This window comes from Lynx canadensis, chromosome B2 (assembly GCF_007474595.2).
Source record: "Lynx canadensis isolate LIC74 chromosome B2, mLynCan4.pri.v2, whole genome shotgun sequence".
Classification (NCBI taxonomy): Eukaryota; Metazoa; Chordata; class Mammalia; order Carnivora; family Felidae; genus Lynx; species Lynx canadensis.
In genome coordinates this window covers 1,537,509-1,642,556 of record NC_044307.1, presented here as the reverse complement: position 1 = coordinate 1,642,556, position 105,048 = coordinate 1,537,509, and the positions used below count along the sequence as shown (strand labels likewise).

The following is a 105,048-nucleotide window of genomic DNA, read 5'->3' as shown; positions in this document are numbered from 1 at the left end:
TTAAACAGACCTGGCTTTGAGTTCTTTCTAGCTATGCAATTTTGAGCAATTTTAATTTGTATGTGTATTAGTTTCTTCTTTGTAAAAGAACATAATAATGATGACTTTTAAAGTAAACATTAGTGAGAATTTATACCTAGAAATGCCTGGCACAGAGTAAGGACTTAGTGACTACTCACAAAAATCCCACTATTTGTCTGTCTTCTTTCTTCCTTCCCCTTCCCTCTCCATTAATCTCTTTTATTTACCCTCTAACTGTGTTATTCCTTTTCTATCCATTAGTTTTAAGAAGCCCCCTTCCCAGCTTGTTACCTTTGATTAAATATTTTCTATGGAAACTCTCAAACACACGCAGGCAGCAGGGCGAAGAGTATCATTGACCTCATGTACCTCCTACTTGCTTCAGCCGTGATCAGCACATTTCCCGGCCAATTTCATCGACATCCACATGTGCCCCCAGCCCTCCCCCCTTGCACAGACACACGGAATGATTTTGATGCAAACTCCAAACATCATATCACTGCATCTGTAAATACGTCCTGCCTCTCTTGATCTTAGGCAGAAAGAGAGCCAACCTTGTCCCTGGGTGTCCCTGGGGTGACCGCAGGGGTTTTCTAGGTCAAGTCCTGGTGTTATCCTGGTGCCCTCAGACCCTTCATAGGGTGCCAGAGGCAAAGGGGTGATAGAGAAGCCAAGTGGTCTCAACCGCGAATCTGTTCTGCATCTGATCTGATTGCAACGTGGATAGACAGTTGTGGGGGTACGGTTGTAGCTGTGTCTGGCCCTGGCCTGGTGGCTTGGACCGGCCAGTCTTTCCACTTTACTGAGCATCTGGCTCTCCCATATACAGCTGTGGCCTGGAAAACCTATATGCCACAGGAGAACTCAAAATCCACAGAATTTCTTGATTCTTACTTTTGTTTCCCAATCGCCTCGGGGTAACAACTGATCAACTCAGCTTCGGAGGAGCTCGGAATCTCTCTCAAAAGCTGAGACAAAAAAACCTGAGAATGTCGGCCTTAGAAAGGACTTTGGTGATTTTCTGATTTATAAATGGGTAAACTGAGGTCTAGGGAGGTATTTTCTCAAAGCCTCACAGATCTGGGACGTCATTGGCGATGGCCACAGGGCATGTTTGTTGACAAAAGACATCTTTTATTTAGCATATTTATTCTTTCCCTGGGAGCAAGGGCCTGAGGCACAGACTGCAGAATCTGCAGGTGGGAGGGCTCTGGTTTCCAATCGTGTGGGTTCCTCAGGTTCCGGTAGTTGTGCCAGGACACGGAGCTCTCTCCCACGCCCTCCCCCAGCCCATTAGAGCTGGAGTAAGAGACAAGAACACCGCCTTGGGGAGCACACACCCTTCCTCTCGCTGCCTCCCACCCTCACCTCCAAGCAGCAGAGCTCTCCCTGGCAGAAAGCTGGGGTCAGTGACCCGGCCGCGTGCCAGGCCGCCTGGCTCTGGGGAAGTCTCGGGGCCACAGTCAGCCCAGACCGGGGGAGAGTCCCAGACCTCAGCAAGTCTGGGAAAGGAAGTCAGCAGGTTAAGAACACGTGTGGATGAAAATTAAATGCAAAAGGACTCTGGTCTCTCTGGGACTTTCCTCCATTCCCAAACATGTTTTATGGGGAATTGAGCTAAGAGTGGAGAGACAAATGGATTTGAAATAAAAACTCAAACTTTTGGTCTAGGTCTACACTATTCTGACACTGCCCAAGTCATGTCCCCTGTCTGAACCTCACTTTTCCATTGCAAATTCGAGCAAGGAATGCGTGTCCTATCTGCCTAACCGGCTTACTGGAGGGCTAAATGGAATTAACGATGTGAAGGACATTGGTGAACTACAAATATTACATAAACATATGCAATATTATTTTAAAGTTGCAGATTTAGGGATAAGTCGTATGCCTCACACTTAACACCCAGAGTAAAGAAAATCCTGGAGGTCTGAACGGGGATCCCAGATGCCAACAGAGATGATCTAATTCAGGGAAAATATTCAAGTAAAACTAAACGGGGACCAAAATCTCTATGTCAGGTCTGGGTTGCAGAGGCTGGGTTTGAATCTGGGATGAAGAGGTGGACAGCATCTGAGCAAAAGTTGAACCTGTTTCCTTTATAACCAAAGGAACCAAACTCCTGTTACTTTTAATTAAAACACAAGAAACTTGCTGTCAATTTTCAGGCAGGATCAAGTCAGTAACAGAAGTGAGGAGGGGGAGTCTGGAGGTTTTATTTAACTGCCACTCATTAGCTGTGTCACCTTGGGCAACAAAGTTCTCCTCCAAGGAGTCCTAGCTCAAGGAAAAGTTGGAGTCTGAATGGGAAAAGTAGGCAGTGGTTGAGACATAGTGATTTCTGCCACCCTGTGTGGGGTGAGCTGAGGGCAAAGTACAGGTTATAGCCTCCTCCCGCCCCCCCCCCCCAGGTGGGACATGTGTTTCCTTGAACACTCCTGGCTGTCCAAGAACAAAAGAAAGGGGAGTAAGTGCTTGCCATGGTGATGTGGGAAACTAAGGCAAATGAAAAATTAAATTCCCTTACTGCCTACAGCCCATCGACAAGTTCTTAAAACTGATAGAATGACCTCCCTCTACGGGGTCAGCTGCCTCAATGATGACACTTCGCTGGGGCAAAGGGAACCTTGGCTTAACATCACCCTGACCCCCCCAGGATCCTGCAAGTCTACTTCCTTTGTCTTAACCGCCCTGAGATACATGCTGGCAAACATACTCCAAGCATATGCAACCCCACCCTACATCTGAAGGGTCTCATGACTGAGGTTTTACTAAACGGTGATAAGTGGCATTTCCCTAGCAACACCAGCCCCTCAAGGTCCTGGAAACCCTGCTTCCAAAATTCCTTACAGACTTACTCTACCCCTGACCCCCTCCCAACCTGAGGGTACAGAATCAGTTATCTGTCAGGACAGCTCTTCCTGCCCACGGGTCCTGTCCCTGTGCTTTAATAAAATCACCTTTTGCACCAAAGATGTCTTCAAGAATTCTTTCTTGGCCGTTGGCTCTGGACCACCCCACCATCACCTTAAAACTTCATCACTGTGTATTAAATATCATGGATTACGGGCAAGTGTAGGATTTTTAAAGTCAGAAAGTGAGAAGAGTTTATGGTTCAGTTTAGGTCTGGACAGGTTTCCAGCCTTGACTCTATGGCTCAGGTTACAAACGTTTCCACCTAAAATCTTGTTTGGTAAAATCTGATAAAATTGCATCCTTGTCTTCTAGGTGGGAAGAAACATAGAGATAATTTGGGGGGGGGGTGGAATCCCAAAGTACTCAGAATAATTGACCTCCAAGTTCAAGAATATAAGTGCAAAGAGGTGTGTTTTAGAGACTGGATGGATTCGGCTGGTGTGAAGTCAGGGAATCGCAGGAGGGGGTGCTGGGAAGGAGGCTGGGAGCCTGTCCAGATAGGCTGGGTTTGATGCTGTGCTCAACTGGTTGACCCTACTGTCTCTTTATCGGTGGAGGGGGGTCGACAGCCGGGGGTCCACAGGAAGTGAAGAACCTGGAAGAGAGAAGACAAGAGGGGGGTTATCTGCACCTTCCGGAAAGGCAACAACAGGGACTGGATGAGCGGCTCCAGTGGATGGAAGAGGAGGAGGCAGGGGTGCTGGAACGGGCAGGTGGACCAGGACGCCATGGTGACAGGAAGTGCCCTCCCACCGTGGAGCCCAAGCCCTGGAAATTTCTCTTCTCCCGGACAGAATTCTCGAACAGTGGAGATTTTAGGCCACTTAGTCCCACCACAGAGTCAGAGTTTATGATGAAATCTCTTCTGCTCTCGAGTCATTGAGCAAGGAGAAAATAGTGAAGAGAGCAAGGAATTGGTAACAGCAATGGAGGAGCAGTTAGCAATTTCCCACGACTTTGGGTAAACTGGGTTTTCTACTTGTGCATCAGTTTCTTAGTTGAGTCAACACTGGATGTTTACCTTGGCCAGGTCATGTTTAGACTTTGAATGAATCATCTCCTCTTTTTTTTTTTTTTTTAAATTAGCCCTGTAAACTTTGTATTATTCTCCCAACTTCATAAACAAAGACCAGAGGCACACAGGGTAACTTGCCCAAAGTCACACAGCTTGGGAAGGATAAAGGAATGGAAAACATTGGTAAGTAACAAAAACATTATTTTTGAGGCTGTATATTTTAATGTCCATCGTTCTTGAGCTGAGACAGAGGCTGCGGGTGGGGGGGGGGGCAGGTGTCAGGTCTGCTGTCCGGAGGTTCACACGGCAGGAAACCGGGCTGTGGGAGCTTTGGGGCTGGGTCAGAGGTCATTGTTTTGGGCTCCCCCCCCCATCCCCCAACAGATTAGAGGCCTCGGAGGAGAGAGGAGGAATCTGGGATAACAAAAGCGTCTGTTTTCCAAGAGAGCTCAGGAATGCCCAGACTCAAAGAACTGAGCCCCATCAGACTTGGAGGCGGAGGCTGCCCTTTGTGTGGACCTGGAGGGGGGGTGGCGACAGGCTGGCTGAGAGGGACTTCCCCCTGGGGGTGGGGAGGGGTGGGTAGAAGAGAGAGCTGCCCACAGACCCTCTGTGGGGAAGGCTGTGGGAAGAGAGGTGTGGGGGGAATCCGGAGGGCCCGACGTCTCCCTGTTAGTCCTCGGGGGCCAGCCCAGACACTCGCCCTCGACTTGGGATCAAAGCCAACCTGCATGAACCTTCACCTTGTCTCAGTCATTTGGCTTCCTGTCGTCTGGGGCCCCGACCTGCCACTCTGCACGATCGATCGATTGTTTCCTTGCCCATCCTCCCGAAAGCCGGAAAATAGGGGTGGATTGGAGACAAGAAAAAAACATTTTAAATTAATATAATAAGACAATCAGTGCACAGCCTGATGATAAAGTGCCATGAACGTAAGAGTTTGATGAACTCAACCACTTGATTCTGATGTCCAAAGGCGGGGGTTAGGGTTAGGGTTAGTGAGTGGTTTTTTTTAAGCTTTAAGGGGCTAGTAATCTGATAAGGAATGTGCAAGTTTTTCCAGGATTACAAACCACAGGAATAGGAAACATATTTTGGCCATGCGGACGGTGGGGGGCTGGGGAGAATGTGGTTTGGAAATCAAGGCTGTAAGTAATCTACAGAGCAAAGGGGGCTTTGCAAGGACAAGCGGTTGTGAATTGAGGAGTGTGACTCACTCGGGCCTCAGCACCTGGGACCCAGAAGTGCACGGCATTGTACACGGGAGGGAAAGGAGGCTGGGAGGCCTCTGGGGAGGTGGGGTGGGGTTAAATATGTCACTGAAGCGGGGTATCTGGCAATATCCAGGCCTGTATCCCTCACCAGTCCCAATTTTAGCAGACGATTGAGCAGTTGGGAACTCGATAAACCAAGAGCTGCTGGCTGAGAGGCAAAGCGTTTTTATTCGTGCCTCATTACCATTTTCCTTCTCAGGCCCTGGGGCTTCCAGGAGATTAAGAGCACTTTTATTTTTTTTTTCTTTTTTTTTTCAACGTGTTTTTTTTTTTATTTATTTTTGGGACAGAGAGAGACAGAGCATGAACGGGGGAGGGGCAGAGAGAGAGGGAGGCACAGAATCGGAAGCAGGCTCCAGGCTCCGAGCCGTCAGCCCAGAGCCCGACGCGGGGCTCGAACTCCCGGACCGCGAGATCGTGACCCGGCTGAAGTCGGGCGCTTCACCGACTGCGCCACCCAGGCGCCCCTTAAGAGCACTTTTAAAAGGAGCACATTCAGAGGGGCCCCTTAAGAGCACTTTTAAAAGGAGCACATTCAGAGGGGCGCCTGGGTGGCGCAGTCGGTTAAGCGTCCGACTTCAGCCAGGTCACGATCTCGCGGTCCGTGAGTTCGAGCCCCGCGTCGGGCTCTGGGCTGACGGCTCGGAGCCTGGAACCTGTTTCCGATTCTGTGTCTCCCTCTCTCTCTCTGACCCTCCCCCGTTCATGCTCTGTCTCTCTCTGTCCCAAAAATAAATAAACGTTGGAAAAAAAAAAAAAAAAAGCACATTCAGAATGGTAGATTCTCCTCCAGAAAACTGGCAGCCGCTGGCGGCTCCCTCCCCCGTCTGGTGTGCAACCCCCCCCCCCCCATACCAGACCGACGACAGCCAGGCGGGTGCCTCCGCGCCTTTTAACTGTGGCCAATCTGATAAACACAGAATGCATCTTTTCTTATTTATACGTCTTTGATTATTGGTGAAGGAGAACGTCGTATCCCAGCACAGATGCCGTTTGGTTTCCTGCCTGGCGCCCCTGTGTCTGTTGGGCTGCTTGTTTTTTCTTACTGATTTGGGAGCGCTTGCAGGCCGGTGTATCACGAGATATTAATGGGCTTCCTTCACATTTATTGCAAATATTTTTCCTCCCTCAGGGCCAGTTTCCTTCCACCTCTCCTAGAGAGGCCCTCGGTGGCCCACAAATCACGACACCCCGAATGGTATCTGGGGTCTGTGTGGTCCTGTTTCCAGTGGCTTTGCTGCAAGGCTGGGGAGGCTCTCTCTGCATCTGGACACTACCCTCCACCCAGCTAAAGCAGACAGTGATCTTCAAGGACCATGGGCCCTTGCCCTCACCTTTTCATAATTCTGCCAGAATTTATATGAGTCCCAGGCCCTCATCGCACTGGTGAGCACTGAGTGCACGTGGGGGCGTGTGTGGGTGAGGACGTGGTTTAAATTCTGCGTCCCCGCTTAATGCCCCAGAAACCCTTGCCGGCTGGCGACTGGCCTGCACGGGCTTGGCTAGCGTGTCAGAAGGCTGCCAGAGTGCGGGAGGTCGCGGCCTCCAAGACCAGAACCTCACACACTAGGATGACGGCACAGTTACCGGCCTCCTCCCTCTTCCCTCTTCTGCTAGTCGGCGTCACGTGCACGAATCCCGAGCCCCCAGAGAAGGTGAAGGTGAGTGAACCCCAGAGGGGGCGGGGCGGGGCTCCAAGGTAGAGTCACCTTCTGTCCTTCTGTCCTGCGTCAGTCATTCTGGCAAGACTCCCGCCTCCGCTTGCTTTCTTCCTGTGCTTCCCATTAACCTTCCTTTTCTTCTTGCCTCTTCTTCAGTCCTATAAACGGTGTTCCTTGAGCCGAATCTAGGGAAGAGGCTCCTTACTGTGGTCCTTGCTCCTCTCCATCTCCATTTAGGGTCGCCTGGATACCCTTCCAGCCACGTCAGTATCGGCCTCAGCTGGGCCCCAGGCAAGGCTGGCGCGGGCATCACAGTGGGCGGCAGGGTTTGGGGGAGACCGTGGGCTAAGTCGTCTCAGTGGGATGCCCACGAAGAGGAGGAAAGAATCAGTGTGGAAGTTTTACAGATGGATAAAGTCACAGAGCTACCAGAGAAGCATAAATCACGTGCAGAAATAACTGGAGGACTGAAGCAACTGAATTTGGAATCAAGTCTTGGATTCTGGCCTCAGTCTAGTCCCATTTCATGGCTCCGTTGCCTTATTGAGGCAACGTGTGTGTGTGTGTGTGTGTGTGTGTGTGTGTGTGTGTGTGTGGCGGTGGGAGGACAGCTCAGGGATGGATAGCTGGGATCTAGGTGACTTGGAGGCAGAATGGGATCATGAAGTGAGAGGCGAGCAAACTCTCGTCCGTCGCGGGGGGATCACTTTTGGTCACCCTTCACCTCTGTCAGCCTCTGCCATCTCATTGTGAAGTCGTGGGTGACAGCGTCTACCTTGTGGGTGACTGAACAGTAATTATGACGCGTGCGATGTGCTCAGTAAAAGGCAGCTCTGGGAAGATCTTCCTACTGCTCTGAAATCGACCAGAGAACGCTCTACTTTTGAGACTTGATGTGCTTTTCTGTCACTGCGTGCTGCCTGGTTGGGTATGAAGGCCCCGGACCCTGGGCTGCAGAATTTGCTTAATGAAAAGCTGAGTCTGGAGGTATAGGAGACCTGTCATGTGGACTTAGATACGTTGGAAGCGGCACTGAGTGTCAGCAGTAAGTACCGCAAAGGGCTCTCCAGGTCCAGAGTCTCTAAATCCCCACACCCTGGTACCCAACATGATTGTCATTAATCTTCACTGCGGTCGCAAAGGGGGAAGAAGACAAATCATGAAAAATGTTCAGCTTGGCACCGGCACCATGGACATGGAGGTCGATGCTTTCACACAACATTCTCAGTTTTGCTGGCGTGTGTGTCTCTGTGCACTTAGGGGAAAGCGCAGAGGCCTGCTTAGAGGAGGCAGCCTTCTGACCAGGGGCAGGGACTGAGGCCCGCAGCCCGGTGTGCTAGCGAGAGCAGCAGCTGGCCAAGAAGGTTGGAGAAAGTCCGGTTTTGTTTGTGTGGCATCAGGACCGGTGCTGGCTGGCTGGCTGGCTAAAATCCTCTCTAGTCCCTTGGATTTCCAGGGAGTCTGGGTTAATCCTACTTTAAATCTGGACCTTCCTTATCGCATTTCGTCCTTCTCCCCTTTCTCTGACCAGTTCCTCTCTGCCTTTGTCTCGCCATGAGGCTTGGTAGCTTCCTTTTCACACTCCCTGGATTCTGTGAGGCTGTGCTGATGAGCACTGTGGAGTCCAGACCCTTTGGGTCCCTCGTGGACTCCACAAGAATCGAGTGGGGGAAGAACGAGGCGAGATCTGCCTTGTAGAGGAATCTAACCTAAAATCAGGCAGCGAGAATGTCATGTACAAAGTATTTCTGTTATATGGGACTTATTTGTGTCACATAGAATCCTGCTCAAGTATGCTCAGAAGATCCGGGGAGGAACAGGACAGACGGAGCCAGTGATGAAGGCGAGAATTCGATTCCTGGAGCACGATGTGGTGGGGGGCTGGTTATGTGAGAGCAGGTGCTGCTGGACGGATGTTCGCGGCACCAGCAGATGGTCTTGGGCTCTCGCTGTCCTCTGCTGGGAGCTACAGAAGGAGCGTCACGGTGGTGGCTTGCAAAACCATCACACGAGCAAGCGAGACGCGAGGGACAGAAGTATCCCAAGCAGGGCTGACGTTAGCTTCTAGAAGGTAAAACCTGGAAGGCCGCTTGAAGAGCTGATGGGACTCTAGATGAATGTCTTCGTCTTACCCGCGGGGGAACTGAGGGTCAAGGATGAGAACGGCCCAGGTTCACAGGGAACTGGGGAGCAGAGCTGGCTTTGGATCCCCAGGCCGGAGTTCCTTCCACACCACGCTGATGCGTGGAGCAAGCAGTCGGGAGGCCTCGGGAAAGTTACAGAAGTGACCAGGCCGTCCTCAGATACATAAGCCATCCCACACCTGCCCTTTGTGGGAGAGTCTAGGCGGGACACCTTCAGTCCAGAACGAGCAAGAAGCCTCATTTCCACAGAAGCACACAGGGCAGCGAGCTTTTCTCTTTGGCCTCCCTTACTTCGTGAATCTCTGCTCTTTTCATCTCATCCTGGCACGTTTCCCGGCGCCCTACCTCTGCCAGGATAACGGGAGGGGACATGACTGCCTGCCGCTCAAACACCATTGGCTGTCCAGTCACAAGACATAAGTTTCCATCGTGTCGTGGACGCCTCAGAAAAGCCCTGTTTGCTGGTTCGTTTTCGGTTAATGCAGCCGTTACCCTTTGGGTGCGCTGACAGATTTCACAGGTGTTAGGAACCGTTACTAATATTATCCTTTTAAAAATCTTCCAGATGGATTGCTACAAAGATGTGAAAGGCACCATCTACGAATATGACGCCCTCACTCTTCATGGAAAGGAACGCATTCAGTTCAAGCAGTACGCGGGCAAGCACGTCCTTTTCGTCAACGTGGCCACCTACTGCGGTCTGACAGCTCAGTATCCTGGTAAGAATTCAGAGCCACTGTCCTTGGGATTACAGTTTCCTGCTCAGCATGTTGTAAATCATAAGTAGAATTACATTCTAATTACGCCTTGAAGTAGATCCTCACGACCCAGTGACTTCATTCCCTCATGTCAGGAGCCAGCAAGCAATGGCCCACGGGTCAAATCTGGTCAGCCTGCTTCTGTGAACAAAGTTTTATTGGGACACAGCCATGCCCATGTGCTTCCGTACTGCCCGTGGCTGATTTACGCCTCAAGGCCGGGTTGAGTAGTTGACGATTGTAGGGATGGAGACCATCCGGCTGGCAGAGTCTAAGGTGTCCACTGTCTTCATACAAAGTTTGCCGAGCCCTTCCCTACATCCTGCCTCTGCTTTGCTCCTGAGATTTCCGGGAGAATAACATATAGCTGAGGACTCGGGGCCTCGGCGCAGATTCCAGAAGTCTTGGTAAATACGAGACAGCATTGATGTTTTTGAGACTTTTCCAGGGTAACTTGCTAAGGCAGAGGCGGCGGGGATGGGCTGCAGCTGTGTCCGTCCGGAGAGCTGGCCCAGCAGGTGGGGGTAGAGGCGAGTCGTCCGGCTGCACCTCAGGGTCTCCTGGACGTGGTTTCCCCGTCTCTGTACGTTACTCAGGGAGCGATTTCATCTTTCTCGTATCTTCGGCCGTGTGGTTTCGAAGCCGGTGAATAACGAACAGGATGGATTTTAACCAGAAATAGAGACACTCCTTATGTTTGAAGTAATAAGAGTTTCATTTTTTTGTTGTTTCTGATTATGTTGTGTTTTGAATAGGTAACATATTCACAAGGCTCACAAATTATACGAATCAAGTCTAGAGTGAGAAGAAGTCTTTCCAGCTCCTTGTCCCCCTCTCTCTAGATGACCGGTATTATGTTTACAGAATCCGCAAATTCTTTTTTCTGCCCCCCCCCATTGTAACATAATGTAAATACTGCTTGTCACTTTGCTTTTTGTTTTAATAAAGTACTTTATTTATTTATTTATTTATTTTAAGTAGGCCCCATGTCCAATGTGGGGCTTGAACTCACAAGCCTGAGATTGAGAGTCACCCACTCTACTGACTGAGCCAACCAGGCATCCCACTAAAGTACTTTAGAGTTCAGACCACCTCCTCATTCTTTTTAAAGACTGAATTACACTCTATTGGACCATAATTCATTTTACCAGTTTACGGTGACTTTAAAAATTCATGTATTCAGTTCCCACTCTGTACAGAACAGACAAGGAAACTAAGGAATAGTTTCTCAAGGACTGGAAGATGGGATTCCTAATTTATTGTCTCTTTCCCAGAGCAAGTGATCACATACGATGACTGAAGACAGGTAAGAAGGATGTGGGGAGAGGTACTGGGGAACCGTATGGAATCAGGAAGCCAATGTCTAGTTCGTAAAGAAAAAGGAAAGAAGAAAGAAAAGAAAAGGGAAGGAAAGAAGAAAGGAAGGAAAGAAGAAAGGAAGGAAGGAGGGAGGGAGGAAAGAAAAGGACTAAGAGGAGGCTCCCGTTGACCAGTTGGTTGTGGAGAATCTTCGTGGGACCGGCTAGTGTCTGTCAGGGCACTGAAGCCACCTAGCCCAGAAAGGGTTAACAAAGAAGCTGATGACAAAAATCTGAGCAAAGGATGGGAAGACAGTGGAAGGAGGCAGGTGCAGGCTCGTGTGTCCCGGCATGTCGGTGAGGACTGACGTAGAACATCCTGAGGATGTTGAGGAACACCGGGAAGCTGGGCTTGGAGTTCCTCTGGCTCTCTCTGCCCATCAGGTCTATTTCCTGCTCCACCCAGGGGACCCAGTCTGTACAGAGGAGAGAAGCCCATTATCGTCGTCTGTGTCTTTTTCTTAAAAAAAGAAAGAAGAAAGAAAGAAAGAAAGAAAGAAAGAAAGAAAGAAAGAAAGAAAGAAGGAAAGATTGGGGCAGCTGGGTGGCTCAGTCGGTTGAGCCTCTTGACTTTGGCTCAGGTCATGATCTCGCGGTCTGTGGGTTCAAGCCCTGCATCGGGCTCTGTGCTGACAGCTCAGAGCCTGGAGCCTGCTTCGGACTCTGTGTCTCCCTCTCTCTCTGCCCCTCCCCTGCTCACACTCTATGTCTCTCTGTCTCTCAAAAATAAACATCAAAATTAAGAAAGAAAGAAAGAAAGAAAGAAAGAAAGAAAGAAAGAAAGATTCAGTCCTGCAATGAACCAACCAGGGAAGGCAAACACCTTTTTTTTAGTTGTGGTTAACAAAAGATATACCATAAAATTTACACTTGTAACCATTTCCAAGTTGTACTGACCAGTAGTGTTAAGTGTGTTCACACTCACAGATCTGGAGACAAACCTCCAGAACTTTTTCATCCTGCCAGACTGAAACAGAACCCATTAAGTAACCCCTGCATGCACTGTCCATAAGCAGTCACACCTGTCACAATCCATAGTAACCTGGTGAGGTTTTGAAGAGTAACGATGACTGGGGGCCAACTCAGAAGAAGGGCCAGAGAATTCTCTGGGATGGGACCTGGGCATCCCTGCTTTTCAGGAAGGGCCCTCCACTGATCCTGATGTGCCACAGATTGGGGAAATATTACCCTATAATAAAGGGCTTTTGAATGCGTGTCTGGAGCTCCAGCACGTAACTCCAGCCCTGTCACTAAAGGTCTTTCCAGCTAGAGACTTTTCCTTCCCTGAGCCTCTGTCCCCTTCTCTGTAAAATGGGTGGCCCCATAGATCTCTCTCTACACAAGGCAGAGTCTCCGGCCAGGCCACCAGACGGTCTCTCCTCTTCCCACAGAACTGAACGCACTTCAGGACGAGCTGAAGCCCTGGGGCCTGGTTGTGCTGGGCTTTCCCTGCAACCAGTTTGGGAACCAGGAACCAGGAGAGAACTCGGAGATCCTTCCGGGGCTGAAGTGAGTGCCTGCTTGGGCCCACAGGAGGCCTCTGCCCACCTTTCTTCAGTCTGCGGGGCATGCTCACACGAGGCTTCCTGGGTGGGGGGTGGGTGACACCGACGTCAACTTTGTCCTCCCCTGACGTGGACACTCTCCTTCTCCCTGGGAGTGAGGTCTGGACGGACCGCAGAGGAGCAGGACCATAGAAGGAGCCGGAACAGAAGCAGTGCAGGGGCACAGGCTCAGGTTGTGGAACAGAGACAAGTTACGTGAATCAGGGAGTCTGACGTGAAGAATGGCCTTATTAAAAAAAAAAAAAAGAGGTTAGAGTGGGAGAGAGCCAAAGCATAAGAGACTCTTAGAAACTGAGAACAAACTGAGGGCTGATGGGGGGTGGGCGGGAGGGGAGGGTGGGTGATGGGCATTGAGGAGGGCACCTGTTGGGAGGAGCACTGGGTATTGTATGGAAACCAATTTGACAATAAATTTCATATATTGAAAAATAATAATAATAATAAAAAAGAACGGCCTTATTTCCCTGGGCCCTGTTTTCTGTATCTGCCCTTCTTCCTGCCCTTCCCATGACCCCCAGCCCCGGGGCCCCTCACAGCCTTCTCTCCTACACTCTGGAGCTCTCTGGCAACTGTGAGTCATTGCAGGTATGTGCGTCCAGGGAGAGGATACGTACCGAATTTCCAGCTTTTTGAGAAAGGGGATGTGAATGGCAAAACAGAACAGAAAGTCTTCAGCTTCTTGAAGGTGAGTGAGTCACTGACCCAAACCTCTTCTTCCCTCTTCCCTTCCTTACAACCGATGTGGTGGAAAAGGGTCTCATGCCCGCAAACGGGATGAGATCTTTGCAAGAGATCTCCGGCTCAGCAGAGGGATCGGGGTTTCATTTGTCCATTTATGAGGCTCTGGCTTTGGTGACGGAGAGCGCTGTGTAGAATGACAGTGTTTCCGAGGACCAGCCTGCGTGGTGAATTCATTCATTCAAGTACATTTGCGGAGCCTCAGGCAGTTTCCTAAACAATACGGATAAAAAGAAGACACAGTCCCTACTCCTTGATGGGTTAGCATTGGAGAGGGAGACGTAGAAATCAACAGGTTAATAAATGCCTTTGATAAAACGCTGACTTTTAGGTACCGAGAACTGGAGGCCACTTTTAGGCAGCGCCGGCTCACATCGCGATTTTTGTACACTCTCAGCAAATGGGAGAAAACAAGACAGTGTAAGGAGGGTTTCGGAAACTCAACTGACTTATAGGGTTTCCCGTTAGTCTCAGGTTAGGACGTATATAGAATTTATTCTTACAGTAACCTTTTTTAAATTAAATAGGGGCGCCTGGGTGGCGCAGTCGGTTAAGCGTCCGACTTCAGCCAGGTCACGATCTCGCGGTCCGGGAGTTCGAGCCCCGCGTCAGGCTCTGGGCTGATGGCTCGGAGCCTGGAGCCTGTTTCCGATTCTGTGTCTCCCTCTCTCTCTGCCCCTCCCCCGTTCATGCTCTGTCTCTCTCTGTCCCAAAAATAAATAAACGTTGAAAAAAAAATTTAAATTAAATGATGAAGTGATGATGTTTCTGAAAGGTTTTGTTATTTGATGAAACAAAATGTTGGAACTCCATGTTGGTCCCAAAGATATTTGTGAGATGCTTCTGGCCCAGGAACCCTGAGACCTGGAGAAGCACATTCTAATCTAAGCCATTCACTTTGCAGAACAGGAAACCGACAGCCACAGAGGTGACGTGTCTTACCCACAGCAGCGTGGCTGTGTGATCACAGGGTCACCGGGGAGCAGGAGGGGGGAACAGACTCTTCCTGTAATACTGACAGCCATCTTAAAAAAAATTTTTTTTTAAACGTTTATTTATTTTTGAGACAGAGAGAGAGAGAGAGCATGAGCAGGGGAGGGGCAGAGAGAGAGGGAGACACAGAATCCGAAACGGGCTCCAGGCTCTGAGCCGTCAGCCCAGAGCCCGATGCGGGGCTCGAACCCACAGACCGCGAGATCGTGACCTGAGCCGAAGTCGGCCGCCCCACCGACTGCGCCACCCAGGCGCCCCCGGACAGCTGTCTTGATGGTTGGCATGGTGGCAATCAGAGTTGTTGAGAATCACAGGAAATCAGAGTATCTAGGCATGGGGGGGGCGGATTCCCCGCGGGCGAAAGTAGCAGGAATGATGTTGTTTCTCTGTTCCTTCTCTGCTCCAGCTCTCCTGCCCTCACCCCTCTGAGGTGCTGGGCTCTTTCAGACACATATCCTGGGAGCCGGTAAAGGTCCACGACGTCCGCTGGAACTTTGAGAAGTTCCTGGTGGGGCCCAACGGGGTCCCTGTCACGCGCTGGTTCCACCAGGCTCCCATCAGCACCGTCAGCTCGGACATCCTGGGGTACCTGAAGCAGCTAAAAACGAAATAGGAACCCCGCGTGTGGGGCGGGAGCCATCCTGCCTCTTACCTGAAGGCCTGTTTTTACAAAATTCCGTATTTCCCTACGCTGTCTCCCTAAATGGCCTCCACTCGACCCAATCACTCTACCCTGCCGAAGTTCCCCCTCCCTACCAAGTAGATCGATGCTCAGAAGGCTGCTGCTATTTCTCCTTGTAAGAGTACGGACGTGGGAGAAGCACAAAACACCGGAAACCCTACATCCTCAGACGCCCGTTACAGATGGCATCACTCCTATCCGTCAAGGGAACGTCAGCCTTCCGTGAGGATGGGTCAGTCTGCCACAGTCTCCTGGAGAAGTGCGTTCCTCGACAGCACGCTGCCCCTGCTCTCTCCACCCGACAGGTGTAGAAAGAACAGTGGGGTGGTGCCACACAGTCTGGGTTCCACCTCATAACATTTTCCCCCCCCTAAGGACAAACACGCATTGTCAGTTCCCAAGTCTTTTCAGATCATCGTTCACCCGTGACACCCACCGTGCCACATGCACACCGACCTGTCATTCTGGTTTAGGAGCCCTGGGGTGGAGTGGGAGCAGGGGACTGCCTCGCATGAAGGGAGGGGCATCTCCAGAGCCTCCCTCTCACTTAGATCCTACAGAAACTTTCCTAGGGTCTGACCTCTAGTGCACTCAGGCTACGACACCCGGGCCAGGCGCCCTTGGAAGGATGGGCTTTCCTCTCTCCACCCTACGTTCCTCAGCATCACAGCCAGCCCTGTCCTGTCCCAATAAAATGTTTTCTGCAGCACCTGGCATCACTGGGGTGGTTTTTATACCTTGTCCTGTGCTCAAACTTGTCTCATCTCTCTGTTCTTTCTCACCGTAACTACCAGAGATGGTGTGTTTCCCAAATTACCTTAACCCCTTGCCTAGAAGGAACTGTCCTCCCAGATCCTTGGAAGGTTGTCACCTGGTGGCTCTGAACTGTCACCCCTGATTAGGAGTTGTCTCAGGTCAAAGCCATGTCCCCTCTCCAGGGGCAGCTTGTATCCAATTACAGTCAGCGGAGGGTATAAAAGGCAAGACCTGACTTCCCAACTTGGGACATCTCCGAAGGGCCCGTCCTAGCTGCGGACACCCCCGAGGGTCTGATGCCTTCGTGTTGACCCTGAAGTAGTGTTCCAGGAAACTCTGAATGCAGATCTCCATCTTTGAGTCCCTACAGGTAACCAAAGGGGATCTGAGAAATAAGATGCTAAAATGAGAGTTAATGAAATTTTTTTCTAGTCTTTACTTGCTTTTGAGACAGAGCAAGACAGAGTGGGAGCAGCGGAGGTGCAGAGAGAGGGAGACACAGAATCCGAAGCAGGCTCCAGGCTCTGAGCCCGATGCAGGGCTCAGACTCACAAACCATGAGATCATGACCTGAGCCCAAGTTGGGTGCTGAACAGACTGAGTCACCTAGGTGCCCCATATATATACATATATAGGTGTATATATGTATAGATAGATAGATAGATGATAGTTGAGAGTTTTGAAGCTGAACTGTCTGCTCTCTGGCTGGCAGTGTGGGGGGTGGGGGGAGCACAAACAGCCAGGATACAGACCAGCAGGTGCAGTTTTTACAACTCTCACCAAACACGCACAAGGCGGTCACGCTGGTAGCTCCACGTGCTGGGGAACGTGACGGATCAGGCACTTGAGAAATGTGAGAGTGGTACTTTTGAGGTGATATAATTTTAAGGCAATTTTAAGGTTGTTCTGAGAAGAAATTGATGCTTTGGAGGGAGATGCTTAAAGGCTGAGGGTGACCTCTCACCAGATAAAGGCTAACTGTGAAAACCAGAGTGCCTCCCCAAGAGGAGATAAAGAACTTCTCATATCCTGCAACTCGAGAGCACAAAAGGCAAGGGTTCAGGTTCAAGACTTAATCGTAGGAATAGTAGGACTCCAAAGAAGGTTAAACCCTCAAACCAGATTATCTCCTATGCTCAAGTCACATGGCCTGGATTGGAAAAGAATAGAACCTTGAGGCATCGGATGGATACATCTGGTTGGATGCATTAGAACATCTAAATCCCCAGACTTTCCAAGACCCCCAGCCCTCCTTATTAAGGGTAAGCACGTCCTTCTTGCTTGGTGATAATGCAGAGGCTGGTGCTCTGCCAAACACCCATTCAATATCCGCCCAAAAAGAATTAGATTCCAAGGGTTCCTGATCAAGGGGCATGAAACACAAAGTTAGCTGAAAGAGAGTTCATGGATATTGGAGCATTTTCACCAAGTGCAGAGGTTTTACACATTGGCAAGGACCAACACACCGTTAGGATTCTCCTGTTTGGACAAAGAAATGGCCCTCACCAAATGTGGTAGAAATGCCAGGACTATTGGGTCTAATGACACAAAGGAGGGATCAAAAGCTCCGAAAAGTGATGCTGGAAAGTCACTGAAGACAAAGTATTGCAGGAGTTTGAAAACATAAAAAAGAATGTGCAGGATCACGGAGAAGTGTGTGGTGAGTGTGGTTGATGAGAGATTCTGCTACAGAAGTGGCCTCGCTGTTAACGATGCGGATTATAGGATCCTGAAATGATTCGGGCCAGAGATGGCGGCACTCATACATCAGAATCTGTGTGGGGGGTGGTGGGGGTGGGGGCAGGCAACTCTGTAGAGTGTCGGAGATGATTAATAGAACACGGCATCCCTAGAAGCAAGGGAGATGAACAGCCAACAAGGTATCATTGTCTGCATCATCAGAAGAACCTAGAATACATAACCAGTAGACTGAGGGCAGCAGCCCCAATTATTATTATTATTATTTTTTATATATATATGAAATTTATTGACAAATTGGTTTCCATACAACACCCAGTGCTCATCCCAAAAGGTGCCCTCCTCAATACCCATCACCCACCCTCCCCTCCCTCCCACCCCCCGTCAACCCTCAGTTTGTTCTCAGTTTTTAACAGTCTCTTATGCTTTGGCTCTCTCCCACTCTAACCTCTTTTTTTTTTTTTTTCCTTCCCCTCCCACATGGGTTCCTGTTAAGTTTCTCAGGATCCACATAAGAGTGAAACCATATGGTATCTGTCTTTCTCTGTATGGCTTATTTCACTTAGCATTACACTCTCCAGTTCCATCCATGTTGCTACAAAAGGCCATATTTCATTTTTTCTCATTGCCACGTAGTATTCCATTGTGTATATATACCACAATTTCTTTATCCATTCATCAGTTGATGGACATTTAGGCTCTTTCCATAATTTGGCTATTGTTGAGAGTGCTGCTATGAACATTGGGGTACAAGTGCCCCTATGCATCAGTACTCCTGTATCCCTTGGGTAAATTCCTAGCAGTGCTATTGCTGGGTCATAGGGTAGGTCTATTTTTAATTTTCTGAGGAACCTCCACACTGCTTTCCAGAGCGGCAGCAGCCCCAATTAAAAACAAAATCAGCATACCTTGCTCAGCTCTGATCTTGAACCAGAGGAAAAGCCAAGTCCTGAGGAACTGGGACCCTGCAACAGCACCACAAATATAGAGAATATAATTTCCCCATTCCTTCCCTAAAGGGACTTGTGACCATTCACTCAGCAGCCATGAACTCAAGAAAGAGAAACACTCTTACATTTCAAGGACTGTTTTAAATAAGGTCCAACTTGACATTGATACTAGAAGGCCCACTGTGTCATCATGGCCCCTGGTTAGAATGGAGGCTACAGGGTCCAGGCAGCAAATGGAGTCCTGGCCCAGGGCTGGTTCATCCACTAAGGCCATGGATCCATGGGGCGGAAATTTCTCCTGTCCCCAAATGTACAATTAGAATGGTATTTGTGGGAGTTGGCGTAACCACTACATTGACTTCTTGGCATGTGGTCTAAGGAACTATCACAGTAGGAGAAGCCGAGAGGAAGGCCTGAGGCTGACTCCCCAGTTCCCAGCTGGGCCAGTAAATGAAGCCATTCAGGTGAATGGAAACCATCCTCCCAGGGACCGTGACAGATGGACCAAAATGGATGCACAATTGGGATCCCTATAGTGTCTCCACTTAATGCACCAGTTTCTTCCCTACAAAGAGTAAAAGAAAGAGTCTGGAAAATGACAGTGGACTACCTACCACGATCTACACCGAGGAATAGCCCTAATTGAAACCATTGCACCTGATGTGGTATCTTTGTTAGAAAACATTAATTTACACCCTGTGATTCTTTAAAGAAATATGTGGAAAATGAGATTTAGTATGACCTTTTTTGGAATCAGTAGTTTAAAAAAATCATCTGAACACCATAATAAAATCTTACCCTTGACTCATTACACTTTCTGTACATCCCAACACTATCATCTTATCCCCAAACCTGGCTCAGGGAACATCTACATTTGTTTAGAGTTAAGGACATCGATCCTTTGGGAAGGGTCAGAGACTGACTTTTCGGCTAGGAAGGCCACATTCCTACTCAGAAGACACTGTTTATGGTCTTGGGGTCAGAGACAAGAGGGGGACAATGGGTTGGTCAGACGTTTGGCCCTTCCCCAGGACCAAGTCCTGAGCTACCTCTTTAGCTCAGGCTGGGCTATTCCCAGGGAGAGAAGACAAGGGATCAGAAGGAAAGACAGTCTCTGTTCTGGAGCGCTGGTCCTTACACTGTAAAATGTACCTCAGCACCAAATATTCTCTTCATCAGAAAACAGGGAAAGACATCCGGCAGCATTGATTAAACTGTGGTATATCAGTGGATGGACTGAACATTGTGCAAATGTGTAATAACGTGGAGTAACAGGTCCAACCCAATAGCAAGGACTATATAAGTGCTTCCTTCAGCTTGCCCATCACGGGAAATAGTTCATGTTATAGTGCTAAATAAAAACAAAATAATACAGCAGGTCAGGAGCCGCTCCTGCCACCACCAACATGGAGACTTTGTGCTGAGTCCTGTTCTCAGAGCTCAAGTCTGCACTCCCCCCCCCACCCCCACCGCTGCACCGCTGAAGCTGAAGACGCCACCCTGGGTGCACATGCTGTTGGCCATGACTGTGTACGCCCTGGTGGTTCTTACTTCCTCATCACCGGAAGAATAATTTACGGTGTTATTGCTGAACCTCCAAGTGTTGGCTGTATGACAGATGAACATGGGTGTCACAGAAGCTTTCCTGGCCTACGGGGTTAATGGACAACATGTTGTGGAAGGATTCGCATCCAGATTCCTGTTTACAATGACGGACTCAGGTTTCACAATCCTGGACGGATCAAATGCACCAAACATTCCCACGCTCAGTAGATGTCTTCTTCTAACTCATTGGATTCGTCTGTGTCCTGTTGAGTTTTGTCATGGCTAGAGTGTTCATGAGAAAGAAACTGCTGGGCTATCTGATGAGTTAAAATGCCTTTTGAGAAGAAATCAGTGGACATTGGATTGGCTCCTGTTAACAAAGTTTTAAAGGCTGTTCCGACCTTCTGGTGTGAAATGTGGAAAAGAGTGGAAAGCAGCAGTGAAGTGGACCCTTCGTCCACTGAGAATACAGGAGCATGTTCGAGCCTGAGCTGGGATGTCCTCTTGGTGTCAGAGAGACCAAACTCATCACAGTACTTCTTCCTGATGTCCCAACCGGGTTAAGTGGCATCCCCTTTTTAGTTTTTCACTTCTAATTTTTTTTTACCATTTATTTATTTTTGAGAGAGAGACAGAGTGGGAGCAGGGGAGGAGCAGAGAGAGGGAGACACAGAATCTGAAGCAGGCTCCAGGCTCTGAGCTGTCAGCACAGAGCTGATGTTGGGGCTCGAACTTACAAACCCTGAGATCGTGACCTGAGCCAGCCAGGTTCTCCTGTTTTTCATTTCTTAAAGAAAACACACTCATTTCTACAACTGTAATATTGAATAAAGTGATTACTTTTTTACAGTTCTTTTCACGTTTTTTGGAGATAACACTTCTGACTTTCAAAAATTAATGTAAAATTGGAAAGCGAGATCCCATAAGTAGAGAGCTCTGGACCGATGGTCAGCTTTACCCATGGTGCTTTGCCTCTAAACAGAGTATGTGACAGTTACTGCAGATATGTATGCAAGACTGTTTCCTGCACAATGCTATGTATTAGAAGTGCAGAAATAATTTTTCCAATTAAAAAATACATAAATGCATATATTATATAGTATGTATGTGGGTACGTATGAGTGTGTGTGTGTGTGTGTGTGTGTAGTTACAGCCTTGCCCACTGCAAAAATACTCCAAGGAAAACCTTCAGAGAACAGTCTGAAATGAGCTACAACACATGGAAACAATGGGTTTGCATGTGAGACCTTAGAAAAATTCTCGCGGAATTATCACATTGGTTCCTGCATCTCCTTAGCCCGATTTGCAAAACAGTGTTTTTCCTGAAGGAAATATTAGCTCTCCGAAGGTTTCGGGGTAGGAAAGTGTCTTAACCTCGTGGGGTTAGAGCCCAGGGGCGAGGGGTCGGGAGGGCAGGTGTCCGGGCGCGGGAGGAAGGCCCGCGGGAACCCCCAGCTGGAAACGCAGCTCCTGGAATTCGCTCCTGGGGGCGGAGCGGGGGGGGGGGGGGGGCTCCTCCGAGGGTACGGAGTCTGCGTCGCACGTGGCCGTTTGGACCGATGTGACCTGTCGTTCAAGTGCTTTCCAATCCCAGCTTGGGTGTAGGGAAGCCGTGGGGACGAGAGCGGGGAACCGCGACCCTCAGCCTCCAGCTTCCGCGGCGACGGCGGCCCCGGGGATCCGCGACCCGGCTTCCGCCCGCGGCTGGAGGCCTCGCTCGCACGACCCGCTTCCGCAGCCGGCGCCGCCTTCGGCCGGAAGCATATATTAACACCACCTCCGCAGCCTCACTCCCGCACGGCTCCAGTGGCGCAATCGGTTAGCGCGCGGTACTTATAAGACAGTGGCCGGTGGGCGATGCCGAGGTTGTGAGTTCGAGCCTCACCTGGAGCACTTTTACCGCGCCCGCTGCGGCCGCCTCTGCGAATTCAGGGGAGCGGTGGGGAGACCCTTGGGTGGGGGGTGGGGGTGCTGTCGAGCCGCTGTGACCTCATCCCCCGGGAGCCTCCTGCAGGGCCAGCCCCCGCGTTTTTGCAGCCACCTCCTCCCGGCTGTCGCCGGGACACCTGCTCACAGTCGCCAGAGACTCAGGCCCAGGCTCCACGTGCGCACAGAAATTATAAAACCACTGAAAAGTACTATGTCTGATTTGTTTGTTAACTGCAGGAAATCAGGTTGTTTTTTTTTTAATAAGTATTTCCGTGGAAAATCTGTCTTTGCACCCGTTCCCTTACCTTAGTTTCTCCGCGGCTCTGGGCTTGGATGGGACGCTCGCCACGCGGGCCCGCGGGGCCTGAGGCTGGCGCCGACGACGCAGGTGCTCAGCCCCAGAAAACCAACGGACCCATCACCGCCTCCGAGCTGCGCGGGAAACCCGCGTGCGGCCCCACCTCACCGTCTGGGTCTGAAACGTTACCGGAGGCATCCTGGACACAGAGTCCCCAGCTTCCCGGGGTGTGTGTGACGGTCCCCGCGCACATGCGTCAGTTCTCGGGGCGCCGCGGCGGTTTGGAGCGTCCACAGCGGCGGCCCACACTGAGCGGCCCGCCCTGCACGTGTAGGTTCACAACCAGGCTCACAGCAGCTTAGACGGACGCTGGGCAACGAAGGGATAGCAGAGAGTTCACTTACCAACACGGACAACGGACGTAGCATAGAGGTTGTTCACAGAGTTGTTTTCAGTGTTTAAAGGACATAATAAATTATCCATTAAAAACGGCCACAAATTCCTCCCATCTCCAGGCATGTCCCTTCGCAATGTGATTTTGCAGCTACTTCCGTCAAGAGTTGGGGTCTGTTTCCCTCCCTCCTGCTGGTGAGCTGATCTTGTGATTGACACTGACCAGTACAATGCTGTGGAAATGATCTTGCAGGGGCCCCAAGACGAGGCCTCAACAGGTTTTGCCACTCTTGGGACCCTGAGGCCCACCTTGTGAAGAAATTCCAGCTCACCTCCTAGAGGGTGCACGGTCACATGGAGAGAGGGGCGCTGGATCCCAGCCAGTCCAGTGGACTCCCCAGACACGTGGGTGGGGACATTTTGGACCATCTGGTCCTAGTCACGCTGTCCGATGACTGCAGGCACGGCAACGGCCACAAGCGAAGTCCAGACTGCGGGCCTGCAGAGTTGCGAAAAAACAAGAACAAAAACAATTATTGTTTTAAGCCAATAAATTTGGGCGAGGTTTGTTACAAAGATGTAGGTGACTGATAAGAGCACTTAACACAGGGGCGCCTGGGTGGCGCAGCCGGTTGGGCGTCCGACTTCAGCCAGGTCACGATCTCGCGGTCCGTGAGTTCGAGCCCCGCGTCGGGCTCTGGGCTGATGGCTCGGAGCCTGGAGCCTGTTTCCGATTCTGTGTCTCCCTCTCTCTCTGCCCCTCCCCCGTTCATGCTCTGTCTCTCTCTGTCCCAAAAAAATAAATAAAAATAAAATAAAAAAAAAAAAAGTACCCAAGTCTCGGGGCGCCTGGGTGGCTCAGTGAAGTGGGCATCGGACTTCAGCTCGGGTCAGGATCTCACGACTCGTGGGTTCAAGCCCCGCGTCAGGCTCTGGGCTGATGGCTCGGAGCCTGGAGCCTGTTTCCGATTCTGTGTCTCTCTCTCTGCCCCTCCCCCCTTCATGCTCTGTCTCTCTCTGTCCCAAAATAAATAAACGTTGAAAAAAAAAAATTAAAAAAAAAGCATTTAACACAGAATAAGAACCTAAGATAAATTAGATTATTACTTTGGGGGAGTAGGCATTGTCCTAGGCATCGGGTCCTCTCTGCTCTTGCCGCATGTGAGAGACCCCAAAATCGTTGGGGACCCCGGGCTATTTACGTTTATTCCACGAGTAAGCTGTCTCCTTGGGTCCTTGCACCGAACTCAGAGTTGAAAGTCAGAATTTCTGAACCTCAAGAGTGAGGAGACGCATGAATGAGTAGGCAATGTCCACATTCCTTGCCTGCTTTTGCAAACAGACTAGCCGTATTCTTGCCAGTGTTGCCTGTCCGTCTCATAAGTGTACTGGTTTGCTTTATCAGCCATGATAAGGAGACAAGGGGCTGATGTCCACACTGAGACATATTTGCATATTGAAGTAGTTCAGAGATACCAAGAACTCATATATATATATTGGACCTCTATAACATAGAGAAATGTAATGTATTTGCCAAGAACAACACAGAGAAAACAAAAGTAAAAGGGCAGATATAAATACCACCATATCAAAAATAACACTAATTGTGAATGGATTAAACAACCCAATCAGATGGCAGAGATTGTCATACTGGATTAAAAACAAAGATCTGGGGCACCAGGGTGGCTCAGTCGGTTAAGCACCTGACTCTTGATATCAGCTCAGGTCATAATCTCATGGTTCAGTTCGTGGGATGGAGCCCCGCATCCGGCTCTGAGCTGACAGCGCGGAGCCTGCCTGGGATTCTCTCTTGTCTCTCTGCCCCTCCCCCCTTTCTTCACACTCTTTCTTTCTTTCTTTTTTTTTAAATAATTATTGTAGTTTAAAAATTTTTTTTTACTACTTGTGTCTTTTAACCTTCATGCTAGCTTTTTAAAAATGTTTATTTTATCTTTGAGAGAGAGGGAAAGCGAGAATGAGTGGGAGAGGGATGGAGGGAGAGAATTCCAAGCAGGCTCTGCACTGTCAGCACAGAGCCCAATGCAGGGCTCGAACTCACAAACCTCGAGATCATGACCCGAGCCGAAGTCGGACACCCAACTGACTGAGCCACCCAGACGCCCCTCACTCTTTTTTAAATGTTTATTTATTTTTTGAGAGAAGGAGAGAGACAGAGTGTGAATGAGGGGCAGAGAGAGAGGGAGACGGAATCCAAAGCAGGCTCCAGGCTCTGAGCTGTCAGCACAGAGCCTGATGCGGGGCTCGGAACCCACAGACCATGAGATCATGACCTTAGCTGAAGTGGGACGCTTAACTAACTGAGCCACCCAGGCGCCCCAACTCTCTCTCTCTTTAAAAATAAATAAATAAACTTGAAAAGATTAATGTTGACAAATTTGCCAATCTTTTTCCTCATTGTTGTCATGTTGTGCATGTTTATGAAATTCTTCCCTACCCCAAGTTTACAAATATATTCTTTTTTATAATTTTATAAAATCTGTATATATTTGTTTTTTTACGTGTAAGTCTTAAACAGGTTTTTTTTTTCTATATGATGAAGTACAGGTCAATCCATGTGTGTTCATTTTTTCCAGAATTATTTATCTAAAATTCATTCCACCCCCCCATCTGTAGAGTATCCACTTTTCTCTATCCGGTGTCCACATGAGCACAAGTTGTTATCTTTGATTTCTCTATTTACTGATCCTGGCCAATGCCATGCTTCTTTTAATTACTGTTGAAACTTTGAATGAGTCTTAATATCAGGTGGAATAAATCCTCTCATTTTGTTCCTTATCTCACTCGTATCTTAGTTAATTGCCCATTTACACTTCTACATACATTTTAGAACTGAGTTCATCAATTTCTAAATATAAATTAGTTAGGATTTTGGAATTGCTTTGAATCTATGGATCAATTTGGGAGATGTGACATCTCTATAGTACTGGCTATTTCATTCCATAGACTTGGTATGTATCTCTATTTATTTGGGTCTTAAACTCTCTCACTAAATTTTCATAGCTTTTTCCATAGAGGTCTAATGGACCTCATAGACATCATTTCCCTTAGGTTCATTAGATTAAATACTATTTATTTTGTTGGATTTATTATTAAATATGACACATTTTATGCAATTTGTCCTATGACAATCAATGCATCTTATTTCTTTTTACAATTGCCTATTACTTGTGTATACGGATACAATTGATTTTCGTACATTTATTTGCCTCCAGTACCTTAGAACACTCTGATTTTAATTATAACATTTTAGGAAGAACAGTGCAAGAGAAAGAATTCTAGCACCAGCCCTCTGATTATAGGACTATGCCTCTGTTACGTGTGTTAACATACCCTAACAAGGTAGGTGTCTTAATCAACTTGACTAAGATGTTTATTCCTCACAGTTCTGGAGGCTGGGATGTCCATGATCAGGATGTCAGCGTGGGCAGGGCTGTCTTCTTAGCTGGCAGGTGTCTGTCTTCTTGGTACGTCCCCACACGGCGGCGAGGGAACTCTGGTGTTTCTTCCTCTGTTCATAAAGGCTCCCATCCCATCATGGGACAGCTCCGCCTTCATGCTATAATCTCAACAACATCCCAAGGGCACCACCTTCTAATACCATCATATTGGGGGTTAGGGCTTCAGCATAAGAATTTGGGGGGACACAGTCCACGATTATAGGAGAGTCACAGGTGTTCTGTATACTTGCAAACACTTAATATTTTCACTCTTTTTAAATGTCTTCCATTCAGTAGTATCTTATTGAAGTTTTAATTTCCACTTTTCTGCTGACTTGAAGTCTGTCACCTTTTCATATGTTTCCTGATCTTTCAGACATCTTTCTTTGCGGGGAAGTGACTACTCAATAGTTTTCCCCATTTTTTTCCTGGGTTTTTCTGGTTTGTTTATTATTTGTAGGAATTCCTTAAGTACTCTGGAAATGCATTATTTGTCAAAGTTGCTTTTATTTTTGGCATTACTTAAAAAATAAGTGTAGCTTAGGGGCGCCTGGGTGGCGCAGTCGGTTAAGCGTCCGACTTCAGCCAGGTCACGATCTCGCGGTCCGTGAGTTCGAGCCCCGCGTCGGGCTCTGGGCTGATGGCTCAGAGCCTGGAGCCTGTTTCCGATTCTGTGCCTCCCTCTCTCTCTGCCCCTCCCCTGTTCATGCTCTGTCTCTCTCTGTCCCAAAAATAAATAAACGTAGAAAAAAAAAATTAAAAAAAAAATAAGTGTAGCTTAAAAAAAGTGTAGCTTATGGTCAACTAAAACGCATGAACCTTGTTTTTATGAGGTGCTGTTAATCTCCAATATTGTGCTGGGCAATTGATTTCTCCCAAGTTTAATGCACCCTCTGGTCAATAGCAATTGGGGATGTCAAGTTGATCTGTGATCATAACTGATCAACTGATAGTTAGAAATCACATGCAAATGTAACCAGGACACTTATTATATGTTCCACCAAATCAGTTCAAATGTAGCAAGAAACGTCCACAGAGAGCCTAGACCCCAGAGCTAGGATTCTACTTGGGCTTGACTTACGTTGTCTTATGGGTCGTCCTTTGTAAACCTAAGCCCTTCCTCAGTGATTACCACACTCCACAGGCCTTCACAGTGTGTCCTGCTAAAAAAAAAAATAAGTGTACAAAGCCACGGAATCTCTACATTAAGGTTGCCTTTTAGACTTCAAAGTTTCATTTAGCCTCTTTATAAATTCAGGATATTTTAATACCTCTAGGACTTCTTGTAGATAATACTTACAGAATTACAGCGGATTAATGGTGTTTTTAATATCCTGAGATACTATTTCAGTGGGTGTATAGCCTTAAAAACTACAAGTAGGTAAAAAAAGGTTCCCTAGCATTCGTTCACAATTTAGCCTCATATTCCTCTTGAATCCTTTTCTTTTCCCACTTTAAATATAATTTTTCTGGGGCTCCCAGCCGGCTCACTTTGTACAACATGTGACTCCGGATCTGGGGGTTGTTTGAACCCCACATTGGGCATAAAGATTACTAAAGAAATTAAAAAAAAAAGATTGTGTGATGATAAAATGAGTTAATATTTTAAAAAATAATACGATTTTTCCTTGTTGGAGAAGACCGAAGCCAATGGGTGTTAAATGGCATTGTTTTCTTCAGTCCAAGGTAATAATGTACCACTTTCCTGCTACGGTGGGTTTCTCTCTCCCCGGTTCCTTTCTGCTGGAAGCTTTTTACCAAGCATGTCCACACACACACCACAGCCAGTCTGTGGGGCCATCACGGCAGGATCAGAGCTTCAAAGGCAGGACTTCTGCTTGTTGACATCCTTGACATCAAGCTTCTCACGGCAGAGACTACTGAATTGTTCATTTTTATCCCGAATAACAGGAGGGGTGTGTGGAATTTAAAATACACCAATCTTGGTTTAGTTAATAAATGGTTTCTTCCTCGAAGAGGCTGAGGTCTACATGAGATCACCCCTACCTCAGGGGCATTAAAAATTTTATCTTAGAGAGAGAGTGCGCACATGCGAGTCGGGGAGGGGCAGAGAGGGAGAGGGAGACAGAATCTTAAGCAGGCTCCACACTCAGTGCAGAGCCTGACTTGGGGGCTCAATCCCATGACTGTGGGATCATGACCTGAGCTGAAATCAAAAGTTAGATACTTAACAGACAGAGCCACCCAGAAGCCCCACTCAGGGAAATTATGTGACGCTGGCTTCGGAACGCCTCGTGATCCCAGAGGTCTGTGCTCCTGAATTCCCCGCATCGCCTTTCTTCCCTCCCTTTCTCTTGGACTCCAGCTCTGTGTTCTGCCTTCATGCATTACTCTCTTCCCGCCTTCCAAAAGTCTTTATCATTAGATATCATTATTATTATTAGTGGTTTTGGAACACTTGGGATTTTTAGGAAAACCAACTGACACATATTGTTTATTTTCTCTCTGTGTTGACTCCCATATTGATCTAATGGGCACACTAGTAGCCCCCTGATGATTAGTGAGGATTAAATGTGATGTATTTGAAGATGGCTGGCACGTGGAAGGCAGCTTGTGAATGTCGATGTTCTTCTCTTCCTGCATGCTTCTTTCTCTCATCTTCTTACCCCCCTTCTTCTTCCATCTTTCCTTATTTCCCCCTTCTCTGCCTTCTCCCCTTCCTATCTTCCAAGCCTAGACTCCCACAACACCTTCTGGCCCCATGGACTCTGTCTTCACCAGGATGTGAGCCAGAATGGACACCTGGGTCAAGAGAGGCTGAGAACTCTAGGATCTGAGTGTTCCAGTGGTGGTCTACTGGCCCAGGGCAGCTAAGGCCCTGTGAGTAGGCAAAGCTCTTTCAGCCTCAATTTTTTTTACTCTTAACCTGGTTGCAATAGGGATAGGTCATACTTTCAGCTGGGAGTTCTGAAGTAAGCCTACCATGTTTTCTGTAGGATCTGGACTATTTGCTCTTCTCATGCAGGAGGCATGCTCTGAAGGTACTCACAAGCTTACCAGAGCTTCAGAGATCTGGGAAAGCAGAGTCTACTTCATCTGAACAGTGAAATCGGGCCCATAAAGAGTTTCCTTACCACTCAAGAGATAATTTCTACAAGGGGAGCAAAGGTTAATGTCATAGATGGTTAGGAACTTGTAATAACAGGTGAGGGGCCGGATGACATAGTTAGAGCCCTAAAGCAGGAATACAGAAATTGGGTTCCTTCCATTGCTATTAACCACATGATGTGGCATCCACATCACTTTATCCCCTCTGAGCTTAAAATACATAATGTAAATGATAAATATAAGTTATTGTGGACAGGCCAAATGTCATGCCTCATGCTCAGTGCTTTATATATGTGTGTTAATCGTATTTTTAATTCTCTGTATTTCCTGATGCTTTGACATCTTGGGACCTCGGCAACCCTAGAGAAAGACTGTCCTTGTCCCTGCGGGCTAATCAATTCCCAGAGGTAGGAAACAACCCCATGCCTTTTCTGTGCAAACCAACCAGTCCAGAATCCAGGCTCCAAACGTTTGCCTTAATCGAGCCCTTATGCTCTGGCCCACTATCCTGCCCTCATCACCCCAGGGCCAGACACCAGATAGCCAGGGACAGCCCCCAAACTTATCCAAACTGCCCAGTGCTTAAGCCTGTCTCCCTGTCTCACACACTCCTTCCCACAGAGACCACAGTAAAGTCTCTAGCCCACATCCCCCTCCCCCTTCTCTGCCTCTTGACTGACCTGTGCTTCCCCTCTCCCCTTTGTGACAGGCCACGGCTTCTGTTTCCGGGGATCTGTGAGTATATAAACTTCCTCTTTCCTGACAGTCAAGTCCCCTTCTGTGTGTTCCCAGACTGGTCTAAAACAACCCAGGGCGTACTTTGGAACAACATATTAATGTTTCATCTCATGAGGCAGGAATTATCATCATGCAGTGGTGTGGGACTGAAGGCCGGAGCGTCTGTGGGCAATGGCAGAGGGAGATCTCTGCATGACTGTTCTGAGGGGCTCTGGGGTTTTTGAGGCCCAATTTGGTGTCCTTGCCTGATTATTCTCAGATTAGAAGCCCCAAGAAGAGCTCAGAATTCTAGGGAGAGAAATGGTTTCTGTCTTCAAAAAAAGCCTTCAAAGCCTCCCTACCCACCAGCCCCAGCTGGGCCCAGAATCAGCTGTACCTGGACTTCAGCTCCAGAAAGCGCCCAGAGGAGACAGGGGGACAGAAGGGACTGGGTCCAGCAGGCACACAGAGCAGGAGGGTTTCAGCCACGTCAGCTGCTCCCGGTTTGCCTTGTATCACTCTCTCAGAGCCCCTAAATGCAGCCTTCACCAACTGGTAAAAAATAAACAATGAAAACTGTAATCAATAAAAGTTGTCTATTGGATTCGTAGGCTGCTGTGGAGTAAAAAGGAAAGGGCTTATTGTAAGTGAGGGGAGCAAGGTTGTATTCTCCAACCCCCTGTTTTATCATCGTGTGTAACATACGCTTACAGTCAATCTCTTTGTGTATTCAGGCCCGGTACATTAACATCGATTAGATCTTACGAGCCTTTATATTGTGATAGATCTATATAATCTAACAACTTACCTTCATATACCATCACATCATCTGAGAATAATGACACTTTTCTTTCTTCCTTTCCAGTCATTTAACCTTTTATTCCTTGTGTGGGCATGACTGCCCAAGGCGATGAATGAGGCACACAGAAATCCATAATCTTCAATAGAAATGATTATAGCTGGTATCCTTGATTAGTTACCAAGCTCAAACAGAATGTTCTCATTATTCTACATACATTCGATATTTCACATTTAAGGTGATGTTGACTATAGTTTCTCAAAGATGCTAGGTTAGAGAAGTTACCTTCTATTGCTAGGCTGCTTGGAGTTTTGATCATGACTGAATGCTGAATTTTATCAAGTACTTTTTTTGTCTCTATTGAGGTGATCTCAGGGTTTATTTCATTCTTTTTTGGGGGGAGGGGGGTTATTTCATTCTTAATGTGCAAATTGGAATGATTGATTGACTGGTTTTTTTTTTTTCTTTTTCAACGTTTATTTATTTTTGGGACAGAGAGAGACAGAGCATGAACGGGGGAGGGGCAGAGAGAGAGGGAGACACAGAATCGGAAACAGGCTCCAGACTCCGAGCCATCAGCCCAGAGCCCGACGCGGGGCTCGAACTCACGGACCGCGAGATCGTGACCTGGCTGAAGTCGGACGCTTAACCGACTGCGCCACCCAGGCGCCCCGATTGACTGATTTTTAAAATTTACATCCAAATTAGTTAGCATATAGTGAAACAATGATTTCAAGAGTAGATTCCTTAGTGCTCCTTACGCATTTAGCCCATCCCCCCTCCCACAACCCCTCCAGCAACCCTCAGTTTGTTCTCCATATTTATGAGTCTCTTCTGTGTTGTCCCCCTCCCTGTTTTTATATTATTTTTGTTTCCCTTCCCTTATGTTCATCTGTTTTGTCTCTTGAAGTCCTCAAATGAGTGAAGTCATATGATATTTGTCTTTCTCTGACTGACAAATTTCGCTTAGCATAATACCCTCCAGTTCCATCCACCTAGTTGCAAATGGCAAGGTTTCATTCTTTTATTGCCGAGTAATACTGCATTGTATATATATACCACATCTTCTTTACCCATTTATCCATCGATGGACACTTGGGCTCTTTCCATACTTTGGCTATTGTTGATAGAGCTGCTGTAAACATGGGGGTTCATGTGTCCCTTTGAAACAGCACACCTGTATCCCTTGGATAAATCCCTAGTAGTGCAATTGCTGGGTCATAGGGTAGTTCTATTTTTAGTTTTTTGAGGAACCTCCATACTGTTTTCCAGAGTGGCTGTACCAGTTTGCATTCCCAGGAATGATTTAATTTTTTTTTTTTTTTAACGTTTATTTATTTTTGGGACAGAGAGAGACAGAGCATGAACGGGGGAGGGGCAGAGAGAGAGGGAGACACAGAATCGGAAACAGGCTTCAGGCTCTGAGACATCAGCCCAGAGCCCGACGCGGGGCTCGAACTCACGGACCGGGAGATCGTGACCTGGCTGAAGTCGGACGCTTAACCGACTGCGCCACCCAGGCGCCCCTGATTTTTAATGATAAACTAACCTTGTAATCTTGGTATAAACTTAAGACCAAAATCACTTACAATTTTAAATATGACTGTGTTCAGTTCCTTAACTTTCATTATAATTTGTATCTATGTTCAAGAGGGAGACTGACTGATGGTCTTCCTTTCTCATAATGTCCCCATCAGGTTAGGTATGAAGGTAATACCAGCCTTGGTCGGGCAGTTTCCTTTTAAAACGTTAAATATGGACCTACCGTATGGCCCAGCCACTCGACTGCTAGGTATTTATTCAGGAAAACTGAAAGACTATATCCACACAAAGGCTTACATACAACTGTTCATAGCAGCTTTGTTCGTAGCTGGAGATATTCACCAACAGGCAGATGTGGTATGTCCATAGAACAGAATACTATCCAGCAATAAAAAGAAGTGAATTATTGATACAAGCATCATGGATGAGTCTCAAAATAATGATGTGAGTGAAAGAGTAAAGACAGCCCATATTGTAGGATTTCATTTACATAAATTCCGGATAACTACAAGTTATAATGTATAACTTGTATAAACTACAAGTTATAATGTTTCATAAAACTACAAACATACTGACAGGAAGCAGTGGGTGTGGGAGGGGACAGTACAAAAGGGCACTGATGGACACTTGGGGGTGTGGCCTGTGTTCATTACCTTTATTGTAGTGATGGCTTCTTGAGCTATACCTATGTCAAACTCATACATATGTTTAAATATATGCAGTTGATTCTAAGCAAACTATACCTTATAAAGCCATTTAAGATGTACATTAACTAAATAAAATAAAATGTACGTTACCTGGAAGACAATCTCATTATGGCTTTCTGCAAACGTAATCGTGGGTCTCCTTCCCTACACTGTGGAAGTGTCCCCTCCCCGGGCCCTGGGCTCGCCCCGCAGCAGGAGCTGACCCGCGCGGCCCACCAGGAGCGTCGGGCTCGGCTGAGTTGGGGCTGCTGCCCCCCATCCCGGAGGCGGCGGGACGGACGGTGGGCTCACCCCAGGACAGGTGGGCGGGAGAGGGGTGAAGAGCGAGCGCGCGCGCGGAGGCGGGGGCCCTGGCTGTGATCTCCACCCCGGGTGTGACATTTACTGTTACAATGAGGGGAGAGGGGGGAGGTCGGCACTGGCCCCTCCGGGTGCAGACGGCTTTGGTCCGGGGTCGGCCAGCCTGTGGCCACACCCGCGTCCGCGTTCCTGCAGGGTGTGCTGGAGGCGGGCAGTTCTCTTCCCCGACGGGGACCGTGTGGGGAGGGTCGAGGCGACCGGGGCCCAGGCCCTGCTGTGCCTCAGAAGGGCTATGTCCGGTCAGATTGATTTCTTCTTTGAACAGTTTAAAGCAGTCCTCGGTAAGCCTCGGGACACGGGATTTGCTAGGTAGGACTTTTGACAACTAATTCAAAATATTTCATCGTTTCAGAATACTCACCTTTGATATTCCTTCTCGAACCTCCCTTGACACGTCATGCGGTTCTAACATTTCGTCCGCTTCGTCTAAATACTCAGGTGTATTTGCCCAGACTCTTTTCACTTCCGCGGTAGCTGCTCCCTGTTGGTCCCGGTTCGCTGGGCTCCCCTCCCCTGCAGGTCGGGGGTCTCCGCGCTGGGTCCAGGGCACGGGGACAGGTGCACCTGCCGAGCCCAGGTGCGCAGATCTGCAGGTGGTCCGGCGGCCATGGGGGGAGGGGGGCGTCAGTCCGACTCAGCGGGAGTCACCACCTCGGATCTAAGGTGTGAGGGGTCCTCCTTTCGGAAGAGGCAACATTTAAACTGACTTAAGAGACAAGTCGCGCAAGATAACGGGTTTTCTGTGCGTCTGCTCTTAAGTCACTGAGCGCGGCCGCCCGCCACCGGGAAGGGAAGGGGGAGGACGGTCGTCACGGACCTAAGTGACCTACAGGGACCCGTGCTACAGGGTCGGGAGAGCAGAGCTCCTCAGCCTCCGAGCCCCGCTGCGCTTCCCCGCCCCCGTGCACCTGCCCGGCACGGTGGGGGAGGGGGGGGGCCGCTCGCGCGCTTCCCCGCCCAACTGTGCACCTGAGACGCACTGTCGCATGTCCTTCCAGCGACTGGAGGGTCGGACAGAGATGCGAGAGTGAAAAAGGGAACAGCAACCACGAAGGGATTCGAACCCTCAATCTTCTGATCCGAAGTCAGACGCCTTATCCATTAGGCCACGTGGTCCCACGGCCCCTTTGCCGCAAAAGCTGCAACAAGTGTTGCGAACCTAGACTCTGGCTTGTCCGTGCGTTGCTCTCTAAAGTGATGGCGCCCTCTCGGTTAACCCCGGTTCGGAGGCAGCGCGGTTGACATTCACGAACGCTGCATAATCCACCTGCTGACAAGCTGTGACTCCCTCCTCGCCTCTGCCTTCACCCGGACCCCGCACCTCCCTCGTGCAGCTCAGCCAGCTGCTTCCAACTGTAAAGACGGGAGAAAAGGACTGAAAGTCCCTCTGTGACCAGGGCCACAGGCTGCCAGGTCACCTTGAGAGGTCAGAAGGGAGACGCCCTGGGAGTAAAGCAAAATCACCAGGCGTGGGACAGAGAGCCCCTCCTGCGACGGCTCAGCTCAGCCCCAACCCCGCTGGGACAGCCTCAGGTAGGGCGGGATCCAGGGCCTCCTCGGCCCGCTCTCCTGGAAGCCGTGCAGGATGGAGACGCCAGAGCCTCCCCGACCTTTGTACGAGGCCCCAGAAGGTCCCAGACACCGTGCACGACCGAGAAACGTCCGTCCTGTGTGGAGCCACACAGCGGAATAGCCCCACATCATTCAACAAACTGAATAAATAGTCCATTTTTCCCCACAGAGAAAACCCCAAACCCAGATATTTTCATCTGGAGGTTCTACAAAATATTCCAAGGAGAGTAATTTCAACTGGACACAAACACTTACATAGTCACAGAGGGAAGCTTTCCATCTCATTTTATACGACCGACTTCATCCTGATGTCAAAGCCAGGCCGAGACAGGTGAGAAAGGAAAATCATCGGCGAATCTCATTCATGGATGTAAAGGCAAATATCCCTTAAAGAAAAAAAAAAAAAAAAAGCAAACTAGATCCAACAGTGCTTAAAAATTGTGACAAGCGTGGGCTTATACCAAAAATTGAAAGTCAATCTAGCATTAAAAAAAGTTTTTATGATTCAGCACATCCACAAATTAAAAGAAAAAAGTTATGTGCACCTTAGTACAAACAGAAAAAGCATGTAAATTAAAAAGGTGTGATGACTAGAAAGGAAGAAACAAAGTCTCTCCCCTCCCCTTTTTTTTAACAGATTGTGTGCTTGTGTAAAAGATCAACTAAACAAACAAAAATAAACTATTATAACTAGCAAAAGAATTTTAACACATTTTCCGGATAGCTATAAAAATTTACAAAAGCAATTGCATGCAACAAAGAAAAATCTAGATACCACACAAAACAAGATAGTCACATGATAATATTTCAGTAATAAGGAAATACCCAAAAACAAATATAGCATGGTTTCATGTATAGAAACTACAAACTAAACATACTAAATAATCTATTTTTTTATGGATACATGTGTAGTAGTATATAAAAGCAAGAGAATGATTATCACAAGTATTATTATACTGGTTATTTCAGAGTGAGAGAGAGAGATAAAATGGAAATATTCTTTCTTAATTAGTGGCTTTTCTTTTTTTTTTAATTTTTTTCAACGTTTTTATTTATTTTTGGGACAGAGAGAGACAGAGCATGAACGGGGGAGGGGCAGAGAGAGAGGGAGACACAGAATCGGAAACAGGCTCCAGGCTCCAAGCCATCAGCCCAGAGCCTGACGCGGGGCTCAAACTCAGGACCGTGATATCGTGACCTGGCTGAAGTCGGACGCTTAACCGACTGCGCCACCCAGGCGCCCCATCTTTTTTAATTGAAGTATAAAAAGCATGTGGGAAAGTGCTCAAACATACATGTAAAAACCTCTTTGATCCTGGCTGCAGCCACTTCTTACTCAACATGTCTCCAGAGGCAAGGGAAACAAAAGCAAAAATGAACTATTGGGACCTCATCAAAATAAAAAGCGTCTGCACAGCGAAGGAAACAACCAGCAAAACTAAAAGGCAACCGACAGAATGGGAGGAGATATTTGCAAATGACATATCAGAGAAAGGGTTAGTATCCAAAATCTATAAAGAACCTATCAAACTCAACACCCAAAAAACAAATAATCCAGTGAAGAAATGGGCAAAAGACATGAATAGACACTTCTCCAAAGAAGACATCCAGATGGCCAACCGACACATGAAAAAATGCTCAACATCATACATCATCAGGGAAATACAAATCAAAACCACAATGAGATAGCACCTCACACCTGTCAGACTGGCTAACATTAACAACTCAGGCAACGACAGATGTTGGCGAGGATGCGGAGAGAGAGGATCTTTTTTGCACTGCTGGTGAGAATGCAAACTGGTGCAGCCACTCTGGAAAACAGTATGGAGGTTCCTCAAAAAACTAAAAATAGAACTACCCTATGACCCAGCAATTGCACTACTAGGGATTTATCCAAGGGATACAGGTGTGCTGTTTCGAAGGGACACATGAACCCCCATGTTTATAGCAGCACTATCAACATAGCCAAAGTATGGAAAGAGTCCAAAGGTCCATCGATGGATGAATGGATAAACTAGATGTGGTATATATATATATACAATGGAGTATTACTCGGCAATAGAAAAGAATAAAATCTTGCCATTTGCAACTAGGTGGATGGAACTGGAGGGTATTATGCTAAGCGAAATTAGTCAGCCAGAGAAAGACAAAAATCATATGACCTCACTCATATGAGGACTTTAAGAGACAAAACAGATGAACATAAGGGAAAGGAAACAAAAATAATATAAAACAGGGAGGGGGACAAAACAGAAGAGACTCCTAAATATGGAGAACAAACTGAGGGTTCCGGGAGGGGTTGTGGGAGGGGGGAGGGGCTAAATGGGGAAGGGGCACTAAGGAATCTACTCCTGCAATCATTGTTGCACTATATGTTAACAAACTTGGATGTAAATTTAAAAAATTGATAAGTAATTTTAAAAAGTGGTAAATTACATGTAATATGTTTTTTATATTCATGTTATCAGAGTAGTGTACCAATTAAGAGCATAGACACTGAAGTCGGATTATCTGATTCTTAATATTATTGTGAGCTAAATAAATTGCTTAATCCAAAAAAATCACAACATACATGTATACAGATCACTGAATGTTTACAAAGAGAACATATCTCTGAATCTTCACCCAGATCTTTTGTTCCAATTTATTGCCACTATTTCCATCAATTGAAACCCAGAACTCAATTTTGTCCCTTGGGCTATGTCAAGAAATAGAACCTCACCAGAAGCTCTCCTCATGCACCTCGTAACCACTCTCTTCATAAGGGTCACCACTCTCTTAACTTCTGACATCACTTTTCAGTATTGCACATTTTAATCACTTATATAAGTAGAATTATACAGGATGTGCTCTTTTATGCCTGGCTTCTCCTGTTGTTGCAGTTAACAATGTTCTTTTTTGTTGAATTGCATGAATATGTCACAATTTATTGGTCCGTTCTGTTCATGATGGACGTTTGGGTTGTTTCCAGTTTGGGGATATCATGAACAGGGCTATTAAGGACACTCTTGTAAAGGTGTTTTGTGGGTGGACCTGTGCACAAATTCCTCTTGGGTATTGTAGCTAGGAGTTTGACTGTTGCTGAAGTTTGCTGATCGCTTTCAAGACCCACCACTCCCTCACATCTAAACCAGCTCATAAGAAAGTGCAGAAGCTCCCTCTCTTGGCTCCAGTGGGAAGGTCAAGCCACACTAGCCCTGGCTCCCACTCGGGAACCTTTGCCCAGCTCCACCCCTCCTGCTCTCTCAAGCCATTTTTGGACCTGCCTGGGAGCCTTGTCTGCTCTCCCCAGAAAGCCTCATAATGTGAGTAAACATTTTCATAGCTTCCTGGTGCACGTATAGCATTATCAGTCTTGTGATTTAAACCAAATGCAGGGGGTGGGGGAGACCACTTGCTTTCAGCTGAATGACGGCAGGACAGGTATGTACTTGGGAGTGGGCTTGCTGGGTCACTCCAGGAATGTTGAGCTTCACTACAAATACTGCTGCAAGCAGCACGTGTGATTTGCATCCTTCTGTAATTACATAAAGGAGCAATGGACAAGTTGAAAAGGGACAAGGATGAAACAGGACAAACTAGACAAAAAGGTAGACGAGCGACAACCTTCCACAGCCCCGCAAAGCAACTGTTAAACCCGGGACTTGATTTCCACACCGTGGGAATGCCAGTGTCGCTGAGGGCACTGGAATTTCTACTCACTCCCTCGAGGATGGATCCTCTCACTACAGTGATTGTTCCTCTGAGGGCCCAGTCCCTGCCGTGCTGGTGTCTCAGAGCACACAGCACAGGTAACGGAGCTCACAGTAGCAGTCTGACCTGGAAGCTGGCCCATAGTAAGAGCTGAGAAGGCTGCTTAGGCGGCGGTTGATTTGGAAGGATGGGGAAGTGACCTTGCATGGGTAGGAATTGAGTGGACAATCCAAATGCGTATTTCAATTAATTGCCCCAGTTTGAAAGAATTGAAGCCCCCGACCAGTATTTATAGTGGGGGATGTGAGGATTAGGTTGTCAACTCTGCGTTCTTACAAAATACATTCTTGCATCTTTTAGAAGTAAAACTACTTCTTGCGTGCACGTCTCCGACACGGTAGAGGGCGAAAGGACCCCACGTTCCGGGTTACGCTCCAGTCTCTTTGAGGACATCGGTTTCAATCTACCGCTGCCAATATTCTTGTGCACTTTGTGTAATTAAAGCAATTACTTTCTCAGATAAAAATTGGTCGTTCAGAAAGACCGAAGGGAATTCAGTTTGAGGTAATTGGCTTGGTGGCACAGAATTCTTAGCACAAGTAACATAGTTAAGTAGATGAGCATTTTAGTGAAATTGCTAAAAGTCTTTCAGAAAGAACTTGTGGCAATTGTGGTCAAGGTTGAGGAGAGAGAAATGTTAACGTCTTTTTCTCCTTCATACCAAAGAGCAAACAGAACAATGACTAAACAAACAAAAACCAGACCAGAACCTCCAAGCACCGAGGCACGACTACAAATGGTGTAACATATGCATGATGGAAATACAGGAAAGGAGAAAGAGAGAAAGTAATGGGAGACATTTTTGATATAACAATGACTGAGAATTCCTCCCAAATTAATTTCAGACACCAAATCACAGATCCAGAAAGCACCAAGCATAAAAAATGCCCTCCCCCAAAACAAACCAAAAAAACCAAACCCCCAAACCCACAAAAAACAAGGAAACACCAAAAAACCCCAAACAAGCAGACAAAAACCCCACCACCTAAAATCAAACCAAAAAAAACAACAACAGCAGAAAAAAAACACTATACCTACACATCTTATCTTTTTTAAACAAAATTGTAATGTTTATTTTTGAGAGAGAGAGAGAGACAGCATAAGAGAAAGAGGGGACAAAGAATCCGAAGCAGGCTCCAGGTTCTGAGGTGTTAGCACAGAGCCTCACACTGGGCTCAAACTCACGGACCATAAAATCATGGCCTGAGCTGAAGTCAAGGCTCAACTGACTGAGCCACCTAGGCATCCCTCTACACATATCATCTTAAAACTACAGAAGGAAGGAAGGAAGGAAGGAAGGAAGGAAGGAAGGAAGGAAGGGAAAATAAGAAAAAATTCTGAAAGAAGTCAGAGGAAAATGCATCTTATCGACAGAGGAACAAAGATAAGAATTATATCCGATTTCTCCTCAGAAACTATACAAACAAGAAATACTTAACATGCTGAGAGAAAAAAACCTCACCAAACTAGAATTCTGTAATCTACAAACTTATTCTTCAAAAGTGAAGGGGAAATGAAGACATTCTCAGATAAACAAAAATTAAACAAATTTGTGGCCAGTAGACCTGTTTTGCAAGAATTGTTAAAGGAGTTTTTTTTAAAGAGAAGAAGAATAACAATATAGGTCAGAAACTCAGATCTACACTAGAAAAGGGAGCGCATTCAAGAAGGAACACATCGGGGCGCCTGGGTGGTGCAGTCGGTTAAGCGTCCGACTTCAGCCAGGTCACGATCTCGCGGTCCGTGAGTTCGAGCCCCGCATGGGGCTCTGGGCTGATGGTTCAGAGCCTGGAGCCTGTTTCCGATTCTGTGTCTCCCTCTCTCTCTGCCCCTCCCCCGTTCATGCTCTGTCTCTCTCTGTCCCAAAAATAAATAAACATTGAAAAAAAAAATTAAAAAAAAAAAAAAAGGAACACATCAGGGTAAAATAAAAACTTTTGTTTTTCTTATTCTTTTTTTTTTTTTTTTTTAAATTTTTTTTTTTTTCAACATTTATTTGTTTTTTGGGACAGAGAGAGACAGAGCATGAACGGGGGAGGGGCAGAGAGAGAGGGAGACACAGAATTGGAAACAGGCTCCAGGCTCTGAGCCATCAGCCCAGAGCCCGACACGGGGCTCGAACTCACGGACCGCGAGATCGTGACCTGGCTGAAGTCGGACGCTTAACCGACTGCGCCACCCAGGCGCCCCTGTTTTTCTTATTCTTAATCTAACAAACAACTGTTTGGTTCAAAATAACAATAGCAACAATGTATTCAGTTATGTATGCTCCTTTATATATCTCATGTATATATATATGCTTATGTTTGCTTATTGATAAGTGAATGGCAGGAATGATACAAGGGACATGAGGAGGGTACCAGGAATATTTTGTTATTATAAGGTACTCACGTTACCCATGACAGGTATTGCATCATTTGAAAATGGACATAGCTGTAAATATATATTGCAAACTCTGGGGCAACCACTAAAAACAAGTTTGTAAACAAAAAGAAGCATAGTCAATACGCTAAGAAAGGAGAGAAAGTGGAATCATATAAAATGCTCAATTAAAACCACAAAGGGCAGAAAAAGAGGGAAGCCTTTGACAAAATACAACACCCATTCTCAGTAGACTATGAATAGAGGGGAACTTTCTCACCCTTATAAGGAATATATCCAAGAAACCTACAGATAACATCACACTTGTGGTAAGAAAGAGGAAGCTTCGCCATGAAGATCAGGTACAAGGCAGGGATGTCCTCACTACTCCTTCTCAACATTGTATTAGAAGTCCTTGCTAATGCAATAAGACAAGTAAAGCAAATAAAAGGTATACAGATTGGGAAGGAGAAATAAAGCTGTCTTTGTTCTCAGATGACATGGTCATCTGTGTAGAAAATCCAGAAGAATTCACAAACCAAAAAAAAAGAGGAAAACCCTCTGGAATGAATAAGTGATGCTACTAAGGTCAAAGATACAAGATTAATTTACGGAAGTAATTCGCTCTCCTATATGCCAGCAATGAAAGTGGAAACTGAAACTAAAAACACAACATTTTTAGCACCCAAAAAAAGAAATATCAATATGTAAAGACCTATACAAGGATAATTGCAACACTCTAATGAATGAAACCAAAGGCAAGTTGGTTAAATGGGGAAATAGTTCATGTTCACGGACAGGAACAGTCAATATTGTCAAGATGCCAGATCTTCCCAACTTCATCTATAGATTCAGTGCAACCTCAGTCAAAATCCCAGCAAGTTATTCTGTGGATGTTGATAAAACGATTCTAAAGTTTATATGCAGAGGCAAAAGACCCAGAATAGCCAACACAGTGTTGGAGAAGAGGAAAGAGAGGGCTGACGCTGCTGACCTCAAACTTTCTGCAAAGCCACAGTCATCCAGATGGCGTGCTGCCGGCATCAGGATAGACAGACAGACCAATGGAACAGAACGGAGTCTAGAAATAGACACGCACAAATAAAGTCAACTGATTTGTGGCAGAGGAGGGAATGCAATTCAATGGAGCAAAGACAGATGCTGTTAGAGCAACTGGACATCCACATGAAATGTGATCTAGACACAGACTTCACACCCTTAACAAAAATGACCCCAAATGGATCACAGACCCAAATGTAAAATGCAAAACTACAACCCCCCTAGAAGATAACGGATGACCTTAGGTCTGGCAGTAACTTTTTAGATATGACACCAAATGCATGATCCACAAAAGAAATGATTGATAAGCTGGATTTTATTAAAATTAAAATCTTTCGCTTTGCAAAAACAATGTTGAGAGAATGAGAAGACAAGTTATAGAGTGGAAAAAATTTTAAAAATATATATCTGATAAAGAACTGATACTCAAAATATACAAAGGGCCCTTAAAACTCAAAAACAAAAGAAAAACTGTTTAAAAATCGATCAAAGAGGGGCGGCCTTGGTGGCTCAGTCAGTCTTGGTTCGTGGGTTTGAGCCCCACGTGCGGCTCCGTGCTGACACTTAGAGCCTGGAGCCTGCTTCAGATTCTGTGCCTCCCTCTCTTTCTGTCCCTCCCCTGCTCACGCTGTCTCTCTCTCTCTCTCTCTCTCTCTCTCAAAAATACATAAACATTAAAACCTTTTAAAAATTAAAAAATAAATGAAAGAAAAGACACCTCACTAAGGAGATATTCAGTGGAAAATTAGCATAGAAAAGATGCTCCACATAATACATCATCGTGTAAACGCAAATTAAGGCGGCAACGAGCTACTACTGTATACCAATTAGCAGGATCCAAATCCAGGACACTGACAACACCGGATGCTGGTGTGGATGTGGAGCTGCAAGAACGCTCATTCATCCCTGGTGGGAATGCAAGATGGCACAGCCACTTCAGAAGACAGTTTGTTGGATTCTGACCAGAGTAAACATACTCTCACCGCATGATCTAGCAACCACGCTCATCGTTATTTACCCAAAGGAGTTGAAAACTTATGTGCACACAAAAAGCTGCAGACAGGTGTTGATAGCAACTTGACTCATAATTTCCCAAACTTGGAAGCAATCAAGATGTCCTTCAGTAGGTGATTGGAAAAATTAACTGTGGTTCATCCAGACAATGGAGTATTATTCAGAGATAAAAAGGAATGATCTATCAAGCCATGAAAAGACATCAAAAAACCTTAAGTGCCGTTACTAAGTGAAAGAAGTCAATCTTAAAAGTCTGTGCGCTGGGGCCCCTGGGCGGCTCAGTCGGTTGAGTGGCTGACTTCGGCTCAGGCCATGATCTCATGGCTCACGAGTTCGAGCCCCGCGGCGGGCTCTGTGCTGATATCTCAGAGTCTGGAGCCTGTTTGAGATTCTCCCTATGTGTCCCTATGTTTCCCTATGCTATGTGTCTCCCTCTCTCTCTGCCCCAACCCAAACCCACTCGCATTCTGTCTCTCTCTCAAAAATAAATAAAAATAGAAAAAAAAGTCTGTGTACTGTATGATTCCGATGACACGACACTCTGTAAGAGGCAAAAACTATGGAGGCAGGAAAGAGTTCAGCGGCTGCCATGGTTTCACGGTAGAGTGGAGGGATGGATAGGGGAAGGACCAGGAATTTTTAGGACAGTGCAATTATTCTGTAGGACACCATAATGATGGACACATGTCATATTCGTCCAATCCCATAGAATGTACAAGAGTGAATTGCAATGTAAATGATGAACTTTGAGTAATAACAAATGTATCACCCAGGTGGGGAGGCTTTGCATCTTATGGGAAATCTCTGTACCTTCCTTCAATTTTCCTGTGAACTTGAAATGGTTGTAAAAAAAAATAGTCTCAATTTTAATTTTGTAAAAAATGTGTTTTTTTTAAATGTTTATTTATTTTTGAGACAGAGAGAGACAGAGCATGAACGGGGGAGGGTCAGAGAGAGGGAGACACAGAATCCGAAACAGGCCCCAGGCTCTGAGCTGTCAGCACAGAGCCCAACGCGGGGCTCAAACTCACAGACCGCGAGATTGTGACCTGAGCCGAAGTCGGCCGCTTAACCGACTGAGCCACCCAGGCGCCCCTGTAAAAAATGTTTTTATTCATCTTTGAGAGACAGAGAACTGGCAAGAGAGGGGCAGAGAGAGAGAAAGACACAGAATCCGAAGCAGTCTCCAGGCTCTGAGCATGTCAGCACAGAGCCTGACGCGGAGCCCGAACTCACGGACCGCAAGATCACGACCTGAGCCAAGGTCAGGCGACCAACCGATTGAGCCACCCAGGGACCCCATGAAAAATAGTCTTAATTTTAAAAAGAGTACTTCTTCAGCACATTTTTTTCCTGACGTACTCTTGTCAATATGCAAATCACTTGTTCTTCATAACATTCAAATTGGTGTTAAAATCAAAGTAGTAAAAACTCAGTCTTAAAATATGCTTGATAAGATTAATAATATTTTAAAGGGTAACATTTAAAGCCTACATGTCACTATCTATTACTGTTTAAAATTATCTTATTCATATATAATAAAATACATAGAAATTAAGATATATCACACATCACTTTAATGTTTATTTATTTTTGAAGGAGAGAGAGAGAGACAGAGCATGGGTGGGGGAGGGGCAGAGAGAGAGGGAGACACAGAGTCCGAAAGCAGGTTCCAGGCTCTGAGCTGTCAGCACAGAGCCTGAGGTGGGGCTCAAACCAACGAACTATGAGTTCATGACCTGAGCTGAAGTTCAGACGCTCAACCGATGGAGCCACCCAGGTATCCCTCTATCTTTTAATATATAAGTATGGATACTCTCATTGATGACGTAGATAAAGCTATCACAAGTTTTGTTCTTAGGCACTTGTGGTTTATCTGACATCTTTTCCTCAGACTGCTTCCTCCAAGATCAGGCCACAGCTTCAGAGACCAATACGGTGCCTTTGACATCACACCAGCTTGGGTGCTACCTAGACAGCCAGTTGGTAACACCCAAGTATTACTCCTTCTTGTTCTAGTCCACACATGGTGCTCAAAATCAATGCCGGGGGCAGGGGGATGCTGGAAAAATCGATGCTCCATATTTTCTTAATTAACCCAAAAGTATTATATCGGCTGCCCAGTTCATTGAACTCAGAGCATGTGGAGTATCGTCAGTTCATAGAGAGAAGGGAATGTGCCATCGACACGTATATTTTTCAGTGACCACGTCCATTCCAGGTTCAGCAGAAGTGTGCCTATATTCACGCACACCCCGTTTTCAGACCAGTTGAAGTTACGTCTGTATACAGGCTCACACCATAACTATCAACAAACTTATTTCTAAAAAGAGTGTATCTTTAGGTTTAAAATATTTTTGTCAGTTGGCATCAGTAGTGACAGGCAGTGGCAAGATGGAATGCAATACGTTCGAAATTCACGTTGTGCCCAGTGTGTCCTTTCTTCAAGCTGGCCATGGGTGAGACCTGCCGATTGGGAGTGGACAATCCCACCTTCCCAGTCGACGACTGGGCTCCTCTGTCCCAAAGCTGTCAGTGACCGGAGCAAGTTAAGGACAGTCACTGAGTCTTTTGTCAACAGGTGTCCAATCTTCTCGTACTTGAGAGGAGATACTTCCTTACAGGCCAAAAACTCGGTCTTCTGGTAAGTTAAGTAAGTAAGTAAGTAAGTAAATGTTGAAAAAGCCTTGGGGTTTCTACGGGAAACACTGTACCAGGAACCCCTCCTTATACTGCCGCGGAGACCCTCACGCTGCAGTGGAAGTCTGTGGAAGAAACGGGAAATGAGGACGCGGCCCCGTCTCATTCTGCAGAAGTAGCCAGTACCCCGTAATGGCTGCCCTTCTTTTCGCTCATGTTTTCTGCTTGACTAAATACACGCGCACCCACACACAATAGTTCTGTGTTTCTAAACGCACAGAAATAAAATCACACTGGAGTAAGTATTCTGATTTGCTGCTTTTCATTCACCCTTACATTGGGAGATTAAAAACCGAAACATGTTGTTACTACAATATTGTTCTTGCGACTTTTGGGAGGAGGGGTGCGGGTACCACCCCCCCCCCCCTGCTGACCTCGCGCTCTCATGCTCTCCCCTCACCCCCGCTCCCGGCCCCCTGGGGGACCCAGGCCGAGACTAAAGGCCTCCATCCCAGGGCAGAGATTTAGGCGAGGGGCGTGGATGGAGTTGTGGGTGGGGGAAGGGCACTAGGAGGACAGTAGGCGGGCTGGGGGAGGGGTGTGGGCAGAGCGGGGGAAGGACACCAGGAGACAAGGGGGGGAAGGGAGGGGCGGTAGAGGGGAGAGACTTTCCTCGGACCGGGTAGGAAATAGGGGAGGACGCCCTGAGACTCCACTCCTCACTCTTGCAAGCCTCGTGTGTTCATTCCACAAACGCGGCCGAGAGACCGGCTCATGCGCACAACGCAGCCAAACCGCGTGTGTGCGGCGGCCCCGGGGGGAGGAGCCGCGTCCTCACGACCTCTGCAGGATGGTCAGGGCGCTCTTTTGTCCAAGCGGATGCGCCAGCATAGCCCCGAAGACGCCCCGCTTTTAATCGTCAATCACCGGTTCCCGGTTTATCGAATCTCTGCCCGAGTCAGAAAAACCTTTGTTCCAGAAAATCCTCAAAAATGGTGGAAGCTCTTTCTTGTTCTTAAGGGTGGACTCAACCTCAGGAGGTGGCCCCCAGCGCCGCGCGCCCCCTCCCCAGCTAAAATAAAAGGCTGGGGCCAGGCCCCGCTGGGATTCGAACCCAGGATCTCCTGTTTACAAGACAGGCGCTTTAACCAGCTAAGCCACGGAGCCAAACAAAATACTAGCTTCGATAAGTACCTTTTAATTCACCTCTTCCCCCCCCCCCCCCCCCCCCCCCCCCGCCCCACCTTGTGTTTTGTTTTGGGAAACAGGACTTTCCGTGCTGGTTTCATTCACATGCAGGCACTTTGTGTGGCTGGCGGTGGCTGAACCAGGAGCTGAAATGAGGCCACAGACCGCGTATCTGAGTCCAGACTTCAAGTGAAAATGATACTGTAAATGTCTCACGTTTCTATAGCACTTTACAATTTACTGAAAGCTTTCAAATTTATTTCCCCTTTTGGAGGCAAACCGTAAGAGACTCTTACATACAGAGAACAAACTGAAGGTTGATGGGGGTGGGGACAATGGGGGATGGGCATCGAGGAGGTCACTTGTTGGGATGAGCGCGGGGGTGTTGTATGTAAGAGATGAATCACTGGGTTCTACTCCTGCAGCCAAAACCAAACTGGGTGCTGACTTGAGAATGAATGAATGAATGCACTTCCCCCTTGAACTCGAATGGCAACCCCAAGGTGCTGAGCACATTATTGTCCCTATTTTACATTCAACACCAATGAAGTAAGGGACTTGTTCAGGTTCACTCAGGCAAACACCAGGGTCAAGACCTAAGCTCCTTTTCTGACGCTCATCCAACCACATTGTTAGTACAGCATTTTCCAAGTGCTGTGGAACACAGAAGCCCAGGAATCCTAGGGACTTACAAAAGCAGCAGTCTAGTTCTTGCTCATGCCCTCTGTCCATCATGACCCAGCCCAGGGCGGTGGGGTCACCTCTACCTGACGCACTGGTGTTCTCTCGACAGAGGAGTAAAAAAGGCCAAATCAAGGACTGTTTGTTTGCTGCTGCTCAAAAGTAACCTGTCGATTCTGCTCACATTCCATTATCCAGGGTGAAGTGAATGAGGCAATTAAAGATGGGGGGGAGGGGGAGTAATCAACTGACCCCAGGAAGTAACCTTGCCCCTGGGAGTAATCATGGCACCCCAGGAAGTAATCTTGCCCCTGGGAGTAATCATCTTTAACCCCAGGAAGAGGCAGCAAATACTTCTGAATAATCATCTACCACAACGACAAAAATCCAGTATTATCTCTCACTTTCAAAACCCAGGAGTTTTCTTTTTTCTTTTAAAGTTTTCTTCGTTTGCTCATCTCCTCCCTATTTGTGTTGAAAATGTTTAGTTTTGTGTCTTTCAAGCTTTATTCTCTTTTACTGGACAATAGCTATCTTTATGTGAGAGAGAAGGTCTCGAGGTTTATGACTGGGCTTAAACCAACAGCCAGGATGTGTCCTGATCCTTTCCTTTCCACCACATCCAAAAATCCTTGAAGAGGCAGCCAGGAGCCGGGTCATGTCAGCCTGGCCAGGTCAGGGCATCTGTATCAGGTGACAGCACTGGCCGAAGCACACAGCTGGACGAGGGCAGGGCAGGGGAAGGCAAAGACTTCCCAGCAGCAGGCTGGCCGTGGTGCAGAGGTGACTGTCTGTCAAGGCTCCCTTCAGGCTCCTGTTTTACCAAGAGTTCTTCTTAGCAACTTTCATTTTACCAAGCATTTTGTAGAGTTGACAATCACTTGCATGCCTCTCTCTCATTCCTTGGCTCCCGTTAAAATCTTATCCCCAGTTCTCTCCTTACTTCTTAGGATTCCTTCCCCACGTCTTGTTGAGTGCTCTTTTCCTACCTGACTCTTACATAGAGCATTCCAAGAAGTTGGTCCTAGGAATTTCTCCTACCATTCCATTCATTCTCCTTTAGATAATCTTACTGAGTTTCATGCTGGTCAAAACCTTTCATCCAACTCCAGATTTGTAGTTTAGCCTTTTGTTGGAACTCTGATTTCCCCAACAAATGCCTCAAACTTATCAAGTCAAAAAAGGTTATCTTTTTTTGTCTGTTCCTCCTACACAGACCTTCCCTGTGTCTTGATCCTAAATCACTGAAATAACATCAATAGCTGTCCCGAGGTCAAAGATAGGCCACATGGGGATTAGGGAAAATTTGTATGAACATATTATGGAAGTATCTTTGTAAAAATCAGGTATTTTTAAATTTTCTAAAGAAACCGCTACTATGTATAATTACAGGTATGTTCCTTGTGAAATAATGTAAGGTTTCATTTCTACACCTGTTGTTTTCAGTTGATTATCCTTCAACATGAAGAAAACTTCCTTCTCCTTGAAAAGAGGAGAGATCTGTATTTCTATAAAAGGTTTGGACAGTATACTTTTCCTAACCCATAGAGAATTTCTGGCTTTACTTATCTGTGAAATTAAGTATAACAAGATCAGTAAGTTTATAGTGAGTTAATTAACCAGGATTGGCATGGAAATTTGTTGGAAAAAACATAATTTATAACTTTAAAGAACAAACTCAATTTTTTAAACATACACCTTTAATAAATACAGTTTCCTATGACAAAATATTTTATTAACAAGTCCTAAATTTAGGCAATTACTATTAAAATCCTTGAATTTAATAGGAGAGCTTCTTGCTCATCTCAGCAAATATATTAGCCAGTAATTCAATTTGTTGATGAGAAGATGGTTATATTTATACATATAAATTATATAAATATGTATTAATGTACTTAATATGTATTAAATTATATATACATAAAACCTTAATATGACCTTAATTCCACCTGGCAAATGCTCTATATTTTTGTAGCAATTGGAATGGAAATATTTTCCAATCTTCTCCCCTTTCTTTATAACAAAATGATTTTTTGTATTTTCAAAAGCACTTGAGTAAACCATCACCTTCTTCTTTCAAGATTTTTAAATTAAATTCTACTGTGATTATAATTTTGAAAATAAATTTCATTTTAACCAAAGTTGAATTAGAGTACTTTTAAGCTTACAAATGTATATTTCTAGATGCATTCATGACTGAATGATTTTGCAAAATCTATTCCCTGTCTTGATATCTGCTGTTAAAGTTTTGAGGAAATAACTCTTCAGACTTCTTAATACACATGAAATACAATGTCCAATTTAGGATTGTACTACATAAACTGTTTTATAATCTTTTTTCAGTTAATACAGTATTTTGACCAATTTCCCATGGAAGAAAATACGTATAAATTTTTATTATTAAGACTGCTTAGAATCTAAATGTATCAAAGAAGCATTACTTGATTAAACAGTTCCTGTGAAGTTGGCTCCTGGATGATTTCCTTTTGTGTAGAGTAATATAAACTCTCCTAGCATATTAATCTCACAATTAGATTTGGGGCATAGGTTACATAATTTTCTAAAAATTCTAGTTGTTGGTAAAATGTTGCCAAGTTTTTAAATGTTTCCATGCTTATTTCTAAATTGTTGTCTTGAGAGGCTGTAAGCCCTAAGAATTTCTCTGTCCAGCCAGCATCCAGAAAGTGTTTGATATGTTGACCAGTATTGGCGGACGTGGAGGGTTGCCTCTCTCTGCCATTCTCCGTCATCTGGGTGACAGAATTCCTGTTGCGTGGCAGTGCCCTGGTATAGGGGATGAATCCGGATTTTTCTAAGCCAGCCATGGCAATCCTCTTCCCCTTAAATAAAGAGATGGGTAGGGTAGTTACGTGACCCAATTACGCTGTTTAGTTGAAGGGGAAACCACTGGAGGTTGTGGAAAAGACTTTTTCTTACTGGTGAAAGAGTTTCCAGAGAAGGTTCTTTCCTACTTAGCTGTTTTTCTGCGAGTCAGTTGGGAAAGCCAGCTGTGACCTCTGACAACAAACATCAGGACAAAGACCAACAGACAGGAAAGGACAGAACACAGAAAACCTGGCTCCCTGACCACATTTCTGGGTTACTGAAATAATCCCGAGGCCACTTTATCTTGCTACATTAAAAAAAAAATGTGTTGGGGCGCCTGGGTGGCGCAGTCGGTTAAGCGTCCGACTTCAGCCAGGTCAAGCGTCCGACTTCAGCCAGGTCACGATCTCGCGGTCCGTGAGTTCGAGCCCCGCGTCGGGCTCTGGGCTGATGGCTCAGAGCCTGGAGCCTGTTTCCGATTCTGTGTCTCCCTCTCTCTCTGCCCCTCCCCCCGTTCATGCTCTGTCTCTCTCTGTCCCAAAAATAAAAAAACGTTGAAAAAAAAATTAAAAAAAAAATGTGTTTATGATTTAAAAGACTTTTAGCTGAATATTCTGATTTTTTTTAATGTTTTTGTTTTTTTGCCCTTGCTGTGTCCTCCCTAAAAAGGAGGTATACTTTCCCAATCCACTGACACTGGGTTTAGCAATAGGACTTGATTTGACCAGTGGATGTGGGTGGAAGAGGGTGTGTGGTTCTGAGCTGGGCTTTCAAAGTCATGGCCAAGCTCTCCAGCCCATCTGCATCATACCAGCAGAAGGGCACACGTGGTGGCTGCTGGTCTGGAATGAGAAGACACGTGGAGACATAGACATAACACAGCAAAAGCCCCGCCAACCCCAGCTGAGCCCAGCAGAACGGCGCCAAACAACAGAACCTGTGAGGAGCAAATGTCTTACTTTAAGCCGCTGGGTCCTTGACCCATTTCTTTTTTCTTTTACTCTGTTCAACGCTTTTCTTATTTATTCAAAAGATCACCATCAAACATCTAATAGAGCAAGTGTATCTATGTACTATGTATTCAAAATGTTTTCCCAATTACTAATTTTTTTATATTTATTAATACTTGTTTCAACATAGAACTATAAATTTTCAATGGGCTAAACCCAATGCTTCCTTCTTTATAGTAACTTTCCTGGGAGTCATTCTTTGATGACTTTCCCTCCCACTATTTACATAATTACCATCTAAATTTATCCTAACATTTAAAAAGTACATTTAAACAATAATATATCTGGGATTTATATTTTGGCGCAAGTACTAAAATAAAGGTCTTCATTTGTTCCAAAGTATTAGCTTCCTATCTCAGAGGTAATTGTTATTTCCTCTTGTGAAACATCATTTTTATGATACAATCTTCCCTTGACTTATGAAGGCAATTTGTGCATGAAAAATATAAGGCAAATTATCATAAGTAGAATATTAGCATTTGTTACAATGCAAAGTATTAATACAATCCTGAGTCCCTACATTGACATCTATGTGTTCATTTATTCACCAAATATGTATTGAACAATACCATGTGCTAGGTATTTTTCTAGGTCATGGGGATATAGCAATAAACAAAATAGATTAAAAATCCCATTCTCTCGGGGTGACTGGCTGGCTCGTTGGGTGGAGTGTCTGACTCTGGCTCAGGTCATGACCTCGTGAGTTCGAGCCCCATGTCGGGCTCTGTGCTGATAGCTCGACTGAGCTAGGCTGACAGCCTGCTTCAGATTCTGTGTCTCCCTCTCTCTCTGTCACTTCCCTGCTCTCTCTCCCTCTCTAAATAAACGTTAAAAAAATCCACTCATGGCTACCACATTCTAGTGGGAAACAGAAAAATTTATAAGGAGAGAATAGGAAACCAGGGCAGACAGGGGTGGATTGTATAAGGAGCAGAGTGATATAATTTAATCTACACTTTCAGAATATCTCTCTGGCTGTTGAGAATGGACTGAACAGGAGTGAGGGCAAAGTCAGAGAGATCAGTAGGAGTTATTTGTAACGACACAGAAATCTCAGAAAGAAAGGGTGAGGGTTGACTCAGTACTATTGATAAGATAAAGTCGCTATTCCCTGTGGTGAAGAAAGATTGGGTATATTAACATGCCAGTTACTACACAAGTACAGAAAAAACTTACAGATGGGTTACAGTCAGACTAGGTTAGATACATGCATATCTCCATCATAAATTTGAATTTCTTGCTAGTTTATTTGCTCAGATGAACAAGAAGCTCTCCTATCAAATTCAAAGATTTTAATAGTAATTGCCATTAGGACTTTCATTGAAATATCTTGTCTGTAGGAAATTGTATTTGTTGGACAGAAGTTAAAGCAAACTGGGTCTGTTCCTTATATATGTTAAAAAACAATTCTCAGCACTCTGCTCTGCCCAACTTACCTGTTATTTAGCATTTCAAGTTCCTTCTTGGTGTTTTAACCCTAATAAGTTCACATTCTTGCTAATATTATCTTACAGTAAATGTTTATCTGGATTTCCCAGATGTTTATTCTTTTCTTTGCTTATCATTCCTTGTTGAGCTTAGATTTTCCTTCATGGTTCAATTTTATTCTTTCTTACTTATGTCTTTAACAGCTTTTTTTTTTTTAACTGAAAGTTTGTTGGTATCATGTCTCTCCTGACATTTGTGAAAATGTTTGTACTCCTCTCTCATTCTTCTCTTTTTTCTTTTTTTCTTTTTTTTTTTTTTTTTGGTAATCCTCTCTCATTCTTGAACACCACAGTGACCAGTGGCTTGCATCTATCTTAGCTTGACAGTTATTTTTTTTCAGCTCTTTGAAAACGTTTTTCAACATTTTCTGGCTTCTGTCATGGCTGTCGAAAAACCTACCGTAAGTCAATTTTATTTATTTGTTATTTTTAAGTCCCTCGTTGCTTTTAATATATTTTTCCCATTATGATGGATCTATGTATAAATTTAGTTTTATTTATCTGGCTTTGGGCTGTTTTGTAGCTTGATTTTGAGGGCTCAGGCCGTTCTCAATTCTAGAATATTCTTGTGCTTCATTTCTTCAAAGATCCCTCACTGCCCCTTCTCTATTCTCTTATAAATAGATGTTGGAGATTCTCGGTCTTTCCTTCATAATGTCAGTTCTTTCATAATTTTCCTTTTTAAAATCTTTTCATCCTGTCTTCAGCATCACTTTTGTCAGATTTACATTCTAGCAACTATTTTGTACCTTAAACTTTGAAAAGATATCAAAGAATATTTATAACTCAATACAAGGTATTTAAAAAAAAAACAACAGTATGTTGAACACTGTTTTATTCACCACCCATGTTGAGAAACAAATCATGACCAAAGTGGTCCTCCCTGAGCCCCTGCCCTCCTCCTTCCCCCACCCGACACAGGGCACCTCCGACAGAAACTCCATTTTCATATTTTGTAGCGTTCTCTTTTCTTTACATTTTTACCACCTCATATCTCTCATTTGTGCTGTTGAGGTTTTCATATTTTAAAAAACATCATTAAGCTTTTTTTTTACATAAATGGAACAATACTTCAGTATTCTTCTGCAACTTTGTTTTCTCTTTCAATATTATGTTCTAAATTTAACCCATGTTGATGTGTGTAATTATAAGTCACTTGTTTTGTTTTGTTTTAATTTAAATCCAAGTTAGTTAACACACACTGTGGTCTTGGCTTCAGAAGTAGAACTCAGTGGTTCATCACTTACATACAACACTCAGCGCTCATCCCAACAAGTGCCCTCCTGAATGCCCATCACCCATCTAGCCCTGCCCCCCACCCCCCAGCAACCCTCAGTTTGTTCTCTGTACTTAAAAGAGCCTCCCTGTTAACAGTCTGCCTCCCTGTTTGTATCTTATTTTTCCTTCCCTTCCCCCAAGCTTATCTGTTTTGTTTCTTAAATTCCACACATGAGTAGGTTTCATGCTCAGCATAGAACCCAACGTGGTGCTTGAACTCAAGACCCTGAGATCAAGACCTGAGCTGAGATCAAGAGTCAGACACTCAACTGAGTAAGCCACCCAGGCGCCCCCAGGTCACTTGCCTTTTCAAGTAAACTTTATTGAGGTATACCATACATACAATAAAATGCACCATTTTAATTACATAATTTTGATGGATTTTGGCATATATATATATTTCATCACATCTCCCAAATTCTCTCAGTGATGATGTGATTTTACTACTGTAATCTAGCTGTTGAGTAACATAGTACATTGTATTCTGTGAATGGACATTTGGGTTGTTTCCCACTTGGGCTCTTATACACTCTGATGTCATAACCATTCAGATGCACGGCTCCTCCAGGGCTCGACACATAACCAACGGTGGACGTGGTAAGACTTCAGGGCGTGGACATCTTCAACTGTACTGAATAATAACTTATTTAAAAAGTTTTACAGCTTTGTGTTTCACATTTAAGTCTCTAATGCATTTAGAATGCAGGGGTCCAATTCCATATGCTCCCAAATGGATAGTCATTTTTTTCTTTTCTCCACTGAGCAGGAACAGTCCTGTCGTGTCAGGTTTCCATATGTTGGTGGGATTGCTTCTGGGATCCCTGTTACACTGCAGTGGCTTATTTGTCTGTCTCTGTCTTCATACTACCATGGCTCACACACTATAGCTTTATAATGAGTTTTAATGTTCTTAGCCAGTCTGACGCTTAGCTCTTGTGTATACGGGTACTGGTTATATTGCATAACACCTGCACTGGCACATTCAGTAGGATTGTAAACTGGCAGCTTTGTAACACCAAGCCTTTCAATATGTCCCCTTGCTTTCCTCCTTAGTGACATGTCCCCATCCACACCACTATCTCCAGGATCCATCACACAGGCCTCATGGCCTCCTTGCCTCTCAGTCTGCACTTTACTTCCCACATTGTAGGCACAGAAATCTTGCTGAACTGTAATTCGGGTCACCTTCTATTTATGATCCCTTCAGTGCTTCCCAGTGTCTCCCGGATGAAGGCTATGCTCCTTACCTGGCTTTATCCTCGAGAACCGGCTTCTGTTCTGCGGCCTCCTCACCTCCGGCCTCCTTCCTGACCGATAGCACCCCACACGCCCTTGTGCTCTGCCCAGAGTTCACTCTTGGTTCCTCGAGTTAACTATGACAGATCTTTCAGATGGGAAATGGTAATTTGGAAAAAATTTCCCTCCTAAAGATGCAAAAGAGATTTCAGTCAGAAATTAACTTGTGTTTACTAAGATAAAGCACATCATAATCACACTCCTAAAAGTCATACAGTCCATAACGGCCTCATGCTCTTTCCTTTTTACGTTTTTTAATGAACCCAAGGCTTAATTAATTAAAACCATAATTGTATCAATAATAAATAATAGTAATAATTGGTTGTATTCAGTGTAACACAAGTATAGCAGAATATAAAACACATAGTATGTTCTTTGAGCCAGTAAATGCATGTTTTATTTCATCATAATAATGCCTAATTCTATGGTGTTTGGAGCTTTCACAATAATCTTTCTATCTTGGTATGAAACCAGAAAAGACATTCTGGAAGTTATTACTTAGGAGTGCCCAGGAAGGGTGCAAACTGGGCTGGTTCCTCATCCAGTCTGAAGGGTCCTAGCGGACCCCCTGCAGGAGGGACACAGCAACACCACAGAGCCCGGCGCCTCCCAACCCGACTCAATCCTTCTCAGTGTCTGAAAAATCCTGGGAGCCGGCCAGCCCGGGAGGGAGGCCCAGGGCCACACTGCATCACTAATACCAGTCAGTTTCTCCCTCCCTCCGCCTCCCCCCTGCACAAAGCCCTGCCCTGGGTTTCTTCCTCACTTCCTTCTTTTTCGGGCTTGTCACCACCAGGGCTGATGGGGAGGAGGTCCTCTGAATCGGGGCATAAAGTCTGCAAAGCCTCCAACTGCGTATCCCTCTTCTGACCTGCTGCTTCCCCCAAACTCAGCCCTACTCATGGCAATAAACCTTGCTAGGAGGCCAGGTTCGTGGAAAGATGTCAAAGTATGTACACACACACACACACACACACACACACACACAGTCAACTGGTAACCTGCTCTCTGATTAGACCCTGGAATTCTAGCTTTCTCATGGGATCATGGGAGATATTGCCCACAAATATATGTACAGAAAGAGAATCGACCTTCAGCTTAACTTCCTTCACCTCTTTCAACCCCCAGCAGCTGTAAATGTCATCAGCCTTTGCTGGAGGGCTCTCCCGCTGCAGGACCACTGTCCTGAGCGGGACACTAGCTGAGGGCTCAGACTTCCACTCCTTGGTGTCAGCCGACCCACAGGGAACTTGCATCCCTTTGTCACTCCAAAGTGTGGGATCGTGAGCTGACCTGCAGGAATAACCACCGCTCTCCAACCTCTCCCTCCTGCTCAGGCAGCCACAGGGCCCGTGAGCACATCCTCGGCCTAACCCGACGCCCAATCTGGGAGTGAAATGCAAGGCCCTTCATCCTGAAGGATCACTTACAAGTGACTTCCTGGCAAAATCAAAGCGGGTGCTTCCTGGCATGTCTACAGACATGTGAACTCACTGCACAACAAGGAGAAAATAGGAAGAAAAAGATCACATGACTTACAGTCACTAGTCACCCAATTCATGTTAAGGTTTCATGTAAACTGTACCTCAATAAAGCTGTTGAATTGAAAAAAAATGTACAGTAAGATAATAAAACACACAGGGAGGAGGAAGCAGAAGAAAGTCCAATTTCCCAAAATGTGAAAAAGGTACAGGTAAAGCGATCCAGCCTCCTGGTAGCGTATCGTTTGCAGGGGAAACAGGCAGCCAGTAAAGAAAATATCCAAGAAGGCCAAAATTCACACCAAAAATTCTGCCCAGATGATTCTAATTCTGTTCTCAAATATCCACTACTTTATATTTCTTACAGATAAAGAGGACTTAGTTCTCTTTTAAAATGTATTCTTTATGTCCATCAGTTTATTTTCTCCCAGACACTTGAGGTATTTATAGAAATAAATATAAAATCACCACACATATATTGCTTTTTAATTTCGAAAATTGGAAGCACAATACTTTATTCAATCAATAAAACAAATGGTAAAATTTTTTAAATGTAAGTCCCTTAGTTCCAAAATATAGTCAGATAGGAGACAGGACACATAAAATGTAGGTGGAAGAAATTAAACCATTGTTGCATATATCTATCCACCAATACCACTTTTTTTGAGAAGCTGTAAGATTTTATCAAACACGCACAATAAAATATAATCCTACTGAAGGTTCTGAATTGAATGTGAAAAATGTTTCCTCCGCTTTCTAACATTTTTGGGATCCATTCCAATGAAACTTTTTAATCAATAAAATATTAGTGACATTTCGTATGACTACATATCTTTCCCGTCTTCAACTTTCAATGTTACATTTCTTTGAAAATAAGCACTTACTGTTATGTTGCTTTTCTGTCTAGGAAAAGACTCATTTTCCTCAAGGATCTTGGCATGTTTTTACCCTAAAGAAACTGCCACGTGCTAACAGTCTGTTTTCTATAATTCCGAGTGAGTGCAGACAGGAGAGCAGATATGTGTGCCATTTTTCTGAATCATCTCCGCACAGTAGAGCTTATAAATCTACCTGAAGAGCTCGCCATACCTGGCTCTGTCCCAGAGAACCTGAACAGCAATCAGCTCAAGCAAAATCTAAAACTCTGTACCTGACCTAAACTCATCACTATGACCCAATCCCCCACTGCTATGAGGTCAGAATTCATGAATATGAATCCAAAGCCATGACACCATTACATGATAAGTGTCTCCCTGTCCTCACCACGTAAACACTGTGCGTAAACACGCACCAACAAAGGAAACTTAACATTAGCTTCCCACCTGACCACCCAGGACACTCAGACTCCAATTCCAGCCTTAAATTCACTTCCCCTCACTGATCTAATCTGCCATTTCAGAGAAATCACTGCCATCCTGAAGTCATCCTACAATCTTCATATCCTAATGAAATACAACAATAACAAAGACATACAAAATACAAGACCAAAATTTTTTAATATTAGAAACAACAGATTTAAAATTACATTTTAATAAATATAAGAAATATATCAAGAAAAGAATTATAAAAACTGTACATGTAACTGAAAGTGTACAATTTATATAGAGAATTGCTATTTTAATAACTTTCGTATTCCGTAATGCGTATATGCACACTTCGACTGAATACCTTAAAGTTTTTAATGTGATAAGTGAGCTTGCTTCTTGCTTGTTAATTTGTCTAACCTGGGCTGGATGGATGACAATGCTACTCTCAGGGGATAATGTATATTCAAACTGTTTCTGTGCTTTGTCTTAATGACACTTAAAGTCGAGAACCCGGTCTCGCACAGGGACGTTGAGGGGAACAGAAGAAGGGATTTTAAAGCAACCTCAGCAAGCTCAGGATACTCATTTTTAACTTTTATCCAAAATGAAGGAAGTGATGCTGTATTTTCAAAATTCATTTTCAGTCCTTCATCAGCAGCCAGCTTCAACAAGTTATCCTGCAGGGTGACAGTTAAATTTAAGTTATCTTTTGATGAGAGGAATGGATTTTGGATCCATGAGTTCCCTATGCGTGGATCTTCTTTCGATGGAAAATACAATTCAAAACAATCTAACAAATTTGTAAGATGTTCATTGATAACTTTTCGCAGATGGACAATATCAAGGTCATTACCTACTTCATGGATAATTGTTGTTAAATTATGGAACATGTCATAACAATTCACAGAAACTCTGTTTCTCCAAGCTTCTAACTTTTGTTTTTGTCCTTCAATCTTATCAGCCATTGAAAAACATGTTGCATTCTTCCCTTGCATGGAAACGTTAAGATCATTAAAAATACTGAAGATATCAGATAAATAAGCAAGTCTGGCTGTCCAATTCACGTCTTTGAAAAGTTGGGACCAAACTGGCTTCTTGCTTTGCAGAAACACTAAGAGTTCATTTCGTATTTCGAACATTCTTGATAGAACTTTCCCCCGTGATAACCACCGCATCTCCGCGTGCAGTAACAGCTGCTTGTGATCCGCTTCCATATTGTCGCACAACAAAGAGAACAATCTCGAATTTAATGCGTTAGATTTTACATAATTCACAATTTTTACTGTGTCAGTAAGCACACTATTTAGTTCAGCTGATATCTTTTTCATGGCCAGACCCTCTCGATGAATGAAGCAATGTGTTATTTTACACTCCGGCGCAAGTTCCTTAATCTGGGCCACCACCTCGGACCGTCTCCCTGTCATCGAAGCCGCGCCATCAGAACACAGGCCTACACAAAACTGAAATTCCAGACCACACTTGTTGACGACATAATTCTTCACAGCTTCACACAGTTCTGAGCTAGTTGTGTTTGTTGGCAAAGAGGCTGAAAAGAAGAATTCTTCCTTTATGTCATCATCGTGTTCAAACCGCACGTACACCAAGAGAACAATCATGTTAGCGATATCTCTGCACTCGTCCAGCTGCAGCGAGAAGTACTTTGCTTCTTTTATTTGCTCTATGAGCTGGTCTTCCATGTCACTGGCCAGCTCCTGAATGCGCCGGGCGATGGTGTCATTGGACAGGGGCACCTGAGCCACCTTCTTGGCAGCTGACTCTCCCAGCATCTCCAGGCAGACCTCCTTGATGCAGTCTTTCACCAGGGTCTCCGCAATCGTGTACGGCGTCTTGGACTTGGCCACAGGCAGCGCCACCTTGTAGGAAGCCCGCAGGGCGTTAATGTTTATGTGAGAAACACTGAGCACCTGCTTTGGTGGGCTCTTTAATTCACTACTCTTCCTCTCAAAGAATTCTTTTGGTTGTGAACTCATTTCTTTATGTTTTGAATATAAATGCCGCTTAAGTTTTGATGGTTTCATCGCTTCATTAGCCAGGATATCTCCACAAATAATACACTGTGGTTTCAGCACCTCACCATCAATTACAGCTATAAACCCAAACTCAATGTACGAGGGGTCATATTTCCGGGTGAAACCTGTGTGAACTCTTCTGCCTTTCACTTCCTCAGGCTGACTTCCACCTTTACCGTTTCTTCTACTCCTGCCCCTAGATTCAGAAAGGCTATGTTTCTTCTTGACAAACAAGTCCAGTGAAGCTCGTTTTGCCATCTGAAAATCAGGATTAAAAATAAATAAACACAAATGTTACTTTCCTCCTTTGTCTGATAATGTTAAACAAATTAAAAACTAGGTTTGATTACAAATTTAAAAATGGTTTTAAAATGAAGTTATAAAGATAAATAAATGCTTACATTTTTTCTGAGTTACAGCAGACAAACTAGCCATAAAATATCACGCACTGTAACTGTGCTTGAGTGCTATACAATGCCAGCACACGACTTGCCCTAGGAGTCAACATCCATACCTCCCAGCATTCTACTCGGAAACGCAAGTGCAGTAATCACGTGCTGGGCACTACGGCAATGTCAAATTGTGGCTAGTTTCTAAATACTCTTGATTAGTACACTTGCCCTACTGTGGACTGGTATAAAGTTTGCAGACCAGCGCTGATCCGAAGATCACACTCCAGTACCACTGGCCCAAATCAGGTGTAGCCCCCATATTTCAAAACTCAACGCTGAACACACATTAACTCTATAAAACCTACGGATTTAAAATAAAGCTCTTTGGCCTTATCTCATGTTCTCCATTTATATCTGAAAACTGAACTTTTTCTCAACACAAACCCATATCTCGCAATCCAACTTGTCATCTCTTGTCCTTCCTAATTACTTCGCTTGACCCAAGATGCCCTTTCTTGGCTCAGCTCCCCACCCAAAGTAACATTAAGTTCAACTTTTCTCATGTTCATCCTCCTGTAGAAACACACCCTCACACACACCACTTACCCCCTAGATCTTAGCTTCCTTATCCTCCCAAGGAATTCCTCACACCAGGACAGAGTGAGAGACTGTCATCACCCCACACAACAAATAAAGCAGCATTCAAGGTTATAACTTCCAACCTGATAAAAGGGTGGTGTGGGGGGGGGGAGATAGGAATTAGAAGTAATGGGCTTTTCTCTGGAGAAAACAAATCCAAGTTGACCACCCTGTGCTTTATTTAGTATATACCCTGCCAAACATTCTCACTCATCATGAGCACAGTGAAGAGTAATGAAGCTCTTCCCCTGCTTTCATCTACAACAGATACTCAAACTCTTACCCAATCCCCTACTTTGTCTGATGAAAATGGTGTCTCTGAAGGCTTTAGCATTTTGGAAGGTTGACCAGTCAAACTTCTTTGGATCTCATCATGTTTCCTTTTCATTGTGGTGGTCTCGTAGCAAAGACTGCACGTTATTCTGTGATGGTAGCCCGCAGTCCCATGTGGGGAGGGCACCCCGCAGACTGCATGGACACTTCCATCACATGATATGCAACTATCAGTACCTGAGCATTCTTTTTTACAAACTACACAGGATAAAAATTTTAATCTGCTTTCAGGAGGGTTTTTCATGGCCACCGTAGGAGTAATAGAAAGATTCTCTTCAATATCACTACTATCGGTTCCAGTCTCAACATTTTCTTCATACTGTGCTCCTGGTGGATTCTCTAATTCTTTGTCAGCTGGTTCAAATTCACTTTCTGGATTTGGGCTGGCAATGAGTTCATCGGTTAACTGAGGATGACAGAGGCCTGGTTTAGCTTCAGAGCTAAATGTGCCTTCAAATGGATTTGGTTGCATACCTCTGTGATAGGGCTGATTTTGGATCATCTGAATGAACCACAAAAACTCAGCCCAGTGTGATGAATTGTTAGTTTGCATCCAGGAGATAATCCTATTTTGGATATCATCATTAGTTTGGTTCATAGAACTTTGGCTTTGACAGGGCTGAGGCTTCCCATGGACAATTTTCAACTCTGGCCAAATATTACTGAGTTCATAGACAATCTGGCTTGAAAATTCCCTCCCATTGTCAGATTGTAGGACACTGGGAGCTCCAATAATTGTAAAAATATCTAAAAGAGCATGTGCCACTTCCTTAGGCCTTTTAGATTTTAGTGACCGCAAAAAACTCAACTTTGTACGAAGGTCTTGATAATGCATAATAAACTTATACTCCCCATCAGGATTCAATTGCATGTCTATAAGATCCACCTGGCATCTTGAGCTAACTTCCTTAATTGGTTTTGATGTTAGAACTTTTTTGAGCTTCGAATGTTTCTGTTGGCATGGTCCGCAGAGGGTCAGGTACAGCATTATAACTTCTTTTGTGATGTTTTTGTATTTTGCTTGTAGCTCCTTTTCCATGCGGGTACGTCCTCCATGCCCAATGCTGAGATGTGTGTTGTGCAGAATGTCAAATAACTCCTCACTGTGTAAGTAATACCGAACTTTATCTGTATCCCCATTTATAGCCTCAATCAGCTTCTCATTTCCTTGCACAAGGATCACATCAAACCTCGCTAAGCGACGGTAGTCAACAGACTCCTTTCTTGCCTTTGCTTTAGCCTCTTTCACTTCCCGTATTAACTGACAGTACTTTGCTTTGGAAAATATCTTGGTATTATTACTTTTGTTTTCCAGCAACACTGCTAAGTTCCTGAAGAACTTCTCTCTCATGTTTTCTGGTTCCATTTCTGGTTCATTAGTGTCTAAGCTACTGGGGTTATCATCACCCACCCTTTGAGACATCATGGAAAGCCACAAAAATGACCCTAAAATATAGAGAAAAAAATCAGTTAGAATATTTGGGAATATCATTTGAAACATATACACTGCCCAAGCAGTCACTAGAGCTTGGGGTAGAAACAGAGGCATGGGCACACAAGTTGGGGGAACACGGGTTTGGTTAGGGAGCCCAACCTTGGAGAAATAGAAGGTAAATGAAGAACCCAAGCTAGGAACAAAAAGTTCTGATCTAGTAAAGAGATGTGACTTTCCAGAGCAGTATCTGGGATTAGCCTTAAAGTACTGTTTTACGTAAAACAAGAAGCAAATTGGTGTTATTATTTATTTATTAACTATAAAAGATGATTTGTTTTGGCTAGAGAAGCCTCAGCAATACAGTAATAGATTTTTTAAAAAACTTTATTTTTTAAGTAATCTCTACACACTACGTGGGGCTTGAACTCACAATCCCGAGATCAAAGAGTTTTGTGCTCTACGGACTGAGCCAGTCAGGTGCCCCAGTAATAGATCTTTTTTTAAAAAGCCCCAGACTATACCATGTTTTGTCCTATTAAGTCAAGTTAACTGTTACAGCGACATTTGGGGCTTATGTTTCAATGTCTCAAAATGCGACTGAAAAGACCACCATATGGACGGTACTTCTTTCCACGCAAATACATTTTGTGTCGTGCTGTGGAGCCATGAGTAGGAAAGGAGGGTGAAGCAGGATGAAATTGGGGGAAGAAAGGAACATAGGGCACTGTGAATGAGAACCAGAACATGAGCTCCAGAAGCAAGGAGGGTATTGGGAGGTGCAGGATAATTGGGGAGTTGTTAGGACTTCACAGGACGTAGAACGTGTCGATTATACTGGAGATTCTGGAAAAGACGTTGCTCCAGAACAGTCAGCCTGTGCTCTTGCCTCCACTACACCTTATCCTATTAACAGTCCTTGAAATGCTAAGGGCATAGACCAGAAATTCCATTTTCTTCAGAATTTCTGAGTAGCAATCAATCCAAGTCTTAAACATCATGTGTGACAAAAACTGGGGCAGAGGCTTTAGAAATCAGACCAATGGGCACACGGACGAGTGCTCAGCATCCCTACTGATTTATCCTCTGATTTATCCACAGGGACGTAATTCCATTGCAAAATATCCATCAAAAATCTTGTATTCAATGATTTCCTACATTATTACCTGGCTGCTTAACTCCTTTAATAGCATCACCCAACACTGGCTGACCTTCCCTCAGACGAATTCAGTAAGGCTGCAATGGATGAGATTTCATAGCTTTTCAGCAAGGAGACCCTTCCCGCTCCCAAACGTCATCCTCCTTCTGGACCTCACCATTATCTTGCGGTGGGCGTGGCTCTGGAGATGCACATTCCATTCTGTCTTCCGTAGATGGGAGCTGGGTACCCAGGCACTCCTGTGCCGCATCCAGGGGACTCATTTCCTCCATAGGAGTTTCAGGCCCGTTTGTGTCCTGTGGGACCTGGGGACAAATCGATACATCTGGAAATGAATATAGGTGATCACTGTACAAAGCATAACCAAACCTCAGAACATTCTTGTACAGAAATAGAATGTGAGAAGAAAAAAAGTCTTCATTGAATTTTCTTTTCAATGTTTATTCATTTTTGAGAGAGAGAAAGCACGTGCACGAGTGGGGGAGGGGCAGAGAGCAAGGGAGACACAGAATCCAAAGCAGGCTCCAGGCTCCGGCCCGTGTTCAACTTGAACTCATGAACTGCAAGATCATGACCTGAGTGGAAGTCGGATGCTTAACTGACTGAGCCAGCCAGGCGCCTCCTTGCTGAATTCTTAAGACGAATGCCAAACAGAATAAGGAGAGATATCAAAAAAATGCTGGCACTAATAAAGCAGAGCCATGCAACAGAAACTCTCTCCATTGGACAGAAGTCGGTACTCATCCCTGTGGTTTTGGTTTTGGGGAATAACAACACAAACATTAAAGGAATCCTAAGTTGTGACAATTAAAAGAAAGTTGTAAATGGGTTTCAGTGTAAGCAATTAAAAATAAATATTTGGGGTGGGGGTTATGCAAATTATCTGATTGGGACTATTGCACCCAGAAAGGAATCTGACAGTTGTTTTAGAGTCAATGTGGAAAACTGGCCCAGTGTTATGCATGGGGAAAAAGAAAACATCATCTGCTCCTTACACTAACCATCTCATGTATGGTTTATAACTAAATTTCTCTAACTGTCCCCAAAATATATTTTATGGTTTTAAGTCCATGAAACAATATTTATACATTATACCTTTTGCTTCCTCTCATCTAAAAAAGACAGGAATCTTTTTTATGACATTCAATTTTGAAAAGTCAGACCCAGTTATCTTATAGAATGTCAGAGATTTGTCTTATTTCCTCACAGATTCTGGTGAGTAATTTTTGGAAGAATACTACGTAAGTGATGTGTACTTATGGTGTCATGTCACAGGGCACATGCTATCAACTTATTTCATCATCGATAATGCTAAATTTGATCAGTTAGTTAAGGCCGTGATCACCAGATCTATCCACTCATTTTCCCACTGTAATTACTAAGTCAGCAATGGGGTAAGAGCGTGCATGGACATCAATAGCCTATTCCCCAATGTTTTTAGCATTCACTGATGATTTTTGCTTGAATCAATTTTTATACTGGGGGCTACTGCCTGCCTTTATAATTTCTTCTACATTTATTAGCTAGCAATTTCCTATAAAGAGCTTTCTATCATTTTGAATATCACTATAGACTTATTTTGTAATCTATTCCTTCCTTACTCATGCTGGTCGCCAACTGTCTCCCATCTGGCCCCTGGGGCCCCTTTGATCAGGCTCCTGCATTGTTTGAACATGACCCTGCTAGGTCACATCCATTTTTCCAGAAAAATAAACACGTGACCACATTGTCTTTTCCCTGTATCAGGACTAGTTTCAACGGTTTTCCCAAGAAGTCTTGATTCATTTTGGAGCAACAGTATTAGTAACAAAGACTGAGTAAGAGGTTGGCTCATTGTTAATGATGCCTCGTCCCCTCCAGGCACTTTCATGGATAGAGCTGGTAAACATATTTACAGAATATCATGAGTTCAATCCAATTTCAACACAGTAAGATTTATTTCACCTTTCTAACATTTATTTATTTTTGAGACAGAGAGAGACAGAGAATGAACAGGGGAGGGGCAGAGAGAGAGGGAGACACAGAATCTGAAACAGGCTCCAGGCTCTGAGCTGTCAGCGCAGAGCCCGACGCGGGGCTCGAACTCACGGACCGTGAGATCATGACCTGAGCCGAAGTCGGATGCTTAACCAACCAAGCCACCCAGGCGCCCCTATTTCACCTTTCTATATTCCATTTTAATATATACCTTCTCCCACGGTGAAACAAAAACTTAGTTCAATGTGATGTATATATTTACTCATTTGCCCTCACCTACAATAAGCACAGAACAGTTTCAGAATTCACAATGCTTTGTGTTGTAGCACATTTCCAACGACATACCTACTATGTGAAATCAATATCTTTGCAGCTTTATATGTACACAGACAGTAAGTATTCCACTAAGAGCATATAGTCAGAGTACTGTGTTCAAGTTACTTGAATTGTTTTTTTGCTCTGTTATTAATAATAATTTGATATACAGTTGAGTTCATCTGTTTCTGTGTTTAATCACTTTGAATTTAACATTGCTTTTTATTTTTATTTTTTTATTGCTTTTGTTTTATTTTTTATTTTTGAGAGAGAGTGAGCGAGGGAGGGGTAGAGAGAGAGGGAGACACAGAATCCGAAACAGGCTCCAGGCTCTGAGCTGTAAGTACACAGCCCAATGCAGAGCTCAAAATCACGGACTGTGAGATCATGACCCGAGCTGAAGTCAGGTGCTTAACTGACTGAGCCACCCAGGTGCCCTTTAACATTGCTTTTTAAATATTCGAAGCATTGCTTTTGAATTTTTTTCTCTAGGAGATATTTCTGAACAGCCGGTACTGGGACTCCCAAGTTTCTGCCTTTCTGTTAAGTGTCATGAAAAAAAAACACTTTTTTCTAAGCCAATTTAGAAAAGAAAAAAAAAAAAAGCTATATGTATCTTTACTCTAGAAGCCAATGTATCTTTTCTTTGAAAAATTGTAACAATACAAAATTGCCATAGCATTCCCAAATGCAGAAGTTATGACAGGAAAGTAAAAGTCCCAATAAAGTATCCAAGTGAAAAAAAATATATTTGAAGCATTTAAATGGTACAAAAGATGAAAACATACAGTTTTAAAAAGTTTTTTAATTAACTAATTAATTTTGGGAGAGGGGAGGGGCAGAGAGAGAAGGAGACAGAGAATCCCAAGCAGGCTCCGTGCCATCAGCTCAGAGAGCAACGTGGGGCTCAACCCCACAAACCACAAGATCATGACCTGAGCCAAAACCAAGCATTCAACACTTAACCGACTGAGCCACCCAGATGCCCCCAAAAATCAAAACACGTATTCAGAGAAATATTGCTTATATTCTACTCCCCCTTCACTCCCATAAGAAACCGTTTTTGTTGGCGATGGTTTACCCTCAGTTTATTTTTGCAAAAATATGTAAAACACATATACACATACATATACACCAATACTTGCACTTATATACATATATACATAATATATACAAACCTAATGCAAATGTGTCTATACTTTTCTATACTATACATAGTAGTTCACACCTTCCTTTTTTCACTTGCTAGAATATTCTCCAGAGGTCATCTCATACCGGTTCATAGATACCCTCTTCATTTTTATGTACACGGTCCCACGTTACATTCATGCGCCACAGTTTATTCAGTCACTGTACATGGGTCAGCATCTAGGTCGCTTACAACATTTCGCTTTTACAAACAGCTGCAATGAAAACCTACGTCTATGTCGTCTCTTCTTCGCAGATGCGTATATGCAAAGCAAATTCCCAGAAAGGGTATTGCTGGGTGGGTCAAAGGGTACAAATAGGCATTAGATGCACAAGTAGGCGTTCGTTAGATGGTGCCCAAATCTGCCCCACCCCCAAAGGAAAGGTGCCATCTTGTACGTGTACCAGCGACATATGACAGGGCCTACCTTCCAGTCAGGCCACCACACTGTGTTGCCAAGCTTTTGAAATTTTGCCATCTGACAGGTGACAAAAGTACTTCGATGTAGTTTTGACTTGTAATTTTATGATTGAAGTGGAGCACCTTTTTGTACAATTAAAAGTCATTCCTTTATCTGTTTATGAAAACTGCTCATGTCTCTTGATCATTTTTATTGCATTGGCCAAAAAGATTAGCTTTTATCTATGATAAATCTTACAAATATTTTCACTAAAATTTATCATTTTTATTTCTGTGTGGGTTTTCTGTCCTGCATTTTTAAATTACTTCATAAAGAAAAATTTCTTGGTATTATTTCTGGGTTTGGAGTAATTCTGTACACCCAGATAATAAAATACGTCATTCACACTTTATCCTAGTAGTTGGGTATTTAAAATTTTATGTATTGATCTCTGACACATTTAAAGGTTATTGTTTCTGATATATGGTATGAGGCATAGATTTAATGTGCCTTTTCAAAATGGCTATGTCCCTTTATCCCAGCATTTATTTAATTTTTTTAACGTTTATTTATTTTTGAGATAGGGACACTGAGCATGAGTGGGGGAGGGGCAGAGAGAGAAGGGGGGGTGGGGAGACACAGAATCTGAAGCAGGCTCCAGGCTCTGAGCTGTCAGCACAGAGCCCGATGCAGGGCTTGAACTCACGAACTATGAGATCATGACCTGAGCCAAAAGTCAGATGCTTAACCGACTGAGCCACCCAGGCGCCCCTATCCCAACATTTATTTAAAAGTCCATTTTTCTTTACGGTGATTTGAGATGGCAAATGTATTGTACAATTTTCATATGTGCTTGGGTCTACTTTTGTCCTTTCTATTGCTTTATTGATCCATCTACTCATGTATCAGTACCATGATGTCATCTAAAGATGCTTTACGGTAGGTTAGTATCTAGTAAGACTATTTCCTTCTTTTCAAGTTTTTCCAGTGATTCTTTCATGCTCACAGTATGAATGAAGTTCACGTTTTTAAAAAAAATCTCATTAATTAATTAATTAAATTTAATTTGATTTAATTTAATGTTTATTTTTTGGGAGAGAAAGAGAGCACAAGCAGGGTAGAGGCAGAGAGAGGGAGACACAGAACCTGAAGCAGGCTCCAGGCTCTGAGCTGTTAGCACAGTACCCAACGCTGGGATTGAACCCACGTACCGCGAGGTCATGACCTGAGCCAAGATCAAGAGTTGGCTATTCAACTGAGCCACCCAGGTGCCCCTTCCCTTCTCTGATCTTAAGAATAAGACATCATATGTGGGGGCACTTGCTGGCTGAGTGGGTTGAGCTGACTCTTGATATCAGCTCAGGTCAGGATCCCAGGATCATGGGATCAGTCCCACCTGGGGCTCCTCGGTGGGTGTGGAGCCTGCTTAAGATTCTCTCCCTCTCTCTGTCCCTCTCCCTCACTTGTGCTCGCTCTCTCTAAAATAAGAAAAGAGAAAAAGAAAAATCTGTATTAAAAGAAAAAGACATCCTTTGTAGATTGGTTTGTATAATAAATAGGCTACGTTTCAATTTGCCCGAATGTTTACATAACTGGGAGAAACAGAGTCGTGGAGTGAAGACGATATGCCAGCCGGGGGACAGGGGAACCTGCTGCTTATAGTTCAATAATCCTATCAGTTCTGCAAAGACTCTTACAGCAACTAAAACACGAACCCGAAGACCTGCGGCTGCGGCCGCTCCTCCCCCACCGTGCCTGCGCACACCCTTCTGTCTATGCAGCGGAGGGACTCGCCAGGTCCCGGAAGGACGTCCACCACCGGACTTTAAAGGGTGACTCCGGGCGGCAGTAACGAATTACAGAAATGAAATTAACCTCAAACCCGTTATGACCGTCATTTGTCTTTCACTCTATGATTCCTGGATTTGATTTTTAAAATTTTCTAATACGAAAGTTCTGGTTGTAAAATCGTGGTATAATGCGGCCACAGTCATTAGAAATGCATATATTTCCCAATTAGACACTTAACTCATACTGGCTTTAAAAAATGGGGTGAGGGGGTGTTCTTTTTGTCACATGACAAGAGGTGTCGAGGAGGGCAGCTGTCCTCACCACCCTGGGGTTCTTGCTCGTGCCCACCATTGTGCAGGCCTGGACACCAGCTATGTTCACGACAGGCGGTGGGCAAAAACAGAATAAATGCACCTGCCCCATCTTACAAGGAAAGTAGAAGCTTTCACAGAAACTGCCAGAAACTGTGCCTACTTCTCCCGGGCCAGGCCTGTGTTGCATAGCCAACTCCAGTAGGAGGAAAGCTGGAAAAGTAGGTAGGTACATGGCCAACATGAACAAAATCAACGCTTTTTATGGAAGAAGCAAGTGTGTGTGTGTGTGGGGGGGGGGGGGTGGATATAGGTTTCCCCTGCTACACAAAAGTAGGGCGTTCCTGTGAAAACTGTTGAAGCAGAAAGGGCATAGAGTGAACAGTATCCCCACTTTCTGTAAGTTCATATAGGCCATGCTGCCCTGACAAACGAACTACACTAGTTCCTGTGTTTACTCACCTGAAGGATCCACAGAATATTTTCATTTTTACGAAAAAGTGCGGTTACTGTGCTGATGCGGGTCTTTTGTAAAAACAAAGTGGCGTAAAGCGGAGAGCTAGAACCCACACTTTCTGAAAGCAGGGGTGCCTGTGTTCCGAGAGGGCAGCTAAGCATGTCTGCAACAATGGCATTTCCCCTTCTTCCAGAAATCACACAGAAACAAGAAAAATGAGAAACATTTATGCAAACTTAGTATTCTAGAAGACTAGGGAGAGCTCTATAACCCTGAGTCATATGAAAATCTATCAAATACGAACATTACCCAGAACTGACCAAACACCAAGTCCTACCAACGGCCACATTTCTCAACAAAGTAGAAGAGGAACATTCTAAAGAAACAGGCACATCTGCAGGGAAAAAACAAACAAACAAAAAAAAACTATATTGTTTCTTTGAAACAAAAGGAGGAGGTGTGCTGGCTGGAGGGAAGAGGAAAATACATGCTTTCTACAAAACTAAACACAAAAGTGACAGGATTTATGGAGAAAATAAAGTTACAGGATAGACCACTTAAGATATACACAACTTTGTCACCAGACCACTAATAAAACCATGGTCCTAGTAATATACAAGCCTAGTCAGAAAGATACCATAAAGGATGATTACATTCCGTATAGCACTGTACCTCAGTGAGGTGATGCTACTGTGCCACAAAGTGGGCTCAGGAAAGGGGAAGGAGGAGTAGAGACTCTGTCCTCAGAAGTTCAGGAGGAGAAGCATTTGCACATCTTCCAAGAAATGCAGTGATTTTAGAAAACCACGATTTGGTTCTGGCTCATCAATCGTGTGTTTACTTCTTTGACATTGACTTACGGATGCAGTTTCTGCTGCTTAAACATCTCCCTTCTTTTGTAAAGGAGCTGCTTATATGGTTCCAAATGGGACCTTATGCATGAAGCAGAATCCTGTGGCACTCTGCCTGGCAGTCATTCATCATCTTCTGTCCACTCCCCCTGTATCCTACCTGAACCTCAGGTGACAGAAGTGAGCCGTCCGCTCCCCCTCCGTCCTACCTGAACCATCATGCCAGGCCTCCACAGTAATATCAGTGGCAGGTTTAATGTGCAATTGACTCCGGAATGCGAAAACTGTGTGTGCATTTCACCCGCTGTAGGTGCAATAAACACCCTGAATGGTCTCCTTAGGTTATAAGCTTTAAAGGCTGCAATCACACCCCGATCAAGGGGCTGGAGTCAAGAAGTTGCACTAGGAGAGAAAAGAGAACTTCAGTATCTGATGAAAGGGTAGCAACTGTTGGAGGAGGGATTGATGTATGCTAAGACTTTTGAAAGATAATTTTTTCCTCCTGCAGTTACCTTTTTAAGTCACGTAGAAAAAAACGTCACCTAAAAGACCAATAAATATCTGCCTGTTATCCAGCCTCTCTTGTTAGGCTAGACAGCAGGCTAGTCTTTCCGACTCCTTTCAAAGCTCACGCACAGAGAACGTGAGGACTCACAGCAGTCCTCGGCTTTACATCTCCACTGGGATTTGCACCCCGCATCACATCACACGATCTTGCGTGGCCTCAAGCCCTCGTGTGTGTTGTGTGTTTCCTCCTTAGAGATACAGACCCTTGAGGGAATGGGCTTCCAGTGCAGCCTGGTTTCATCAAAATTAAAATCTGATCCAGGGCATAGCCTTCTCCATCAATCAGATTCCTTAACCCCGGGAGAACCGTACAGCTTCCTCTATCCGCACTCACAGTTCACCAGAGAGCTTAGCACTGGAAGACACAGCCGTTCTGGAAGTCGCTAAACCAACCACTGCTTCCGCTAAGTGAAGACACTTGTAGCTTTTTCCTGAAGGTCTTCATATGTTGCGAAGACTTCCCTTTATTTGAGAAAGGACGCCTCTGATTCCTTCCTCGTTTGGTATTCAATCCACACACTTAACCGATGTTCCAGTTTTCCATTTCCTTACACCCCGTCCAAACAAACTTTGTAGCACTGGCAGATGTTCCAGCTAGAGAACTTTCTTTCACTTCCCAGTTCTTTTACTGCCTCTAGCAGTATGCAACGTGGACTCCTTTACACCAGTTGCACAATGTCACAGAGTCTCCCATTTTTTTAAGAGCGTCTTGTAATTTTGAGCTTTTCTTCACTTCTTAAAGCTGTCCTTTCATGTTCGCAGAGATTTTATCACCAGCATGCTTCTGTGGCACTTGTAAACACCTCTGCCTGCTCATTTTCTGGAATACAAAAAAGTTTAGCGAAAAATGCACAAAGTTGGGAGGGAACCATGCAAGGAAGCATTTCCAAAACAGAGACCGGCCAAGAGGAAGGATGTGGAGGTGAATGGGCAAATGGGCGTTTGGTGCAGTACTGCCCGTCTTCACGGTCTGCTGCATCCGCTATAATCACACACCTTGCATTCAGCTGCCCTCACTTGGCGGCCCAAAACATCGACTTGCTGGTAAAATTCATGTACGTGCCAGAACGATTTCAATGTTACATGGACTCATTTCCTTATTTATCAATCTCACATGAAAGATCTGCATTGCAGAATCAGATACTCAGATACTATGATGGATAGTATCATTACAGAAACGTGACTGGTAATGTCCGTAATGTTCTAAAATTACTGTCCTAGAAGGCATGTATGCTCCCTTAAAAATAACCTCTAGCGTAAGGGTGAAAGACCAGATACTGGACTCAATACGTTTCACATACCAACAATTCCAAGTACTGAAAACCATCTAGAAAATGATGGAATTAATCTCTTTGTTGTACAAACGAAGACATTAAAGCCCAGAGAAGGTTTGATACGCCAAAGGTTACACAGCTAATTAGTGACAGGGCCTATTATGGAACCCAAATCTCATCATTCCCTTTTTCCTGATATTTCTACTAAGTGTGGCTACTTCCCTGTCTGTCTTTCCCAGAAGGTGTTCCTTATATCCTGATACTGATTTGTTTTCATATATGGTGAAAGTAGTGGGCATCAGAAGAGTTTAATCTCACAGCCACTAAATAAAGTGTATTTTCTACCGATAAGCAATAGATCAAGGTTTCCCATGTGGTTACATCATCTACTTCTGTGGATTAGCTGTCACTTACGTGCAAACTGTTATCCCATAAGCCTGAATCTATTCATCTACACCGGTGATCAAATAATAATGCTCCAAACCGGAATGTGCCGCCACCAGTGTGGAGTTGATGGCACGTACTCCAGCTCGGACCCACGCCCTCAACTTCTGCACAGAAGACGGCACCTCCAAGGTCTCACCTGCTCTCCAGGCTCGTCCAGCTCCCGCTCCAGATCCTCCAGCACGGTCACCACCTCGTCCCCGCTCTCCGGGTGCTGTCCCCGCACCCAGGCCTGGAGCTCGGCGGGCAGGATGGTCAGGAACTGCTCCAGCACCAGCAGCTCCAGGATCTGCTCCTTGGTGTGTGTTTCTGGGCTCAGCCACTGGCGGCACAGCTCGCGGAGCCGGCGCAGCGCCTCGCGGGGTCCAGGCGTCTCCTGGTAGCAGAAGTGTCTGAAGCGCTGGCGACAGAGTTCCCTGGTGGGACTCAGAGTCTTCTGCAGGCAGGATTCCTGATCCCACACATGGTCTTCTTCCTTAACCTTCACTTGGATGATGTCCCCGTGCGCCTCTGACGCTGGGCTAGCCGAGGCTGGGACGCGCGCGCAGGCCGCGGCCATGCTGGACTCCACCTGCGGTCTGGGCAGGTGCGGGGCGTCCCGCCCGCTCCTCAGTCAGGGAAGTTCTGCACGGAGCAACCCCGTCAAACACAGAAGACAGACGCGGAGAGAGGGGACTGGCTTCCGTGGCCCCACGGGGTGGCCCCACGGGGCGGCCACCCGAGCGCCTCCGTCCGCAGGGAAGCGGTCCCGGCCCGCCCCGGAAGCGGCGGGCTCTCAGCCGCTAAGGGGTCGCAGGGCCGCTCGCCGCGCCGCCCGCTACCTGCGAGGCGCAAAGGCGAGGCCGCCGTGGCCCCGCGCGCGGGAGCCGAGCCGGCCGGGGGCAGGGACGGGCCGGGGCTGCGGGCGGCGCGCGGCGAACGGAGCCGCCTGTCGCCGCGCACACGCCGCCTCCCCGCGGCCGCAGTCCGCGCCTCCGAGGGCCGCCGTCCCGGCCGGCGGGGCTGCCCCGCGCTCCCACCGCGAAACGCGCCTCCCCGCCGGCCCGGCGCGCACTTCCGGTCCGCTCTAGGACTGCGGGCGGTGCGAGCTCTCGGTGGTCGTGGCGGCGGACCGCTGCGCCCCGGAGGCGAGCGCGCGGGGGCCCCGGCTCCGCGATCTTCCGCGGGGGAGCGCTTCGCGGTGCAGAGGCTGCCCGGGGCTTGCTTGGCGCTCCGACCGGCGGTTCTGAACGGACCAGCGGGACGGACGGCGGCCGCCGCGGCCGCGGTTTTGCAAGCTTTGCCCGGCCTGTTCTAGCAGCCGCCAGTCAGGCTCGGAAAAGGACGGCGAGAGCGGGTGTCCTCTCTCCATTTTACGGGTGGGAGACCCGCAACTCACAGCGTGCGCCTCTCCCGGTGACGCGGCGGCGCCGGCTCGGCGAGCCGTACCGCTGCCGCCGGGAAACCCGCCCCAGAGGCGCACCTGCGCGATCCGGCGCGCTTCCAGAGCGCCGGCGAGAGGCGGGAGGGCACGAGAGCTTCCCGCGCGCTGCGAGCTGCTCGGGGCCGCACGCTCTGCAGGCCGGTGACGGCAGGTGCGCGTCCCGCAGGTCTGGTGCCGGCACGTGCGCGCCCTCCAGGCCCGCGGCCGGCAGGTGCGCGCGCCACAGGTCCGGGGCTGGCGTGTGCACGCCCCGAAGGCCGGTGCCCGCAGGTGCGCGCCCCGCAGGTCCGCCGCCGACAGCGCGCGCTCCACAGGACGGTGCCGGCAGGTGCCCGCTTCCCCAGGCCCCCGCGGAAAGCGCCGAGCAGGAGGCCTGAGAGCACTAGAAGCGTCTCAGGCCCCCGCCCAGATTCCTCTTCCTTCTCCCCACCCCGATGGCCCCTCGGCTATGCTGAGAGCGCTCAGAGAACGGTAGATCCCACCCCAAGAGCGTTTGTTGAACTGCCGAATGGCGTCCTCTCCCCATTCTGTTTCCTTCTACTTTGGCCCCTAGCGATGACTCACATTTTGGCATTGCTGATGCAAGAGGTTTTGAAGAATCAACATTTCTTTTGGAAAGCTCTAAATTAAAAATGCTTACCCTTGGGTTCTGTAAATGGTCTTGAACGAGTCCCTAAACCCAATGAAATTGTATGTAAAATGTTTGCTTGTGTGCCCTCGTCATCAGACCTTCAAAGGATCGAGATGGAGCCCCACCTCACCCCCACCCCCAGTTTCCTAGCCACTATTAACGTGTTGCGTTTATCTTTTGTGGCTTTCCCCTAACCAACCGTTAATCCTTTGCAGTCAAAAATTCTGTCTTCTGTCCCTTTCACTTTCTGTATACTTTGATCATGGTCGTGCTGAGCACAGTAGGCAGCTAATATGAAGTAAACATGACTTTTAAGTCCTCTACGTAGGGGCTTTAATTTTTTGGTACATTTTCACTTTTAACATCTAAAGTGGCATACACCTGTAAACAAACTATATGTGTGTGTGTGTGTGTGTGTGTGTATAACAAAAGTGAACATGCAAAAAATGAAAAGCTCCTTCATCCCTCGTTCCATGTGTCAGAAATATTCATGCCAAGAATTTAGTATATATTCCTCAAACCTATTTTAAAATGAATATATAAACACACACTAAGACTTAACCAGAATTAGATCATGCTATATATCACAAGTCAGAAATTTCTGGGATTTGTTTTATTTTTTTTATTTTTTTAATGTTTATTTATTTTTGAGACAGAGAGAAACAGAGCATGAGTTGGGGTACGGGCAGAGCGAGACACAGAATCTGATGATGTAGGTTCCAGGCTCTGAGCTGTCAGCACAGAGCCTGATGTGGGGCTCGAGCCCACCAACTGTGAGATCATGACCTGAACTGAGGTTGGACACGTAACCGACTGAGCCACCCAGGTGCCCCTGGGATTTGTTTGTTTTAAACTAGATCCTCTCCCAAAACTGCCAAGCCAACATGTGGGCACCTCCATCTGTCCCAGTCTTTTTTAGTAGCTGGATATTATTTCCATTAAGCAGATGGGCACATTTTCACATTTTGATATTGCAAAATATTACACTGAACATTCTTGAACATATTTTATTTTTAATTCTTTTGTGCTTAAAGAAAAATTGTTGAAAGATTATTTTGAAAGATATTGTGAAACATCCCTTCGGAAGAGTATTTATCATGACCCCCCCCCCATTTGCATGCACCCTATCCAAGGCCTGGAAGGGATAGTCCTGTATGACGTATGTTTTTTTGTAAAAGTTGCAGAAAGATATTATAATGGAAACTAGTGAAGACTGTTGCCTCCTTCTACCGCAACTTATCCTGTTACATCATCTAGGCCTTAGAGTGGCTGCGTCTAATTCTGTACAGATAACGTCTATTCCTTTTCTTAAGCAGGACCCCCTAAAAGGTGTAAGCTTCAGACCTCACAAAATCTGGATACCGACGGAGGCACGCAGGAAAGTGCTCCGACTGCCTTGAGGTACATTTTGCTCCTCGCCTCTTCAACGACACCACAGCATCAGATTTCGTGCTCAGCCTGGCCTCTTGGAAGTCTGACCTACTTCTGGGTCGGAGCTCGCAGTTATTGCCCAGGGGATATTTAGCCGAGACTACAGATGGCTGTGTTCGCCCTTTTGGTTGGTCCCTGGTATAACAGGTAGCTTTCTGGATGTTGAATCTGCAATCTGAGATCGAGTTTCGCTCAATGGCTCCTCTCGAGAAGAACCTTTTATATTTTGTAGTTGGTGGGACTGCGTCTGCACGCTCAGTGGTATTCAGTTTCCCTACTGTCACCAAACAAACATAAGACCCTGGGAAGTAAGTTCCACTTTCTAAAGTTCACCTGAAGACCTGGAGACCCTCCTGGGGTGCCCAGCACCTTCAACATCTCCAAGGACACACATGTCCCCAGAGCGCTCAGTCCACCCCCCCCCCAGGAGACTCCACGCACCACCCCTGCCTAGGTTACTTCTCACCTTCTCTGCCTCCTCCTCATTCCTGCCACCTGCCCCCAATGCTTGGAGGGCAGCGTGGAGGTTGCAGGAAAAGCTTCCAGTCCATCACAGGCGGCCCGGGGTGGGCTGTCCTCACACCAGCATCGGTGCAACTGAACCACAGGGAGCTGAGGCTCAGGGACAAGCGTGTGCCTCCGGAACACTACTGTCACTGTGTAGACAGGAACAAACGGGAGGTAAAGATCAAAACTAGGAATTCCGTACACTCAATTTACCTTTGTTTATTCTTATTTTTTTATTTTACGCACACACAAGCTGGGGAGGGACAGAGAGAGAGGGGGAAAGAGTCTCAAGCGGGCTCCAGGCTGAGCCTGGGTGTCACAGTGGTGAGAACATGACCTGAGCCAAAATCAAGAGTCCCACTCTTAACCGGCTGAGCCACTGAGGCGCCCCTCATTTTACCTTTAGGATGATGAGAGAAACAGGGTCTCAGGAAGGAAAGATTTCCTTCAGTAGGACAAGAGCCACATTAGGAAGCGACAGGTATGTGTGTTTTGTAAAGATGACTCTCTTCTATGTCATAAGAGGCACCTCCGCTTACCCGGTCTGTGATCAGGCTGATTGCAGAGGGAATCAACCTTTTCTGTCGGGGTGGTGTCTTCCTTCCACCTTGCGGGTGCTAGCGTGAAGAGGTCTCCCCCACGGTGTTGACTCTCTCCTGAGATGGCCCGACAGCCCTGCCCGTGTGGGAAGTCTATATCCGCAGTCCTTCTCCCAGCCAAGTCCACCTGCAGCCTGCGGTTTTCTCGGCCACGCGGCACTGACATCCTAACCGACACAAAGTCCGTACTGCAAACAGACCCTGGACTTCCAACTGCCCTCCTGGAACTTTGTGGAACAGATGGAGTGAAGGAACAGAAGGAAGAACCACTTCTTAACTATCGAAGAGGAATTTAACGATGTAATCATTATGATCATATCCAGCATCAAGGTCCCACCTGTCCTAGTTCAGATCCAATAATTCAGATTTATTCCAAGCCTCTAAATTAAGGTAACGGAAGGCCTGGGGGGAGGGGTGCCTGCCCCCAGCTGACCCAGGACTGGAGAGAAGGCCACGGAGCAGCTGCCACGGGAGCAGAGCCAGCCAGGCACATGACGGAGGCTGGGAGAGTGTGTGGATACTTGTGCATGGTACCTCACGGGTCTCCTATGCCTTCAGGAAGCGGAGGGAATCCCTATGGGTATTGACAAGGGCTCCCTCCTTGGCCAAACTGGTCAGGCTCTTCTGAGACTTCTTCTGAACTAGGTTCCATCCTTGGCCTGTCAAGCCCAGTCGTAATAAAGAACCCTACTGAGTCCAGTTTGGGCATGAATTCTGCTAAACCAATTAAGGTGGGAAACCCCCTACCCTTGATATCCAATCGGGTTCCTTTTGCTCCACTAAATATTCAATCAGGTCTTTTTTGTTTGCTTGCTTTTATTCTGTTTTGTCTTGTTTTAGCAATTTTCCATCCAGCGACTCCCTCTCCCTGCCCATTGGCCACGAATCCCCAGCTGCCCTCATTGTGTTCCAAGGGGAGGTCAGTCTCCCTGTTCTACTTCAATAGTCTAAATAAAGTCTTCCTTGCCTGTTTAACCCCATCTGGTGCAATTTTTCTTTGATAGTTCCCTCAAAGAACTTACAGACACATCCCGGGAATATTTCTTATCCAGAGAAAACCAGCTGCAATCGACTGTGTAGAGGTCTGTCCAGGGTAGAATGAATCAACTAACAGTAACCAATTTTCTGATGATATGAAAACAGATTTTAAAATCTGTCCAAGATAGGAGAGATTGGCTGGGAAGATAAAAGACCAGAACAGCTTTCCCAGGCTGAACATTTACAGAAATAAAGAGAATTCTGGGTGATTAGATATACCATGTAGATACCTAAGGCAGATACAAGGTTTCCGGGTCAACAGAAGAAACATCTGATGCTTTATTAAATCACAGACTCCAAAGGACACACTCCCTGAGATCATAATTTAATAGATTGAGTGGGGCCCAGAATTCTGCAGCTGAAGCAGTCCAGAGATCATACGTCAAATATTGCTCTCAGCTTAAAAAAATAAAAACAAAAATTCAAATGAATTGAAACAAAAATAATTCTGCTTTTATAAATGTAAGAAGTGTTTTGTCATAATAAGGGAAATGGAAATTAAATTGTATTGCAATACCCCTTTCACCTACTAAATGAACAGAGAACCCAAGCTGACAAGATACTCTGTTGGGGAGGGGGAGGGGAGCAAGATTATAGGTTTGGAGTGTAGAGTAATAAAATTCCTTTGGTGGGCAATTTGGCAATATGTATAAATATTTCCAATGCACGTAACCTAGGACCAGCAAAGCAAACTCATTTCTTAAAATGTATGCTGCAGTATTTACAGGTGCACACAGCCGAAATTACACGTTGGGGGCAATGGGACACTTTGTTTTTAAAATTATTTTAATTTTATTTTTTTTTTAATTTTTTTTTCAATGTTTATTTATTTTTGGGACAGAGAGAGACAGAGCATGAACGAGGGAGGGGCAGAGAGAGAGGGAGACACAGCATCGGAAACAGGCTCCAGGCTCTGAGCCATCAGCCCAGAGCCCGACGCGGGGCTCGAACCCACAGACCGCGAGATCGTGACCTGGCTGAAGTCGGACGCTTAACCGACTGCGCCACCCAGGCGCCCCAAAAAAATTATTTTAATTTTAGAGAGAGAGAGAGAGCACAAGCAGGGGACAGGCAGGGAGAGAGGAAAAGAAAGAATCTTAAGCAGGCTCCACACTCACTCCCATGATCAGGTAAGCATGACCTGACCTGAAATCAAGAGTTGGTCGCTTAATCGACTGAGCCACCCAGGGGCCCCAGAGATTTTTTTTCTTTTTTGAGGCGACACTTTAAACATGTTGAAAATTGCAGTATAATTAAAATACATGTATAGCTGAAAATTTCAGGCAAAGTACAATATAAACAATCATTTGCATATCTTTGTGGGTGACTTTACCATTCAAGTCAGGCAAGTGTTTTTCTATATCCCTCCGTGGACCATTCTTCAAAAGACCTAGAGACTCCGCGGTGAGTATAAACATCTTTCTTCTCTCCAGAAGGCCCGCATCTCAGATGCTGGATCCAGTGACCCCACTCTGACAGGTGCTGCTGACCAAGCGTTACCCGGGAGACCCCGGACGCTCTCACAGAGCCCGCCTGCGTGCACCCCGGCTGGGGCTCAAAGAAAACCTCCCGACGAGGGTGGGATTCGAACCCACGCGTGCAGAGCACAATGGATTAGCAGTCCATCGCCTTAACCACTCGGCCACCTCGTCCGGTGCCCGCACCGCGCGGCCGGACTCTTCGCCCCGCGGTGGGTGCCGCGGTGACGCCTCCGCGCGTTTGCTCTCCCCCCACGCCGCCTCCACCCTCCCCGCCGGACCCCGGACAGGCGTTTTCGGGTCCCTCTCACCGCAGCACGTGCTACACGAGCAGGCACAGCCAGCGCGCCGCCGTGTGACGCGCGGACACCTGCTGCCCGCACGTGGCCAGCGTCCCGGGAGCGCCCGGACTCCGGGAAAGGCCGGGATCTCTGGTACTCGCCCCTGAAATGCGTCAGGCCGCGGGGGGCACACCTGCATTTCCCTCCGGTTCGCTTCTCTGGGCCTTGGCGCGAACAGAGACCGGGGAGAACTGGGCTGGAAACGAGGCTACACGCGGGCGCCCGGCGGAGACGGCGTGGGCGTCAGAGCAGAGCGGAACCTAGGCAGGGCTGACCTGGCGCGGCCGCCACCGCTCTTCGGGCCCCGGGAGCCCCAGGTGGGGAGGTCGGAGCCCAGGGTAGCCGCAGGTGGGGAGGCCCTCCCCCCTCCACCCCGGGAGCCGCAGGTGGGGAGGTCGGGGCCCCGGGGAGCCTCGGGTGGGGAGGCCCGCGCCCTGAGAGCCGCAGGTGGGGAGGTCTGAGCCCAGGAGAGTCGCAGGGGGGGAAGTCGGGGCCCGGGGAGCCGCAGGTGGGGAGGTCTGAGCCCAGGAGAGTCGCAGGGGGGAAAGTCGGGGCCCGGGGAGCCGCAGGTGGGGAGGCCCTTCCCCCCCTTCCCCGGGGAGCCCCAGGTGGGGAGGTCGGAGCCCCGGGGAGCCGCAGGTGGGGAGGTCGGAGCCCAGGAGAGTCACAGGTGAGGAGGTCGGAGCCCAGGGTAGCCGCAGGTGGGGAGGCCCTCCCCCCTCCACCCCGGGAGCCGCAGGTGGGGAGGTCGGGGCCCCGGGGAGCCTCAGGTGGGGAGGCCCTTCACCCCCACCTCCCCGGGAAGCCCCAGGTGGGGAGATCGGAGCCCAGGGGAGCCGCAGGTGGGGAGGCCCGCGCCCCGGGAGCGGCAGGTGGGGAGGTCGGAGCCCAGGAGAGCCGCAGGTGGGGAGGTCGGAGCCCAGGGTAGCCGCAGGTGGGGAGGCCTTCCCCCCTCCACCCCGGGAGCCGCAGGTGGGGAGGTCGGGGCCCCGGGGAGCCTCGGGTGGGGAGGCCCGCGCCCTGGGAGCCGCAGGTGGGGAGGTCTGAGCCCAGGAGAGTCGCAGGGGGGGGGGGGGAGTCGGGGCCCGGGGAGCCGCAGGTGGGGAGGCCCTTCCCCCCCTTCCCTGGGGAGCCCCAGGTGGGGAGGTCGGAGCCCCGGGGAGCCGCAGGTGGGGAGGCCCGGGGTCCATCCCGCTCTCCGTGACACTCGGTGCAGGCCACCTGGCCAACTCCATCACCACCCTTCTCCCCCGGAGGAAGCCCACCTTGGCCGCTTCAGGTAAACCAGCATTCAGAAACTCCTTTCACTCACTAGACTACGTTTGTTTTTTCTATATTTCTTGCAGGATTTTGGAGAGAAATGGAAGAGAGAAGATTCTTACTTGCCAAGATGCCGTTGCATTTTCCTTCCTATGAAACCTCTACTTGTGTTCTGAGCTGTGGTCTCCCTCCCAGGGTCCCTTACTGAGTTTATAAACTCACCTTTGCATGCACCGCCCATCATGGGAATCCACGGGTTAGAGGACTGAGGACTTGTTCATTTAGTGAGTCAAACAATCGTATCACTTTTTCGAATGAGGTCGGCTGTTACGATTTTCCTTCAGCCTTGAGTCAGGACTCCCGTTTTGTTGTTCGAAGCATCCCTTCTCATTGTCCTGTTCACACTTCCAAGGAAACCTGATTTTATACCAGTGACTTCAAAACTACTTCTCAAGACAACTTTTCAAGAGAAAATTTACCTGTTAGATTAACAAAGATTTTTCTTTTAGACAGTTCTCCCGCCATACTCCCCAGAGGGCAGGGATCATATTTCGTTATTCATCATTTTACACCCAGCACATCAGCGTGTAGAATGAATATGTAAAGTGCTTTAAATTGCCTGACACTGGGGGCGCCTGGGTGGCTCAGTCAGTGGTCAAGTGGCTGACTTCAGCTCAAGTCATGATCTCACCATTGGTGAGTTCGAGCCCATGTTAGGCTGTGTGCTGACAGCTCAGAGCCTGGAGCCTGCTTCCAATTCTGTGTCTCCCTCTCTCTCTGCCCCTTCCCTGCTCATGCTCTCTCCCCCCCCCCTCAAAAATAAACATTTAAAAAAATGTGATACCTGACACTGCAATCACTATGTAAATGCTTTGCATTATCATTATTATCCCTCAGAAAAGACAACCAGCAGAGAAAACATGAACCAATAGTATGTGCAGGCAATCCACAGAAGTAGAAACAATTCAGATGACAAACATAATAAAAGAAGCTTCCCTTCACATATATTTAAAGATATGCTAATTAAAATAGTAATATATTCTCCCCTCCATTAGACTGACAAGTATTTACAAAATTCATAATAACAAATCTGGGCCAGAGTTTCGTAAATCATGTTTTGAAATACTGCTGTGAAATTGTAACTTGGCACAAACACATTAAAGGATAATTTTATAAGACCTATTAAAATTTAAAAACTTACATCCCTTTTCCCTTCCTAAAACCCAACTATCAAGTAGGGGTAGGAGGGAGGTAACTCCAACTATAGTATGTGTACTTTTGTTATCATTATTATTTTAAGTAAATATGAAGATAAATTAATAGAGTTTTAGATAATATCAGTGAGGCCACTTAGCCTCAGCCTCAGTTTTATGAAGACTCAAATATAGACTTTTCTTGATATCTCCAAAGTACATTATACATACAATTATTGTATATTTATTTGATGTTAACAGAGTTCATGTTTAAATATAATTATTTCAACTATATCCCAACTTTTAGAATATTCCTTTTGTATTTTATTTTAAATATGGTAGAAAACTAAAAAAAAAAATGCCACAGGCCCTTTGCAACTTTGGAAAAACCATGATGGGCATTGACATGAAAAATGCCTGCAAGAATATATACCGACTGTCAAAAGTTGTTATATCCAGGGCTGCAGCTAGGGGGCTCCAGCACTTTCCATATCATTTCTGTAAGGTTTTACTTTTTACTTTAGTCTCAAACATGTATTAATTATGTAAATATAGATGGAGACAGGACTTTTGGTTTCCGATCAACATGTAGAGAGCTTGGAAGGCGTCACTCCCATCCTCACGACAAGGAAAGAGCTGAAACAACCCTTCTTAGACCCATCAGAGAACTGAGGTCACAGAACTAACTGCTGCCCCCAAGCTGGAGAGACAGGTAAATGATCACAATTTTCCAGAGCAGAAGCCAGGAGGTGGCAGCAGAAAGCAATACCAGGGCAGGAAAATTAAACCATAATTAATGAATTGCTGGAGGCTCGGTGTAGAGTAGCTTGAGGGTTGAACACTGCAAGGAGGCTCTGTCCTGGGAGAGCCCTCTGCTTTCCTGAGTTTTACCTCCAGGAGCTCCACCAGGCTCTCACTCTGAAGACCAAGAAAAAATACCCACTTGCCTGTGGCTAGGAGAGGGGAAAAGTAGCCATTCTGAAATGTAGTACACAATAGCTATTCTTGAATGAATGCATGAGTGAATGAATGAATTTAAAAATCTGGATTTTTAATAAAAGCACCGCCAAGCACCAAAATGCAAGGTAGAAGAGCTTCCTTTGCAAGAAGGAGCTCTTTGTTCTCCTAACAAGTCGGTCCACAAGGAAGCTACTTTATCACGATAAAACTTCTAGCAGATAACACGGGAGAAAATCTAGGTGGCGTCAACTCTGGCAATGGGTTCTTGGATGCAACGCCAAAAGCATGATTGTTGGACGAAATAACCAATAAGTGGTACTTTATTAAAATTTAAAAACATATGCTCTGCTAAAGGCAGTATCAGGAAAATGAGAAGACGAGCCACAGACAAGCCACAAAAAATATTTGAAAAACACGTATCTGATAAAGGACTGGTACACAAAATATACAAAGAACTCTTAAAACTCACAAACAAGAAAACAAACAACCTGTTTACAAAAATAGGGAAAAGATCTGGACACTTGACCAACGATGTACAGATGGCAAGGAAAGCATTAAAAGATGCTCAGCATCAGGGCACCTTGGTGGCTCAGTAGGTTGAATGACCAACTCTTGATCTCAGTCAGGTCATGATCTCAGGGTTTGTCCAGAGCCCGCTAGGGATTCTCTTTCTCCCTCTCTGCCCCTCCCCTGTGCATGCTCGCACTCTCTTTCTTTCAAGATAAATAAATGCACTTAAAAAAAGAGATGCCCAACATCCTATGTCATTAGGGAATTGCACACTTAAACAACGAGGTGCCACTACAGAGCTATTAGAATGGCCAAAGTCCAGAACATTGACAACGCCAGATGCTGGTGTGCATGTGGAGCAACAGGAACTCTGATTCGTTGCTGGTGGGGACACAAAATGGTGCAGCCGCTCTGGGAGACGGCTTGTTAATTTCTTGTAACACTCAACACAGGTTTATCCTATGAGGAAGCAGTTGCACTCCTTGGTATTTACCCATATGAGTGACAAACTTGAGCTCCCACAAAATCTTTCACGTGGATGTTTCAGCAGCTTTATTTGTAATTGCCAAACTTGGAAGCAACCATCCCTCGGTAGGCGAATGGATAAGTGAACTGGTTCATCCAGACAATGGAATACTATTCAGTGTCCCCCAAAATGAGCCATTAAGCCGTGAAAACACAAGGAGCAACTTTATTTATTTTTTTTATATATGAAATTTATTGACAAATTGGTTTCCATTCAACACCCAGTGCTCATCCCAAAAGGTGCCCTCCTCAATACCCATCACCCACCCTCCCCTCCCTCCCACCCCCCATCAACCCTCAGTTTGTTCTCAGTTTTCAACAGTCTCTTATGCTTTGGCTCTCTCCCACTCTAACGTCCTTTTTTTTTTTTTTTTTTTTCCTTCCCCTCCACCATGGGTTCCTGTTAAGTTTCTCAGGATCCACATAAGAGTGAAACCATATGGTATCTGTCTTTCTCTGTATGGCTTATTTCACTTAGCATCACACTCTCCAGTTCCATCCACGTTGCTACAAAAGGCCATATTTCATTTTTTCTCATTGCCACATAGTATTCCATTGTGTATATAAACCACAATTTCTTTATCCATTCATCAGTTGATGGACATTTAGGCTCTTTCCATAATTTGGCTATTGTTGAGAGTGCTGCTATGAACATTGGGGTACAAGTGCCCCTATGCGTCAGTACTCCTGTATCCCTTGGGTAAATTCCTAGCAGTGCTATTGCTGGGTCATAGGGTAGGTCTATTTTTAATTTTCTGAGGAACCTCCACACTGCTTTCCAGAGCGGCTGCACCAATTTGCATTCCCACCAACAGTGCAAGAGGGTTCCCATTTCTCCACATCCTCTCCAGCATCTATAGTCTCCTGATTGGTTCATTTTGGCCACTCTGACTGGCGTGAGGTGATACCTGAGTGTGGTTTTGATTTGTATTTCCCTGATAAGGAGCGACGCTGAACATCTTTTCATGTGCCTGTTGGCCATCTGGATGTCTTCTTTAGAGAAGTGTCTATTCATGTTTTCTGCCCATTTCTTCACTGGGTTATTTGTTTTTCGGGTGTGGAGTTTGGTGAGCTCTTTATAGATTTTAGATACTAGCCCTTTGTCCGATATGTCATTTGCAAATATCTTTTCCCATTCCGTTGGTTGCCTTTTAGTTTTGTTGGTTGTTTCCTTTGCTGTGCAGAAGCTTTTTATCTTCATAAGGTCCCAGTAATTCACTTTTGCTTTTAATTCCCTTGCCTTTGGGGATGTGTCGAGTAAGAGATTGCTACGGCTGAGGTCAGAACAAGGAGCAACTTTAAATGCATATTACTGAGTGAAAGAAGTTGGTCAGCTTTAGTCAAAACTCCCATAAATAGTATAAGTTAAGTCTTGTTATATACAATTTAACTGTCACTTAACTAGCGGCTGGAGGTAATTTCTGCTTAAAATGACTACTGATTTATTTGCACTTTTAAAACCTTTTTCTCCTGTCATTATTTTGCTTCAACAGATATTGTATGAGTTTTTTCGCTTTCTTTTATTTATTTTGTGGCTTATTAATTTTTTACAACTTTTTTTCTCCATTTGTTTGGAATGTATTCATTCCATTTCCATTGTTTTAGTGAATATTTGAAGTAACATATATAATTATCTTAACAAAATATAAAGAAAAAGATCTTGATCTTTTTAAAAAAAAATTATTTGAGAGGGAGATAGAGGGCAAGCAGGGAAGGGACAGAGAGAGAAGACAGACTCCCAAGCAGACTCCGTACTATGAGCACAGAGCCCGATGCGGGGCCTGAACCCATGAACTGTGAGATCGTGACCTGAACTGAAGTCAAGGCACCCCTCTTGATCTTTTTAAAAAACATAAAGTCTTTCAAAACACTTTAGTCCCTCTTCTTCCACTTTTTAAAAAATTGTGGTAAAGCTCACCTAACATAAAATTCACTGTTTTCATCAAAGTGTACAATCCAATGGCATTTAGTCCCTTCACAACGTTGTGCAGCCATTACCACTATCCGAACATTTTCATCACCCCAATCACTCCAAAGGGAACCTTGTACCCATTAAGTAGTCATTCCTCAAACCTGCACTCACCCCCCAGCATCTGGAAATCACTAATCTGCCTTTTGTTTTTTCTATGGATTCACTTATTCTGGATATCTCCTATAAATGGAATCCCACAGAATGTGGCCTTTTGTGTCTGGCTACTTTCACTCAGCATAATGTTTTCAAGGTCCGTCCATGCTGTAGTCTTCCTTTTTGATGACTGAATAATACTCCACCCTATGGATATACCACCTTCGTTCACTCATTTATCAGTCTATGGACACTTGCGTTATTTTCACTTTTTTTTTTTTTGCTATTGTGAATAGTGCTGCCATGTAGATTTGTGGACAAGTTTTTGTTTGAACATTTGTTTTCAACCTTTTGGGTATCACCCAGGAATGGGATTGCTAGGTCCTACGGTCACTTGTTGTTTATTAACTTACTGAGGAATCACCATTTTCCACAGCTGCCACACCATTTTACATTCTCACTAGCATTGTCCAGAGTTCTAATTTCTGGATCGACTCAGATTTTCTATTTCTTCATGATCCAGTCTTGGGGGATTGTGTGTTTCTCAGAATTGTCCATTTTGTTTAGGTTTTCTGATTTGTTGGTGCATAATTGCTCATAGTACCCTCTTATAATCCTTTTATTTCTGTAAGATCAGCATTAAAATCCTCACCTTACTTTCGGCTTGAGTCATTTGAGTTTTTTGTCTTTCTTTTTTAGTCACTAGCTAAAGATTTGCCAATTCTGTTATCTTTTCAACAAGCAATTTTTGGTTTCGTTGATTCTATCGTTTTTGTGCTCTCCATTTCATTTATCTCTGCTCGAATCTTTATCATTTCCTTCCCTCCATTTCCACTGAGTTAAGTTGCTTTTCTGTCTCTGGCTTCTTAGGGTAGAAAGTTATGTTACTTATTTGAGATCTTTCTTCTCTCCTAATGCAGGCATTTACAGCTATAAATGTGTCCCATAAAACCATAAAACTTGGCGTTTTGTCTTTATTGTCTTCCAGCCAAGTATTTTGTCCATCTCCCTGATGACCACCTCTTTGACCCAGTAGCTGTTTACAAGTATGTTTTTAACTCCACATATCGGCGTATTTTCCAGTTTTTGCTTTGTTATTTGATTTCTGGTTTCATTCGATAGTGGTTGGAAAATACACTTTGTATGATTGGAATCACTTTGAATTTGCTGAAACTTGTTTTGTAGCCTAACATAAGCAGCTTCTGTCTCCAGGCAGCATTCTCTGGTTGCTATTTTTATTAGATTCCAGAGTTCTGCAAAAGTTGTTTCTGGTTTTTTGCCACCTAATCGTCGCTTTAGTGGAGACGCGGATATTTGGAGTCCCCTCCTCCTCCGTCTCTGGTTATGCCCCTGCTCGCCATTTTTTATGGTTACAAATTAGATACTACTATTATTTTATTCAGATAATTATTGTGCAAATTTTCCTACATGTTCACATTTTGTTTGTTCTCTATTTATTGTTGCGTCTCAGACTATCATTCTAGTATTTTTCTTTTTCTCTGAAGTATATCATTTTCAGGTTGTCTTAATAATTAACTACCATTTACCTTGCCTTTGTAAAGATAACCAATAAGTGATTAAGAAAGGTGACTCTTTGTAGAATATATACAGATAATAAATGCAAAAGAAATGCTTTTTAAAAATCACCATTTTATAACCCTTAATGCATAATGAATCTAGGCAGTAATAATCAGTGGTTGAATAAGCCATTAGGTGGAAAACAAAGGTGTGGATCTGAACCCACCAAACAGCCTTAACGTAATTAGAAGTGGGAAAACCTAGGTTATATGCCACCTCATGTGATACTATAGGAAATCCACCATAAAACCCGTAATGTATTCTAGCCTAAAACAACCGAATATGAGTCTAACAAAACTTCACTGTCTAACTACCAGTTTGCAAGAGATATGGAGAATAAGAAAAACACATTAGGTGCTACCGCAACGGTGAAATCAACCACACTTAGAACATAATAAATTCTATGGGACAGATAACCCAGTTGCATAAACAAGTGAACAGCATAAAAAAATAAATAAAAGAGACCCCGTTAATCTTGAGAATTTTAAGAGATTTTCTCAACCAAAAGCAATGTGTGGACCTTCTTCAGATTACAAATAAAACAGATCAACAACAACAAAAAAGGCATGTTCACAAAACCGAGAAAATTCACCATGGGCTGGGTATTAGATAGTATGAAGAATCTTAGTTAAATTGTTTAGATGTGAATTTTGTTGGAATTTTGTTTTTTATTTTTTTTATTTATTTTTGGGACAGAGAGAGACAGAGCATGAACGGGGGAGGGGCAGAGAGAGAGGGAGACACAGAATCGGAAACAGGCTCCAGGCTCTGAGCCATCAGCCCAGAGCCCGACGCGGGGCTCGAACTCACGGACCGCGAGATCGTGACCCGGCTGAAGTCGGACGCTTAACCGACTGCGCCACCCAGGCGCCCCGGAATTTTGTTTTTTAAATGACTATCTATTATCTATTATCTATTACCTATTACCTATTCTCTATTATCTATTGTTTTTTAAATGACTATATACAGAAATATTTAAAGATCAAATGCATGATGCTTGAAAGTAGCTTAATATGCTTCAGAAAAAAAGGATGATAAAATAAGAATGGTGTATGTTAATCATTGTTGAACCAGGTTGAGATGCATATGGACATTCATTATATCGTTCTCTCTAACTTCACGTAAGTTCCAATGTTTTGATAACATGTCTCTGTGAGAGAAAATTTCCCCAAGTTAGGCCTGCAGGACTCATTCATAGTAAGATCACACAGCCCTCCCAACAGTAAGGATGACCACAGACGCAAGAAGATAAACCACTATGCTTATGGATCCGCAGATACAAAACGTGACATATTTAGACCTAAACGGCAGCACATGTTGCAATTTTAAGATACAAGATAAAGAACAGCGATGTGGGATATACATCAACAAATTAAGGAGACAGTACGCCAGAAGAATGAGTAGAATGATATAAACATTTAGAACTCAAGAAATAAGATACAATAGTTGAAGCTAAAAATTCCTGATAGGTCAGGCTAAAGAGCATGTTAGCTACAGCCTAAGAAAGAATTACTACATTGAGAGATGACTCCAAAATGTTGGTCCAGAATACAGCAAAAATAGCTAAGGACACGGAACAAAGTCAGCTGTGACAGTCTGGTTTTAAACTCCCTGTTTTTATTTGTAAATGGTGTTAAAAAGCTTCCATTCTTGGGGCGTCTGGGTGGCAGTTAAGCATCCAACTCGGTTTCGGGGCGTCAGCTCGTGTCATGATCTCATGGTTTGGTGAGTTCAAGCCCCGTGTCAGGTTCTATGCTGGCAGCACAGAGCCTGCTTGGGATTCTCTCTCCCCCCCTCTCTCTGCCCCTTCCACACTCATGCTGTCTCTGTCTCTCTCCAAATAAATAAATAAACTTTAAAAACTTTTTTTTTAAAAAGCGCCCATTCTTGAAGGTTAGTTTGATGAGCACACAAGTCTAGATTGACAATTATTTTATTTCAATCCTTCTAAAATAGATTTCCTTTTTCCCTGGTTTGTTATGGAAATTAACATTGTAACATTGTAACATTAATGTTAACATTGTTAACATTGTAACTGTTCCTCCTTTGCAGTAGATCCGTCCATTTTCTCTGGCTGATTTCAGACCTTCTCTTTGGTAACACACTTTCAGTGTGAGGTGTGAAGTTATGGTTATTTACTTTTCCTTGCTTGTGATACACTGAGCTTTCTGAATCTACGTATAAAAAGTTTCTCTCGGGGTGCCTGGGTGGCGCAGTCGGTTGAGCGTCCGACTTCGGCCGGGTCACGATCTCGCGGTCCGTGAGTTCGAGCCCCGCGTCGGGCTCTGGGCTGATGGCTCAGAGCCTGGAGCCTGTTTCCGATTCTGTGTCTCCCTCTCTCTCTGCCCCTCCCCCGTTCATGCTCTGTCTCTCTCTGTCCCAAAAATAAATAAACGTTGAAAAGAAAATAAAAATAAAAAGTTTCTCTCCAGTTCTGGGCAATTCTAATCTCTTATGTCTTCGAATATGACCTCACCTACGTTTTTCTCTTCTTCTATTCCTGGGCTATAATTATATATACTCAGAATTTCTTATTTGTTCCTACATCTCTACTATGTTCTTTTATCCATTTTCTGTGGCCGTGTAATAAACTACCCCAAAACTCAGGGGCTTAAAGCAACACCCACTCATTTTCTCGGAATTCTAGGGGTTGGTAATATGGGCAGAGCTCACATGGGCTGTATCATCTCTTCTGTTTGTGGGGTCAGCTGGGCTAGTCTCTCCGCAGCCAATTCGCAGGTCAGCTGGAGACTGACGGCTCCAGGACAGCCCCAACCATATCCGACAGTAGGCAGGGACTGTTTCTGGTTTATCAGGTTTCCTTACTGTGCTCTTTCTAGATGGTGGCCCAGCTTTCTTACACAATGATAGCAGTGTTCCAGGAAAGTGAAGGCTGACGCTACAAGGTTTCTTGAGACCAGGCTTGAGAGTGGCACATTACCTCATTGTACTCCACTGGTCAGAGCAGCTCAGATTCAAGGTTCAGAGGAATAAATTAGACTCCACCCCCTGACGGGAGGAGGTGCAAATGACCTGTGGTGAGGTTCGTCTGTCACGGCTGACTTTGTTCCATTTCTTAACTACTTTTGCTGTATTCTGGACCGACACTTTGGCATCATCTCTCAACATTTTGATGAAGAGCAGGATGTTTGGGGTCTTAGGTTGCTGCCCCACAAACTAGGTGATCCATGGAAGGCACAGTCTCCAGGTAATTACCCCCACATTATCCACGATAAGTATCCCCACATCAGCTATGTAGTACTCTGGTGGGAAATGCATGCCCTGAATGTGGTCATAAGAAAACAGACCCAAAGCGAAAGACATTCTATTAAAAAAAAAAAAGAAGAAACAAACAAACAATAAAAAAAGGACATGTTTCAAATGGCATGTTAATGTCATAAAAGCCCCTCCCCCCCCCCAAATCTGTGAAAATGTTCCAGATTAAAGAAAACTAAAAAGGCCAACTAAATGCAAATCCATCCCCAGACTAGATGCTGTAGGAGGGGCGATCGGGTCAGTTGGGTCAAATGCAAACCGTAGATTAAATACAGCTGTCTGTTAGGGTTAAAGTCTCCCGTTCACCACAGTCCTGAGGTCATGAGGTCAAGGGTTTAAGGGTAACTGAACATGAGATACTCCCTAATGAGAGAAAGAGCGGTCAAACCACAAAGCAAATGGAGTAAAATATTAGCAATAGCCAAAGCCGGGTCAAGGGAATAGGGGCAATTTTGTACTATTTTTATTTTTTTCAACTTTTTTAATAAGTTTGAAATTGTTTCAGAGGCAGAGAAAGACGCCAGGGAAATCAGCGACTGGGGGTGGAGCCGGACCCGGCCAACTCTACAGCGTGAGGAGCGGTCCCCCAAACCATCCGAGGAACCCCGAATTCTTCACAGCTGGGGGGGGCTGCTCGTGGAGGGGGGGTAGTGGGGAGGAGGAAGTCAGGGCTGCTGGGCCAGCTCAACCCTTCCCCCCCAGCAGCACCCCTGCCGCCCTCTGCTGGCCCCAGGGCAGGGGTACCTGCCACCCAGGTTCCCAGCTTGTCCTCGGGGTCCATCCAGGACAGGGTGACCCCGCGGGGACGGTCCCTGCCACCACCGCCCAGCCTTCAGCGGAGGCTTCTGCCTCCCGGAAATGGGGAGGATTTGAGGGTCTCGGAACCCCGGAGGCGGGAGGCGCTACGCGCCCCCTGGGCTCCCCCGCCCACACGCCCCCGCTGCGCGCGCGCCTCCCTCCCCCTCCCCGGGCTGTCCCCCCCCCACCCCCGCGCCCCCGCCCCCCGCTGCGCCGCACCTGCTGCGGCCTCTGGGGGCGGGGTTGGGGGAAGGAGCGCAGAGCACTGGAAATGAACCTGGAAAGAGCGAGAGAAGACTGACCGTGTCTTTTCAGCTTCCTTCTTCGTTTGGAATCTCATTTTGTGCTTTTGAGGGTTTTTTTTGTTTGTTTTGTGTTTTGAAACCGCTTCTCAGCCTGTTTCGCAGACGAGGCAGCTCGCACCGCGCGCTCCCTGCAGGTTACCAAATCTTTAGGAGACCAGGAAGTAATGATTATAAATCACGACAGGAATCCAAAGTGGTGCGCTCACAGTCGGGGGTGTAGCTCAGTGGTAGAGCGCGTGCTTAGCATGTACGAGGTCCCGGGTTCAATCCCCGGCACCTCCAGCAGTTTTGAGGGGTCGTGCTCGTGGTCAGAACACCTGCCTGGCGTTTCCCCCGCTAGACCCGGTACCCTCTTCCGTTTTCCACCCGCGCGCCCTGCGGTCAGGACCCCCGATTGCTGCCCCACACGTGCCCTGGACCCCTGATTTCTGTCCCACACGCGCCCTGGACCCCCGATTCCTGTCCCACTTTCTGTCCCACACGCGCCTTGGACCCCCGATTCCTGTCCCACACGCGCCCTGGACCCCCGATTCCTGTCCTACTTTCTGTGCCACACGCACCCTGGACCCCCGATTCCTGTCCCACTTTCTGTCCCACACGCGCCCTGGACTCCCGATTCCTGTCCCACACGCGCTCTGGACCCCCGATTCCTGTCCCACACGCGCTCTGAACCCCCACTTTCTGTCCCACACGCGCCCTGGACCCCCGATTCCTGTCCCACTTTCTGTCCCACACGCGCCTTGGACCCCCGATTTCTGTTCCACCCGCGCCCTGGACCCCCGATTCCTGTCCTACTTTCTGTGCCACACGCACCCTGGACCCCCGATTCCTGTCCCACTTTCTGTCCCACACGCGCCCTGGACTCCCGATTCCTGTCCCACACGCGCTCTGGACCCCCGATTCCTGTCCCACACGCGCTCTGAACCCCCACTTTCTGTCCCACACGCGCCCTGGACCCCCGATTCCTGTCCCACTTTCTGTCCCACACGCGCCTGGACCCCTGATTCCTGTCCCACACGTGCCCTGGACCCCCGATTCCTGTCCCACACGCGCCCTGGACCCCCGATTTCTGTTCCACCCGCGCCCTGGACCCCCGATTCCTGTCCTACTTTCTGTGCCACACACACCCTGGACCCCCGATTCCTGTCCCACTTTCTGTCCCACACGCGCCCTGGACTCCCGATTCCTGTCCCACACGCGCTCTGGACCCCCGATTCCTGTCCCACACGCGCTCTGAACCCCCACTTTCTGTCCCACACGCACCCTAGACCCCCGATTCCTGTCCTACTTTCTGTCCCACACGCGCCTGGACCCCCGATTCCTGTCCCACACGCGCCCTGGACCCCCGATTCCTGTCCCACACGCGCCCTGGACCCCCGATTTCTGTTCCACCCGCGCCCTGGACCCCCGATTCTTGTCCCACTTTCTGTCCCACACGCGCCCTGGACCCCGTGCAGCAGATGTAAACAGCTCTTGTTCCAGAAAACTTCAATCAAAGTAAATGACCTGTCAGGCTCATTGTAGACATAAATTTGACTAAAGGACCACTTCCACTGCCCCCAGACAAGCATCCCACAAGTAACACCTGCATCGCTTAACCAATTCCAAAATGACAACTGATTTGCCCAGGCCAGAGCTAGTGTGAAATAATAGTTGAATACATAGTATAAGATGGGGGGGAAACTGCCATCACTGTTAAACTGATTCATTTCTAGGGATTATTTTTCATCCTGGAAAATAATTCTGGGTAATATGTGTTGTTCAGAGATTTTTACGATCTGTATCACTATTTTAGTCTCTTTAAGGTATTTTGTGGTCAAACAGATTTAAAGTTGTTTATGATTAGGCACGGATGTCCGTTAACTTCACTACTATTTAACGCTGTGATGAAGGTATAAATCAAGGCCTTCAGATACGGGAAGAATAGAGGACTCGGTATTGAATAGAGACAAAGTTATCTTTCTAGGTCTTGGTAGTATTATACATCTGGAAATCACCTTTCTCTACAAATAGAGAATTTAGAGAAACTGGTTGTAAAATCAACACACACGCGCGCGCGCGCACACACACACACACACACACACACTAGTTCTTTGGAGGTTTTTGGACAACAGCTCATTCTCTTGAACGCTGACAAATGAAGGGAGAGAATCAAGCATTTATGGATAATATGGAATGTTTTTAGGAGATACATATAGTTGGTAAGGGAAAGATTTTCTCCATCGAAGAATCACAGCTAATAAATGCAGGAGGAAGAATTCAAACCACAGTCAACATTTTACTACTGATATTGCTGTAATGCATCCAGGTTGCGATCATCGATGGTGGCTACAACCATGAGGAGAAATTGGACGGGGAAACCTAGAACGGATGGAGCAGGTGGACATCGCCTGAAACCAACGATTAATTCCATGAGGCTAGAAGTGAGACGGTTACACATCACGTGCCTCCTAATGCTGTAAAACAGAACACGCCCAACCCCACCAATGAAATACTGGCGTTAAAAGATGACTGCTTTCTCCAAGCAGGTGGAGCCAGTAACACATTACAGTAAGTATTGGGAACGCCAGAAGATGGGTTTTTTAAGTTTTATGTATTTATTTTGAGGGAGACAGACACAGCACAAGTGGGGAAAGGGCAGAGAGAGAGAGAGGGAGGGAGAGAATCCCAAGCAGGCTCTGCGATGCCTGCGCAGAGCCCGATATGGGGCTTTATCTCCAAAATGGATGTCCCCAAATGGACCTCAGTGGCATAGCAATTATTTTTTTAAACGTTTTATTTATTTATTTTGAGAGAGAGAGCGCACGCACATGCATGTGGGGGAGGGGCATAGAGAGAGGGAGAAAGAGAATCCCAAGCAGGCTCCACCCCATCAACGCAGAGCCCCAGGGGAGGCTCCACTAACTCAGAGATCATGACCTGCGCTGAAATCCAGAGTCCCCAACGGACACCTAGGCGCCCCAATGGCATATTAATTACTTTTAATTGCAGCTACTTGGGAAACAGCAGGTTCAAGGACATCACACCCTCCTCTGTGCCCTGGAAGCAGGAAATAAACTTTCTTTTTTATTTTATTTTTTTTTTTTTAAATTTTTTTTTTCAACGTTTATTTATTTTTGGGACAGAGAGAGACAGAGCATGAACGGGGGAGGGGCAGAGAGAGAGGGAGACACAGAATCGGAAACAGGCTCCAGGCTCTGAGCCATCAGCCCAGAGCCCGACGCGGGGCTCGAACTCACGGACCGCGAGATCGTGACCTGGCTGAAGTCGGACGCTTAACCGACTGCGCCACCCAGGCGCCCCATAGGAAATAAACTTTCCATACGAAAGGGAGTTTCCTGTACTAAAAGACATCCTTATCACCAGAGACGCGGGTTGTAAAATTGAGACAGCTGTATAAGCTCGTTACTTTTTCAGTAAATCTACCTCAGCCCAAATTCCGTTTAAAATCCCTTACTAATCAAAGTCCCCAAAACGTCTGTTTGCTCCGGCCTGTCATTTCCTCACGAATTCATCTTCTCTCTGTCTAAAGTGCTTCTCAGTCTCACTATTAAGCCTCTTTTCACCCTGGTAACCTGTGTCAAGCCAATTTAATTCTTAGTCCAGTAAGAATTCCGGATGGAAGAAAACTCCTTTCTCTCAGTCACTTTAATATTTGAAGAGGGGCCTGCCAAGGGCTAAATAAGAAGCGAATCGGAGCGTCTGTAGAGTGGAGATGCCGGGGATCGAACCCGGGGCCTCATACATGCAAAGCATGCGCTCTACCACTGAGCTACATCCCCACCACGAAGACCGCTCCTTTCTCCTTCGTTGCTGACCCAGGTCCTGCCTCATTCACAGAATTACCATCAGGTGGCTCTAACAAGCGCTTATTACCTAACACATCAGAGTGCCCCGCGCTCCCCTTTAATGCGCGTTTTATATTTGCAGATCCGTGTTATTTGGTTACGTTTGCCTGCTCCCCCCTAGGGCGATGTCAGAAGGGCAGAGCCCTGAGTGTCCTTCCCCATCACCCTACCTCCAGCCGACGGCACCGAGCCTGGCACGCGGCAGCCCCTCAGTGAAGGGTGGCGAGGGATGCCGGAGAGGTGACCTCTGTCCAGGGTTCGTGTCGCAGCGCAGAGAACCGTGCGGTGAAGTGCGCGGGGGAGAGGCGGATTGCGAAGTACGCGCATAGCTCGTTCAGGGCAGCGGGGCGGGCGCTCCAGCCCACACCGGACGGGCAAGCGTACCGCGCACCCTTGAGGAGACACCGGACCCCTGAACAAAGGCCCGTTTGCGCTCGCAGCGGTGGGCGGCGACGCTTCTCGATTTCGGCCGAAGTTCTGCGCGCAGGTGGCGCGTGGACGCCCCAGGTGAGCCCCCGCAGCGGTCCGCCCAGGGTCTGGGCAGGTGCGGCTCTGAAACGCACTCGTGGGTTTCACCTAGCGCACCCTCTGCAAAGATGCGCGGGAGAAACGAGACCCGGGCGGCCGCTGGGTGGGGGTGCTCTGGGCTCGCGGGGGCCGACCCCCGGGGGTTCCCCGTGCAGACGCCTGCATGCGTCCTGCTCGTCAGCCAGCGCAGCACGGCCCTTGCCGCCCGCTCCCAGGGCTGCGATTTCGGCCTTCAGGTTCTCGCCGCGCGGCCCACCCCCCGGCCTCTGCCTTACGCGGGGCTCGGCGGGGACTCCCCGGGGTCGCTCCCAGCGTTCGTAGCCAGGTCACCGTTTCAGCCCGTGCCCCGGTCTGCCTCACGCTTCCTCGCCTTCCCTCAGGCCTTTCCTTCTGGCAGATTCCTTGGCCTTTACCGGCTTTACTGCCGCGTGCGGGCGGCTCGTCGGTGTTTGGAGCGAGCCGGGCTCTGTGACCAGTCCGGCTGCTCCCGGTGACCCCGACCCTGGAACTCTCTCAGAAAATGCCCACAGCGGCGATGGTGCCCTGCGCGTCCCGAAAACGCACCCGGGCTCGGCCGAGTTGGGGAGGGAAGGACAGCCAGAGAAGGAAAGGTAAATTGGAACCGGGAAGGGAGACACAAACATAAACAGAAGTGTCTAAAAACAAGCAACGAAGCCAACGGTTCTACCCCCCGCAGGACCCGAGGCCCTCGGCGAGCCTCGACGTCTCACCGCAAGCCTCCAGGAGAGCCGTGCCAACCACTTCCCGACCGAAGTGCGCAAAGGACCCGACTTCCCTGCGGAAGCGCGTGGTGTCCCTTCGCTCTGCCGACTGCAGTTCGCGCCAGCCCCCAGCTGTCCCCAAGCTTCTCTTGGTCCCGGGCCTCACCTGCTCGCCACCCACCTGCAGACCCCGCCGGGGGAGTGGTTCCTGTGCAGACCAACCTGTGCACAGCACCACCGTCGCGTGGACACCACCACCCCATGCACACTCCGTGCACACCACCACCCCGTGCACACCACCACCGCGTGCACACCACCACCTCGTGCACACCACCACCTTGTGCACACCACCACCCCATGAACACTCCGTGCACACCACCACCCCGTGCACACCACCACTCCATGCACACCACCACCCCATGCACACTCCGTGCACACCACCACTCCGTGCACACCACCACCCCATGCACACTCCGTGCACACCACCGTCGCGTGCACACCACCACCCCATGCACACCACCACCCCATATACCACCACCGCATTCACACCACCACCCCGTGCACACCACCACCTTGTGCACACCACCACCCCATGCACACTCCGTGCACACCACCGTCGCGTGCACACCACCACCCCATGCACACCACCACCCCATACACCACCACCGCGTTCACACCACCACCCTGTGCACACCACCACCTTGTGCACACCACCACCCCGTGCACACCACCACCGCGTGCACACCACCACCCCGTGTGCACTGCCACCCCGTGCACACCACCACCTCGTGCACACCACCACCTTGTGCACACCACCACCCCATGCACACTCCGTGCACACCACCACCCCGTGCACACCACCACTCCATGCACACCACCACCCCGTGCACACCACCACCCCATGCACACTCCGTGCACACCACCACTCCGTGCACACCACCACCCCATGCACACTCCGTGCACACCACCGTCGCGTGCACACCACCACCCCATGCACACCACCACCCCATACACCACCACCGCGTTCACACCACCACCCTGTGCACACCACCACCTTGTGCACACCACCACCGCGTGCACACCACCACCGCGTGCACACCACCACCCCGTGTGCACTGCCACCCCGTGCACACCACCACCTCGTGCACACCACCACCTTGTGCACACCACCACCCCATGCACACTCCGTGCACACCACCACCCCGTGCACACCACCACTCCATGCACACCACCACCCCGTGCACACCACCACCCCATGCACACTCCGTGCACACCACCACTCCGTGCACACCACCACCCCATGCACACTCCGTGCACACCACCGTCGCGTGCACACCACCACCCGTGCACACCACCACCCCATGCACACCACCACCCCATACACCACCACCGCGTTCACACCACCACCCCGTGCACACCACCACCTTGTGCACACCACCACCCCATGCACACTCCGTGCACACCACCACCCCGTGCACACCACCTCTCCGTGCACACCACCACCCCGTGCACACCACCACCCCATGCACACTCCGTGCACACCACCACCCCGTGCACACCACCACCGCGTGCACACCACCACCCCGTGCGCACTGCCACCCCGTGCACACCACCACCTCGTGCACACCACCACCTTGTGCACACCACCACCCCATGAACACTCCGTGCACACCACCACCCCGTGCACACCACCACTCCATGCACACCACCACCCCGTGCACACCACCACCCCATGCACACTCCGTGCACACCACCACTCCGTGCACACCACCACCCCATGCACACTCCGTGCACACCACCGTCGCGTGCACACCACCACCCCATGCACACCACCACCCCATACACCACCACCGCATTCACACCACCACCCCGTGCACACCACCACCTTGTGCACACCACCACCCCATGCACACTCCGTGCACACCACCGTCGCGTGCACACCACCACCCGTGCACACCACCACCCCATGCACACCACCACCCCATACACCACCACCGCGTTCACACCACCACCCCGTGCACACCACCACCTTGTGCACACCACCACCCCATGCACACTCCGTGCACACCACCACCCCGTGCACACCACCTCTCCGTGCACACCACCACCCCGTGCACACCACCACCCCATGCACACTCCGTGCACACCACCACCCCGTGCACACCACCACCGCGTGCACACCACCACCCCGTGCGCACTGCCACCCCGTGCACACCACCACCTCGTGCACACCACCACCTTGTGCACACCACCACCCCATGAACACTCCGTGCACACCACCACCCCGTGCACACCACCACTCCATGCACACCACCACCCCATGCACACTCCGTGCACACCACCACTCCGTGCACACCACCACCCCATGCACACTCCGTGCACACCACCGTCGCGTGCACACCACCACCCCATGCACACCACCACCCCATACACCACCACCGCATTCACACCACCAGCCCGTGCACACCACCACCTTGTGCACACCACCACCCCATGCACACTCCGTGCACACCACCGTCGCGTGCACACCACCACCCCATGCACACCACCACCCCATACACCACCACCGCATTCACACCACCACCCCGTGCACACCACCACCCCATGCACACTCCGTGCACACCACCACCCCGTGCACACCACCACCGCGTGCACACTACCACCATCGCGTGCACACCACCACCCCGTGCGCACTGCCACCCCGTGCACACCACCACCTCGTGCACACTACCACTGTCGCGTGCACACCACCACCACCAGCCCCCTCCTCCGGGACCTCGGGAAAGCCCCCGCCCCGCCCCCTGACTCATTTGCAGATTTGCGCCGGTGGCATTTTAGCCAGAATGAAGGTTCGGTGCGGGAGAAGGAGCCTGAGACACCTGCTGCCTGGTACGGGAGGGCGGCGCGCGCGAGCCGCCGGGCGCAGGTGCGCAGGTGGCGGGCGGGGCCGCGGGCCGCTCTCCCCCAGCCTGGGGCAGGGCCAGGGGCCGTAGCGAGGGGGCCGGCGGCCGGTCTAGTGAGGAGGGAACGAGACTCGTGTGCCACGACTCCTGCGTGGTCCCCGGACGGTCAACGTGGCCAGATTCTTAGCGATTCGGCCTCGGGGGTTTTGGAGGCTCGGCCCGCGGACTGCGCTGACCGGCGGGGGGGGGGGGGGGGCTAACCTCTACGCCCCTGAATCCCGTCGGTGGTGGGATCGTGGGGTGCAACTGTTGCCCCGGAACAGGAGTTTTTATCATTTTGGTCATAATTGCCCTGGGTGCCGGCCGGCACCGCGATTGGATGCTTGAGTCCAGTCCTGGACAGGGCGGTCTGCCCTCCTGCCCTCGCTCCCTCCCACGTGACCTTCGATGCAGGCCTGAGGTCCTCGGTTCATCCCTGGTCTGTCCACGCACGGGACGTCTACACCTGTAGACGCGCTTTCTTTCGGCCTCTTGCCGTTCTTAATCTGCCTTCGCTCGTCTTTATCTTCCTCTTCTCTTCGAATGGCCAGTGGACAGATGATCTGATGTTCAAGGGCTTTCCAACATCGAGAGAAGGGTCTGATATGGTTTGTACGTCAGTGCACAATTCACTAAGCTTTAAAAATTAACATTTGTAAATATTCACACTATTTTCACAGTGTATTAAAAACATAAATTCAAAACTTAGATTTCCCTTACATGCAAATATTTATAAAAACTCAGGCCTTATGTTAAATTGTTTAATCTTTAAATGTTGGACGCACCTTAGTCCTGCAGTGTTGTTGGAAAATGATGTAGTAAGGTAGCATTCTGCACAGCAGACTGTTCAAAAACTCTGTACAAAAACTCTGTTCCTGAGTTTTTGGGTGTATCAGCATCACCTCTGGGTCTTGTCAGGACAAGGGTTGCTGGGCCCCCATGCCTCAAGTTCTGGACTCACCGAGATGGGGCCTGAGAATTTGCACTTTTAGCAAGATCTCAGGTGATGATGATGCCGCAGATACAAAGACCATGCTTTGAGAGCCGTTGCCTCACCCTAAAACCCTTTCTAAAGTATGAAAACCTGGATTTATGTTTGAATCTTCAGCGTCTTTCTTATACTTTTTATTCCACAGGATACAGGTTTACTCACCCAGTCTACGGAGTGGGCTCTTCCTTCTTGGGCCAAGATTTACACACACTGTGGACAATTCCAAGCCTAGAACCTGAGATTGAGTGGACCCTGCAAGATGACTCTGTCTCTGTCCTGTACCCAGGACTTTGTCCGTCCATCACGACATTTCCCAGGGGGTTGCTGTGGCCATCTGTGGGTCTAGTTTTTCTCATGTCAGCCTTTCCAAAAGCCTCATGATCTGAATGACATATTCTTGGTCATTGTTAGGATAAAACCCAAATTTCCACCTGCTTGTTTTGAGCTGGGCCTGGGCAGATTAAGGTGAATCTAAAGCCTTTAGTGATATTGACTTACAAACATTTTCTTTCTGACATTCAAGACCTGTAAAATTCATATAATTCTTGCACAACAAAGTATAGCGAAATACATTTTACAGAAAACTTAATGTATATTCATAAAGAAAGGTATTTTTGCGCCCCACAAGCTCTGCAGTTCTGGGGATGTAGCTCAGTGGTAGAGCGCATGCTTTGCATGTATGAGGTCCTGGGTTCGATCCCCAGCATCTCCAGTCTCTTGCCGCTTGTGGCACGCCTTTTTAAAATGCTACATCTTGAACCAGACGTCTGTGGCTTTTAGCCCTTTTGACACTTTTGAGCAATTTAAACTGGAGGCAACTAAGTCAGGTTTCACTCTGGCTGGGAAGCCAAATATGCTGCTGAAGAAAATACTCGACTTGCTCTGCCAAGGGCACAGACTGATGTTCTGTTCCCCTTGAACAAGGAGCAGAGGCGAGGGTAAGGAGAGATTAAGCTGAGACGATGGACTGGTTATTTCCACTTCTGCAACTTTGCGTTGTCAGCAACTTTTGGAACTTTGTCATAAGTGCCTCTACCATTCATAACCAAAGAAATCCTTTACGTCTCATTCTTTCTGTTTTAGAGGAGATCACATCTAAAGCCAGCCACTGACTAGGAAGTCCACCACGGGTATAAATGGGGTAAACACATGACTAATTTCTAATGAGTTGGTTGCTGGAAGCTGAGAATGTAACAAGGAGAAATTGTAAGCCAAGAACAGTCTTCAGGTACAAGAGGAAAGAGAGCCTTGGTTAGAAATCCATGCAGAGAGCAAAGGGTTTTATTAGCTTCTCCTTGGTTCTTTTTGTAAACCAGAAAAAACTGCTATTACCAATTATCATCAGGGACATAGGCCAACAGTGTCCTCTAAAAACATAGGCTAAGAAAATTTGTTCTTGGAAATCATGTCAGTAACAATAGAGTAGCCTTATTATCTAACTGATGTGGCTTAAATGACTTTGGCTTTGACAAAAATTTTGCTATGACTTTGACATAGAAACTTAGACTCTATTTCCAACCACTTTCCAGAGTTTCAGTAAGGATTTTCAGGAACATCTTCTAAAATTTATTATAACTGCATAGTTTTCTTTATTACTTTTTTAGAGAGAGAGCAAGCACATGCCAGTGGGGGCAGAGAAGCAGAAGGAGAGAGAGAGTCCTAAGCAGGCTCCACACTCAGCATGGGGCCTCATCCCACAACCCTGGGATCATGGCCTGAGCTGAACTCAAGAGTCGGTCGCTCAGCAGACCGAGCCACCCAGATGCCCCTCTAACTCTGTAGTTTTAAGAAAACAGGATGCGAGTCCAATTCTCAGGCCTGCCTGATGCTGCCACTTTATATACAGTCCTGCTTTGCTTTGATTCTATAAAACACTGTTTCGATTATATTATACTATATTATATTATTATATTTAAAACTTAAACTCGCCCCCCCCCCCTACCAAATCCTATAATGACGATGCCTCTTGCTTCGTTTGGCCAAAGTCTGTACTTCTGTTTGCATTTCCCCCATGGCCTGAGCAAGGATTAAGTTCATCTTTTATGTGTGAAGATTCAGCAATTGTAATTTATTTAACATTTTCTAATACAGAAGCGAAAAAATTGATATGGCGAGGCTAAGAAACAGAGACTGGTCTTTAAATAAAGTAAAAATTAATGTTCTTGAACTTTCTATAGGGAAAGCCTATTTAAGACACCAAAAAAAAAAAACCCTACATAAATAAAAATATCGATTCACTTGC

The 105,048-nt window shown here is 46.6% G+C and overlaps 2 protein-coding genes and 7 non-coding genes across 9 annotated transcripts; 4 read left to right on the top strand and 5 right to left on the bottom strand.

Moving 5' to 3' along the window:
* Positions 1–6,657: 6,657 nt before the first annotated feature.
* On the top strand, positions 6,658–15,109 carry LOC115514776 (epididymal secretory glutathione peroxidase-like). Its single transcript, XM_030316958.1, has 5 exons — positions 6,658–6,884; positions 9,594–9,747; positions 12,536–12,653; positions 13,295–13,394; positions 14,847–15,109. The coding sequence occupies exons 1-5, from the start codon at positions 6,678–6,680 to the stop codon at positions 15,051–15,053; spliced, it is 786 nt and encodes a 261-aa protein (XP_030172818.1). The 5' UTR covers positions 6,658–6,677; the 3' UTR covers positions 15,054–15,109.
* A 6,762-nt stretch (positions 15,110–21,871) lies between these two features.
* Positions 21,872–21,964, top strand: TRNAI-UAU. The gene is given in 2 exon segments: positions 21,872–21,909; positions 21,929–21,964. It is a non-coding gene; the product is annotated as a tRNA-Ile (tRNA).
* A 12,422-nt stretch (positions 21,965–34,386) lies between these two features.
* On the bottom strand, positions 34,387–34,459 carry TRNAR-UCG. Its single transcript has one exon. It is a non-coding gene; the product is annotated as a tRNA-Arg (tRNA).
* Positions 34,460–46,835: 12,376 nt separating this feature from the next.
* On the bottom strand, positions 46,836–46,909 carry TRNAT-UGU. The gene has a single exon. It is a non-coding gene; the product is annotated as a tRNA-Thr (tRNA).
* Positions 46,910–58,526: 11,617 nt separating this feature from the next.
* Positions 58,527–74,416, bottom strand: ZBED9 (zinc finger BED-type containing 9). The gene is made up of 4 exons (XM_030316841.1): positions 73,997–74,416; positions 64,439–64,586; positions 61,641–63,136; positions 58,527–60,584 (listed from the first exon to the last, which is right to left on the bottom strand). Exons 1-4 carry the CDS (start codon positions 74,414–74,416, stop codon positions 58,668–58,670), a joined length of 3,981 nt encoding a protein of 1,326 aa, XP_030172701.1. The 3' UTR covers positions 58,527–58,667.
* Positions 74,417–81,056: 6,640 nt separating this feature from the next.
* Positions 81,057–81,138, bottom strand: TRNAS-GCU. The gene has a single exon. It is a non-coding gene; the product is annotated as a tRNA-Ser (tRNA).
* Positions 81,139–93,985: 12,847 nt separating this feature from the next.
* Positions 93,986–94,057, top strand: TRNAA-AGC. Its single transcript has one exon. It is a non-coding gene; the product is annotated as a tRNA-Ala (tRNA).
* Positions 94,058–97,485: 3,428 nt separating this feature from the next.
* On the bottom strand, positions 97,486–97,557 carry TRNAA-UGC. The gene has a single exon. It is a non-coding gene; the product is annotated as a tRNA-Ala (tRNA).
* Positions 97,558–103,446: 5,889 nt separating this feature from the next.
* Positions 103,447–103,518, top strand: TRNAA-UGC. Its single transcript has one exon. It is a non-coding gene; the product is annotated as a tRNA-Ala (tRNA).
* The last annotated feature ends 1,530 nt before the right edge of the window (positions 103,519–105,048 follow it).

What these genes read in the sequence shown, in the direction of transcription:
- LOC115514776 (XM_030316958.1), top strand. Translation starts at nt 6,678, where the DNA reads ATGCCCCAGAAACCCTTGCCGGCTGGCGACTGGCCTGCACGGGCTTGG. An exon ending in AGCCCCCAGAGAAGGTGAAG is followed by an intron (nt 6,885 to 9,593) that starts GTGAGTGAACCC and finishes AAAATCTTCCAG; the next exon opens with ATGGATTGCTACAAAGATGT. An exon ending in TCTGACAGCTCAGTATCCTG is followed by an intron (nt 9,748 to 12,535) that starts GTAAGAATTCAG and finishes CTCTTCCCACAG; the next exon opens with AACTGAACGCACTTCAGGAC.
- ZBED9 (XM_030316841.1), bottom strand. Translation starts at nt 74,416, where the DNA reads ATGGCCGCGGCCTGCGCGCGCGTCCCAGCCTCGGCTAGCCCAGCGTCA. An exon ending in ACGCCCACCGCAAGATAATG is followed by an intron (nt 63,137 to 64,438) that starts GTGAGGTCCAGA and finishes TCTATATTTTAG; the next exon opens with GGTCATTTTTGTGGCTTTCC. An exon ending in CAGACAAAGTAGGGGATTGG is followed by an intron (nt 60,585 to 61,640) that starts GTAAGAGTTTGA and finishes CCTGATTTTCAG; the next exon opens with ATGGCAAAACGAGCTTCACT.